Source organism: Lissotriton vulgaris, chromosome 3_2 (genome assembly GCF_964263255.1).
Source record: "Lissotriton vulgaris chromosome 3_2, aLisVul1.2, whole genome shotgun sequence".
NCBI classification, from domain to species: domain Eukaryota; kingdom Metazoa; phylum Chordata; class Amphibia; order Caudata; family Salamandridae; genus Lissotriton; species Lissotriton vulgaris.
The window spans coordinates 144487939-144632117 of record NC_141690.1 but is presented as its reverse complement, the minus strand read 5'-3'; the positions used below and the strand labels follow the sequence as shown (position 1 = coordinate 144632117).

Below are 144179 nucleotides of genomic sequence, written 5' to 3'. Positions count from 1 at the left end.
TTTTTAGAAGAGCAAAGGAATAGAAGGTGGTGTGCAAGAAGGGATGCTACTTTTAATCTTAGCGATTTTGTCAATGACGAATGAGTTGAGGGAGTCGCAGAGGGTTTGAGAGGGGAGGGGCTTAATAGTCACTCTATCAGGGTGTGAAAACTCCTCAACTATAGAAAATATATCTTTTGTCTTGATAGCAGAATCAGTAATCTTCAGGGAGAAATATGAAGTTTTAGCTCGGAGAATAGCTTGCTTGTAGTCTTTAAGCTGAGCCATGAATACGTTTTTTTCCCAGGGGCGTAGTCTCGCCTCCAGCTGTGTTCAGCCTGCCTGAGTGTAAGTTTCTTATTTTTTAATTCATCTGAAAACCATCTCTGGGCGTCATGGGGACGTTTTAGTTTAATTCGTCTAAATTGTGCAACAATATCACTGGCTGATTCAAGAGTTTGATGCTAGTGGCCTGACTGTCTAAGGAGTCTTGCTCGACAGGGAAGATTCAAGTTTTAAGATGAGGCAGTCCACTGAGGGTATACTAGCAATGTTTAATGCAGAGAACCTAAGTGAATGTTGGATAATGGCTGTGACCCCGCCTCCTGGCTTCCCAGAGGGTCTGTTGGTTTGGAGAATATAGTAGCCCGGGGGCACTGCCGCAATAATGTCTGGGGTCGACTCCGCAGTGAGCCATGTTTCCGTCACAAAGAGTATGTCGGGTTTCTCTGAATCCAGTAGCTGAAAGATCTCTAACTGGTGCTTGACCAGAGAGCGAGTGTTTAGGTAACTGAATGTCAGGGTGGAGTTGGTTTCTACTCTAGCCGGAGGGGATAAAAGATCTCGTGGGTCAGGAGAAATAAGAGGGGGGTGAAATGCTGCAGAAGGGACTGTAAGTTCAGGGAATACGGTCCTAGGGCTGAAGACTCCCAGTGAACCGAGGAGAGCTTGCGTGCTGGGGCTGAGTGGCCAATGGTAATGAAGGTGAATCAATGCAGAGATGAGATGGGCAGAGTTCCCTGCCCCTAGCCCCGGACGCCCATGGACGGGCACAGACGGGCTTGCCTTTGCCGCGACTTCGGCGCGCAAGCGGCGCACCCGCTGCGCGTCCGGGGAGGCATGAGCGATATATAGCCTAGCCCCGCCTCCAGCTAGATCGCAGCCTATGGTCCTGCCGGGCTCGGGGACTGACCTAAGATGGCTCCCTGCCCTCCACACAATCGGCAATGCAACCGCAATGGACCGGGGCAGGGGGAGCACACCTCACAACAGGTAAGGGAGGGGTTAGAAAATTAATGAGGAAGCAGTGATTTAAAAAGGTAAAACAATTGCTTTTAAAAGCGCAAATGGTGCATTAAGAGCGAGCAAGTAGCGGTTGGGTGCGAGTAGATAGAGCAGAAGAGTACACAGTAATCTAGATCATTACTTCCAGCGTACCTCGCAGTCTACCCCCAACGCTCAAACAGTATTGTAGGAGCAGCCACCACCTACTATTACCGCAGTGCTTCTCACCCTCTCAGCCGATATATAGCCTAGCCCTGCCTCCAGCTAGACCGCAGCCTAAGGTCCTGCCGGGCTTGGGGACTGACCTAAGATGGCGCCCTGCCCTCCACACAATCGGCAATGCAGCCGCGATGGACCGGGGCAGGGGGAGCACACCTCGCAGCAGGTATGGGGGGGGATAGAAAATTAATGAGGAAGCAGCGATTTTAAAAGGTAAAACAATTGCTTTTAAAAGCGCAATGGTGCATTAAGATTGAGCAAGTAGTGGTCGGTGAGAGTAGATAGAGCAGAAGAGTACACAGTAATCTAGATCATTACTTCCAGCGTACCTCGCAGTCTGCCCCCCAATGCTCAAACGGTATTGTAGGAGCTGCCACCACCTACTATTACTGCAGCACTCCTCACCCTCTCAGCCAATATATAGCCACAAGACGCACCAAGGCAATGGCAGGCCATACTGGGCACATCCACAACCCCGTCACGTGAAACACTCCTGTGCACGTATGCTGCATTTACTGGGCGCAGTGCCACTGGCAGTGCTGCGGATCAGTTACCGGCTCAGCTTCCGCATTCCCTACGTCACCTGCGTCCAGCCCTGGTTCCATTGTCGAACATGCACATTCGAGTGTCCCATGGAAGTTTGCCTGTACAACACAACGGTAGATGAATTGAACAAGAAACTGGGCAATGTGCAGACGTCAAACAACACATGACTCATCCAGCAATGCAAGGTGGGCTGGGAGCTTTGCCATCCGTGATGATTGTCATACATTTTTGCACCACTATTTCCTGAACCTCGACATGTACACATGCTGCGTACAAGTGTCTTAAGCAAGTCCCTAACTGTTGTGGCTGTTGCCTCATCCACACTGACACACACATCCCAATAAAGTCTATGTCACCCCACTGGTGTCTAAGTGTGGGGTGTGTTGATTTGATTGTCCACTCGTTTGCCACAATGAGCATCGTCCCCACACAGGGAGGAACTGACTGACGCATGTGCAATGGGGGTGGGTCCCTTTTGCAAGCACAACCTCTGTGAGCCAGACATTGTTATGGGATAGGTGCTGGCCGACATGTGCACTGATGTGACTTCAGCGATGTGAGTATGGTGTCCAACCTCTGACCATGTGGAGCAATTTCATATATCATTACAGAATGTGTCCACACAGATGTGTGTAAGTAGGTATGCATTGTGAAGTTCTGTTGTCACATGTGATGTAGGACACCACTCCTAGCCTGCTATCGATTTGGTCACTCCTGCACACAGCCCTATTCAACACATGGACGTGTGCCTACGTTGAGGGTTTGTGAGATTGTTGTTGATGTGCAATGGGGCCACAGCTAGTACTCATCTTTACTGTCATCCAATTTTCCATGTGTCTCAGGGATTCAAATGCGCATAGATGTCAGTTACCATGGTGTACCTTTATGTGCAAGCATTGTCCCTACATCCAGCTATACTTCCATACGTGAGTGAACATAGTAATGACACATCTGTGTGATTCAGAATATTTTATTCACATTCAGGTGATGGACGGAGCTGGAGCTGTACATGGCCATCCAAGCCCACATCACATGGAAGCCCAGTGGTGGGCAAACCACAGTCTTTTGGGGATTGAGAAGTGATTAGGAAGTGGGAGGGTGCAGTCCGCAGCAGGATTGCTTTGTAATTGGCCAGCAGTGATGAAATGGGAGTCCGTGTCAGGGTCCGGGTGAATGTCGCTGAGTGTTCCGGGGTTCAGTAGGAGGTGTTTCCCTGGGCATGGTGCATAGGTCATCACCAGGCAAGGACAGGGCATATGGCGGTGATGGATGCTACTGCCTCCTTCCTCACACAGTAATTCCATCACCTTCTTACTCCCCTGATACGGGTTCTGTGTCCAGTGTGTCCGGTGTGTGTGGCAGGGTGATGGGTGCATCACTGTTTGTCATTGACAAAACAGACTGCAAGTGTGATGGGGCACTATCTCTGTGTGCCACAAACACATCAAAGGTCGGAGCTATGTGTGTCGATGTTCCTGCTGCAGTCATCTGAGAGCGGCTCAGTGGCAGCAATGGCAAGATGAAGTACTGCAGGGCATTGAAGTTCCCAGATACTACTCGCTGGTGTCCAGCCATGGGAGACATACTTCCAGCCTGCATTTGCTCCATGGTCTCCATTGGCCTCCGCATCTGTGCCAACTCTGTGCTGTAATCGCTGTTGGCTGTCTCACAAGACAGTTCTTGTAGTAGATACATTGCCCCAGCGAGGTCATCCAAGGTCTGTGGCAGAGCATGGTGCGTACGGGGGGTGTCCGATAGGGACTGTAAGTGGTCCCTGATGGGACTCAGACACCCACGTATGGCATTGAGTTTGGATGCCATGAGTTCAAAACCCACCCGCAACTGTTCAGCCAACTCCACCTGGCAACTCCACACACGTGGTTGGAACTCCATGTATTGGTCGGGGGTGCTGGGAGACAGCTGTGGTGGTGTGTGTTTCCTAATTCCTCTTCTCCTTGCCCTTCCCGAAACATGGGGTTCCATGCTGGCCCTCCGTGGTGCTTTTGGGGTTTGGCTTATTCTCTGCACTCGGTCCGGGTGCATCCATGGTGCTACGCAGTTAGAATTGTTTCCTTTTTTTTCATTCTTTTATAGTGCATTTTTCCACAAGATGTGTGCAATTTGCAGGCCAGTGGCTGGTTATCTCTGATTTTTGTCCCGCAATTTGCCTCATCCCATTTTTTTTTTGCATTTGCGTACTGCATTTTTGCGTTGTGGCGTTGATTTTCACACGGACATTTGATGAGTTATCTGGTGTTTTTCGCATCCTACCGCCTTGTTGTAAATTCCACGTTGACGCAGTTATTTTCTGTGATGTTGAAAGTTGCGTTATGCTACTCTTGTGGTAGTTATCACACGTTCTTGTGAATATACCCCAAGGCCTTTAGGCTCTGGATATTGCCAAGAGATTTGCTCACACGCATGGTGAATGAGGGGAGTGAAAACAACTGTAACTCGTAGTGAAGTACAGGGAGGAACACTATCTAAATACAGCCTAGGTACATGAAATGTGAGTGGGATGGAAACATCAATTAAATTACACCAAATATTTACTTACTTCACAAGCACATATTGCATACCTTCCTCAGAAATGCAAAGACTAGCCAGGTGATGAAGAGGATAGATAATAGGCACAACCTGCTTGCCATATGCTAGATGAGTGCTAATGTGGATATCACCTAACATTCCATTGGCAATACAACATAAACGTACAGACCTAGAGGACAGATATGTGATGGTGGAGGGGACACTGGATGGTGAACCACTTTCTCTGGTGGCAATATGCCCCTAACAGCAATTAAACACCGTTTTTAGATGGGCTTGCACCCACTCTGGTACACGGTTTTGCAGCACCCAGCATTTGAAGTGGCAAATTTAGTTGTGTACTTGATATTGAGTTAGACATGTTCACACCTCACTACAGGGATCCCCAAGTCTGAAGATCTCACCATATTTTAAATCCTGGATATTCAGCAATTACACAATGTGCGCTGCCTTATGCTACTCATACTACTCCCCATTACATTATTTGCATACCAAGTTGGAATGATTTTTATGCAGTGAGGGAATGTGCTCTAAAATTCTGAACATAAAATATCTGGCCGCACCCACTTGGACTACCTCTTACTCAAAATGGTTTTGGCATGGGACGACAAAAGTGTGCTAATTCCACCAGGAGACTTTGCACCTGGGTACTGCAGGACATCTAGTGCAGAGAAGCTATAGAGGCATACATATACCAGGGGTGGGGTGGAGGATTCGCACAGTTAGAGATATCATTCGACATCGAAGTTGTTAGATAGAATTGGGCTGCTACACACATCTTTAACCAGTTTTTCATATGTAGGAGCACAATACAAAGGAGCCCGGTATCATCAATAATGTTTGCAATGGCTATGGAACCTTTGGCATGTTTGTTCAAACAGACAGGTCCCACCTGGTTAATATAGGTGAATGACACCTGGGGTATTATCTCAATGTTTGCCTATGAGTTGATGGTGCAGAAGGCCAGATGGGTGGAGGGAGAGTGAGAGAGGGAGGCAATCTCCAGTGGGCCAGCTCTGTGGTTACAGCCCCCCAGGAATGACCCTGAAGACACCACTTCTGGTCAGGGGCGTCTTCATGCCCTCTCAGATGGGCAGGGGTTAGGAGATCAGTGCTGGCAGACTTTCACGCAACACATGAGATATGGCTTGCCAGACATATGATCAGCTGCAGGGTGTAGTCCCTGGGTTGGGAGGACAGGTTCAGGAGGACACCCCTGGCCGGAGGGAGGGGCGACTGCTAGCAGTGGCCCTACCATGTTGTCTTCTGCGGGTACAACACCAAGTGGAAGGATGCCTAACTCTAGAAGAGGGGGAGAGGGGAGGAAGGACTCATCCTTGACCCCGGTTCAACATGAGGGTGCTGAACCTGGGTTGGGAAACCAGTTGCATGGTGGAACCCCTGAACTAGTGGGAGATTTGTGCAGGACGGCTGACAGCAGCACCCTGAAAGTTCTGGATTCTGGGGGTACCACTCCTAGGAGGAGGGTGTGGAACTACAGAAAGAGGGGTAGGGAGGGAGAGCCTCCCAGCTGCCCCCTGTCCAGCCTAAGGGTACAGTCCCTAGGCTGGGGGGGCAGTGGCAGGGTAGAACCCCTGCACTGGTGGAGGTAGAGTGGAGCAAGGATGCTTTGCACCAGGGGTTACTGCCCCCACTCTGAGAGATTGCGGGAACCAGAAACCCCTGAATGGGATGCAGCCTGGTTCTAGCCATTGACAGCAAAATAATTCCGATAGGTTAGCTTAGTTTGTCCTGACACCATAGACAGAGGGATCCAACTGGGTTCAGAATGGCATAGACCTGGAACGTGCCCCTGCAGCTGAGGGCCAGGGTGCATGTTCTGTCTCCCCAAGCCAGGAAGCCCATCAAGGTATTGATGAGTTCACCCTGGCTTTAGGCTGAAAGGGGTTGTGTTGGACTTGGCCCTTTTTGCAGGGCTTTTTCCAAACCTATGCCTTCCTACTGTAGTTTTTTTCAGACCTGTTTGTTGTTGGCTTTATGACTCTGAGCATTTTACCACTGCTGACCAGTGATCGAAGTGCATCTGATCTCTCCTTTAAACTTGGTATGAATAGCTTACACCAACTTGGCATATTTCATTTACCTGTAAGTCCCTTGTACAGATATACTGTTTATTACAGAAACGTGGATGGACGGAGCGTCAGATCCAGATTTAGTGGTGGCAGTACCGCAGGGATACAAGGTATACCGACTGGATAGACAGGGAAAGAAAGGAGGGGGCCTGGCAATAATCACCCGAAATATCTTCTCGGTTAGAATATTTCCTATACCCTCTACAACATGCGAAGCTTTCCAATTCGCTATTATGTTGACCCCCTCGTACAATTTCAAAGGAGCACTCATATATAGACCGTCTGCTCCCCGCTCTGAATTTTTGTCCAATCTCAACTCACTGCTTGAATCTCTGGCAATCGAAGATTCCTTCATGGTCCTGGGTGACCTAAATTTCCATCTAGAGAAAATGGACGATATTGAAACTCAAACCCTAATGGTTGACCTGGAAACCCTAGGGCTCGTTCAACTGGTAAAAGCACCCACACATGAGTGCGGTCACACCTTGGATGGCATTTTTTCTAACCTAAAAAGGATAACTATACAAGACATCCTCCCCCTTACCTGGTCCGATCATCATGCTATCTTATGTGCCATCTCCATCAGTGACGTTCCCATAACCAGACAGGTTCCCTCAAGTCAAGAGCCTTTTAAAGTCTGGAAGGATATAGATAACGCAGCACTTAGAGCGCTGCTGGTCAGTACCCGCCCAATTATCTCCGCAGGCGCTAACATAGCTGCGAAACAATTCTCAGTTTGGATAGGCAGTGCGATGGACACACTGGTGCCATCCAAGACCATGTCGAGAAATAGGACGGTGCCCTCTGCACCCTGGTTCACGGAAGATCTAAGAAAACAAAAGCAAGTGTGTAGGAAGCACAAAAGATACTGGCGAAGGTCCTATGACCTAGACAGTAAATTGCGATATAAGGAGACATTAGTCAGCTACAAAAAGATGATTACTGAAGTGAAAAAGAAGTTCTTTGGCGACCAAATTGACAATGCAAAGAACTCCAGTAAACAACTGTACGATGTAGTGAAACAACTGGCTGGGAAATCTCCAGATATGGTCCCTTCTCCCTCTCAGGCCTTTTGTGACTCCTTGGCCAACTTCTTTTTTGCTAAAATAAATGACATCTACTCAGAGTTCTCAGCTAAGGACGAGCCCGCTACTCCCATTACTTACATCACACCCCCTGATTGCTCATTAATTCAATTTAAAGAAATGGAGGAGGAACAAATAACGGACATTATGAAACTCATAAAAACGGGGTCGGCGTTGGACCCTTGTCCTCCCAAAGTTTTTCCTCCTGTAATGGATTCTATAAGCGAATTCATTACACAAGTTTGTAATGTGATGTTCAAGTCAGGGGCCTATCCGGACATGTTGAAGAACACCCTTTTAAAACCACTTCTCAAAAAACCTTGTCTAGATAAAGACGTGCTGAAGAATTATAGACCAATAGCCAGCTTGCCGTTTCTAGCCAAGGTGGTCGAGAGGGCAATGAACGGTCAACTGTCCGAATATATCGAACAAAACAACCTGCTAGATGACTCACAGTTTGGGTTTCGCAAACTTCACGGCACGGAGACTGCCCTTAGTAAAGCCGCTGATGATATCAGAGTCATCAGAGACCAGGAGGGGACAGTAGTGCTCATACTGCTGGACTTATCTGCGGCATTCGACACGGTCAATCATTCCATTCTGATTGACTGTGTTGGAAATTTGGGCATTCAATCCAGAGCAAAGGACCTGCTTGCTTCCTTTCTATCTGGAAGAACACAGGCTGTAACGCTAGGACCATTTAAGTCGTCTGAACTGGCTTTACCCTGTGGGGTCCCCCAAGGCTCATCCCTAAGTCCGACACTTTTTAACATCTATGTGTCAGACTTAGCAAGAGTTATTAAAACCTACCGGATGAGCCTTACATCCTATGCTGATGACACCCAGCTTGTGCTCGCTATCAACAATGATGGAGAAGAGGTAGCTGCACACTTCCAAGAAGGCATGCTAGCGATCAAAGATTGGAAGGCCGGTAATTGCCTCAGGCTCAATTCCGAGAAGACGGAGGTGGTCATTTTCGGGGAAATTACCCCGTTATGGTCGTCAGTCTGGTGGCCTCCATTACTAGGAGCTTTACCAAGTCCCATCCCAAGGGTCAGGAACTTGGGAGTCATCTTTGATGAAAAGCTTATTTTTGTCACCCATGCAAACCAAACAGCGTCCACTGCATTTCACAAGCTTAAGCTGATAAGAAAAATAATCCCGTTCCTTCCAGAAAGTGCTGGAAAAACTGTGGTGAGCTCATTGGTGCTCTTCCCACTGGATTATTGTAATGGCTTATTTGCCAATGCCCAAGCCCGGGTGGTCGCCAAACTACAAACGATTCAGAATGCGGCGGCAAGACTGCTTTCCAGGACCCCCACATTTAAACCGATTAGGCAAATAATTAGGAACTACCACTGGTTGACGATTAAAAATCGGATTACATTTAAAACTCTATGCCTGACATTCAAAGCGCTTCACAGACAAGGGCCGGAGTTTCTTAAAGAGCAGCTCATCGCTTACCGTCCTACTAGACAACTAAGATCCATGACACAGCATCAACTAGTGGTACCGCCAACAAGGACTGTCACCTGGGGAGACAGACGTTTCACGGTTACAGCAGCCAGACTCTGGAACTCCCTTCCGCTAACAATCAGATCAAGTCACTCTCTTCTCCAATTCAGGAAGTTGCTGAAGACATGGTTGTTCGACCAGTAACTCGTCCGCTCCTTACCCTCACCGACAGACTTTTCCATCTTTTTCTTCAGAGACATTAACTGAACTTATAGCGCCAAGACGCCCACGGGCATTCGCTGCGCTTTATAAATTGTAATAATAAATAAATAAATACAGTGGTATTCCATGTACCCAGGGCCTTCATACTGAATTCTACTAGTAGACTTGCAGCGCTGCTTGCGCCACCCACAGAAGTAGCCTTTCAAACCTGTCTCAGTCAACTGACACAGCAGGGCTTGCATGTGCAGTTTGCTGCCGCAGTGACTTGGCATTAAAGTTACTTGTCAAGCCTGAAACTCCCCTTTTACTAAATATAGATAGGCCCTATGTAGCCCTATGGGCAGGATGCTATGTAGGTAAAAGGTACGACATGTGCCTTGATTATGTAGCATGTCCTGGTAGCGACAAACAGCGTATTTGGTTTCATTGGGAATTTCCTGATATGTGTTTCACTGGAAATTTCTTTTCTGTAAGGAGTAGTGTTGCCATGTTTGGTATGTTTGGAATAGTGCTGTTAAATCTTGCTTATTGGTGTAGGTAGATTTTGTATTACTATTTTAGAAATGCCACTTTTAGAAAGTGTATGTAACAAAATGGGCAACCCAATATACCTGAGTGGGTTTAGGTAGATGAGTATTGGGTAATGTTGCCAACAAGGGATATATTTACTCTTAAATATATCCCTTGTTTGCAAAATTACCCGATACTTTTAGAAAGTGGGAATTTCTATGTGCTTATGTCTGTTTGTACTTTGCAGTCTGACTACACTCCATATCTGGTTTAGACTGACAGGGCCCTGTTTGGGAATTCACTCTAGACAGTCACACAAAGATGTTGAGGTGTGTCCTGCATATCCTGATGGCCCATCACCCAGCTGATAGGCCTTCCTGAGCTAGAGTGGTGGGAGTCTGTGTCACTGACACCTGAATAGGGTTGTGCCTGTCCTCTCATAATACTGTCTCCACCCCGCTGTAGTGTGTTTGGAGCCAGGGCTGGGAACAAATGATCAAGTGGTGGGCACTTCTAAAAAATGTTTGAAGTTACCTCCACATCAAAGACATTTTGAGTTAAAGTACATGGGCTCTGAGCCCATGTTTCTAGACACTGCGTGGGACTTGTAACCAGATGCTGCTGGGTCTAAATACTGCTGTGCTGTCAGGAAGAACTGCCATTTGGACTGCTTGCCTTGTTAGACTGGTCTCGGCCTACTGATCGTTGGGCTGCAGAAGGGTCTGCCACTTTGCACTTGTTGCCTTATGTGCTGGTCTGCTGCCTGCCCTCTGCTTGTACACCCAGTGCTCTCCAGGGGCATGTTGGATCTTGCTACATCAGTGCATGGTGAGCGATGCATTTGGAAACTCTACCTATGCCAAGATTAGTCATTGCAGAGCACTTTATACTTTCCCGGCAATTAGCACGTGTGAGTATTTCAGTATTTCAGTGGTGGCAATCTGCTCAAAGTGAAACGTGTCCAGCGCGTTCATCGCGCACTGGAGCAGCATATTCCCTAGCCAAAGCATGTGAAGCGCACTCAGCTGACTGTCAGTCAAGCCCAGAGTTGCTCGAAAGCCTCTGATCTTCATGGGGATTATTGACCCTCCAGCACCTGCTAGGTGGCCCCATTATCACCTTCACGACTCAGAGAGCTGTTGTCGTGACTTTGGGCCTGGGTCCCCTAAGGCCACCTGAAATGCTGATTCTTCCTGCACAGCTCCAAGGAGTTCCCAGGGCCAATAGAGCTTTCCCTCACCCCTGAGAAGGCACTGGGAAGTTGCAAGAAGCTTTGCTCAGGTGAGTGGATTGGTGGCAGTGAATGGCTGCATTTTGAAGCAGCTGCATTGCGCATTTGCAGGCAGCTGCCTGTGATCACTCTTAGTGCAGGAGTACCCAACGAGGCCTCTCGTATATCTACAGTACAGGTGCCCCAGCTTCTACTTTTGTTTGACACTGATGTCAATTCTGTGGAAAATCCTTGATGGAGGCCCTGGCATCATTAAGTAAGGTAGCTGAAAATTACTGTGTCCTGTGCAATAGGCACACTGGTGCTCTGGGCTCTACTCTTAGTGATTGTTACCGTATAACCCAAAATAAGTGTATAAGTGTGCTGCAACCTATATTCTTATAGGGACATTGGTGATCCATGCTGTTACGGTGACAGGTGATGATTTGTAGTATTTATTTTATAACCTGTTGCATTTTTGGGCCCTGATGTGAGGAAGTATGTTGTGTTTATGCCTTGCACAGTCAGGATAATGAGTACTAATACAGGATTGCCTAATATGCACATCATTTATGACTCTATGGGATCTCCCCAACCTAACTGATGTATTTAGTACCCTGATGTTATGATATGTGTTATTTGATGCCTTGCAGTGACAGGATAATAAGCATTATTTCAGGATCTGCATAATGAGTACAGTAATGGTGTTTTCATGACCTGTGCAACATGTACGTCTTTATCTTATTGCACTAACTGTGTTGTTATGAAAATTGCCTAGCTGGCAAAGTGATTATTGGTTTATGATGATTTGGTCTATGTTTATATGCAATACAGAAACATATTTTTATATACCACTGTGTGGTATATTTATTGTGTCACTGGTGTGGGTGTGTTGCGCAAATGCTTTACACATTGCCTCTGGAATAAGCCTGACTGCTCGTGCAAAGGTACCAAGGGGATGAGCAGTGGTTATCTTAGGTGAGTAACTCCCTTACCCTGACTAGAGTGGTGGGTTCTGCCTGGCTTAGGTGCATACCCTAGACAACGAGAAAACCCATTTCTAACCATCTTCATATTAAATTATTGAGATCTTAAAGGGAAGAACGATATCAGCCAGAGGTTTCATGAATAAATTAAAAAGGGTGTGGCTCAATGAGGCTCCCGGGGTACACGGCAGTTTAGTGGGAAAATGTCTGATGTACAATCCCCCTAAAAAATCTGAAAACTTGTGTCTCCCAAGAAGGACTTTAGCCATACTTGAGCAGTACTGGTGACTCCAGCACTCTGTATTCTGTCCATGAGTATATCAGGACTTACAGTGTCAAACACTGAGCTGAGATTTAAAAGACTGATTTGAGTTGATCCTCCCTGATCAAGAAGCATTTTAGCTTCTTCAATCACTGTCAAGAGAGCTACAACTGTGCCATGATAGAACAGAATCCAGTCTGTGTTACATGTAAAAACACTGCTTTCCTCAAAGCCTCAGAAAGCTGAGTATTGACATGTTTTTCAAGTGTTTTGCTTATCCTAGGCAAAAGAGATATAGGTCCATAGTTCCAGGGGCATAACACTGCCCCCCCTGCAGTGTGGGGGGCCCCCGAGCTGCAGTGGGACCTCAGCACTGTACTCACGCCAAAGAGCTCTGGATTAAATCCGGAGCAGGGGCCCCTCAGTGTGCCTTGCAGGGGGTCCCCTTCAACTTTCATTACACCACTGTATAGTTCCCTAAGTCCTTGGGGGTCAAGGTTCAGCTTGTTCAGAAGAACTTTAACCAGTGCGTGTTTAAAGAGAGGTTAGCCAGTTCAAGCAGTGAGGGGAAAATCACATAGCCTGCTTTGGCTAAAATAGATAGGGAAATTGGATCCTTCGGGGAGCCTGATCTGATTTTACTCCAGAACTCAGAGAAGCTTTGGATAGGGGGGAAATATGGTGAGTTTGGCCAGGTTTGTGCCGGTCATATTTTTCTTAAAACTACAGTATTTATATGTGACATAGATTGTCTGGATTTTTCTCTGGAAGAAGGTTGTCAGGCAATTTGCACCATGCTGAGGAAGCTTGTGGAGCTTGACCATTTGAGGGGGGCTCTAGAAGAGTTTTGACCACACAAAACATTTTGTGTTGAGAGCTAGAGGCACAATTGATTTTCTCCTTACAGTATCCAACCTGGGCTTTTTTGATTTTGCCCTTGTAGGCTCTAATGGCATCTCACTATTTCTGCTTGGATAACTCCCCATAATCTTGCCTCCAAATCCTTTCAGCTCTTTTACACTTTTGCTTAAGTGTTCGAAGATGAGGAGTATACCAGGGGGCAGACTTTACTTTAATGTTGCTGGTATAGGTTTTTTCGTGAGTACGGAGTTGAGTGTGGACTCCAACCAGTCACAGATTCTGTCATTTGCTAGGGACGGAACAGACCCTAGCAGAGGTCTAGAGGACTGAATCGCATGTCTCCAGGCATCAGTGGAAAATTTTGACCAGTCTTGGTTTTTCTTGTGGGCAGGTTTGGTGTTGGCGGATGAGTGCCACAAATCCAAGGTAAACGGTATTAGGAAGTGATCCGACAAAGTAGTATGAAGATGTTCAAGGGCCTTTAACATATTATCCATGGAGAAGATCAGCTTGAGCAGGTGTCCCTTCTTGTGTGTGGGTCCTGACACCCTTTGTGATAATTACATAGCCTTCAAATCCTGTAGAAGGCCGATGGCCCCGAACATTAGTTAGGTCTTCAAGGTGGAGATTCAAATCCCCTCAAATGGGAGAAATTTAATCTAGTACTAGCTGTGTGTCAAGCTACTTCTAGGAGAGAGTGATAAAAGTTCTCACTTGGACCGGGGAGTCTATATAATAGAACCACAAAGAATTCAGTTGTAGAGGAGAAATTCATAGCAAAGGACATACTTTCGTAGTCTGCAGTATGTGCGGATTCAGTGATACAGCTAAGCACATCCTTGAGAATGATCGCTAGTACTCCTCACTTCATGTGCCCGCTGTCTTTGCCTGTTACATAGTATCCTGTGGGAATGGCGTGAATAAGATGCTGTCCAGACTCACCATGGAGCCAACTTTCTGTAATGAAAAGAGCATCCGGTTTCTTTTCATCTGTCAGGGCAAAAAAGTCTAACTAGTGAGCTGGGAGAGTTCTGCAATTGATTAGGAACATACCTTGACTAACTTTATCAGAAGTGTGTTCTATAGCAACCTGTACACCAAGTATTGAGAAAGAACAGTTTTTACAAGATGTTTATCCAGTATAAACATTGATGGAGTGAAGACAACTTTCTTTGAGGTTTCTTCATGAAGTGATTATTTGCAAGGAGGAATAGACTAACTTATTTACTGGGGAAGAAGCAGGGTTCCGGGTTCTGACCAGGGCATGAACAGGGGCAGACAGGCTTTCCTTTGGCGTGCCTTTGGAGCCCCAGCGGTGCCTCCGCGCACTTCCCCTCATTTTATAGGAGAGGCAAATGCTGGACCTCAATGAATAACCCCCTCAGTCTTGGTACCTTATTGATGTGTGTAGGTATATATTCAATTTCCCCTCCCTGCACAGACCATGGGCATTGGATCTGGAGAGCTGTAACATTAGGTCCTAATCTCTGCAATTAGGCAAGCTTGCCACTATGGCCTCAGGGCAGCCCCAGGAGAGTGGAGAAGAATTTTGGTACCTTGCCCGACAAGATTTTCATCTTTCCTGCAGGTACATCTCCAACCTCAGGCATTCTTCTCTCTGCAGCAGTTCAGTGATCCTAATACTTTTACACATAGAGAGTCCTTCGGCGTTTTCTGCTCTCTAGTGAAGTCGGTTCAGATCCTCTTTCATGGCCTTCATCTGTGTTGCACCACGGGATGTAGCAATGTGAGGGCTGATTCATTATTTTCGACCCTTTGCACTAATTTCCTGATGTTGGCCCTCAGGAAACCTATGTCTTTCGGCACTGCATCTATTTTGGTTTCTAAAATACATTTTGTATCTCATATTGCTTGCAATATTTTATCAATTTTCCCGTTGTGCTTATCCATTGTCGATTCCATTTGGCGCCGAAGATCTGCAGAGTCGGATGAGTAAGACAGCTTATCCGTGGTCCCCCTGGTCGGCATCTGTTTGGTGTTTTTGGGCTTCACCATAGTGCTGCACTCTAGATCAGCACAAATTTGTTTCCCGACACCTCACATCTTCTTCTCACATACTTGTTCATACCCAACAGTCGAGTCGGACCCTAATCAACGCCTTCCCGTGAGGTCTTCGGTCCAGGCACCATTTATTAGAAAAGCTCATAGTTTTAGATGGGGTAAAATGCTGTAGGTCGCTGTAGTATGCTGTTCCATAGATCTTGTGGCTGAGGCATCAGTTAGAGACTACCGCTTATAAAAAAGGCAGGTGACTAGTGGCAATCATGTTTCTGCATTTGACACACCATTATGTCGGTCCTTGTTGACTCTTCTCACATCAAGCAGGACAGGATCTCCTTTGCATAGAAGTTGATGGTTTCATGATATTTCCTCACAGGCTACAGTCCTACTGGGAGGGTCCACTGGGCGGTCCCTTGATCATGCGCTTCATTGCCAGACTCATTTTTTAAGAGCAGACATTGAGAGGCCCAAATGAGATGGGGCACTCAATTCTACGAGTCTATTCTAATGTTCCATTGCCTCCAAGAATGTTCCAGTGATGCAGAGTGCTGTAGCTTTTTAAATGCTGTTGCCTCTTAAGTGGGCCTTATGTGCCCAGAGGCTGCCATTACTGAAAGATAGCGCCTCTCTGCAGGCTCCCCTACGGCTATCAGGGACTCCATGCGGGTCTCGTCAGGGAGGGCAGGAGAGTAACCAGCTCCACACCCTGTTGACGCACCCATTGTTGTGCTGGGGAAACAACCATTGCATCGCAGTCATTTTAATGCATGCCATTAAAACACAGTTATCACAATGCAGATACCATTCCAATACAAACCTTTACCATGCATATGCCTTTACAATGCATGCCTTTACAACAAATTTCATTGTGAAGGCATGAATGGTAAAGGCATATGCATTTTAAATATAAGTATTAGGTAAGAATGTTTTTTTCGGGTTTAGAGTGCGTATGGGTTTTTGGGTGGCAATGGTATTTTTAGGATTTAGGGTGACAAGGTATTGTTAGGGTTTAGGGTGGGTATGGGGTTTGGGTTGCAGGGGTAAATTTAGAATTCAGGGTGGGTATGGGATTTTGGGTGGCAGAAGTATTTTTAGGGCTTAGGGTGGGTATGGATTTTTGGGGGGCAAGGATCATTTTAAGGTTTAAGGTGGGTATGGGTTTTTGAGTTGTGGGGTTTATGGATATGTATATATATATATATTACCTACTGGCGGTCGCCAGTAGGTAGTTATAGTTAGGATTATTTTCAATGCAAAATCTCAACATTCTATTGTGAATAACTTTGGCGCCGGCTAAGGAATCTGCCTGAAAATTTCCACAAATTTGCCTCACGGCGCCCCGGTCCTTCCCTGAAAGTTTGGTGGGGATTCGTGAAGCGGGGGCCGAGATAAAAGGGAGGCCCCAAAACGTGTTTTCCCCATGTTAATTTCCATAGGGCGGTCGAACTCACTTTTAGCTCGAACGGCTGAATGGATTTCCACCAAACTTGGCAAAATTGTAGGGACTGGTAACCGATGTGCCTTTGCTATGTCTCAAGATATGTGCTCCAGTGGATTTTGAGTAATTTAGGTTCAAAAAAATATATATATCTATGGCCGCGCCATAGTGATGTCACTGACCATGTCATGAGTGATGTAATATGTGACGTCATCAACAGTGCATTGCAGGCGCGCAAGTTATAGTGAGTCCAACTAACTATAACGTGGGAATTTCAATGGTTTTATGTCAGTAAAATTTCCAGGTAACTATAACTGGTGTGAAACCTATGGTTTTTTCAGTGAATTTAATAGGTTTTTTAAATGCTAATTCCTAACTATAACTGGTGTGAAACCTATGGTTTTTTCAGTGAATTTCATAGGTTTTTTAAATGCTAATTCCTTTCTATATCGAGTTTGTAACCTACGATTTTTTTTTAATTTGCTGTTTTGTGTGAGTATTAATTAGTATTATTTTTTTTTATAACAATATTTTTAAAAATTTTTTTTTAATCATTTTTTCTTGGGGCGCTCTGGGTCCGCGCACCGGTAAGCTCTCCGGAAAGCGCACCCAGAGCGCTACTTGCGTTCATTAAAAAAATATGAATGAAAAGTAAATAATAACGCAAGACATTTAGTACCATACATATAAAAGCAGTTTTTTTGAATAAGGAAATGAAAATAATTTTGCATTTCCGTGAAACTATCAATACGTCACTTCGGTGCGCCGCGTAAGCGCCCCCGGAAGCGCCTACGTTCGCGCCGCGTATGCGCCTCCGGAAGCGCTCCGGTGCGCGCAGCGTCAGCGCGTCAAGTCATGTGACCTTAAAATAACACTTTTCATTGGTTGCTAACAGTTTTTTTTACAAAGAATGAAATCCCCACCCATTTCCTTCACGTCTTCTTTCACTTTTGTGACTGAAAGACCTGCCTTTTTTCTCTTCGATCTTTCTGGGATAATCATGGCTGCCAGACCATCCAGCAGTAAAGATGAGCCTGAATTCATTGATGAAGAGCCTCCTCAGCCAAAGGTGAAAGAGCATTTCATCTGGAAATTTTTTTCCATACCAGATGACCAAAAGAAGGTCAATGCTCCAAAAGTGGAGTGCAGGATCTGCCACACAGTCCTGTCACGGGGTGACCCCACAAAGAAATGTTCTTTTGGGAACTCCACAATGCTTCGCCATGTGGAGAGGAGGCACCCCCAGAATTTTGCCCGGGAAAGTGTCAGGGCTCAGGCACAAGAGGTTCCCAGTGATGGGGCCTCTACATCCACCGGAGGAGCAACTACTTCAGTGAGGGGGCGATCGCAGGAGCTGGTTCCAAACATTCAGCCTGCATTCAACAAAGGCGTCCTGAAATGCAGATACTGCGATCAGCTACTTACCTTTTGGGAGCAAAGTGTCCTGCTCATGGTTCGAGCATTGGAGAACCATCGCTGCCATTCCCAGCCCTAATTTTTTTGGTTTTTTTTGCTCCTGTTGAGCAGTTTCCATTCCCTGTTTTTTTTTTGTTCTAAAAAAAGAAAAAAGAAGAAAAAAAAAGTTCTTTTCAGAACTACCTCCAATTCTCATCAAAGAGCTATATTCTTAAAAAAATGAAAAAGAGTAAGTGAAGTGGAGTGCATTGATAATGGAAAGGAAAATGAGTAAGAAAGAACAGAAAGGTATGAGAGGAGAAAAGAAGTGAAGTAGGGGGACTGAAAGAAGGTGAGTGTTGGGAAGGAAAGTAAGGAGAGTGAACATGGGGAATGTGGATATTCAAAGAAAATGTTGAAAAGGAACGGGGGTGTGGAAGGGTAAGAAAAGATGCATTGGTGGAGTTGCATCATTTTTGTGACACACTCCAGCAATGCATCACTTTTGCGCTTACAGAAACGTCTGAAATACTGACGTATCTGTAAGTACTTCCGACATAATACGTCATATATTTAATATGACGCATGACTAGAAGACTGAAGGCCTCATTTATGAGGCCATGCGTCACTTTAACGCCACCGGTGTGTCACTTTTTGTGACGCACCAGTGCTGTAAAAAATGCACCTTATTCAGTCATATTTACAAAGTGACGCATCTAGCTAGATGCGTCACTTTGTAAGCCCCTGCGCCACATTATACCTACGTCAGGTGTAATGTATGCAAAAGGGACGTATTGACGCAAGAAAGGGTCGTAGAGGTGACGCAGTGAAATCTATGAGATATCACTGCGTCACTTTTATGACGCTGTTGCGTCCAAATCTTACGCCTGTTTCACAGCAGGCGTGCAGGCCCTTTCACATGGGGCCTTGCCCCATGTGAAAGGATGCATTGCTGGAGTTGCATCATTTTTGTGACACACTCCAGCAATGCATCACTTTTGCGCTTACAGATACGTCTGAAATACTGACGTATCTGTAAGTACTTCCGACATAATACGTCATATATTTAATATGACGCATGACTAGAAGACTGAAGGCCTCATTTATGAGGCCATGCGTCACTTTAACGCCACCGGTGCGTAACTTTTTGTGACGCACCAGTGCTGTAAAAAATGCACCTTATTCAGTCATATTTACAAAGTGACGCATCTAGGTAGATGCGTCACTTTGTAAGCCCCTGCGCCACATTATACCTACGTCAGGTGTAATGTATGCAAAAGGGACGTATTGACGCAAGAAAGGGTCGTAGAGGTGACGCAGTGAAATCTATGAGATATCACTGCATCACTTTTATGACGCTGTTGCGTCCAAATCTTGCGCCTGTATCACAGCAGGCGTAAGACTGATGCAGGCCCTTTCACATGGGTCTTGGCCCCATGTGAAAGGATGCATTGCTGGAGTTGCATCATTTTTGTGACACATTCCAGCAATGCATCACTTTTGCGCTTACAGATACGTCTGAAATACTGACGTATCTGTAAGTACTTCCGACATAATACGTCATATATTTAATATGACACATGACTAGAAGACTGAAGGCCTCATTTATGAGGCCATGCGTCACTTTAACGCCACCGGTGCGTCACTTTTTGCGACTCACCAGTGCTGTAAAAAATGCACCTTATTCAGTCATATTTACAAAGTGACGCATCTAGGTAGATGCGTCACTTTGTAAGCCCCTGCGCCACATTATACCTACGTCAGGTGTAATGTATGCAAAAGGGACGTATTGACGCAAGAAAGGGTCGTAGAGGTGACGCAGTGAATAAACTGGGTTTTCCCCATGCTACGCTCCCCGGTCCGCTCCCCGGAGCGCGTACCGGGCGCTCCCCCTGTGCAAATCGAAAAAATATATTTTTTTTTTGCCCCGCGGGGCCCTTTTATAGCCCCCACATCAAACCTAGGGGGTCAGGGGGGGTCTACTCTGCCCCTTATGGTCATTTCCCCCTTTTTTTTTGCCACCTCTTGTGTCTCGATCCTACCGAGACACAAGATGGCGGCCGCTCCGGACTGTTTCGAATGTTTACAGACACCCGTGAGCCAATCAGCTTTCCGTGCGCAAGTCGCGTAGCACGCCCGGTGCGCTCCCCGGTGCGCGTACCGGGGCGCGTCTATAAATATATATATTTTTTTTAACCTAAATTACTCAAAATCCACTGGAGCACATATCTTGAGACATAGCAAAGGCACATCGGGCTACCAGCCCCTACAATTTTGTCAAGTTTGGTGCAAATCCATTCAGCCGTTCGGGCTAAAAGTGAGTTCGACCGCCCTATGGAAATTAACATGGGGAAAACACGTTTTGGGTCCCCCCTTTTATCTCGGCCCCCGCTTCACGAATCCCCCCCAAACTTTCAGGGAAGGACCGGAGCTCCACGAGGCAAATTTGAGGAAATTTTCAGGCAGATTCGTCAACCGACGCCAAAGTTATTCACAATAGAATTTTGAGATTTTGCATTGAAAAAAATCCTAACTATACCTACCTACTGGCGACCGCCAGTAGGTAATATATATATATATATATATATATTTGAGATGTCATCAGTGATGTCACTGAACATGTCATGAATGATGTAATATATGACATCATCAGCAGTGGATTGCGGGTGCGCGAGTTATAGTTAGCAGAACTAACTATAACAGAGGAATTTCAATGGTTTTGTATGAGTGAAATGTCCAGCTAACTATAACACCCCTACAACCTATGGTTTTTTCAGTGAATTTCTAAGGTTTTTTAAATGCTAATTCCTAACTATAACATGTCTGAGACCTATGGTTTTTTCAGTGAATTTCAAAGGTTTTTTAAATGCTAATTCGTAACTATAACATGTCTTAAACCTATGGTTTTTTCGGTGAATTTCAAAGCTTTTGTAAATGACAATTTTTAAATGTATTAATTGATATATTTTTTTTTTTATACTGATTTACTACACTTTTTAAACTATTTATTTTTAGATAGTTTATTTTTTAAATTACATTATAATTACATTATACATTACATCACAAAATATACTTTCTCAGAATGAATTACTTTAGTTTAAATAATTTTCAAATAGGCAATAGACTTTTAGGTACAGTAGTTACAGTTGTTGCAATGGGCAACACCATTTCAAACACAATGCAACATTGAGCTCAATGGGAATTTCTAGTTAAATGGAATTAGTTACTTTATGGATTACTTTTCTAACCACAGGACTGGATCCTAGATTCAGTCCTGGGACATCTCCTGTAAACATTTCAGTAAAATCGTTTTGGTTACAGCAGTGATTTTTAAGGAATAATATTATATTTGAAAAAATTGACACAGAAACTTTTTCACATAGAATCGCCAGTGTTATCCTATGGGAGGAAATTCACTTAGCAAGTAAGTAGTGTTATTGTTACTTTTTCTTACTCAGTGGTGGATCCTGGATCCAGCACTGGTGCATCTCCTGTAAACAGTTAAAGAATGCTTTTAAGTTATACAGGCGATTTTTAAGGAATATTTGTAGTTTGTGAAAAATAAACGCTTACAAACTTTTCTTGTGAAAACCAGACAATGAATTCCTATGGAAAGAAATACAAGTTACTGGTAAGTACGCTTAGAATTACTTTTCAGGTTCAGTGCTGGGCTAAAAGATGCAGCCCTGGGTTCTTTCCTGATATCAGGTGAGTAAATAGGAATTCGTTGTTCGAATGATTTGAGGTGAATATTTTAAAGTTCGAAAACTCCACACTTAGAAGAATTTCCAAGTGAAACCAGTCAATGTTAGCCTATGGAATGAAGTTCAAGTTACTGGTAAGTACGGTTAGAATTACTTTTCAGGATCAGTACTGGGATCAAAGATGCTGCACTGAGATATCTCCTGGTAACAGGGGAGTAAATCAGAATTCGTAGTTCGGCTGATTTTAGAGGGTCCCTAAGGTCAAACTAGCCCACTAGGTACCTCCAATAAGATCCACAGAGCTGTGTTGCCGAGACGTGTAAAAAGGGGCATAGCCTCAGAACACCTGTCTGCAACGCAGCTCCCTGGCGCATACTGGAGATACCTGTTGGGCTATTTGGCCCTCAGGGGCCCTCAGTATTTAAAAAGAAATAATTCCCCAACTTAAAACCCGCAACGGGGCACAGTGGTGAAGGAAGGGGACGTGGCCTGAGTTGACATATCTGCAAACTGGCCCTGTGCCGCGTTTTAGGTTAGTGAACTAATTCCTCCTCAATCCTGTGGTTCCCTGGGGGCCAACTAGCCCACCAGGTTCTTCCAGATGTTCTGAGATGTGGCAATCAACTGTGTATAAAGGAAGTAACTCGCACATCAACGATAATGTATTTATTTTAATACTCAAATAAATTTTAAAAAAACGAATAGCACCTTTAAAAAAAAAATAAGGATACTAGGGGTTTTGGATGGGGAAGTGTATTAAAATTGTGGACAGAAACTGTACACAGTAACCAATAAATATACTTGTTTTAAAAATAAATACAAAGGTATTTATTTTAATACTCGTATAATAAAAGAGAGAACAAATTAAAAGAAAAAGAAAGAGAGAATACGTATGAGGATATAAAACGAAACTAAAACTGTTTAACAAGTTTCACTTTTACAAAAACACCTGCGCAAGTTAAACAGTGGAAATGTGAGCATGTGTCAACTGAAAAACGTGACCAAAAAATAGGAGGAGCACTAAATTGGTTCAATAGTGACTTCAATAACCAAAACATAAATAAACAACACCCGTAGGATGATTACTTTTGTTTCTGTGATTTAATTACGGGTGACCAAACTACGAGCAAGATAAAGTTTACGATCGTTGGATTCATCTTCAGTTTATCGTCCATTTCTTCAGAGGGTACATAAAGTTAATGTATATATTGTAATATATAAAACATTATGTCCCCTCCAGAGGAGCTGGATGTATGTCGACGGAAGGAGGATAGAATTTTAAAGAGAGGTAAATCAATGGTGTAAGTTTATGCTTTATGTATTTTTCTAATGCAAGTATATGATTATGATTTCTAAATGTAGTATGTAAAAGTATAATTGTACTTTAGAAACTAAATGACGTACGAACAGTTCATGTATTATCGTCGCGAATTGATAAAACTACGAAGACGCAGAAAAAAAGAAGGTTTGAAATATGTACAAATTAAAAAAATTATCAAGTAATTCTCATTTTCTTCTAGAGTGAAAATGGGTTTATCAGTATGTATATTGTGTAGTACTGTGACATATTTTTACTCATGAAGAACTGGAGGTTTATCGTTGCAAGCAGTACACATGAAAAAAAATATTAATGTCAATTAACAAATAATAAAATAATCCTTTTTAACAGTCACAATGTTTTCATAAAGAGTAATTAAAAAAAAATGTACAAAAAACAAAAAAGATAGATGAAGCAGTGAGGGAGTGTTTGTAGTAGCACTTCTATTCTACTTTATCTGAAAGTAAATCATGCCCTCTTATATTTATAAGAAATTGGGCAAACACTTTAAAAAAAATTTGAATAGAAAATAGTGTTTGCGGAGAAAAAAGGGAGTGTGTGCATATTTGTATAGTGCGTAGTCGACCCAAAACTATATCAGCAATTTACATAAGCACCGTATTTACAGTACATTTTCAGGCAGGCATAGATGACGTAATTTCTCTTCAATAACAGGATGTGGACGCGACTCAGAGGCTCGAACACTGATTTCCAACACCAAGTTAGACAGTGTACCTGAATGACCACATACGTATATATATTAGCTGCCCTTTATGTGCCAAAAACTGCATCCTAAAGCTTTCATAGCCCTCTATTACTACAGCTACAACACTCCACTGAATGTACAACAAACATTCATATTCGCAGAAATACGTCATGTCCACCATCTTTTATGTGTGCAACTATGGATGAATATAGGGTCAGTGATACCTCGTACCTTCCATGTTGGCCATGCTGTAGTACTTTACAGATGTAATAACACATTTGTGTTTATGATCCGGGTGACGTCAGCTCTAAAACACGGACACCCGAATCAGTTGATTTCTCATATATCTGAATACGGAACCACGCCCATAGCTCTGGAATCATGGTTCACAGACTGGCGCAGCACTGGCATACGTCAGTCCAGCCTACTCCGCTTACGCTTCCAGGAAACCACAACAAATTTAACAACACTTTCGTAACACTAAAGCGATGATAATTTTAACGCTGTCCTTATAAATATGCCCACAATATCGCGAGAAATGCAGCAAAAATTCATGTTCGCAAGTAAAATCCTTGTTAATATAAGACTGTGCACTTAACATGATGTGTTTTATCTAGGACCCCGATCAATATTGTGACCTTATGCCCCTATACGGCTATAATCAATACATATCCCTATAATGGCATAATAATCAGAGCCATATTTCAGTAACTCGCCTCTGCAGTTCATGACAGTCCATGACACAGCAGAAGCCACTTCCTTAGATTCCTAGATAGCACACCGAGTTCTTTCGACATACCAAACCCCCAGCAACCTGGGAAAGCCCCGCTTGCTTTGTTTTGATTAGTAATAGAACTCCTGCGAGCACTGTAAGAACGACCAGTTCTTAGTGACATCTTTATTGACGTCTTATGTCCAAAAACTTACGTCAAACTCGGCACCTTTCAGGTATAAATATACCAACGTTGCCTTAAGCAAACACACGGTGGTGGTGAATACTGGAGCAGAACAGCTGTCCCCTTGCAGAGAGCCCAGCAGATGCGAGAAGCCCACAGACGCTGCCCCTCCTCTTTGATGCGCTGAGAAAGACGCTGTCTTTTCTCCTGCCGAGAAAATCCAGCTCCGGCGTTTCCAGCCTACCCTTGCGGGTGACTGGGATATCGGGTCCTGAGAGGAGATACCAGACCTCCTACATTCTATTCCAGAGGTACGGTGCTGACTAAACCCTTAGAGAGAATTCTTGAATCAACATCTTGGCAAAACCAACTTAACTTAAACTGCTACTTACTTACTCCCTCCCACGTATTAGGCTTAGGTCAGGTACACCGGGGTAGGCGTAGTTAGAAGCACCAGTTGGGGTCGTTAGCCAATGTATATATGAATGTATGTATTGTATATATTTTATTCATTTTAACTATCTTATGGCTAAGAAACCATATCAATGCTTTTACAGTATTATTTCGTAATACTCCTTTTACTGTACGCACCTTTCATTATAACAAGTCTTGCAATTGTGGCAATTCATTTCTCTTGCATGAGAAGGAAGACTGCTCAATAAATAATATCTTTTATTGAAAACGCCCGTCTCTCTATTCTCTGCACCCTGGTGAAAGTAAATCTGCACAACTGACTGAGTGAAATAGCTGTCTATTGTTTCACACGACTCTAGAGATTGACTCTTATTCTGAGGAGCAAAGTTGTCATGTTTATGCGGTTGTCGGAAGCTGAATCCCTTCTAGTCTGAGCCAGGGAAGCTGATCACTTCCTATTCAGTCAAGAAAGTTTCCAGTGACCTCTGAGCTAGCTGGCGCAAACCTAAATCAAGTCTAACATAGTCAGTAGAGACCTAGAAGACCTCAGTCCTACGTCTACACTGCTGTTTATGTTATTCCAATGCGCAGGGCCTATAGGGAAAATAGGAACTACACTACATGGCGCCCAACTTTTGGTAAGGCGATAAAACTAACGCAAGACGTTAGAGTAACTCAGTCGTGCTTTTTCACACAGACCCTTTCTCCCGTAAATACTCCAATAGACGTCTGGAGTGGGTGAAAGGTTAAAATCCGCCAGAACTTAGTAGGAAGAGATTCCTATGTAGAGTTTCTGGTTTAGTCAACGTTGAAGGATACAGTGTTCCAAAATATTGTGCACCTAATCTTTGTTTCCTTGGAAACCTGCTCTGCAAACCTTCATTAATACAATGTCAGTAAATGGCAATAACAACGGAACCAATGAAGTCGCAGTAGACGCGAATCAACAGGGTCCCGATGATACAGGAATTAATGAACCGGATGCAATTATCATCCCGGCAAACATAAGAAAATCTATAACTTCAAAACTTATAGAAAACGGCCTGACATCGCGAGGTGGCACAGTCATTTTCGTGATAGAGGCACACGAATATCGGCAGACAGAGGTATTCTATTCATGGATAAACTTTCCAGCGGCAAACGCGACAACACACGAGTTCCACTATTACAAAATAGAGGAACCACCGGAAGAGTATGCTCCTTTCGAGGAGATTGAAATTCCATTAAAATACCAAGAGCACCTGCTCTGGTTTAAAGGCGCCCTAAAACATAATGATCATATTACCAGGCTCGGTCCACTAGGTAGACCAGGAGCAACGTTAGCTAAACGTTAGCTAAAACAAAATTAGAAACACGTGACAATACACGCAACCTTGTAATCCGGGTCATCCCAGGAAGATGCGGATTTACGTACCTGACCTCTAATGAGGGAGAAACGGTACCAATAGCTTACAAATCACATTTGTACACACAAGCAGAAAAAACATTCAGTCTCACAGAAAATACTGTAAAGGCAGTGCAAACTGCTATAGCGAAAGAACGAGCACTGGCACAAGGCAAAAGAATCACTGTTCTCACAGCAGAATAAGCCTTCGAGGCACTATTCAGCCCAGTAAACCTGCCTACAGTATCACTAGATCCGAAATGGATACAGTGGGAAAATTATCTTGCTGCAGAAGACGTGAAATACTATTTCGCCCCGCACATGAAAAAACTGAATGATTTAAAATATGAAAAAGAATATCCTCTGCCAATCGAAATTCTGCCCCTAGAACAGTACTCCTGTATAATCTATACAGACTGATTTGTACAGCATTACAATGTAGAAGATAAATCCTACGATGCAGCCTGCGCGATTACTAAAGGTCGCTGGCTCTGCGGTAAATTCAGACCGAAAATAACAAAAACTGAATCACTGAGAAAATGTTCGGCTCAGCAAGCTGAACTCAGATCTTTAAAGATGGCGCTTGAAAATGCCGAACGTGAATTCCCGACACTAATCGTGTGCGATTCGCATTTTTGCGTCAATTCTTACAATAATGATTTGCAGAACTTGGTTTAAAATGATTACAAAGATGACACAGGTGCCACAATCAAGCATAAAATACTTTGGAAACAAGTAGTTCTTTTACAAAAAGAACTACAAAAGACTCACGTGATACACACTCTGAGTCATCAACGTGATGGCGTTCACGTTGCAGGGAATTCATTGGCTAATACAGCCACAGCGGAAGCAACTAAACCGGCTTCCGTAGCCACAAAAAAGCGTTCAGAAAAATACATAGACAGGGAAACCATGCTGGCGGTAAAAACGTCTTCAAAAAACAACTGTGCAGCACTACCTGTGAACTATCCACTCAATTATACATACGTAATTGATGCAAACTCCGTTCCTTTTGCTCGAATCCCTGGAGTGTGGGATAGGGTAATTCCAAACACGAATCGGAGAAAGTTATTAATAGCAGACGCACACCTGGGTGAAGGTCCAAGGCACAATCAGATGAAGGAATCCCTGACTGAATTACAATCAGAATACTGGTGGCCGGGGATGAGCCTGCACCATTATAAATTTGTAAAGAACTGCCCAGACTGCGACAGAGATCGCAGTAACGAGTCAAGCGGAGTAATGCCATGGCCATTTATGAAGGTAGCATAGAGCTATCTACACATGCAATGCAGCGTGCTATTAATTGTTTAAGACTACACTCACTTTAAAAATGTGGCCCCAGCGCTCGGCTGAAGCCAGAACTGTTATAAAAGATTTGCGAGTCTTCATCGGCACATACGCAATAGCCATGCTTCATTCTGACCAGGGTCCTGCTTTTAGCTCTCGGGCTTATAAGGAGGCCATGACCAGCATGGGCATTGGGTTGCGATTCTCTTGTCCCTTCCATCCTGAGGGAAACGGGGTAGTGGAAAGAAAAAACCGAGACATAAAGCAATCTGTAATGGCAAAGGTATTAGGTTCGGGTGATGGGTGGGTCAAGCATTTAATAAGTGTCCAACGTACTCTTAATAACTTGCCAAGAAATTCTCTAAAAGGTTTTAGCCCGTACGAACTATTGTTCAGAACTAGAATGTATGTTCAGGACTTAGATAGTCTTGCTTCAGTGGTAGAAGATAAGAATAAAGACTTTGACATCAAAGATCGTTTGGCTATTTTACAGGACTTAAATGAAACAAGAAAAGCCCTGAGCAACGTAAAGTTAAAACAACAGCCAACAACCACTGAAGACACACCACCTGTCCCAGCAAGACCTGTCTGGATTCCAAAGATTGGGGATATTGTCAGAGAGAAAATAGCGGTGAAGAAGGAATTTGAGCCTTCTTACAGAAAAGCAGTACCTGTCTTAGCCATCAACGGAACAAGATCAGTTGTACTACCGCCCCTTGCTGGTAAAAAGGAGAACCGAGTTGTATCCATCGACCTGGTAAAACCACAATCATGTGGCCTATAATAAATAGTAGGCCCAGTGGACTCCCAAGAAGTAACAGAATACCCAAATTTGCTACAATCCAAGAGGTTCAAACTGAAAGACTAATCACATTTGATAAACCTGCAGTGAATAAAAAAGGTCTATGCAACAATGCCATGGAACTTGTGCCTCTTGAAACTCAAATTGAATCAGTTCGTCACCAGTGTACATTGATGTAGCATCAGAATGTGCTGATGAAAGACAAATGGAGAAAACAATTCCAACAATTGACAGAACTGCATCTGGCTACTTCATCAATTTCGACAACTTCTCTGAAGATTAAACTAACCCTGAAGTGACGCCCAAAACAAAGACTTTTAAAGAAAAAGCAACAGAACTCTTTCATCAACTCAAAGAAACCTATCTTATTTCTCCATGGTTAGAATTTTGGTTTGGGCTAGGTGTATTTTTCCTCCTGCTTTGGCTCATCATGGAAATTTGTTTGGGAAAATTCATTGAAGGAAATTACAGTACAATGGACACAGCAAGTCAGAACATCAACTTAGTTCTGAAGCCACACAAATCATCTCACATCGAGAAAAGAGAACTTTCATCAGTGAATGTCACAGCCATTCCAATACCCGGCGGGGTAGTTTGGGACAAAACAGACTATGAAATATATGGACCGGTAGAGATCTTGAAATATCCTCACCAGTTTAAGGTTTCATTAAGTGACTTTGTAAAACCAAGTACATTCTCTGATGATTGGGATTTTGAAAGTATAAATAATATGATGTCAGATTTGGTGTGTCAGCAAAATTTACAGAACATGATTATTTACAAGGTTCATCTAATTATGAACAGATGTACTGTTTTACACATTACGCAGACCACTATTTACATAAATCTGCTCAACCTAGAAATATTTTTAAATATAACCAATGGGAACATTGTGCAACTCCACCTAAAAGCAGTTCAAAAACATTCTATGAGAAATTCCAATACTTCTCAGGGTTTAACACGAGTAATGCAGAAACGTTTTATTATAAACTGTTGGATAAAACAGGGACAAAGACAATGCTGACAAATACTAAATTGATATATTCAGAAGCATTTTATGGAAAAATGATTACATTTGGTTTTGACTTCTGGAAAAACAACATTTAAACAAAAACCATCAGGGGTACAGAATATTGGCAGGTACAAGGCCTAGAAGCATTATTTCGAGCCTGCATGATCCCAGAACAAATAATGTTCTTGAATGACACAATTCAACAAACAACCTGTCTTTGGCTAGCTAAGATTAAAGACCTTAACAAACCGTCTATACCAAAGCCAATACCTGATAATGCAACCACAGATATTGAGATAGACGTATCCCAAATTTTACATGAAAACAGAACACATCCTGATTGGAAAAAGTGGTTAATCTGGCCAACAGACACTAATAACTGTCAAGATAGATTCCTGAACAAAATACAGGGGTTGAAAATGACCAGACCAGACCCTAGATACTCCCAGAGACAACATCCAGGGATAGTAACAACATACAGTGTAGGGAAACTATGCCTTGAATGGCTAGAAACATCCACACTGGCAGAAATTAAGCAACACTTATCTTTACTTAAAGACGGTGCTGACTTGCGTGATTTCATTATGGGACCACGCAAACAGCGTCAAAAACGTTTCATAGCGGCGAGTGTATATGCGGCATACAACGAGGCATGGAAAGTAATGCAAATTGAAACAGCGGACAAAATATGAGAAATTGATCGTATTCATTTGGAAAAATCACTTTCTGTTGTGGACAATGGGTTAATGACTCTGTCTTCCAGAATATATTCACTGGACAGTATTGTATCATCTGCCATCGATATAATAGATCAGAACTTGCTAATGTTACAACATGGCCAGTCCCAATTGCGTTCTATTGTACAGCTAGGCTGGACGTTGCAAAATCTGCGTTCGGGCTATGTGCCATGGCGTTTAATCAACACTACGTCATTGTTTTCTGTCTTTAACCTTACTGATAAACAAATCAGTTTGGCACAAAAAGGAGCAGACTATACAATTCTGAGCATTGAAAAACTTGAGAGATTACCATTGACAATGTCAGAAAGACCTGTCATTGAATGGATAATACACGGGATTACCACAATTCCGATAATAACTTTCCAGTTTAAAAATTGCCTTGAGTATATACCAGCAGGCCAGTATGAAAGGTTGGGTAAAGGATACATTAAGTCATCATGGAAATTACCTTATACACACACATGTTATCGTGACAAAGACAAAAATATATTTCTTAGTGGTAAGAATTGCAAACATTCACTAAGCGGTATACTTTTGTGCCAAAGTATTAATTTACATGGGGCCTGTGAAGGGACTTCAAACAACCTTTCATGCCACCAGCACGCCACACCTGCAACACAGATAGAGCCTTTCTTTAGACAACTTTCTAACGGGAGTTACATTCTAATAACGGACCACAGCTGTTGTGGCTTGGTGCCAGGGAAAGCATATCTCTTAAGCGTGAGTTCCATGGTCACTTGCTGTATGCAAGCATTGTATCCAAATGGCCCTGGAGACTCAGTGCCTCCGATTTGGCCTCCTTTTAATATCTCTTCTATACGAATTGATAATTGATACTTTAAGCAGAATGAAGTCTGTGCTTTTGAAGACAACAGTGCCCATCACGTCATCAAAAGACACGTATGATCTCCAAGTTGCAAGGACGGCGGCAGAGATACATACACTTTTATCAACAAATTGCCCCGTGCATTTCGTAGAAATGTTAAGCCAAATCCTAAATATGTCGAATGCCAGTGGTATCTCGAATGTATTTAACCCCTTAAGTGCTGCTGACGGCCAATGGTCGTCAGCAGCGCTACCTCCCCAGTGCTGCGCACGACCATTGAACGTCCATTCAGCACTAGTTCTAATGGACAGCGCAGCACTGGGGATGAATGTGTAATAGCAGCTATGAGGTTAAGACAATTTTTTCGGGACTGTTAACACCATTTGAAGCAGTCCTGGGCATTATTCCCAATTTTGTCCATTCGATCTTTGGCGGCCTACCACTACTTTTGGGACTCGTAGCAGGTATTTTATTTTTGACCCTCCTGCTCCGATATGGCAAGCCAAAACGCAGACATGACTCCGGCAAGGATGGAAGAAACAATCCTAGCAATGCGCTACCGGGACCGCATAACTAAAGTCCTTGGACTGGCCCGGCTGAGAGATCAGAACATGCCCTGGTTTCTTTCATTCAGACCTATATGGCAGACCTGCATCTTACCTGTGCTTCGATGTATGCTATGCGGAGAAGAATGCGTGTTAGACACCTGTCTTGCACTACAATCAGCAGTACCAATGGATATCGATACTTTGTGGTAAATAAAGTATTACCCTGTCATAATTTCTATACTTAAACAAAGGGTCATGCATTAAAAGAGAGGCAGAGTCCGTGGTGTCCGATTCAAAAGGGCTTTATTTCAATAACTCGAGTTAAGGGAGAATCGGGTTCCATCACCACTAAGGCTCAGGAAGGGTCTTCTGAACTTTATTCACAGAGTACAATATTTATACATTACATTGCATATAGAAGGAGGAGCGCTCCAGGCAGAGCAAGAGAAAGAGAGATAAGAAACATGTGGGCGTGCATGAGGAGTCATAGGTGAGTCATAGGTGGGTGGATACATGGAGGGGGGTTGCATGGCCAGCTGGAACTTTGCCCTACTTGTGTGCGCAACTTGATCATGACGTGCAATTGACGTGTAACTGGGGGGGGAGCTGACTTTTGGTCTGGTAGAGAAGCCTTCAGTGTCAGGGTGACCTGTACATCTAGTAATATCTGATATCTTAAGTCCGGGATGTATTATCTGAAACAAAGGTCGCTCATCACCAAGAGCCAGTGTGGGCATCTATTTCTTCGTTCATTGCGTGGGGGCTTTGGGCTTTCTATGGATGCGAGCTCTGTGAATCACTTAAACGGAGACAGAAAAGCTAGGCCCTATCTCTGCAGACGGGTTCTGTTTACCTTCTTCACTAGGCAGGAATGTGTTTCTGTAGAGCAAGCAGATAACTGTTTTGCAAAATACTGTCTTGGCACCCCGTGCGGGGCCTCTCTCAGCTGAGCAAGAAGTATGTGAGAGGTCAGGGATACGTAGCTGCAGCTTTCAGAGTGTCTGGAGCCATGAAAACCCTAATTCGGAGACTGGCTCAGGCTGCGCCACAAAATGGGTTCAGGCTGCGCCACAAAATGGGTTCAGGCTGCGCCACAAAATGGGTTCATCTCTGTATTAAAAGTGCACAATGCAAAACACATGGGCCATGGGCCTCATTGCAGAATTAACATTTCTTTCAAGGAAAACTTGGTAACTGACATCCTAATGTAGGACGTAAATGCAGATGCATTATTATTGCAGGCCATGGAGGGAAAATGCATGGTGGACATGCACGTACACTAAACGCTTGTGTACTCGTTGGGGTACACGTAGGGGACATACTGGCCATGTAAAATTTCATTTTCCTCAACTTTGCTAAGTCCAGTAACGGCTCATGCATCGTGTTGTCCCCAGCGGTTACCAATCCTGATGACGGCATTCGTTGAGACTCCTGCGCTACGACTAGGTGGTGGCAGTGAAGCGAGACATGAAAGCAACATCACACAGGTATGACCTTCTGTGAGCATTGCTGATCCTGACATCGATGATAGCAATCATTCTCACAACTGCCAGATTACAGCATTATCAAACTTGGTCGAACTATCACCTGAATATGTAGACCAATTTTTTGCGAGTCTGTCTGACATGATGTTCTCCCCTGAACAGAAACAATAACTTTTGGAAAAACAATCCGGCACACAGCGTTACCATTAACTCTGAATTCGGCCTTCGGCTTTGATAAACAAAAACTACTGAAAAACTTTTGGAAATATTTTTTGACCCGCTCATCATGAAATTATTTTTACCAATAAAATCCAAAATATTTACCTTTTTTCTGGCACACGTACTTTGCTTAAAGTAGAACTATTCATAAAGAACAGAGCTTCTATTTTTAGTAGATCTAGAGACAAAATATTACCTCAGCCTCTAGCACATTTTACAGCAATTGTATTTATATGTGATGAAATAGTCTCGCCCTTCTTTTCTGTATTAAGAGACTTTTTCATGTGTAATTCTTCGCAAAATTGTTCAACTGAATATATATGCAAAATTTTTCTGAATGATTACTATGCTTATAACGTACAGTACCTATTATCATTTTCATGTATTTCATATACACCATTTCAAATGCAAAATGTATTTTGGGGTGGGTAGGAATACACGTGCTTCTTATTGCTTTAGTTTTTAGTAATTTGATGGACATAAATTCGTGGAGTGGGTGATGTGTTTTATCTAGGACCCCGATCAATATTGTGACCTTATGCCCCTATACGGCTATAATCAATACATATCCCTATAATGGCATAATAATCAGAGCCATATTTCAGTAACTCGCCTCTGCAGTTCATGACAGTCCATGACACAGCAGAAGCCACTTCCTTAGATTCCTAGATAGCACACCGAGTTCTTTCGACATACCAAACCCCCAGCAACCTGGGAAAGCCCCGCTTGCTTTGTTTTGATTAGTAATAGAACTCCTGCGAGCACTGTAAGAACGACCAGTTCTTAGTGACATCTTTATTGACGTCTTATGTCCAAAAACTTACGTCAAACTCGGCACCTTTCAGGTATAAATATACCAACGTTGCCTTAAGCAAACACACGGTGGTGGTGAATACTGGAGCAGAACAGCTGTCCCCTTGCAGAGAGCCCAGCAGATGCGAGAAGCCCACGGACGCTGCCCCTCCTCTTTGACGCACTGAGAAAGACGCTGTCTTTTCTCCTGCCGAGAAAATCCAGCTCCGGCGTTTCCAGCCTACCCTTGCGGGTGACTGGGATATCGGGTCCTGAGAGGAGATACCAGACCTCCTACATTCTATTCCAGAGGTACGGTGCTGACTAAACCCTTAGAGAGAATTCTTGAATCAACATCTTGGCAAAACCAACTTAACTTAAACTGCTACTTACTTACTCCCTCCCACGTATTAGGCTTAGGTCAGGCACACCGGGGTAGGCGTAGTTAGAAGCACCAGTTGAGGTTGTTAGCCAATGTATATATGAATGTATATATTGTATATATTTTATTCATTTTAACTATCTTATGGCTAAGAAACCATATCAATGCTTTTACAGTATTATTTCGTAATACTCCTTTTACTGTACGCACTTTTCATTATAACAAGTCTTGCAATTGTGGCAATTCATTTCTCTTGCATGAGAAGGAAGACTGCTCAATAAATAATATCTTTTATTGAAAACGCCCGTCTCTCTATTCTCTGCACCCTGGTGAAAGTAAATCTGCACAACTGACTGAGTGAAATAGCTGTCTATTGTTTCACACGACTCTAGAGATTGACTCTTATTCTGAGGAGCAAAGTTGTCATGTTTATGCGGTTGTCGGAAGCTGAATCCCTTCTAGTCTGAGCCAGGGAAGCTGATCACTTCCTATTCAGTCAAGAAAGTTTCCAGTGACCTCTGAGCTAGCTGGCGCAAACCTAAATCAAGTCTAACATAGTCAGTAGAGACCTAGAAGACCTCAGTCCTACGTCTACACTGCTGTTTATGTTATTCCAATGCGCAGGGCCTATAGGGAAAATAGGAACTACACTACAAACATATCAATCCACCTCACATATTAAACATGTTTAAGTCTACTTCAGAACAGATGTTAGGATCCGACATAAACCAGGTCCTCAAATCCAGGGTCGCCTTGTAAATACAATGCTATTGTCATACCTCCCTCTTCCTTTTTATATTCTCATAGAAACACCTACCTTCCCACTGAGAACATCTACATTGCAACTCATTGGAGATACGAGGCGACCCCTTAGCAAACCGGCTGCTAACATGCATTAATGCATCGTAGCGTCACCTAGTAAATAAGGCGATATATTTTCAATGCATTTTTTTTTTTTTTTTTTTTAATTGTGGCGAAATGGCACTTGTTAATTTGCCCTCAAGTGTGCTATGACACAGCGGGAACCTCAACTCCCGCCCTGCCATAGCAAACAACAGTGTCCCGGGGGTAGACAACCCGAGACTCAGCAGGAGCCGCTCTTGGGGGGTGGTGTTCCCCAAGGCTTTCCACTGCTCCAGAATGGAGACCACGCGGCCCCCCTCCCAAAATATAAAAAGCCCTGGAGGGTGGTAATCCCTGGGTCTTAGAATTTTGAGCTACCTCACCCAGTTATTTTGTAGCATCGAGGAATGATGGTCCCTCGGCTACAGGGCCCCTCTGGAACACCATCAAATGTAATATTTTAGACCAGGAGATTTGACCATCCCAGGTAGCTAATTTTTAAACAAGCACAAGGGACCGCGCTTCGTTTTTATTTTTTTACTGTGGATCCATGCACCCATCGCACTTTTCTCTGTTTTTTCAAAAAAATCTAAAACTTTTTGTGGGGCCCTAGGAATCCCTGTGGGACCCCCTGAGCAGGTCTAAAGGGTAAAAATATTTCTTACCTGCCCCCTTTATACATTTTGAACACTTGTTCCACTAATTTCTAGACCCTCGCTTCTACAGAGGCACAAAATGGCTGCCAACACTTCCTGGTTTCGCATGTTGACAACCACTTGACAGCCAATTAGAATTCAGCGCGTGATCGGGACGGTGCGCTTAGTGTATACGCAAGATACGCGCATCCATCAAGGCCATAGATATATATGTACTTTTACTTGTAATTTTCTCGGAAACTGCTAAACGTATTTACACCATTTAAGCAAAAGGCACGAGTCTGAACCGAAGACTACCTCTTTGCCAAATTTGGTATAATTCCGTTCAACCATTCGAGCTGCAGCCGCAATGAACGGTTCCTATGGAAAATTGCATAGGGAAAACATGTTTTTGGACCCCCCTTTTTTCTCTGCCCCCGCTTCAAATGCAATATTTTAGACCATGGGATTGGTCCTTCCCAGGTAGCTAATTTTTAAAGAAGCACAAGAGCCCGTGCTTAGTTTTTATTTTTTTTACAGAGGATCCATGCACCCAGGGCACATTTCTCAGTTTTTCACAAAAAAATAAAATAACTGGGGGGCCCTAGGGGTTCTTGTGGGACCCCCTGAGCAGGTCTAGAGGGTAAAAATATTTCTCACCTGCCCCCTTTTTACATTTTGAAAACTTGTTCCACTAATTTCTAGATCCTCGATTCTACGGAGGCACAAAATGGCTGCCAACACTTCCTTGTTTCGAATGTTGACAACCACTTGACAGCCAATCAGCATTCAGTGCATGATCGGGACGGTGCGCTTATAGTCCGCGCAAGATGCGGCCTTCCACCGAGGCCATAGATATGTATGTACTTTTAATTGTCATTTTCTCAGGAACAAATGTACACCATATAAGCAAAAGGCACGAGTCTGAACCAAGGAATACAACTTTGCCAAATTTGGTGTAATTCCGTTCAGCCAGTCGGGCTGTAGCCGCGATGAACGGTACCTATGGAAAATTGTATGGGGAAAACACGTTTAGGGCTTCTTTTTTCTCAGCCCCAGCTTCACGAATCAGCCCAAGACTTTCAGGATAGGAGCGGACCGGAGCGCCCCACCAGTTTTGAAAATTTCGCGAACATTCATCAACAGATGCCTAGGTTATTCAAAATAGAATGTTGCAGATTTCCTATGGAAAATAGGTCCTAACTATAACTACCTAGTGGCAACCACCAGTAGGTAATACCTATGTATAAGAATGATTTATAAATATTAAATTTATATATCTATACATATACACTAAGTATGAGTAACTATCTGAGTTACTATATGAATAATTAAAGTGGTGTTTGTCTAAGTGTGTAGCTGAGTAAATGTAAGTATGAACAATTATTTGAATAAGTGAGTAGGATGACTGCATAAGTCAATATGATGTGTGCTGGGGTGTAATGTCGATGTAGGTGTATACGTATATTTGATAGTGTTCTATTGATCTTTGTTAGCATGTATGAGTGAATCTGTAGGGAAGTGTTTAGATGTGTGTGTAGATGTAGGAATTACTGAGTGTGATTTTAGAAACTTGTGTTGGTGTGTCAATGGTTTCAAATATGGTACTCCATATTTTAAAATATGTTGAAAGGTTATACTAGTGTATGATAAGATGTATCAGATTGTCACGTGGATGATGTCATCAGTGATGTCATTAGTGATGTCATTTGAGGTGTCATCAGTGATGTCACTGACCATGTCATGAATGATGTAATATGTGACATCATCAGCAGTGGACTGCGGGCGCGTGAGTTATAGTTAGTACAACTAACTATAACGGGAGAATTTCAATGGTTTTGTACGAGTGAAATGTCCAACTAACTATAACACCCCTAAAATATATGGTTTTTTCAGTGAATTTCTAAGCTTTTTAAATGCTAATTCCTAACTATACCATGTCTGAAACCTATGTTTTTTTCAGTGAATTTCAAAGGTTTTTCAAATGCTAATTCCTAACTATAACATGTCTGAAACCTATGGTTTTTTCAGTGAATTTCAAAGGTTTTGTAAATGACAATTTTTAAATGTATTAATTCTTATATTTATTTTTTATACTGATTTACTACATTTTTTTAACTATTTATTTTTAGATACTTTATTTTTTAAATTACATTATAATTACATTATACATTACATTACAAAATATACTTCCTCAGAATGAATTACTTTAGTTTAAATACTTTGCAAATAGGCGAGTTTTAAGTACAGTAGTTACAGTTGTTGCAATGGGCAACACAATTTCAAACACAATGCAACATTGAGCTAAATTCAAATAGTTACTTAATGGATTACTTTTCTAACCACAGGACTGGATCCTAGATTCAGTCCTGGGACATCTCTTGTAAACAGTTGAGTAAAATTGTTTTGGTTACAGTAGTGATTTTTAAGGAATATTATTGTATTTTAAAAGTTGACACTTAGAAACTTTTTCACATAGAATCACCAATGTTATCCTATGGGAGGAAATTCACTTAGCAAGTAAGTAGTGTTATTGTTACTTTTTCTTACTCAGTGGTGGATCCTGGATCCAGCACTGGTGCATCACCTGTATGCGTTTAAGTCATACAGGTGATTTTAAGGAATATTTGTCGTTTGTGAAAATAGACACTTTAGTTACTTTTCTGGTGAAAACCAGACAAAGGAGTTCTATGGAAGGAAATACAAGTTACTTGTAGGTATAGTTAGAATTACTTTTCAGGGTCAGTGCTGGGCTAAAAGATGCAGCACTGAGTTCTCTCCTGATAACAGGTGAGTAAATCGGAATTCGTTGTTAGGATGATTTTAGGTGAATATTTAAAAGTTCCAAAACTCCACACTTGTAAGAATTTCCAAGTGAAACCAGTCAATGTTAGCCTACGGAAGGAAATTGAAGTTACTGGTAAGTATGGTTAGAATTACTTTTCAGGATCAGTACTGGGCTCAAAGATGCAGCACTGAGATCTCTCCTGATAACAGGTGAGTAAATCGGAATTCGATGTTCGGCTGATTTTAGGTGAATATTTTAAAGCTCCAAAACTCCACACTTAGAAGAATTTCCAAGTGAAACCAGTCAATGTTACCCTATGGAAGGAAATTCACTTAGCAGGTAAGTAGTGTTATCGTTACTTTTTCTTACTCAGTGGTGGATTCCAGGTGAGTAAATCAGAATTCGTAGTACATCAGTAAGCGCTACAGAGCTGTTTAGCAGAAAGATGTAAAAAGGGGCATGGCCTGCACCACCTCTCTGCAACGCAGCGCAATGGCGCTTCCTGGAAGCACCTGGTGGGCTACTTGGCCCCTATGGTCCCTCAGGTTTGAAGTTGAAATTTTTTCCCCAACTTAAAATGTGCCACAGGGCGTGTTTGCACACATCACGTCAGGCCACTCCCTTCTCCACTGTGTAAAAATGCACCCTGTCACGTTCTAAGTTGAGAGATTAAGTCCCCTTCAATCCTAAGGGTCCCTAGGGTCAGACTATAATAATAATAATAAACCACATTTGTAAAGCGCGAACAATCACCTGTAAGGGTCTCCAGGTGCTGGGGGCCGTCGGGAAGATTAAGCAAGCCATTGCCCAGAGTCACATGGTGATGGGCTAGTCTGCCGCCGGCGCCGGGGAACGAACCTAGCGCCAGTCACCCTGGCCGCGGCACCACACCTCTCCTAGCTCACTAGGTAACTCCAGTAAGCGCCACAGAGCTGCGTTGCAAAGAGGTGTAAAAAGGGGCGTGGTCTCTGAACACCTGTCTGCAACGCAGCACTCTATAGCATACTGGAGATACCTGTTGGGCTATTTGGCCCTCAGGGACCCTCAGTATTGAAAGATAATTAATTCCCCAACTTAAAATGCACCACAGGGTGCGTTTGCACAGTGGTGAAGGAAGGAGGCGTGGCATAAGGTGATATGTCTGCAAACACACCCTGTGGCGCAATTTAAGTTAAATAATTAATTCCTCCTCAATCCTGTGGGTCCCTGGGGGCCAGCTAGCCCACGAGGTCCCTCCAGTATGCGCCAGGAGGCTGCGTTGCAGAGAGGTCTTCAGAGGCCATGCCCCTTTTTACAATACTCTGCAACGCGGCTCCGTGACGCTTACTAGAGGTATCTGGTGGGCTAGTTGGCCCCCAGGGACCCTCAGTATTGACAAGGAATTAATTCCCCAACTTAAATCGTGCCACAGTGCGTGTTTGCACACATGTGAACTCAGGCCCAGCCCCCCCTTCTCCACTGTGCAAACGTGCCCTGTGGCGCATTTTAAGTTGGTATAGTACATGGTGTTATATTTTTTTGTTTAATGGCACACTGTGCGTCTGTGTACATTAAGGATTAAAATGTGCCCCTTTTTCCATATTTTCTACCCTCTCTTGTGATACTCCCCCTTCTCTCCTCTTACTCCTTCCATTCTCATGGTACTACCCTCTTTTTGTTATGTTCTCCTCTGTCTTCATACGGCCCTTCTTTGTGTTTATATTTCGTGTGTCTCCTCATATTCTTTCTGTCTCCTTATTTTCTTCCCTATCTCTTCATATTTCATTTTTCTCTTCATACTCCTTGATCTGTCTTCTTACTGTTTCCTTTCTCCCTTCATACATTCTGGGGCAGATTTACAAGCCCCCTGTGCGTGTTTGTTGTTCTATTGTGTCACTTTTTTTGATGTAATGTTGGCAAAAGTAATGTAGTAAATTGCATATGTATTTGCAAAATGAGTCAGAGTTGTTCACTGAAATGTAATAGTTATATACATGGAATATGTATACTTACTTAAACGTTTTTCATTCATAAATGGGTTTTGGTATAATGCATGGTCTCATATTTTTTTGTCTAATATCACACTGTGCCTCCGTGTACATTAAGGAATTATATTTGCCCCTTTTCAATATTTTCTAACGTCTCTTGTCATACTTCCCCTCTCTACTCTTATTTCTTCCTCTTTCCTGGTACTACCCTCTTTTTATTACATTCTTCTCTGTCTTCATATTGCCCTTCTTTGTGTTTATTTTTCCCTATCTCTCCTCATATTATAGCTGTCTTCTCATTTTCTTCACTCTCTTTTTATACTTAATTTTTCTGTTCATAATCTCTGTTCTTTCCTCTTTTTCCTTTCTCTCTCTCTGTATATACTCTGGGCAGGTTTACAAGCCCCTTGTGCGTTTTTGTTGTTTTATCGTGTCACTTTTTTTTAATGTAATGTTGGCGAAAATAATGTAAATTGCATATGTATTTGCAAAATGAGTCAGGGTTGTTTACTGAAGTGTAGTAATTCTATACATGGAATGTGTATAGTAAGTTAAACGTTTTTCAGTAGTAAATAGTAAAATGCATGGTCTGGTATTTTTTTGTCTAGTATCACACTGTGCAGTAGAAAATGTGTTGTGGTATAATGCATGGTGTTATATTTTGTTTTGTTTAATATCACACTGTGCGTCTGTGTACATTAAGGAATTATATTTGACCCTTTTTACATATTTTCTACCCTCTCTCCTCTTACTTCTTCCTCTCCTGGTAGTACCCTATTTTTTCTTATAATCTCCTCTGTTCTCATACTGCCCTTGTTTGTGTTTATATTTCCCTGTCTCTGCTCATATTCCTTCTGTCTCCTCATTTTCTTCCCTCTCTCTTTATAGTGCATTTTTCTGTTGATACTCCCTGTTCTGTCCTCTTTTTCCTTCCTCTCCCTCTGTAAACACTCTGGGTAGATTTACAAGCCCCTTGTGCGTCTTTGTTGTTTTATTGTGTCAGTTTTTTTGATGAAATGTTGGCAGAAATAATGTAGTAAATTGCATATGTATTTGCAAAATGAGTCAGGGTTGTTCACTGAAATGTAGTAATTATATATATTAAATGTGTATAGTCACTTAAACGTTTTTCAGTAGTAAATATTAATATGCATGGTCTCATATTTTTTTTCTAATAACACATTGTGCGTCTGTGTACATTAAGGAATTATATTCGCCCCTTTTTCCATATTTTCTATACTCTCTTGTCATACTCCTTCCTCTCTCCTCTTACTCCTTCCTCTCTTATCATACTACCTCCTTTTTCTTATATTATCCTCTCTTCTTATACTTTTCTTTTCTCTTCATACGTGCTCCTCTTTTTGCATACTTCCCCTACTCTTTATATTCTTTCTTGTCTTTATATTCACCCCTGTCCTCATAGTTCTTACTGTCTCCTCATAGTACTCCCTCTCTCCTTATACACTAAGTTTTCTCTTATATTTGTCTTTTCTCTACATTTTTGTCTCTCTCTCTCTGTTTATATTCTTTCCTCTTTCTTCATATATACTCTTCGTTTCTTATATTCTCTTTTTCCTTTTATTCTCGCTCTTCTTTGTACATACTCCCTATTCTTTTCTCATACTTTTCTTTTTCTTCTCATACTCCACTCTCTCTGCTCACACTTTTTCTCTCTTGTCTTATACTTCCCACTCTCTACTGATATTGCCCTAGTTTTATTATTGTGACATTCCTCTCTTCATTGTCCCTCTGTCCTTATACTCCCTCCTGTTTTCATATTCTCTTCTCTGTTCTTCATATTCTCTTCTCTGTTCTGTGCGCTATACAAATACAACACATTTACTTCTCCATGTCTCCTCATACTACTGCCTTTTTGGTCATTCCCTTTTGTCCTATACTTCTTCTCTCTGTGTTCATATTTTCCGGTTTCTCTTTATATTCCTTTTATATTTTCATTTTCTGTTCTCTCAGTTTATACTTCTTCTTTCTGTTGATAGTGTTTGCTCTCTTGTCTTACTCCTCCTTGACTCCCTGCATACGCTCTGCAGCACTTTCCTCATACATTCCGTCTTTTCATACCTCTCTTTGTGTATTGTGTGTGTATTGTGTGTGTTGTGTATTGGATTTATATAGCGCTATCACCCAGGGGTCTCTAAGCGCTTGCCTTGGGAACCCGTCCTGGCTTTTCCCTGTGAGATAGCCCCTACAGGGCATCCCCAAGGTGAAAGCCAGGCATCCCGCCGCGGGGGGCCGTTGTGGAGATTAAGCAAGCTTAATGCACAGAGTTGCAGAGTGTGAACCCATGATTAGTTCAGGCACCGAAGCGAGAATTATCGAGTCCGTGGACATTTGAGCTCAAGACCCTGCCGCATCGGGAATTGAACCCTGGTCCCGGGTCTGACCTCTGCTTCAGGGTCTGCCTGCTCTAACCAGTGAGCCACACTTCTCTTTATATTTGTTTCTCTTGTCAGCTTAATTCCATTTACAACATCATACTCCTGCCTCTTTCTTTATACACTTTTCTCTCTTCATATTACTTCTTTTCTCTCTATAGTACTTCTCTCTCTTTTTATACTGCCCCCCTCTCTGCTCACACTCACTTTCTTTCTTCTTATACTCTTAGTTCTCTCCTTATACTTCCACCTTTGTCGTCATACTCCCTCTTACCTCTTCATACTTTCCAGTCTGTTCATACTCCCTTTATCTCTTTATATTGCAGTGTCTGCTTATACTCCCCTTTCTTCTCATATTTTCCCTTGTGTCATACTCCTTCTTTTGTTGTAAGTCCTTCTATTTTCATAGTCTCACCTTTGTCCTTATAATCCTCCTTCTCTTCTTATAAGTAATATAGTAGTATATTTCATATATTTATTTTTTGAATGTTATATATATTTTTTATAATAGATTCTATTTATCAACACTGAAAAAAATTCATCATGCATACAAAAGCTCAAAAGAGGAAACGACGAAAGAAAGGTGTTTATTTAAAGAGAAGTCATCCATTAAATTTACACGAAGAACAATGTGTTAAGAATAAGAAAAAAAGTCCTGGTAAGAGAACGAAGACTTTTCTCAGGAAATTATCAAACACTAAGAGTAGTGTGCACAATGTGAAACATTTAAATTGTGTATCTGCAAATAAAAAGAAAAGCAAGAAGAAAGAGAACAGCCATGGAAATTCACCTTGTAGAAAAGAAGTGTATAGTAAAAGGAGGAAGAATCAATTTCAGTAAATTAGAAAAAGAATGTTTTATAATAGAGTTTTGTTGAACTTGTTGAAAGAAGTCAAGAAATGTAAAAAAACTGCTTTTTATAAGAAAGAAAACATATAGAAAATGTAGTTGAGAAAGCTTTTGAATTGAAAAAAAATATTTATTTTAGTAATCAATAGAATTTGATCACTAGATAAGCCAATCCATTTAATGAAGGCCAAAAGTAAGTGGAGAAGAGTAATTAACAGAAGTAATTTTTCAGAGTTTTTTTGGGTGAATGGAAACATAGTTCAAGTTCTGAGCCTTTTTTTAATGAAGAGAGTTATCTTCAAAACAATGATTTGTTCATGCAGTTGACACTAGTGGTCGTGCTTATGAGGTTAGAAATGGTTGTGCTATTGAGAAAGAGAAAATTGTTCCTAGAAATGCAGAAGAGGTGTTAGCTGATGAAGTTTTAGGGAGACATCCTAAAGCTCCAGTGTACACTTGGAATTGTAGCAGCATTTATAGTGTATGGCAAGAATCTATTGATTTTGTATGCAATTTCTTATGTAACTATAGTAAGAAAAGTGTTAAACAAAAGATTAAGATGTTGCAATCACTAGACCCTTGCAGAGTGAGAGAAAATACTGGTTTGCAAGGTCATTCTCTGGCTTGTCTTTCTAAAAAAGTATGTCGAAGTGTTTTTCACCATTTCAGGATGTTAGCAGTTCATCATACTCAAATGAGGAAATTAGAACATTGTATTACGCAAAAAGTCCAGCACTAATGTTAAAAAAGTTGATTAGTGCTCTTTTGCGTGGATCTGTATCAGATGTAACGAATGTTTGTGATGAAATTCAGCTTAATTACTTTGGTCCTCAGGAAGACAGTGCAGAAACAGATATTAATAGAAGAAAATGTGGAAGAGAATGTACAATGTTGTACTGTAGAAAATTTTGAGCAAGAAATTACAAAGTTTAAGGTGATTTCAGATGAAAGGCCAAATTATTCTTGTATTTGTTGTCAACGAACTCATTATAAAAATCATACCAGGACTGTTGATCTGTATTTAAAGAGTGAAAAGGAAAATAATAATGAGTGGAAGGATTTTTAAACTTATTTGTTGGTAGAGAATAGTTTTGATTTGGGTTCTGATCAGCATATTTGTAAATATTGTTATAACAAATTAGACGAGAACAAAATGCCTGCTAGAGCTGTGCATAATAATCTTGAGTTGATAAGTATTCCTTCTGAACTGATGGATTTAAATACCTATGAGTCTATTCTTATTCAATGTGTGCATCCATTTCAGGCTATAGTTCGTATGGAGCCTAAGACAGGGAAATTGCCTCCTTCAGATTTACAGGGAGGATTAAAGGGAAGAGTTGTATATTCGCCTCTAGATTTAAAGAAAAATAATGAAACCATTGGTGTAGAACATGTAGAAGATGAACCTCTAGTTATTCTTGTTAATGGCGTACCTACAAAGAGTAAAGAAATCTGAAAAGAATTAGTGGATGTTAGGAAAGTGAAAAAGGCAACGTTGTATCTGGTAAAAAATAATCAATATTATAAAAATGTGTATGTGAGAGAGGAAGAAATAACTGTAGAATAAGATAGTGAGTCGCCATCTGAAAAAATTGAAAAAGTGGATGTGTCCGGAACTGAAGAAATCTACGAACATTACAGTGTTCATCCACTTCATTCTAAAGAAGTGATGGGGAAAACTATAGAGTTATTCCAAATGAAAGAAGCAAAAGGAAGTCCCATTAGTGTATGGGAAAATACGCTTGGAAGCTCGTTGTTTCCCTCAGTTGTTTCCCACAGGAAAAGGAGGACAATTTGATGACCGACTTGTGCAGATTCCGGCATCTGAATACCAGACATCAAGATTATTTGCATAAGATCCAAGATTTCGACAATGTATTCCATATTTGTTTCATCTTTTGTTTGAGAGTGATTTGTCTGGACTTTATTATGCAGTAAACCATATATTGAAAACAGGTGTACATTTGCAAAATGTTTCGGCAAAAGAATTTATGTATAAAGTACTGCAGAAAGATAATGTTTTGGAATCTCAGCTGATTAATCTCATGGCATGTCAGCGTGGTACTAATGAGTACTGGTACCGTCGTCATGGAGAACTGAAATGTTGGCTAAGGAACTTAGGAACTCCTACATGGTTCCTTACTCTAAGCTGTGCTGAGTACGCTTGGGATGATTTACTTCAATTTCTTCAAGAGGCAAATCCAATATACTAAATATTGTATACAAGACACCTGGAGAATTGTGGTTTTTGGATCCAGGTAATGTATGATGGTATTTCAATCATAGATTCGAAGCTATGATGTCTTTTATCACCAATAAAAAAAATCCTCCTCTTGGAGAGGTTCTGGATTTCTTTTGGAGAAAGGAGTATCAAGTGAGAGGTGCTCCTCACATACATATGCTAATATGGATCAAAGATGCTCCCAAATTTGGAACAGACTCAGATGATACTGTGTTGTCTTTTATTGAACAATATGCTACATGTGATATACCCAAAAGTACACAGGATAAGGACTTAAGACAACAATGTCTTACGATTCCAAAAGCCATAGTTGTGGGAAATACTGTCGTCGACAGTACAAATCGAAGGACAAGTTCTACACCAAATGTCGTTTTGGATTTCCACGTCCTGTAATATTGAAAGGAAGAGTGAACAGTTTTATGTCATCTTTGCGACATATTATCACAAGAAAGTCTCCCAAAAATACCTACAACTTAAGAAGAAATGAAGAGTCAAAATACATAAATGACTACAACCCAGTCATTTTGTCCATGTGGAATGCTAACATGGATATTCAATATTATTAATATTATTATTGTTGCATTTATAACGCGCAACAGCTACCCACAAAGGGTTTCCCGGCGCATACATGAACTAATTCTGTGGTTCTGCTGCAAATAAGACAAGTTTTAGATGTTAAACAGCCAGGTCTTTAAGGTTTTCCTGAAGCTCATATAACTAGTCACGTTACGTGCCATAGATGGCATAGAATTCCACAGCATGGGTCCCAAAAAAGAAAAGGATTTGCCACCTACGCTTGACAATTTGATTTTGGGAATTACAAAGTTCTTTGCTGTGGCAGATCGAAGTACACGGGAAGGACAATATGGACGCACCAGGCTTTGAAGATATTTTGGGGCTCTTTTTGTGTAAATTTTGTGCATAAAGCAAAGTGATTTAAATGTAATCTGGTTCTCCACTTTTAGCCAGTGGAGATCTCGAATATACTTAGAGGTTGCGGTCATGTTTGGAATTTTGCATAACAGTCTAGCTGCAGCATTTTGGACTGTCTGCAGCCTAGGAATCGTTGCCTTCCTTGCCCCTAAATACAATACATTTCCGTAATCAAGCCTTGATGTAATTAATGCATTGATTACAATTTTCTTGGTTGATTCTGGCAACATCCAGCAGATCTTTTTTAGCCATTTTAGGATTACAAAGCAGGTAGCGGACGTTTTCACTGCTTGTTGATGCATGTTGAAGGAATCATCAATAATAATGCCTAAGTTTCGAGCCTGCACTACGGGGACTGGAAGCAGGCCCATTTCTTGTGGCCAGTGTTGGGGGCCCCATAGCTCTCTGTCTCTACCCAGGATCATCACCTCGGTTTTTTCACCGTTTAGTTTAATAAAGTTTTCTTGCATCCATCTTGCGATTTCCACAAGTCCTCGTTTTAAAGTAGAAGGGTTTTCATTCTTCTCAGAGGAAAGCGAGAAGAGCAGCTGTGAATCGTTAGCATAAGAGAACATTTGTAGTCCAGTCTCTTCTACTACCTTTGCCAGTGGGCTCATATACAAATTAAATAATAAAGGACTTAGTATCGAGCCTTGTGGTACTCCATGCTTAAATACCTGAGTGTCTGAACACGCAGAACGAGAAAAAACTTGAAAGGTGCGTTTCTCCAGCAGTGATTTAAATCAGTTTAGCGCCGGGCCTCTAATACCTAATAAATATAGTGTCCTCAATAATACAGTATGTGATACCGTGTCAAATGCGGCGCTGAGGTCCAATAATACTAGTGCAACCGTTTCACCTCTATCCAGCATAGCACGAATATTCTCTGTGACTCCTAGCAGTGTAGTCTCCATAGAGAAACCCGATCGAAAACCTGATTGCTGTGGGGGCAACAGATCCTGAGCTATAATAAATTCAGTTAAGGAACGGTGTACATTCTTTTCTAGGATCTTGGAAAATATGGGTAGTAGGGAAATTGGTCTAAAATTTGAGGGCAAGTTAGGTCAGCTCCAGCCTTCTTTAATAGTGGGTGGATCATGGCATGCTTCCATTCCTTTGGTACGATCTCCTCCTGAAGGGACACATTTAGGAGGTCTGTGATAGTGTCCATTGGCTTCTTGTCAAGTATTTTGAGCACTGAGCATGGTAATGGATCTTTGGGTGAGCCAGATTTGATGGTGCTAAGTAGCTCAATAACGGTGTCAGTGCTAAGTATAGGCCAATTCTCTAATAGATTACTGGGTTCATGAGGGGGAAACCGATCAGTATTATTAGTAGATACCTCAGTTGAGGCATTAGATGAAGCAGTGTTTACCTGATAACTTTTGTTCTGGGCCTGTTCTATCCCTTGATAAATTCTGTCCACTTTGTTAACAAAGAACGTGGCTAATAGATCACATTGCTGTTTATTTAGATCTGGGGGAGTTTGTAATGTTTTTGAGCCAGCTAGTTCTTTCACCATTTTGAAGAGTGCTTTTGATCGATTAAGAGCCTCCGCAATGGTAGAGCACACAAATTCAGCTCTTGCTTTACTGCAGAGCACGTGATATTTAGTTAGTTTATTTTTGTATTCTTTTTTAGCTTCTGGTGAGTAGGTTTTTCTCCACATGCGTTCGGAGTTTTTGCACCTAGATTTTTCTTGCTTTAATGTTTCCGTAAACCACGGAGCAGGAGGTCGATGATTTTTACTTTCTAATTTCGTTTTTGGTAAACAGGTATCTATGGCTGTCATAAGCCATTTCTGAACTGCTGCAGACAGATTCTGAACAGATGATTTCGAACATGGCGTATGTGAGTTTAAGAAAATATTCAGGGCGTCCATATCTAATTTATTCCAGTTTCTAATAAACTGTGTTTGCTCGGGTGTGTCCCCTTTCCCTAAAATAGCAACTTGGAGTGAAAATTTAACTAAGTGATGGTCCGCCCAACTAATAGGTTGAGCAGGGAGGGTGGTGATTTCATTGATATTTGAGAAGATCGGATCGAGGAGATGTCCTGCATTGTGCGTAGGTCCAGTGTTCTTTAGGGTTAAGTTGAGGGACACCAAATCGGCTATGAACTCTGTGGCTTTTACACAGTTAGAGTTTTCTAAATGTAAATTCATGTCACCAACAAGGGAGAAATTGGATGTCTTCATGACTAGAGGGCCAATCAATTCAGGGAGGGCTGTCACCCAGTTTGTCGCCGTCACTGGAGGGCGATATAAAAGTGCTCCAGATAGTGTATAATTGGGGGTAGGAGCGAGCTTAAATATCGCCGCTTCACAATTGGGGCAAGGTAGTTTGGTGAATTCGCAGTTGAATTCCTTCTTAAAGAGGATAGCAATCCCTCCCCCTACTTTTTTTTCTCGATCCAATCTTACTATTGCATGATGATCGGGTAATGCTTCCGCGATTTCTGGCCCTGATCTTTCCTGGAGCCATGTTTCCGTTAGGAACAAGGCGTCAGGTTCTTCATCAATCAATAGATAAAAAATCTCAGCTTTGTGTTTTGATAATGATCGACAATTCAAGCTGAGAAAGGAAAATGTTCTTACTTTGGGTTCATTGAAGTACTTCTTAGTCCTATCTCTACTTTTGATAGCCTTTATGCCTTCTGGGGTTACAAAGAAGTTACATTCTTGGCATACTGCCTTATTTCCACCTAAGTGCAGTCGGCTGCATTTCGTTATCAGAGAGGGTCTTAAAACCCGCAGCTGCTCAGAGTTGTATTTTATTGTTAAGTGAGATTTTTTATTTAGACTTAGTTCAACAGGGGACATTACCTCCTCTTGTTCATTGACTGGTGATGGTGGCTGGGCCATGGCCCTAGGCCCGGCCTCGGCGCGGACGGGCGCAGACGGGCTAGACTCTGGCGTGACTCCGGCGCTGATGCGGCGCGTCCACTAATCGCATCCGCTGCGCGGAGACACGCCCGTCTCTTTATATAGGAATGGCTAGAGCGCTGAAATAGCTGCCGCCTCCCACCCAAGATGTCCGCTGTCGGAGATCTTCTCCCAGGTCTCGGTACTCAGCCCTAAGATCGGCTGGGACCGTCCAAAGTACGGGGGGAAGGGAATGAAACTGCCAAAATAATAGTGAGTGCTAAGGGAAATGAGAATAAGTTTTAAAATTACGCCGCATTAAAAATATGTTCACCACACGCTAGTATTCAGCAGAGTAAACAAAACACAGCACACTACCTCCCGGATTCCGCCTCAGGAGGGGTCCAGTATTGCACAGTCACACAACAGAATCTCGCGTCTGTCTCAAGTGTGTTCCTTATATAGGAATGGCTAGAGCGCTGAAATAGCTGCCGCCTCCCACCCAAGATGTCTGCTGTCGGAGATCTTCTCCCAGGTCTCGGTACTCAGCCCTAAGATCGGCTGGGACCGTCCAAAGTACGGGGGGAAGGGAATGAAACTGCCAAAATAATAGTGAGTGTTAAGGGAAATGAGAATAAGTTTAAAAATTACGCCGCATTAAAAATATGTTCACCACACGCTAGTATTCAGCAGAGTAAACAAAACACAGCACACTACCTCCCGGCTTCCGCCTCAGGAGGGGTCCAGTATTGCACAGTCACACAACAGAATATGTTGCAGACAATTCAATTTCTGTTGCTCGATATGTAACGTCCTACATAACAAAATCAGAAAAGACAGAATTGAAGGAGATGTGGGAAGAGATTTCCCACGAGAAGAGTCTAAGTAAGAAATTACATAGTTACAGTTCGAAGATGTTATCTCATCGCGAAATTGGAGCGTATGAATGTTCAGATCGCTTATCATCTCCAAGTCTTTACTCCAAATCTAGAAGAATCATTAGGGTGAGTCTAGGTCTTGCTGCAACATGAAATCGAGTACTTAAATCTGTACAAGAAATTGAATATTTAACTGAAAAAGAGCCAGAAAGTACAGATATTGTGAAAACAAATATGTTGGATACATAATATCCAAATAGAAGTCATCATCTTGAGAACATGTGTCTCTATGAAGTGCTTCAAAACTATATTTTTAAACGATATGTTACAGAAAACATCAATAATGGTATATATGCTGTGGTTGGTTCTGAAGGAAGTTTGGTGAAACAAAGAAAAGGACATTTGATTAATCACCGTAAACTGAGTTGTGAAACTCCTGACAAAAGGGAATTTTACTACTTAGCTCTTTTGCAACTTTTCAAACCATGGTGTTCAGAATTGGAATTACTTGGAGATTTTGAGAGCTATGAAGATTCCTTCAACGCAAGTAAAGATACTATAGACTGTCCTGTTTTTGCTAATTATGTGAAAATGTTGAACAACGAAATTGAGCAAGAACCAACAATTGCAGCTGAGATTGCTAGAGACAGTTCTCAAGACAGTCAAACTTCTGCTCCGTTGAGTCAGGACCCACTAGGAGAACCAATTGTTCAAAATGAAGCAGCAACTGCTATGGAAGAGGTGGAAACAGTAATGTATCAAGCTCAAGGAGATAAAACAAACTTAGGAAACTTGGAAGAACAACTAAATGTTGAGCAGAAACAAATATACGAGCAAGAGAGAGAACAGATTCACCATGGATTACTTCATGAGAACAAAGAGTGCTCTTGCTCATCATTTGAACCTATCCGAATGTAGGTGAGTGGACAAGCTGGAATATGGAAAAGGTTTTTAATTAAAGTAATCACAACTTTTCTACAGAAAACAACTGAGTCGTATTTGTCTTGTGTTGTCGCTGCACCAACTGGATTAGAAGCCCACAATAATAAAGGAATTACTTTACATTGTTTATTAATGCTACCAGTAGAGCATGAAAACAAATTAGAATACCACAAGCTATCTGGAGAAGCTTGTTGTGAAGTTTCAAGAGTTTTGAGGAAAATGAAACTTCTCAATATTGATGAAATAAGCATGGTATCAAACTTAATGCTTGCCTTTTTGCATTTAAGAATGCAGCAAATTCTTAAAACAGAGTATGACGTATTATTTGGAGGAAAACGCGTCATAGTTTTTGGAGATCTACTACAACTTACTCCTGTAAAAGCGCAACCAGTGTTCAAAACACTGACGCGTGAAGATACCAGAAAGTCTTTGGGGAGCATTGGAAATGTAAACATTCTGTCATATTTTGAATATAAGGAACTTATTACAAATATGCGACAGGCAAATGATGTTGATTATGGAACTATTCTTCAAGATATAAGAATTGGGAAAGTGACTACACATGGCAAGGAAGCTTTACAGAGAAGATTACTTTCTAATTTGTTTCCAAATGAAAATATTGTCTCAGAGAAAATATATATGAGAATTGCAGAAAAGAAATCTTTAATCTGCCTAATGCCAACACTGCCTGAATGTTCTCTATTCAATGAAGAAATGTTACAGTTGGAAAATGAAGAAATTATAAAATTGGAAGCTATTGATAAAATAGAACATGGAGGAATCACTATTATTTTGACTGAAAAGTTGAAGAGGAAATTGGATTCTTTAGAGAAATCGATAAGTAAAACTGCTGGTTTAGAAAAGAATTTATATGCATGTGTAAACTGTAGGGTAATTTTACGACGTAATTTGCATGTGGAAAAAGGTTTAGTAAATGGAGCAATGGGTAAAATTGTTGATTTTTTTAAATATGTAAATAGAGATGGTAAAGAATTTTTGAAAATCTAATTTGATGAAATTGAAGAAGTACAACAATTTAGCCGTTGTTCAGCTCGGTTTTTGCTTGTAAAAGATTTGTATGTTCGCAGAAAACAGTTTCCTATTACTTTGACGTATGCGGTGACCATTCATAAATCTCAAGGTTCAAGTGTAGATAGTACTTTAGTGAATATTGGAAGTACTGTGTTTAAAGAGGGTATGGCATATGTTGCTTTGTCTTGAGTGAGAACTTTATCTGGATTGTATTTGATTGATTTTGATGAGACAAAGATTAGTGCAGAGCAAGTTGTGTGAAAGAGTATAATAGGTTAAGAAGAGAATATACAGCCAATCTAGGTCAATATCCAATATTTGAAAAGCGTGTGGTAGGAAGAAAAAGAACATTTGAGAATATCTGTAGTGAAGCTGTAGAGAAAGAAAAAACAAGATGAAGTTGTGATTGGAAGCAAAAAGAAAAAGGACAGTGTTGAAGAGAATGTTGGTAATCAGTTTGAAAATAGTTCTGGTGTCAACTGCTGTGCTAATGTAGTTGTTAATGTTGTTTTTTTTCTTGAAAGTTTGCAACAACAAATTGTTGAAAATCGGAAAGAAAGATTCTGTTCATTGTTGTATTCTGTTTATGAGAAATGTAGTAGTGATAAAAGTAAAATATAAAGTGTTTCTGATATTCAAAATGTTTTGGACATATGTTCTGGTTCTACTCAATTTACACAGAATATTCAGCAAGATTGTCAGGAATTTCTAATGTATATGCTTGTTGTGTTGGAAGATGAAGGTATAGATATAGAAAATCCTTTTGGCCTTTCTTATTAATGGGAACATAACCGTGAAAATTGTTTTTTACATGTAGCAGTAACATTGATAGTGAAAGGTTCATATATTTGACTTTACCTTACTGTGAATCAGTGTCTTTTAACAATCTAATTAGAGGAGCAAGTCAAAACATAGAGTGCAGACAATGTAAATCAGAAATGTCATCAACATTATTTATCCAAAGATATGGACAGTATGTTATTTTATTGCTGCAACGTTTTAGAGCTGATGGAAGAAAATTGGAAACTTGTAGCTGGTCAAGTATCAATATCAGGAAGAACTTTTGTAGCTGTTGCAATTATTTTTCATGATGGACCTTCTACAACATGTGGACATTTACACTGTTTATTTAAAATGTCTGAAAGGTTGGATACATTGTAATGATAGTCAATTGTTTTTTAAAATACGTTTGCCTAAAGAGATATCAAATTCTTACCTAATATTTTTAAAGCCAAAATTTTAAGAACAAAATTTGGCCTTTCAGGATTACTGCTGTTAAGATTGGTTGGACTGGTGTTGTAGAGCACTTTGTAAAGTGAGGGTGAGCAGCTTGAATGTGATGCTCTTGTTGACGTGCAGCCAGTGTAGGTCTCTCAGGTGGTGGGGGATGTGCCTGTGGCAGGGGACTTTGGTGATCAGTTGGGCGGAGGTATTTTGATTTGTTGAACTCGTCGTAGGTGTTTGTTCGAGTTGAGATTTAGAGAGTTGATCCTTATGCATTTGGTTACATCTTTCAGTGGTGTGTGGCTCCTTGGTGAGGGAGAACATGAGTTGGGTGTCGTTGCCTTAGCAGATAATTTTGAGGTTGTAATGGTGGGCCATTTGTGTAAGGGTGCCATGTAGATGTTGAATAGCGACAAGTTGAAGAATTATCCCTGGGGTATGTTGCAAATTATGTTGGAGGTTTTGCATCAGAAAGGTGGGAGACGGATTGTGAGAATCATTATTGAGGAAGTTCTTTACTAAGAATTTGATATACACTATTTGGCCATGAGGAAAAGTGTATAAAACAATTAAGGACTATTTGTTGTCTATTTTCCCAGCATATTTTAAAAGTAACTTTCTTTACAGTGTTTGAAAATTAATGATAGTGTTATGGTATTTGAAGATTCTTTGAGATATTTCATAGTTAAGTAAGTAATTGCTGTTTGAAAAAAACATTTAACATATGTTTTATTTCAATTTTTCTATTGTTATTGAGAATGTTGATTGGATTTTTTTAAGATAATCTTATTGATTGTCTATTTTTTGACCGCTGTTATGTGATGAGTACTATTGAATTCACTATTTCTAGCGAAATTCAATATATTCTGAGAACAGCAAAAAAGGCAAATGAAATGTTTTACAAATTATTTGGTGTTGTAAAGGATATATTGTAACTTTATTTTTTTGTTTTCCACAGATGCAAATTTTATAATATAACATTTTATTATTATTTATTATGTTTAAGGTAAGTATAAATAACTGTTAAGAATGGCCAAAGGAGTGTGCTTCTACAGAGGTGAAATAACAAAACATGGATGGACTACATAAGTGTTCAAAAATGGTTTGTATCTTTTATATACATTTGAAAAATTTTAAATATAAATATACTTAGTGTTCCAGTATTTTTGTATTTTACTACAACATATCTACTAGTTTGGACCAGGTAAGGTGATTAGACATATTGTACTTTTTTTAGTACTGCATTTTATAATAACAGCCTGGATTTTTCCAATAGTGATAAGGAGTGACTGGTTTGTTAATTTAAGAAGTTATAAAACTGAATGTTCATATAAATAATTATAATTATATAATGTTATAAAGTAGTTGAGAATGGTATTCATGTAATATTTTTTAAAGGGCAAATTAGTTGTGAAAGCTAGTTCTGTGTTCTGTATTAGTAAAAATTATAAAATAAAGTGTTTATGATTTTGTAGAAATACCTCAGCATAACAAATTTACAATGGAAAATCAAGAAAACAATATGGAACACAATTTTGAAAATACTAACACTGTCGTAGAAGAGATGAACATATCTTTTACGAGCAACGTTAATGAAGTTTAAGAAATGAATGCTGGAGATATCGGAGGTGATTTTCTTGATGAAACCTTGGATGATGCTTTTATGGAAGCATTAGATGAGAATGAGATTCATCAGATGATTTTTGAAATTGTTAACCGGGAAAATGAAATACCTGATGAAATTTTTTAGAAGCTGTATTAAATTATGAAATGTTACAAGAATACATTTATTATTTAATATTATTATATAATAATAATATTTCTAGACACTGTTTTTTTTAATCTTTTTAGTTTTCTATTTTTTTTGTATTTTTTCAACAAGTTTTTTTTTTTTTATAAATGAAAAAAATGGAACTGGAAAATAAAATTGTGGAATAGGAACAAAAAAGTAAAAAAAATAATGTTTTGGACAACAGTGCTCTTCTTTCTTCTTCACAATGAAATCAATAGACGGCTCACCGTAACAAAGTAATTTGTTGCAATATTTACAAAGAAATTTCAGATCCACAAACTGTGGCACAATAATAGGATGTGGATTGCTCGGTGGAGGTGGTGGTGCAGCTGAGGTACTGGGAACTGCAGGTTGAGAATTCTCCTGCAACCTTTGTGTTGCCATCTTTAAAAAGTTATTTGGATGCAAATTTTTGACATGGCGAACCATGCTGGCTGTACCAAAAGAATACTTTTTAGTGGGATCACCCCTGGAAAGAGTAACCTCACAGATCTTGCAAGTTACCTTTGGCGCATTCACCTTCTTCTGTCCTTTGAAATTCACTGAAAAAACCATAGGTTTCAAACACGTTATAGTTAGGAATCAGCATTTAAAAAACCTTGCAAATTCATTGCAAAAGCCAAAGGTTTCACACATGTTATAGTTACCTGGAAATTTCACTCATACAAAACCTTTGAAATTCCCCCGTTATAGTTAGTTCAGCTAACTATAACTTGCCCGCCCGCAATTCACTGCTTATGAAGTCACATATTACATCACCCATGACATGGTCAGTGACATCACTCATGACATCACTGATGACATCTCAAATGACATTAACTAAGCTAACTAGCTAACTATAACGTGTGAAACCTATGTTTTTTTCAATGAATTTACACATATATATATATATATATATATATATATATATATATATATATATATATATATATATATTAGCAACTGGCAGTCGCCAGTAGGTAGTTATAGTTAGAACCTAGTTTCCATAGAAAAAGCATTTTGTGATTTGCTAATAACTTAGGCAACGTTTGACGAATCTTTGCAAAATTCTCCAAAATGAAAATGTATCCAGGTCAGCTCCTATCCTGAAAGTTTGGGTTTGACTCGTCAAGCTGGGGCTGAGAAAAAAGGGGGGTCCCAAAAAGTGTTTTCTCCATGTTAATTTCCATAGGAAACTTTAGCCAAGGCTACAGACCGAACTGCTGAACGGAATTACACCAAAATTGGCAAAAAGGTAGTTCTTGGTTCAGAAAGTGACCTTTTTTTAAAATGGTGTAAATCCGCTAGGTAGTTGCTCAGAAAATCAAAAAATAAAAATATCGATATCTAGGGACAAGGTGGATTTGCGAACCCTCCGGACCACAAGCTTCATTCTAATTGATTGCCAACACTCCAAGCCAGGAAGTGTTGGCAGCCATTTTGTGACTTGGTAGAACAGAGTCACAGGAAAACAGTAAAAGAAAGGGAAAAATGAAGAAAAGGGGGCAGGGTAGAAACACCCTGACCCCGTAGGCATGCTCAGGGGGTCCCACAAGGACCCCCCCAATTTCTTTTTTTTTTTAAACATCCAAATGCATACTGGGTGTGCGCGAAACCGGACAAAAAAACTGTAAAAAAAATGAAGCGGGTACCCCCCACTTCATTTAAATGAGCCCCCAGGTGTGCCAGGTCCCGGGGGCAATCGTATAATTATACCGCCACCTTTTTTGGGCTATGTAAATTAGGTGCGGGAGGGCACACAGCCGTCCCACAACCCCGGGGACCACCACCACCCCAGGGCTTTGAAAATAGAGGGAAGGGGCCACACGGCCCAACACCTGGAGTATTTGATGGCCCTGGGGACCGTCACCCCCCAGGGCCACCTCCTGCAATGTCCCGGGCTGTCCACCCCCAGGACATTGCCGTTTGCTATGACAGGGTGGTAGCATGGCTTCCACCCTGTGATAGCAAACCCTGTTTTGCTCATTGAAGCGAGAGGAGGAAAACCTCCGCTCGCTTCAATAAAGGAAAGGAGAATTGCTTTGCCCAAAAGCAATGCCGGCTCCCGCAGGAGGCGGGGAGCCGGGGGGACCATGGTTGCATTGGGGCTCCCCCCATGGTCCACAACAGAGAGGCCTGGTCCCAGGGCCAGAAGTGGCCTGGGTGGGGGGCCACCCCGGCCCCCTCCCCTTTAAAAAAAAATAAATATGTAGATGTGGGCATGCCTCTGGGGATGGGGTCCCCGAGGCGTATGTAAATTAATTAAAGTGAACATTTTGGGGTTTTTTCCCAAAAAGTTTGGAGTTGCGACCCTAGCACGGCCCCCTAGTATGAATACGCAGGGTGCGCGGCTCTCAGCACGGCCCCCTCGGGTGAACACACTGGGTGCGCGGCTCTCAGCACGGCACTAGAGTACTTCTCAGGTCTTTAAAACACTGAGGGGCATATTCTCAAGGACACATCACCGAGCTAAATTTAACGCACCATTCACAAGCTGGTGCAAACAGCCCATATCATCAGTTTACTAGTGATAGCAGCCTCAAAAAACATTGTCACAGATGACCTCGGCAAATATCGCTAATGAGATGCAGAGTAGATGTTCCAGTGCAAAAAGCAGCAAACACACCACTTTGCAACATTCTCAATGACCAGCAAGATCAGCGAAGAGAACACAAAACAGGCGATAAGGTGCATTAGCACCAGGAAGTTTACACCTGCTCTGACCTGGTGTAAAGTCAGACTACAACCTGCTACATGAAAGGGAGCTCAGCCGACAGCCACACCTTAACGACAACAGATGCCATGGAGCCAATGATCATGGAACTCGGACACCCAACAGTGCCCGCCACCCTCCGCCACTACCCCCTTGTCCGCCGTCCCCCTCAAGCCCCCCGACAAACAAATGTGACAGCAACCTTCCGAAATCGTAACAAATTCGCTGATGTTGCACAATTATAACAATCAAGATGCATGTGAGGTTGGACAAATGAGAAACACAATCATCTATGGATTTTCATATAAAACATTGTATTTAACAAACACAACAAAATAAAACTAGGTACAGCCATTGTGTAGTGTTCTCAGCATAAGCTGAGCCAACCTTACTAGTTGTCTTCCATGGCTCATGCACTTGCATTATGTTCTACTGTAGAATGTAGCTTTCATAGAATGTTTGGTCTTAAACCAAAGTCAGTTGTATGCTGGACTTTGGAGGATGAGGTCTCATAATTAGAGGTTAAAAAAAAAACCTTCTCAACTTTTTCCTGCCTGTCTGCTATTTATTTCAGTCATTCCTTGACAATATGTGACTCACAGCCTGCAAGACAAAAAGCAAGATAAGATTGTGCATCCTGCACCCATAAAAGGAGAGAGAGAAAGAGAGAAAGAGTGAGAGAGAGGAAGAGAGGGAGAAAGAGAGGGGAAAAGATAGAGAAAGAGTGAGAGAGAGGAAGAGAGAGAGAGAGAAAGAGTGTGAGAGAGAGGCAGAGAAAGAGAAAGAGAGAAAGCGTGTGTGAAAGAGAAAGAGAAAAAGCGTGTGTGAGAGAGAAAGGAAGAGATGGAGAGGGAGAGGGAGTGCCGACACTGCAGACAAAACCCACACAGCTCACCTTTCCGCACTGGTGTGTCTCCAACCATGTACCGGGACATACTGCAGCCCTAAAGCTCACTCATCTGAAACATAGTATAGAATCGGTAATGGCAGAGTACATACAATAGCACACGCCTTCATCCCTGTCCCACCCCTGCGCACCCAGGCTGCTGCACCCCATCTACTCCAGCCGCCCAGAAGTGTCTGCTAGCCCCTGCACACCCAGGCGGCTGCACTCAATTCACTCCCGCCACCCAGAGGTATCTGCCTGTCCCTGCGCACCCAGGCTAATGCACACCATTCACTACCGCCGTCCAGAGGTGTCTGGCCACCCGTGCGCACCCAGGCTGCTGCACCCCATCCACTCCTACCCCCCAGAGGTGTCTACCCGCTCGTGCGCACCAAGGCTGCTGCACACCATCCACTACCACCGCCCAGAGGTGACTGCCAGCCACTGCGCACCCAGGCTTCTGCACACCATCCACTCCCAGCACCCAGAGGTGTCTTCTCACCCCTGCGCACCAAGGCTGCTGCACACCATCCACTCCCACAGCCCAGAGGTGACTGCCCGCCGCTGCGCAAACAAGAATCTCTGCTCACCTTCCGCCACGGCGTGTGTCCAAGAGGGCTCACCACGTGCTGAAGTGAGCTCCAAGGCAGGGCACGAATCCTTGGCAGCAAGAAGGTTGCACATTTGATTCTGGGTCTTGATATCGCAATGGCCAAGAACATATCAATGCACCGCGCCGAGGAGTCATCTTTGTGTGGCGTACATGTGGCCCAGCCGAGCTCACAATTCAAATCGGGTCTTGATTGCCAGGATGGTGTATCGAGGCCTACGCATCATCGCAGGTTGCACACCCTCTCAGTTTTGGTGGCACTAACTCAGCGGAAGTCAAGTCATCGCCACGTGGGGGGAGGCCCGTGTCGGGCAAAGTGCCTCGGCTGACACCAACTCTGTGTACTTCAAGTCATGGGAGAGAATGGAAATGGCCTCCAGCACGTGCGCCCGGCCCTTTTTATTGTAAGGGTCACACGTCCTGTGATGCCTGTGCTGCATGGGTGTGGTGTGGGTGTAAACCAGCCATGAGGGAGTGGCTGTGGCTGTGGTATGCTGACAACTAGACCTGTGATCAGCAGATCACTACGTGGAAGACCTGGGACATGTAGCGTTGTCGTTCCTTCCCTGTAAGCGTAAGCAGAGTGGACTGACTGAAACGCGCATCTTTCACGACTTTACCAATATGACGGTTTGAATCCGCGCACACACCGAGATAGGTACACGTACACGATGAGTACGCAACTCCACTTTTATCTCAAAGAAAAAAAAAATATTTTTGTATTTAATAAAAAAGAAGACATTATATACTTTTAATAACAAACACAAAAAAATTACAAAAACTATTTTTAGGATATTAAAGTTACAAAATATCACCAATTTTTATTTTTTTATTGCTGAAAAAAACTTAGGTTTAATATACATTATAATTAGAAATTAGCATTTAAAAAACCTTTGAAATTCACAAAAAAACATAGGTTTCAGGGACTTTATAGTTAGTTAGCCATTTCACTCGTACAAAACCAGAGAAATTTGGCCGTTATAGTTAGTAGAGCTAACTATAACTCGCGCTCCCGCATTGCACTGCTGATGACGTCACAAATTACATCACTCATGACATAGTCAGTGACATCACTGATGACATCTCAAATGACATCACTGACTACATCATCCAGTGACTATGTGTTTCTATAAAGTTTAAATATGTTTTATATATATGCCAAGGTGTATTGAAGAATGAGTGGGTGTATAAGTGTCTGGGTGGAGGATTTAATAGGTGTGTGACTGACTGTATAAGTAAGTGAATAATGGTGTCTAAGGCTCCCTGTTTTCTGTTTTTATGGATTTTTACAGATAAATACAGACAGAAAACAATCTGTTTTCTGTCTGCATTTATTTTTTTAAGGTGGATAAATACAGAAAATGGTGCTTCTTTAAGTGAACTTCCGGGCTGTCTTTCATAAATTATATCCCACCAGTTGAACAGCTGGACAGCATGGTAAATTAAAAACAGGATGACATTTTTTTAAAATGGCATATGTCCACATACATTTGTGGTATAATGCTAATATTTACCAGTGGATGCATTTTTATGTAATATTTAGCAGCTTAAATAGCTAAAACACGACAGACATCAAAGTATAAGTGTGTGTCAAGCAGTTAAATAAATATGGAAATGTACAGTTTTACAACTTCATTTTTACACGAAGCACTAAATAAATATGGATAAATACAGATAAAATGGCCAAAAAATAAATATGGATAGATACAGACGGAAATGTTTAAAAAAAAAATACCATAAAACCGGGAGCCCTGATGTGTCTTACTGAATGCATGGGTTAGTGACTAAACTGTGTGATGAATTTTGTTGCTCGTGCTGCATCGCCAAATGTGATGCAGTGTGTGCAACGAAATTCTTTTTTTAAATTTGTTTGTGTACTTACCTCTGTGCGGCCGTATATCGGAGTTTACTTCCACCCACCTTGCCCCTCCCCCGCCCTATATCAGCGCCCGGCAGCACTCCCACCATGGGCCGCTACTGATCTGTGGTAAAAGTTTGCGCTGTAATGGTAATGCATTGTAATGGTATATGCGTTGTGATAACCGTGTTGTAATGGCACACATTGTAATAGCAAGCGGTTTAACATCATACAACTTTGTGATGTCCTTTGTTCCACTTTGGTCTTGCCTCCCTAGTCTACAGCGGGACATAGTACAGGTCCGTGCTCCAGCGGTTTGGGATCTCTCTTGGTCCACTTCATGACCATCACTCATCTTGGTTCGTGCCTCGGCTGCAGGGCATTCGTGGCTACATGCATAGGAGGGCGTGACTCCCTGCTGTTTTTGGTTGAGGGGCAAATCTGCCGATTTTAATCCTGAATTTCTGATAGGCGCCAGGTTTGGCACAGTGCTCCCCGGAGTGTGTCCCAGTGTAGCCGCCGCCGCCATGCCCTTCACCATTTCATTCTTTTAGTGTGTCGTGCATAGGTTATTGAGTTTGTGTTGGTACTTTATGTAAGTGGGTGAATGCAAGAATGAGTCAGTGGATGAATGTTTCAGTGGATGAATGTTTGCACATGTGGAAAGATGCGTAACAAAGTGAACGCATGACTTACTGAGTGCCTAAACCCATCAGTGACATAAAAGGCACTTTAATTCGAAAGTCAGGGTTATTAACTTTGCCAGTGCTTGTTTACAGCATTTCATTTCATTGGAAAATCTAAGGCATGCACGGATTTTGGCATTGCTTGAAACCGAGGCTCAGGAGTAAGCAGCGTGATGGAACATGGCCAAAATGTTGTGCTTTTTCCCCCGTTTACATCCTATCGCGGGCAGTATAAATGAATGCACACGGTCATTGAATCCATCACTTTTCAGCAGGATTTCGAACTGGAAACAGCGTGTTTCGGATACTCCCGCACAATGAGGCTGCTGTTCGCCATCGCTGTAGTGAGCGTAGCGTTTCTCGGCGCGTCTTCTGCTCCTCCGACGTGTTATTCCAGAGTCTTGACTCTGAGTAAAGAAATCATGGACACTTTTCAAATGCTGCAGAAATCTGTCCCAGTGGTGAGTATTTTTAAATAGTTGATATGAAAGGGGGGGTTTTGTCCTCTATTTTGACATTTTTAAATTAAAGAAAGCACTTGCTGAAATGTGTTTCGCTTTTATTTGTATAATAGGGGCCTTGCATGGAGGCAGTTCCTAATCTGTACTTGGACATACATGTAAGTATACGATTTGATGTGGGACCTTCGTAGGCAAGTTTGGTATTTTTAGATTAGCATTTTCTAGCTGCAGCTGAGTGACTCCAAGTGTTGTGAGATTCTGCTTATTAATAAAATATGAATTGTTTTTACTATAGCACTATTACCTTGATAATGTATGTATTCTACTGCTTGAAAATTAAGATCTTTTTAGTTGGGGTTTGTAAAAGCAGACACGTTAACCTGTTCTTAAAAAATGTTAAAATAAGTTAGTAGCACGCTAGAAAACGTATATAAATATGGATATATACATAAAAGTGCACGAAATCACACCCACACACGTGTCACCCTCCATAATCATAATAGTTTCATTGATGAATGCTGGTTTCATTTACATTTATAATCTTTCAATATGTATTTGACTTAAATACCAAGGGCCTTATTTATGAAGGCCTTGCACCGCCGGTGCGTCACTTTTAACATGGGAAAAAGTGACGCACCGGTGGCGCAAGGCTTTCATAAATGAGGCCCCATGGGTCACATTTATTTTTGCTGGAAAAGAGGTGTGTGAGCGTGCGTGCGTGCGCGTGTGTGTGTGTGTTCGTGTCCTAGTGACATCATAAACCATAAGGCGGATGGCCGAATGATTTGCAAATGTCACCAAAACTCTGAGCGAGTAATATGGGGCCATATTACACGTCACTCATTATTTATTTTTTATATTGCATTCTTATTGCCAGGTAGTTAGGAAGAAAAGCGGGTTTCTTTAAGCCACTGATTGCATTTAGAATGTTTAGGTTTTGTTTTGCTTTCATTAATTCATTTTTTATTAAACAACAGATGGTTGTGAGTGCTGATGGAACTATGTGATTTTGTGACTAGAGTGTTTAATGCAAATTATGTATTTACTGTTTTTTGCCACATAATTTTCAGATTTCTCAAAAACTATGTTTGTAGTTCAAATGAATGAAACTAATACGGCTGGAGAATGTGCGGCATTATTTGTATTTTCGCCTCATAATGTAGCTAATCTTGCGGCATAATTTGTTCTTCCAAACCTCATAATCCGAGGAGACCATACAGTGGTAAAACTCCGCAGATTGGTTTGGGGTTGCCATTAGCATGAGGAAATTCAAAGGGAACACACATATTTATTTATTTATGTTTTTATTTATTCTCACAGTACAGCAAAACTAACCAGAAGACACAATTTACTGCTTGACAGACTGCATGTTACAGTGACTTTACTCAGAAAAACAATTCTGCTAATACTCACAGGCCCCTTTAAAGTGATTTTGCTTCACTGCATACAAGTCATAGCTTGCATCATGGTCTTTATAAAATGCATTATTAAAATCATGAAAAATCGCCACAGCATAAACCTTAAATGCAAGTTTGGAGAGTGTTAGATGCTATTTATTACCTTTTTTGAGAGAAGGGCATCGTGCCATAATGGAGGCATTGGCTGTTCCCAACACTCAACTTTACTAAAAGATAGGACATTGCACTGCACATCTGCTTATGTGCTATATATTTAGATAGTATCGATTAAGAAACTTGGCCATATTCTTTTATATGGACTCTAGAAAAAAGGCAATAAAGTATTTAAAAAAATATATAGTATTAGATCAGCTCTCCTCGCGTGCTTGTAGCCAATGCCTAAATGTGTAAAATATTACGTGACTGTGTCCACAGTTTGTCCCAGGAGCCCTGAGGCAGTGCAGACGTATTTCGGGATTGCCGAATACCAAGGCTGATTGCTATTGATTTCACCTCATGAATATTTTTCCACCAACCCGCCCCTTTATTTCACTTTTAGGCCTTGCTTTCTGCCCTTGTCACTGCTTTTCTTTTTTTCTCTTCCTCCTTTTGTGTTTTACTCTCTTGTCTCTGGTCAAAGTTTCATGAGGGAAAGCAGTCCCCAAAAGTGATGGCTGGTGGGCTCCACCTGCAACCACGGCTCAAACTAAGCTACTTACAGCGCCCTGAAACGATCATGTAGCAAAAAAAAGTTAAAATCGCTTAAATAAATAGTATCTTTCATAGCGAGGAAACAGAGAAAAGATTAGATAGAGAAGTATTCGTCCATCTTTCGAAGGTTATTTAAAGTTTCCAGAGTGCTTTCAATATCGGGAAGTATACTAATAAAAATAACATTTGCTTGATGTTCATTTACTCCTAATCTGTGCTCGGCCTATACAATGCGTGATGGGCTTCATATACGGTAAAAGAACAGACTTTCTGCACAGTTTACCGTGTGACAATGTAAGGCACAATGTGACAGTCATTTATTGATTAGAGAGAGTCTTACATATCCAGCCACCTACCTGTTGTATGCATGAAAACATAGCTTTCTTCAGTTTCCCTCCATTCTTTATTATCCACTACAAAATGCTGTGTATCTTGCGGCTCAAAAATACACCGCAGGGATTTTCTTCCATCATTCTTCCATCAGCACCGGCCAAGTTCAGAGTGCTTTTATTTTTGTAACCAAGCACTGTTCCTTGTTTTCCTTTTACTAACACTTTGTTTTTCAGTTTTTTAATTTTTTTATTTCACATAACTTTGATGATGGGATGACGCATATGTTCTCTATTACTGTCATATAGTAACACTTGCAGGTAACTGCACGTTTGTAAAACGCTTCTTCACCTATTCCATATCTTTGGATTTGGAAGGGAGAAAATAATCAAGTTGCAATGTCAGTGTGGCCATAACCATGGAAGTAAAGCCAGAAATGCGTTCAATATTAGCCACTTCGTGTATTGGTTCAGTAATTAACCACTTAGTGGCGAAAGGACTGTGTCACGATACAAAAGAAACATAAATGGCATTGGCTTTCTTATAAGGCACACACAGACAGAGAACACTGATGGAGTCTAATAAACAGAAGGGTTGATGCGAAATATGGGCACACATTCCAAAATTACAGGCGCAGATAGGACATGTTCAAAGAGGCGCCGCACATGCTCGCTCTGCACATAGCCAAATGCATGTATACTTGAGGTAGCTATTTCACTCAAATTAAATAAACTATGTGAAACAAAATTATGAATCTCAGGTCATGCCCCAGTGACATCAGTCTTAGATGCTGGGCCATCGAGACTGAAAACAGAAGATATGGTTTAGCCTTCAAGGCATACCTTAGCGGTCTTTCTGAAAAGCTTTTACATTTCTGACATGTGGTTGGTGGCGAACCCAAGCGTATGAACCAATCAAAAGAGGTATATGACCTTGACTTTGAATGCTCTACATCAGGAGTCATTACATTAAATCGTGGAAGTGACATAGTGCCCACACCGTCATCTGCTCCTCCTTGCATTTTAACACTTGCCCATATAATGATTACAAAGGACACATTGTTATGGGTAAAGAACTGCTGCAGGTTTATTTCCATACAACAAACAGTATGACGTTTAAGTGGGTTATTTTACGGGCGATCCAGGGCAGGCAGCCCCTTGCTGCCCCGCCTGCCTTATGAGCCAGCCGGCACGGTGGGTCGACGCCCGGACAGTGCAGCCTTTGCTGATCCCCTTACGGATCACGTGATCATGTCTTATACTCCCGCCCCTTTCAGGGCGGAGCGTGGTATGGCACACCCCCGGTTGGTCAGGCTCCCCAACCGCCCGAAGGACTAACGGTGCGCCGTCGTGGTTTTCCCGGAACCTCCCTGCGGCTCCAGGTCTTTGGCTCAGGCACCCTTACTGTGCCAGGCAGAGGTACCCTTACTGTACCGGTCTGCCGCAGAGGTACCCTTACTGTGCCCGTCTGCCTCAGATCTCCCTGTAACTCCGCTTGCAACACAAAAGAAAACATTAGAACGTCCAAATCAGCATGCCCCCTGCCCAGCTGCTGGGTACAAGGATAGGGTGGGTGCCGCGAGGCAGGCAGGCGCAGGACGACCGAAACAGAGGCCGGACCGGAAGCAGCCGGGAGGGCCAAACGGCCGACAGAGAGGTGGCATACTGGGCGGCTGGGGCCTAAGTACCTGTCCTGCCCCCCCAACGCGCCCTCCCCCGGATGCACGTCACTGGTGCACCCGGCCGGTGGAGGGGATGGTGCACTGCCAGGGCCTCCCCCTCTACGAGGGCTGGAGGAGGGGTGGGTGCTTCGACTAATGGCCACTAAGGGGGCTGCCCTGCTGATGTCCCCCTGTGGGGGACGCGGGCAGCGGCATAGTGCCCACACTGTCATCCGCTCCCCCTTGCATTTTAACACTTGCCCATATAATGATTACACAGGACACTTTGTTATGGGTAAAGAACTGCTGCAGGTTTATTTCCATACAACAAACAGTATGACGTTTTAGTGGGTTATCTTACGGGCGATCCAGGGCAGGCAGCCCCTCGCTGCCCCGCCCGCCCTATTAGCCAGCAGGCACGGTGGGTCGACGACCGGACAGTGCAGCCTTTGCTGATCCCCTTACGGATCACATGATCATGTCTTATACTCCTGCCCCTTTCAGGGCGGAGTGTGGTATGGCACACCCCCGGTTGGTCAGGCCCCCCAACCGCCCGAAGGACTTACGGGGCGCCGTCGTGGTTTTCCCAGAACCTCCCTGCGGCTCCAGGTCTTTGGCTCAGGCACCCTTACTGTGCCAGGCAGAGGTACCCTTACTGTACCGGTGTGCCGCAGAGGTACCCTTACTGTACCCGTCTGCCTCCAGATCGCCCTGTAACTCCGCCACAGCTCTGGAGGAGGCTACCGTCGATGACAGAGCCCCCCACCTCTGTGTCCCCTACTTGCATCCCACAGCTTCAAGGGCATCATGCACGTGTAGGAGAAACATATCCATCCCGACTTAACCACATTGACCGGACAACCTCATAGTTATGTTCAAATTATCCCGGCGCCCCTAGCAATGGGGTCACAGCAGGTATGAAGGAGTAGTGCAAGGTGTCCCTCCTAAAACATTGCACAATTCGTGAAGTGCCACCTACAGTTGGCCGGACCCTGTTGTCCACCTGTGACCCTAGATCCTTATGATAGTAATGGTGTTGAACTACAAGGTAGTGGGTGACATGTCTAGCTATATCCCTTTCATGGTGGATTCGCTGGGGACCCACCAGTGTCCCTGCCAAAGCTGTTTCACCCACTTCAGCTCCAAATGCCCTAGCCCGTCCCTCAAAGACACCTTACAGCCCGAAATCCCCCGCTGACTTGTGAGGGGGGTTAGGGCCCAGCACCCCCTTCTATGTTACTAACCTTTATCTTCTTAACAAAAAAGGGGGCCCCAGCTGGTTTGAGCAGCTATCCCGCCCTGGCGATGCGCAACCACGGCCATTTCCCACCTGGGGACTATCCTGCCATGGGATAAGTGACCTAGAAACAGGTTTCCATGTGTCCATGTCGTAGCAGGGGGAACCACATGAACGCAAACCCTTGACCCTTTTATGGGCAGTCGGACCGCCAAACAACCTTCTACAAACATTGTAGCCAAACTATGTTGACCCCACGTTCTCCCCATGTTCTCGCACCGCAACCATAATTTCACTGGCCGCTACCCCCACTGCCTAGCTCCCTGGCATTTGCCAGGTGTTATTGTCTGCTTGAATGGACTTGACCCTCCATCACTTGGTGCGTGCTAGCCCTTATGTGATCACCTTGGTTGACCAGGTCCCCGTCTGGCCGCAAGCTGGCTAAGCCACTGCGGAAATCACCCACCTGTGAAGGACGACCAGGCTACCTCCCTTGGCATCCCGTCCCTCCAACACCAGGCTTACCTCTGAGGCAAGGCACTAATTGTCTCCAACATGCGTATAAGGCTAGTTGGGACCTTCTTAGGCAATCACCCTTCTAGTACACCGTGCTGAGTAACTATTAATGTCTGTCTCTTGACCCGTTATCCTGATAGGGCACTTGTTGGACCTACGGTGGCTATTGCCAACCGTATATATCAAGCTGGGCAACTTGGGACACTACTACTTACTCACTGTGTACCCCGGCGTGGAGATGCTGCCTACGATCTCTCCACCTTGGATCCTGAATAACGACCAAAATAATCTGACTCAGGCCGAACGATTGCTAGTGCACCTAGCCAAGCCCTCCACTGCCTGTGGACCCCAGCAGTTCATCCTAGACTGAGGTTATTAGCTGCCCACATCGGACCCTACAAGTGAAACCCCGCCAAATCAAACGCAGGCCCTCCTGCTGCGACACAACCCCATCTGGGCGACAGCGTGCCAATAAGTGTCTAAATTATTCTGGACACCAGGAAATAACAAACCAATATCCAGAGGCAGTTGTCACCAATGCTCTTGACTTACTCCGTGGCCGTTGTAGCAGTCCTCTCTGAAAGCCAGGCAGTGCTGTTTCGTGACAATTGAGGGACGGTGCCTGCGCACCAGAAAGAACCACCCTTAAATTAGAGCGCCGATGGACATGCTGCAGAAAAGAGCAGTGGCGGGCCAAAACAGCACTTACGGGAGTCCGGCTGGACTACCTCACCTTGTGTTTTTACAAGTTACCAAGTGACAAGAGTGTACCCCGCAACTAACTAGTCGGGAAAAATGGGTTGGGCCCCTCCCCCTTGTGTGCCACTGGTGGCTTGTCATGACAAAATGGATAGAAATGTTATATCTAGTGCTAACAGGTATATCTTCACACAACGCTCAGAGGAGTTAAACAAGAGGAGAATTCCCATAGCTTATTAACACAATTCTACTGGCTGCACTTAGTAACTGGTGCACTCCTCCGCGCCCTATCAAGTGGATGCGTAAGCAACGCCTGCTAGTAACATATGCCCGAGCTAATTTGCCACATATATCCATGTAACTACCCTTTATTCCATGTCAAAGGGGCATGCCCCCTAACACTATAGTGCAATCAACCTATATCCTGTCCTCATTGTGAGGCTCCCTGGTGCATCCGGGCCAAAGCAATTAACTATTTTGCTATATAGGAGGCTGTAACTAACGTGACCGTTTCAAGTAACCCAATTGTGTATTGCTGGGTCTAACAAGGCAGGGGTAAAGTTTGTTTGGGTCTCTCCCCTGCAACATTCAAATTTATGTTGTGAACCAGGTCTAATGTAGTGCTACATGAATGAAAAATCGCCCTGTGGACACTGTGTACAATGTCGGTAAAGACAGGGCAGTCCCTGCATCCCCTGTGTGTTGACCCATCCAGTTCCCCTCCTGCTTAATAGCTGTAGTGATATCCCAGGTAACCCTACCTGCTGCCCAAAAGTGACCCTGGGTGTAGAACCAATCCTGCCTAGGATAGCTTTGTAGCCCCTGGAATTGCTAGCCCTCCCACGGAATGTGTGAAATGGGCATGCCTGTATCTTGGGGTACTGGCGGACATATAAATATGCAGTACTTGTGATATACCATGCCCTTAATACATATGCTAGAACTTCGCGTGCTGAATATAACGCGGAGCATGCCCAAACAACTGCCCCCTGTGAGGTGTGTTGTTCTCCATCGCTGTTCCTGCATTTGAGACAACCCATCCCATAAAAGCCCTGCCCCCTCCTAACCCAATTGAATTCTGCAATGGTACAGGGGTCCTAACTGCCGCCACACTACTAAGGCCACGCCTGTTTGTCATTTACTAGAACTAGGCCGCCACACACCTCAAAAAGAGTTGTGTGAGGAAAAAACAACGCTCAGTGGCCTACCAAACTGGCCTCCAAGTACTTCTCCTGCCAGGACAATTCTATTGTCAGCCCTCTCTATTATCTGCCGGACGACCTTAATATAGTAAATACCCTTGTCCTTGATTATGGAAGAGGCCTTCCAGTGAACTTGTATTTTGAGAGTCTGCCATTTGTGCAGTATAATCCTTCTACCCGTGTTTGGTACTCTATTATAACATGCACACTTAACTTTCCTATGTAACACCTGTTTGCTACCACTTACATTGATATTTGTTCCGGAACTTGCACAACTGCCACCATTGCCTATGTAACGGCTATTCTACTTGTACTTGTTATGCATTTGTACTTTGTACACATGTCACTTTCTTCCTTTGCACACATGTCACTTAACGTTTTTACTTTTGTCATGTGTTCACATATAGTGCTCTCATCTAACATTTCCGTTCCTATCGTGACACGCACTGGCACCTTAGGGTAGGGTCCGCGCTCTAAGGAAGCATAAAAAGGCGTGTACATGACTGTTGGCTGATGCGGGGCCTAAAACAAGACAGTAACCCGCTTCCCCCGCAACCTAGTCGACCGCTTTTGCTGAAGGGCGCCATCATCTCCCATTGTCAGCAAAGACCTCACACGCTGCCATGCCTTGTCTGGGTAACCTCCCTACACTAGCTCGCTACCTAGAAATACATAGCGGGATGCGGGGCCTCAAACCAGGCCCGAACCCGCTTCCCCCGCAACCTAGTCGGCCGCTCACCGCTTTACACCTACGGGTAAAGTCTGCGTTAACGACAAAACGCCTTAAATAAGAGTGAATACATGATTGTCATAGTGCAGCGGGATGCAGAACGTCAGTACACTCGAACCCGTGTCCCCGCATGAAAGTTAACTGCTTTCGCAGTAAGGCCACATCCTCTCTGCACAGAATGATGCGCTTTCAAGCACAGTTTATACATTACACATTCCGGCACGTGGGAGTTACTCGCTTTGTCCAGAATGACCTAATTTGGCCGCGACCCTCAGGCTCGAACCCTGGTTCTAGCACCAAAGTCGGCAGCGCTAACTTGGCCCCGAAGTAAGTAGCGCTTAAATGAGCAGATAGCTCATTAACCATTCAAGGCACATGCAAGGTGAGTGATTTGTCCAAAATCACTGCGGAGAAGTGTGGCTCAAGCGGAGAAGTGTGGCTCAATGGTTAGAGCGGCAAACCCTGATGCAGAGGTCTGGCCCGGGACCAGGGTTCAATTCCCGCCTCGGCAGGTCTTGGCGGGGTCTTGAGCTCTAAATTCCTCGGACCTGATTTCTCGCATCGGTGCCTATTCTAATCATGGGTCCCACGCTGCAACTCTGGGCAATAGCTTGCTTAATCTCCACAACGGCCCCAACAGCGCTGGGATGCCTGGCTTCACCTTGGGGATGCCCAGGAGTGGACATTTCACAGGGAAAAGCCAGGAAAGGTTCCTTAGCGGTATGAGTACAAGCGCCAGGGGACCCGGTCCGGGTAGCTGTGCACTATACAAGTACAATACATTTACATTTACATTCACTGCATGTGAACGCGACCCTGAGGCCCGAAACCACTAGTTATCCCGAGCAAACTCAACCCAAACGTATGGGGCATAGACATAAGTGGGTTTACCAATAACCATAAAAGGCACGTGCGAGCGATAAGTGAATTGGCCTCAATCACATATGAACGCGACCTTGCGGCTTAAACCCCCAAAATTGGCAGCCCAAACTCTGCTTCCTCCTCATCTACTCGTACTTGCTAAACGAACCAGTGCGGTGCTGTGATGCACTGGTGGCAGAATGACCGGCGTCATGGTGCAGGAGGCGGATATACTACGAAGATTGGCGCTCGACAGGGGCCCACCGTACCGGAATGAAAACATTAAGACACTACAACCCTCGGACACCAAGTGACAGCCTCAAGTGCTGAACGGGCCCCCAGGCGCCACAACACTTTGCAAACCAGACCAAAGGCCGGGAAAGGTACAGTCAAGGTATTTCCTACACGTAGCGTCCCTACCGGGACTCCAAACCAGATCCCCAAGTTTGAGGTAACAGAGACGAACACTAAGAAGTGACCCCACACGTAAGAACAGTATGCGAAAGCGAATCTATTACTGGAATTCATATTTGGATCTACATATGTGTTGGTATCCTGTAATGTTAAAGGGGCAGCAATAGCTCCATTCACACCTATAGATAGATGCATTCTATTGAATAAACTCCCTTTAGCCAGGTTTTGTAACAGCTGACAGCTAGTCGGAAGATGGCGATATTGAGCTATTTTTGGTGTTCACCGCGAAGCCTTGTGGAGCATGTATTGCTTATTTTCTATGGAAACAAATTTGGAGGCTGTTTCAAAATCCCTTTTCACTCGCTTTACATTTATAAAGGACTAAGCTTCACCAATGAGTCCCTCTATCTCGTCCGTTTGTAGGTTTCACCCTCGTGTCTAACTGTTCTCTCGTATGTGGTAGTGCCTGGCTGTGGGCTTTCATTCACCTTAATGGTGGGGCTGGTGCACTGCCCGGGCCTCCCCCTCTACAAGGGCTGGAGGTGGGGTGGGTGCTTCGACTAATGGCCACTAAGGGGGCTGCCCTGCTGATGTCCCCCTGTGGGGGACGCGTGCAGCAGCATTCGGAGTCTTACATCGCAAGTAAGTTCGATCTTTTAAATCACAGATTTTTTATTTAGCACGTAAGGCCGTTTTGATTGTTATTTGTGTGGGTGGGTGTTCCTATGTGTGGAGAAATTTAAACTACACTGGTGCAATTCATGCAATTGTGGACATTTTGCCTTACGTTTGTTAGGCAAAATTCCAGAAATTATGTAAAACAATTGACACACGGATGCTTTTTGTGCTAAAATGTAGTACAAAATGACATATTTGCATTTCACGTAATATCCCATAATTTTGCTGAAATTTCACGCAATTACCCAAAAGCAAATTATGCAAATGTTTCATAGCCCTGCTGGTAGGGTAAGGGAACTTAAAGTTGTAGCTGGAATTTAAATTAAATTTGAGGAATTGTTAAGTAAAAAGCAGTTTAATTTTAAGCTAATTTAATTCACTAATAGAGTAACTTATTTAAAAAAACATTAACATTTGGGATTATTATTTTCCATATAGGTAGCCATGAGTTTGAGGGTTCATTGTTGGGTAGTGTAGAGTGGTAATGATGAGTTTTTGGTTCCAGTCATTGAGGTAATAAAGCTTTTTTATGCCCATGGATAGGTAGTGTTTATGGGTAATGAGGAGTTTTTAAACCTCAGGAATGAGTTGTACATAGGGATAGTAAGAAGGATTTAGGGCCAGGAATGGGTAGTCTCTAGAGGTAGTAAGGAGTTTTAAGGCTGTGGATAGATAGTATTTAGTGTAGTGTAGTAGGGAGATGATAGGGCTCACGAGTAGTATGTAGAGACAGTAAGGGGTTTTTAGGCTAACGGGTTTGGTAGTTTACGATATAAAATTGAAATTACATTAGAAAAAATATTAATTTAGTTTACAACAAATTAAATCATTAAAACATATAGATACATTTGAATTAAAATTGAATATTTATATAAAATATATAAATAAATACATTAACCAGAAATACAAAAGGACTCCCCATGTACTCCTGATGTAATAATGTGATAGGAAGGTACTCCTTTTGTAATGACCACAATGTATTGACTCATGATGTGATAGTATGCAAAGTAACGACTGACATTTATCAAAAGAACCTCTTTCAATGGAAGAACACCTAGTTCAAGGATCTCTCTTCTTGTTCCATTTAGACGAAATACATTTTCTTTTATACACAGAAAATGCAGTCTAGGCATCTGTGATGTTTGTTTGGTTACTTGAATTGTCCATTCAAAAGTTGATTTGGGTAGCATCATAATACATTTTGATATGTATCTGATGATGCTCTAGAATGCGTGGCCAAGGAAGCATGTTAATGTTGAAAGTGGTGGTGAGAGAGGAGCTCTCTGGCATATCACATATTCTTCACTTCTGATTCCTACTTGTTGGCCTCTTTTTCAAAGGAAGGAGCAAATCAATTGTAATCCTGTGTCTGGTACACCTACCCTTTCTTTGAGCCTTTTGAAAAGATCACAGATCTATAGTGCCCTACACTTAAGAGATACAGAGATTAAGGAAGGTTAGTGCAGCTTGATTCTACTCATCCATGGCACAGAGTAGGTCTTCCTTAATATTAAATAGTGTGGTTTCCAGTCCTCACTAGGTCGTCAAATCTAATTGTATGCCATGGAGGATATGATTGTAAAATCTCTGCAGTTTCTTAGTATTCTCTTTCCCTTTGCGGAAAAATCTGTAGTTTTGAAGTTCTTCCAAATGTGTTGTTGGTTTTCCTCAGGAGGGGTGTAATGGCTGTGTGTTTAAGATGGCCTTTAACAAATCCAGGTAAGATGGTCACATTAAACATTTGTGTGTTGTCAGCAAAAACTGGAAAATAAGTTCCTCAGCCATACTGCAGAACATGGTTTAACATCCAGGTTAGAGCACTCAGGTTTCTGGGAAAGATACTGGATGTGGTGAATTTCCCCTTGTTTAAGAATGGTAGAGAGGGTTATTGATGTTGAATTGATTATGTGAGAAATGGGGTTGTTGGTTGACTGTGGTGTGAGCCCTGATCAAGCAACAGCCACAATCCCTTGCAGAGTGAACTACAAAAAGTCAATAAATCAACCTGTGCTTAACCCGAGGTAGCTTGCCACTAAAAGCAGTCAGGCTTACTTTAGGGGTAATGTATAAATCATATACATATATATTATGTGTGTATATATATATATATATATATATATATATATATATATATATATATATATATATATATATATATATATATTGATGCAAATGCGTTTCGGCGTGATGACTTCCTCAGTGCAGTAAACCATTAAATATCTTCTCGGGAAGATGCATTGTGGCTTATTGAGGCCATCTCATTAGCCACTGACATCATCATGGAAACTAAACAGCAGCTTTTGCCATCCACCTATAGGTTGCAGCCCCACCAATAGGAACAACATTTGAACAATTTAACGGACCCTGTGCTGTGCTTGGGCTTTTAATTGTTTACTGCATTGAGGAAGGCATTATGCCGAAACGTGTTTGCATTAATAACTCATTTTGTATAACTCTGTGAGTGCTCTGGAATTTTCTTGAGGCACAACACAGACCACAACTCCCAGCTGCACACGCACTGGAACTCACCTGCGAGCCCCACAAGAGAGCAACTATCTATCAGCATGCAGAGATGAGAGGAGGGTGTGTTGCTGCTTCTGTGAGCTGTTGGCAAGCCTCTGATTAAGAAAAAGGAGTTCCGAAACCCGTCAGGCCAGAAAAATAATTGGAATTCAAATGCCAGTATGAAAATAAAGTTTCTGATGAAATGTCCACAGCTTAGTGCGTCTTCAATTCAGGACCACAGATGAAAACATAAACCCCCCTCTAATTGCAATTTGCAATGGTGTTTTCAAACCATTGAAAAGTTTGAAACTCCTCAAAGATGCTTGTAACAGATTATCTGCAAAAGGGGGCTTACCCTCTGAGAATTGTTTCAGGTGACCTCAGGGGAAGAACGCAGTCGTTCAGAGACAACTTGCTCCCTATAATGGGTTCCTAAATTTGATTATTTTTTAAGGAGGCACTGATTCCTCTAACCAAGATGGACTGTTATGCAAAATAAGATTCCAATTTGAGAATGCAGACATAGGGATGATGGCCCATTGTTCCTTACAGGCCACCATCCTTGTGTGTGAAGCCAAATACAGGGGTCACAAATAGTTACCTGCCTAATTAATATTCATTAGACAGGTGATGGTGATCTAGGGTCTGCGTTAACATTTTGAATCATAAACACTGATTAACATTTCTTACTGGGTCCAGAAAAACGATCATGAAATTGGATGGTGGTGGAGGTTCAAAAACAGAGATTAAGTGCAAAAGATTAACACAAGATCAATCCAAAAACAATTAATTTACTTTCTCAAACCACAGGTGGTGCTAGCCTGGAATGGAGTGAATTTTCCTAGGCATCTTACTCTGTGGCTAACAGGATAGTGAACAACATCACTTCCTCGTTGAGCATTTCAACAGGCTTTGCAGGTCCAGACACCTCTTTTGGAGTAATGCATGTAGGGGAAGAATTGAGCAGCGTAGTAAGTGGGCAAACTAAAGAAACATGTTTAGGGATCGAGAATACTACACATTGCACAGAAAAATGAATACGTGTGAGGCAAATGGAATGACACCAAGACAAAGGAAGAAAAGTAATATAGAAAAGCAAAGGAAGATGAGAAAAGAGAAGAAAGGAAAATAACAAGAATTGAAGGAAACTTTGATTGTGGAACAATTCCAGCTGACCTTCCCAAAAAGGGTCAGTATCCCATAATTTCCTCACTCACTGCAAATGGTTCAAAGTGTAGAGTATTTTATATTTTTTGTAAGGATTGCATCATCATATTCAAGTTCTGCCTCTACCTCCTACATATCTGGATGTCCAGCCCTTGTCTGAAGCTGAACTTCAACATAAACAGAATTCCTACTACTCATAAAGATCAGCAAGCAAAAACTAGTACTGGAACTCCCTGCCCTTGGAACTCAGATCAGCAACATCCTATACCCACTTCAGATCTCTTCTTAAGACTCTCCTGTTCTCTCAGGCATATGAGTAAGGTCCTGCCCACCACAATTCTGCTGCCCTCCGTTCACAGAGCCATGAAACCGCCTACAAATGATTTTAACAACATACCAGAACAATGAGGGCGCCAAGAGGCCATATGCCCCTTCTGCAAGGAGCTGCTGAACAGGATTTGCTGTTGCGTAGCAGAAAGTAGTGGAAGCTATTGTGAAGTCAGACCGGCTGGAGCTGCACCTCGAGCGGTTTGGGATTTAAGCTGTTTGGGCATCCTTAGTACCACTTACAAGGGTTCAGGTTTGGGTGGCAATCACCTATAGAGGGCAGATTGACTTCAGGCTGGGTCCAGGTGAAGGGTTTAGGTTGTTGTTTTTTTATCCTTGTAGCTCAGAACAGGAGGCCAGCCCCTTGGAATCACTCTGGCACTCTTGGGTTCAGGCAACAAGGCAGTCCCTCAGCAGCAAAACAATTCTCTGAGGATCCTAGGCAGGCCTCCAGCAGAAGGGCATTCCTCTGGAGTGCAGGGCAGGCCTTCTGAATGTTCTTCACAGGTCCAGGAGTGAACTGAAGAGTGTGTTTGATGGACCTAGTTTGTACCTGGTGCCAGTTTCCCCCCACAGATGTTTTTTGAATTTCTTTCCTCTCTGATCAGGCTTCATGGTGACTGGGGTGACAAAAGGCTAGTGTGAAGTTCTTTCTGAGTGTGCTGAGGCAGCTCCTTTGAAATGTAAGCGGGCAGTGAACAGCTCTGCCCCACTCATCCTGCCAACACAGAGACCCCCTTTGTCTGGCTGTCTGAGAGGAATACACAAAGGCCAACTGCTTACAGTCATGTGACCCAGGACACAGACTGCACCAAGAAAAGGCCCCTAGCTATTCGGTTACCTTTATTGCCTTCATATGGTCAAGATTTCTTCCTTTGCATTTAGTCTTTTTTATTAGCTCTGATTCATTTGGCAAGGCTGCAGCCAAGTGAGCTCCATGAGGCTCGATAAGCTCTTTGTGAGGTCCCTTTATTAAGATTTGATGCTGTTGTGGAGAATCTCTGAGCGGGAGAAATCTGAATCTTCCGCTCAGCACCAAAGCATCATGGCGTATCGGTTTGACAGGCTTGACCCAGTCCTCTAGAGGGTTTTCGACATGAAAAGTTTCTAAGTCCCAGGCCAGGTGTTCAGGAGTGGTAGAAGAAGTCCTCCCAGCCACAGCCAAGGGTTCTAGGACCTCATGAACGGCACTTGGGGGTCAGGATGCAGTCCAACAGATTCCACAAGCAGGAAGGGTCCAGGACAGGTCCAGTTAGAACTGGTCACCTCGAAAATCTTGTAGCTTATATGTCCCTGTAGCAGAATAGAATGTCTGTCTTATGACCCTTAGAAAAGAGCACTTTACATAAAACCCAGTTTATGTTGCACATTTTTATGCCTGGTGAAACTGGATGATATGCCAAGAATCACCGAGCGTTGAGTCAAGGACAGGAAGGATGCTGAGCCGATGCCTGGGCAAGAGCATGGTTCCCCAGTTCCAAAGTTGGTAGGTCTGGCCATACGTCCACCCAATTCTGTTTCTGCCAATCAGCTTCATTAGTCTGCCATTTTAGGAAAGAGTAATACCTCAAGACATCTCATTTTGTTATGTCTGATTTAAGCACTCAAACCACATGTCATATTTTTTTATTGTTTTAACTTCACCACAAAGTGTCTTTATTTTCAGAAATTTCCCCACTTTGATGGGTAGATTCTACCTATTTGTTTTACAATGGATTACCTCGTTTTTGAGGAGAGTGTTTGATTTGAACAACCAGCAATTTGCTTACAGTATATTAAAACCCACATGTGGGACACAGTTATATGCAACAGAAATGGTAATTAAATTAGTGGCATTAGTATTTCAGAGTGTCCTTTTTGGTTTACAAACAACCAGTAAACACTTAATAACTCTAATCCTACTGTCACACAGCAAAGCTGGCAATTATCTCACTTTTGTACTTCGTCACCATTTTTCAATTTATTTCTGGTTGGACATACACTTCTGACACCACCTAAATTCAACAAATGTTGAGTATAGAAACAATTTCATGGTGTCTCTAGTTCATAAAACATCTCAAATGTAGTTGTAAGACGTCTAAGCCTTAGATGGTCTTCCCCCACACCTTTTGCCTCACTCCTCCATTGTTGCTGATCTTGTTTTTGTTGCCTTAGGACTCTGTACACTTTACCACTGCTACCCAATGCTAAAGTGTGTGTGCCCTCCCCTTAAAACATGGTGGAATTAGCTTACACCCAATTGCCACATTTAATTTACTTGCAAGTCCCTAGTAAAGTGGTACTACAGGCCTGTACATTAAATGCTATTAGTGGGGGCCTGCAGGACTCATTGTACCAACCACTTCAATAGCTCTTTAAGCAGGTCTCAGGCCTGCCATTGCAGCCTGTGTATGAAGTTTAGGTAGTCGTTGTAGTTCATGGGTGATACCAGGGTTCACGCACAATTAGTCAGGACCCAATTTAGATTGTGGCACAAACCAAAACAGTGGTTTCACCAGATACCACCTGTTCCAAAGTATTAGTGTTAGTGATTGGTTCTTTGCTTTGTTTCTTGTTCCTGTAATTTATAGGGTGAATGAATCCACCAATCTTGTATTGGGCGTCATACAAACAACAAAGGGTTGGATCTTTGTTTGCAGTGGTCTTTTTATTTAAAGGCAGGCATAGAAAACAAGGGAACAGCCGACACGTGTTTTGCCCAGAGGCCAGCAAACAGGGCTTTTTCAAGGCTGATTTTAAGAAGACAGAGAAATGATACAGAGTAGTAGAAGGAAAAGGGATACATCAACAAGTACGTCATCCGCAGTTGAAGGCGGGAAGAAAGAAATGTGAGAGTAAGGTTATGTAAATAAGAATATGTTAGACATCAGCATATATATATTTTGAACGGTGAGAACAAGATCAGAAAGTCGATTCGTACAAAGGTAAGGGAGGAAATGCAAAGAGAGGAAAGAAAGAAGAGAGAATAAAGAAAGGGAAATAGCGGAGAGAAATATGTAACAAAAACTGGGTAGAGAAAGAGAGGAGGAAGGGTTTATAATTAAAAGTGACACCCAAAAGAACATATTTTATGTGAGAAGAAGAATTAGAATAAGAATAGAAATGAAACAAAAAATCAGAATTGTTAGGTCATATCAGAGATAGTCACAGGTGAATAATCAATTGGGGATATAAATACAGGCGATAATTGAGAAGATATAGGACTCCACAAAAGCCTACAATCTCATAGCTGCCAAGGTTTCAGATTGCCTATGTGTGACATTATCATAATGTCAGTGTTATTATGATTGACATTGATTGACTATGAGTGACACTTTCTCTTGACCAAAAATCAAGCAATAAAGACGAGGGAAACACATGAATATCAGAAATTACACCCATGTGACCAACAAAAAAACTATGTGCCGCACCATTGTATTAAAAGCCTCAAAAACCAACCATTTATTGCTATCTTTAGTAGCACAACAAATTCAAGCCACATCCAATACCCTTATCCCTTTCCCTCACATTAAAAGCACTCATTCATTTTGGGCCAGGCCAATAAACAACTTTGCATGTAATGTGTCCTGCCCTGCCTTTAATCTCATCAACGTTTGTTGGCCGTTTTGCCCTTCATTGCGTGAAATGCGCGCGATACACCTTTTGTTCAAGACATAAATAAAATGTTTCTTCCGTAGATCGTTTTCATTCAACCTTGAATTTATTTATCTGTAATGCAGTTTCAGCGTGTATTGGATTTGTAGCCAGAATACAGTATCAAAAGCAAAACTACAATTGTGAATGCGATGTCATGTTCCCTAGAAAAGAAAGCATGGGCTGAAGGGTATCATGAAATATTGAGCAAAAAGTGTCAAAGTGTCATACATAAGGCACTGATTTAAGTGTCACCCATACGTTTGCTGAAACTTATACAATATGACACATAAGCCAGTTGATGAACTTTGCAGCTAAGCCATGCCCCCACTGTGCACGCAACACACAGCACGACGTTCAGAATAAAGTTCTTTTCACTCAGTAAATAAATAAAAGGTCACCTTTTCCGAGCGTAGGCCTCCTGCTCAGCCTGGGAGCAGGGGGTGACTCTGTCCTCGCATTTCAGCTTGCGGTCGGCACGAAAGGGATGAGGAAAGGTGTGTCCTCAGGTACAGTGAGAGGATGGGCGCGCAGGGTGTCGCTCAGTTACAGGTCTCTGCTGTGGTGCACCTACTGGCAGCTAGACGCTCGGCTTCTGCTTGGAATCACTGTTCTACTCTCGAGTGATTGAGGAAGCCTCCTCTAAGTCTACAGCACGGTACTTCACGGCAAGTTCGTGAGTTTTGCCTCGTTTTGACCCACAAAGGAGAGACTGAAGCAGGAGCTGCACAGCTGCACACTCACTTGAGAGAGTGACTCTTATATTCGCGAGTCCCAGGAATAGGCCAGCCAGCTGCGACGATGGACTTTCCCCGGCCCTGACCGGGCAGTGCACGGGTTGTTGACGGGCCAGGACTCTGCACTCACTACGGCATAATGGCTGTGCACTGCCTGACTGCAGTGCAGGCTCAGTTCAGGCACCACTGCACTCTGGCGGGTCCAAAAATAGTAGTAGTACATTACCCCGCTCGATTGTGAGCAGCGGCAGGAGCTGCCTGCGCAGTTTAAAACATATGCACTGCAGTGCCTCGCTCTTGCTCAGCCCGCCTGTTTTTGCTCTCTTATTGGGCAACATCAAAACTGACTCTCCTGACGTCAGTGCTGATGCCGCGCTCATGTGGGGCGAATAGGTTAAATTTTAGCCTACGCCAGAACGTGCTCAGCTAAGCCAACCCCCAAGCCTGTCCTGAGAAGAACAGACCGTGTGCTGCCACTACCTTGCTCACTCTACTCACATAGTGGACAGTAAAGAGCACTCCAGACAGCCGAGAAGGCACTGTAAATGCGTGACTCAGCATTTCAGTGCGGTGATGCAGATCACCACACTGAAATGAGTTAGTGTCACACCTGATGCGTGATACTTGGCAGGGCTGCAATCTTCCCTGCACCGCGCTTTACAAACGTAAAGCTTTTCTTGCGCTTTGTAGCCCAGAGCAGGCAGAACACCGGCGCTAAGGCATCAAAGCCTTTTTATGCAACTTCTGTTCTTTGGCCACTGACTTGTTAGCTTGTCATTGCGAAATAGGAAAGTGGGCAATATTGCTTCAGCTTTCTGAACACTGGTGTATTGCAACCTCAACCCTGGAGGAGATGCTTTTGTAAACAAATGTCGACCTTTAAACTTGATGTTAGGGGGTGTATGCAGTACTTTACAGTTCACATAGGAGACATAATCAAAATGGCACAAGGTGTCAGGACAGCAAACCAGAGAGCCATGATTTTTTTCTTTTTATTTAGAGAGGCAAGGACAGACTGGGGGAGAGGTGAGTGAGAGGCAAGAGAGGGTGTTGCAGTAGAAGACTATGGTGTATTTGATGTCTTAGCAACACTTTACATAGACCTTATTTGGGCTGCTTCATGTTGGGTGGGGTCCCATTTGTCCTCCACTTCCCTATCTATGTCTCCTCTTGAAACTTTGTCACCATAGGACTTTGCGTTATATAGCTGCTATGATCACTCGTGTAGCCTTTTGTTTTGAAAAGGGGTGGTGGCTATTTTTGAAAGGGATGTCAGTGATGAGGTAACCTTTTTGGTGCTTGGGTGGGAGGGTTGCCTACAGGGAGGCGCTTCTCGTTTTTTTTTCTCATATAAAGTCCCAGCCCATGTGCAATCTTGTGTGCAGGTGAGGTGCTAAAGTAATTCAGCTTTCATTTTCTTTGTTCACCTGAAACGGTCTACCACATACCCTGTCTACCCTCCCCCTTTGGGGGGGAAAGCAATCCCCAGCTCAGATGGCCGGAATACTGTTTTCTTGCTAGTGGGTTAAGGCATCTCCAGCTAGCGAGAGCAAATGCGTACAGATTGTGGGGTAGGTCAACATGCCCCCTTCCCTTTTTAATGTAGAAGTGAAAGATTGGTTAGAGTTTGTCCAGAATTTTCAGATGCTTGTTTTTGAAGATGGTTTTAAGGGCTCTCAGTAATTGGTGATCTGAAATTCATTCCTGGTTGTATTGATGCTCTTTGTAATGGTGCTCTTTAGTTAGTAAGTAAACATCATAGCTGCCGAGCGTGAATCCTACAAAATGATGTATTTGGATGAATTTAGCACTGGCAAAGCACCACTACGCTTAGATAGGGCTGAAAATTCAGACTGGTAGGAGCGAAACAAAAGGCCTTTCCGTGTGACTGACACACAAAACGGGAAAGATATTGGAAGGCTTTTCAAATTGCTATTACGAAGTTATCAAGCCCCTTAAGACGGTAACATGTACAGCTCTGAGGAAATAATCAGTGCACATTCAAAACAAGAGCATGTCCTCAAAAAGTACTTTAAAGTTAGCTGTGATCCATACTGAATGCTCATGTAGTATCCTTACTGAAACACCTGAATGCTATGTAGCAGAAGTGGCCACATTCCCATGTGCAAATCTAGGGGCATATGAAGTAGGAGCAGAAGTGTGTGACAGGTAGACCATGGTGGCAGGTGCTTGCTACCCTTAGACATGCTCCTTATTGCGGTCTATATGAAATGATGTGGGTTAGGACAATGACATTCCTGGTGATGTTCATCTTTCCTAACAAAAAAGAACATCCCGTTGTTTGCACATTTATGTGTGATTGTAGGGAGACCGGATGTCCCAGCTTCGCTGGGTAGTCATGTTTTTCACCATATTTTTCCGTACATTTAGCTCATGTCCTAGCTTTCAGAGCAAGTCCACTGAACATAGGGGGAGAAAAGCTTCAGTGTTGAGTTCCAGTGCATGATTAGTTACCAGCACTTAGAAGAAAGCCAGTTAATTGGTTGTATCCATGTTAGGGTGACCAAATGTTAAAAACCAAAAACTGGGACATTTAGCAAATGTAGAAGAAGAACTACACTTTCACATTATCTGTGGGGCACAAAATGACAGCACACATCAAAACAGACAATGAGACACTATGGAACTAAATTGAAGGGAACTTTTGAACTAAGCAGCATGGGTATTATTTAAATCATGCTCTAAGAAGAGCTGCAAACTCGTCCTGCCTTTGAGCACATAAAAAACTGCTTCTCCATGTCTGCAGTCGATCTTCTCCAAAAAAACAGATTTGAGATACATTTCTCAAAATCTGCTGGGACAGCTGGTGAAAAATCCAGGACGCCTGGTCACCATTAATCTATTGGTATTTATATAGCACAAGCCTAGACAAAAAGGCAGCAGAGCACTGTACTGCAGCAAAAAAAAGTACAAAGTCAACAAGCCATAGGTGAGGTAGCTGGGTTCTAGGAGCAGAAGAATACTATTACTTCATTGAGATGTAGTGTTCTTAAAGAGGCTAGCCTTCAGCTATTTCCTACATTTGATTAGTGTTGGGGAAGTCTTGATGGATATGGGTATGTTGTTCCAGATCCTGGGTACATAGATGGAAAAGACGTGCTGGCACTTTTAATTTTTTTTTACTCTTCTTAGCATCCAGCGGAAGGTGTTCTGGCTTTAGATAAGCCTAGCGTTATCAGGCATGGTGAGTTTTTCTGCTAGATAAGCGGTCATGATGCCGTTGTAAATAGTGCAGCTGATTTTGAAAGTGGTGTGGACCGGCAAAGGGGGCCAACGGAGATCCATAAGGATGGGTTTGATATGATCATATTTCTTTAAGCACTGGATGGGACAGGCTGTGGTGTGTAGAATGCCCTTAAGAGGAGTCTACGTGGAGTCTGGGGGAGCAGAAGTAGTGAAATATGTCAAATTCAAGCATGGATTTTATGAATGAACTTTAAGAGAATCATATTTTATTTGTGTTTTACTAAAAAAGACTTTTTGAATAGAAAGGATTAATCAATAAAATAAGTAGCTTTATGTAGTGTTCCTAGCTCCCAGCCGAAACGCATTGTATGTTGTAAAGAGTATGCCAGAAGGGTTTTTGGATTAGTAGGTTTGGCGCTGCTCGGTCTCGTTCCTGGTGCACATAGTCAGTAGGCCCTCCTCTGCCGCACAAAGAGGAAAAAAATTAGAGGGAACATTGGTTAACACATTTAATAAATGTTAACTTTCAAGTGGGAACAAGTAGGAATGGCGAGTTTGGTGTCTAAAGAATTATAATTTAATATCCTCTTTCCTAGTAAAGTTGGTTTTAAAGTCAAAATTCAAAAAATTCCACTTTTAGAATGTTAGCATTTTCTTGTCCTAACCACTGGGTGCCTGCAGGCTGTTTCTTAAGTTCTATGACCCGAAGTAGCTGACTGTTGGTCTTTGTATTTTGTTCTCAGACAGTGAGTCAAAGGAGCATAGTTGTTGGCTGGATGGGTCAGTTCTGACTTCATGAAGGGGAGGAGATGTCACCTAACACACTTGCACATCATAAGGCTGTGCCTTAGCACACTCACAAAGGGCTTAACACTAGTCTACTGTGACCACAAATAATTTGGGCCATGGCAGGGAGGTAGGAAATTCCAAACATCTCTGGTGGTGGAAAACTTCAGAACTTTCCCCTGCCAGCCCTACCATATATAAATATTGGACCCTCAGATGCAACACTCAGTACACCTCTGGACCCATGGAAGGCTCAGAATGACTACTTTGCTGCTCTGCAAAAAGGACTGCTACTCATTGCTACTCTGTTGCCATGCTGCCTGAGTGAAAGGATTGGACCTGCATCTTGGACACAGGACCACCACAGTGACTCCAAGGGCTAGTTGGCTGGACTCCTAATCAAAGTGTAAGTACCATGAGTCCTACCCCCCAAGTGTGCTATCCTAGTTCTGGACTCTTGGATGTTTTCATAAACGTGCTCTGACAGACCAACTGTGGTTTTGGGGGCAGATCCAACACCAACGTATTTCCTCTTAGCTCTGCTTCAGAACCAAAACTGTGCAATGCGTCCCTGATGAAGAACCTTGCATCGCATCTCACAGTTTCCTCGGAATTGCTGCATAGTGATACCTCCTAAATGCAGATCTATGCCTCCCAAGTCCCTCATCTATGGCATCCAAGACAATGACGGAGGACTCCTCGTCGCAGCCCCACAGCTTCTTTGGAGCAGCTGGTGCGGGACACATCTTGGACGAAGAAATTTGCATTACAAGCTCCTCATTGATGGCATCCTTGATGACGGTGCAGTACCTTGCATTGCAGCCTCGCAGCTCCTCGGAACGACCGCTATGCAACGCAGACTCGATGCGGGATTTTAAGGTACTTTGTCCAACGTGACTAAACTGGTCCCTGTATAAGGCACATGCTCCATCATGGTCGGTCTGAACTTGTGACTTTGTCCGTGTCCAGTGCGACCGGATAACCATAGTTGTAACTTATTTCTTTTAGGCACTATTTTCACTTAGATCTTTAGGATTGCATATCCCCGGTTCTACCTATTGGATTTTTGTCTTTTTGGACTTGAATAATTAATTACATTTTACTCTATATTCCTAAATTGATGTGGGATTTTTCTTGAGTTGTGTTTTGAATGTATTACTTTTCGAAGTATTGCATAAATATTTTACAAATGACCTCTAAGTTAAGCCTGACTATTTTGTGACAAGTTACCAGAGGGTTAAGCACAAGCTAATTTGGGTTTGTCTGGTGACTTCACTTTGACAGAGATTGTGGCTGCTGCTTGAGTAGGGTTTCAACCCCCTCAAGCAGTAACCCAATTTTCATCCATAGTGAATCTAATTTCTGAATTTAATATATATCACAACTGTGACCCCATCAAGAAGCACTAGAAATGTCATATGATTTGGACGTATTTTTGCAATACTCCCTATTGTTGAGTAATTGGATCATGTTTGGCTAACGGCATGTGTAGCTGGGCTTTACTTTTAAGATCAAAATAGTTTTCTCTATTAACTTTGGCCATACAACCCCAGATAAAATAAAACAGGCAACACAGCCATGAGCTGAAAGGCGGTACTAGTGTTAGCTCAATCATTTTAGGCTTGGCATTTGTTTCAATGGGTGGATTAGGGAGGTGCCAAAGTGTTTGTTCCTTCAACATAAAAGCAGGGATCTCAAGGTGTTCCTAGTCTTGGTACTTAGCATCCCAATTAGCCTCTTCATATCATTTTCATTTTCAGAAAAATCTACCTGTTGCTTTCAAACAGTCAAACGTATTGTTACTGAATTGCAGTTCCACAAGTCTGAGTGCTGACTGCCTCCTGGCCAAACATGGGCTGAGGAAAGGGGAATAGCAACAATTTACGGGCACCTGATGGGTCTGGGAACTGCTGGTTTCCCAATCCCACTGTTGAAGATAATAGAGCAGCTCCTTCTACCAGATGATATTCTCGCACACTTGTAAAAAGCTTTGTTTGCCAACCACATAGCTTCTAGTCAGGCTCAGTCCACTGAGTTCTCTTTGCGTATGTGGTTTCAGCCAGTTGGAGATGTGTCCCACGCTTAGATTCTTAATTCTGTAAGGATTGCATCATCTAGTATGAATCTAAACTTGATCCTGGTATACTCTTCTCTTTCGATGGTATGCACATCTCCTCTATGTCCGGACAATGATGATAAACAATTGCTAGTTAAAAACTTTAACCAGTCTGCTGGTCAAAGCATGATGCCTGAGCCAATGAAAGAATCTGAATCAATCAAATGTTTATCTGCTCCGTCAAATATGGAGATGTGTTCAATCTTTGTTGATGGACACATTTTGTGGGCTACTGAGCAGAGAGTCTACATTTAGACCTGTACAAGCATTTGAAATTGTGATGTGTATCCACCTCATTCTAAAGGCCCACACCTGCTCCTATTGCCAAGGGAGATTGCCACTCACCAGGAAATGAGGGATGGGTGAATGTCATTAGGCAGCAGAACCTACACTGGAATGATGGGAATTGGCTGGATACTGCCACTACCCATAAGGTTGAGAAGTTGTAGTAAAATTGTCAAGGATAGGTTATGTGAAGGCTTGTTTGAATATCTTCAGCTCAACATAAAGGTTACCACCATTTTGTGTAGCAGATAACAATGGGGCACACAAGGAGCGCACTATTCACCAATCCTTATGTGCAACAGAAATACTTACATAATGCATATAAATCATATATATAATGAAAGTAGTTGATCCATCGATGGTGATTAGATAGCCTTTACTGTGGAAAGGATGAAGAAAGTCTACTTACAGTGGCCGTTTTGTGCCAGACTGCAAACATGCTTCCACCATGGTCAGCCACCACATACTTGAGTTGAGAGTCTGGTTGTCACTCTCACTCAGAAATGTGGTACATTTTCTGTGCTCCTACACTTCAAAGCACAGAGATTTTGACAATAAAATGACATGGTACATTGTTGTGCTTATATGACTGTTTAAATCTCTGGGATGGGGACAGTGCAGGGCTGTCCAGAAAAATGTCGAAGGGCAGGGTGCACAGCTTCCCCAAACCATGCAGATAATTTTCAGTAAAGATCACACAACCTGTTAAAATGAGCTGTAACTAAACTTGTTCACCAATAAGCGAAACTCGACAGAGTTCAAAGAATATCAAATAAAGCGCTCTATTATTAATAAACACATCAACATCTGCATTCAATGCTACTAGATGTCACGATCACCTAAATCAGATGCCCTTGTCTTTATTTTTGACCTCTGAAGAAGGAAAGGATGATTTGCTCCTGGTAGAATAATTCCTGTGATTTGCAGAATGTATCCATTTTCTACAGCAATTTCTTCATTGCAGGAGCAATAACGACAATGACAAACAAGCATTTGTAATGCAATAGGTCTCACAATTGCGAGATTTTGAGCTATTTGAATTGTAAATGACAATGCCTTTTATGTATGTGTTTAATACCCTGCAATAAAAAAAGGCATTGTCATTTAAAATACCAATAGGTCAAAGTTTCTAAAATGCGAGACCTATTGCATTGCAAATGCTTGTTGATTACAAGCCCCCATGCTGCGCCTTTTACGTTAATAGAGGCCACGCCCCTTTCTTTAGACGAGCTGTGTCTAAAGAAAGGTCCATGGCTATTATTAAAGTGAAAGTGCGGTACTGGGTAACAACCAAAGTAAAAGGGCCAGTCCTCATGAGAGGTTACAAATGAAGATAGGGCGGTAGTAAGGTGCGACTAACAGGCCTATTAATGAATCAGAAACCAGCATTTATGAAGAACAATGACACAAGCCATGACAAATATGGGCGGAGAGTGGGCGGGGCTTTAAGTCTACACTCCAATAAAGCATGCCTCGGAGAGCAGCGCATGCGCAGGCTCAACCTAAAAAATGAATGCATTATTTAGCAGCTCTGATAATCACCAGTGCAGCCCTTCGTCACATGACAACTGTACGAGTCCCTACAGACAGACTGTCTGCGATAACATGTACGGTAGTAACCAAGGCTTTAAGTGTGCCAGGTCCTGCCGATGCTGAGCACTGGCAGTTCTAAAAGGCAGCTGCTGAGACAGGTCCCTATAGAACTCTCCATTTTTGCCTTCACCCTCAGGATGGAAAAAAATCTAACTCTGCAGCAGCACTTCCCATCACTGCCTTTGATGTAACTTCAAATAGACTTGTTATAGTTTTTTCACAGTTTTTTCACAGTCATTTCAGAATTGAAGCATTTTTAATATTCTATACAACGAAGCCATAGTCGTGGCCTATTTATCTCATGCAACTAACAACCATTGGCAAAGCCAACCGTCCTGGCTTGTTACAAGTGTCATGTTACTTGTATTATATATCTGGATGTAATGACAGAAGTAGCAAATCACCAGTTAGGCAGCACACTATGTTAAGCACCCATTTTTAGCTTAGGTGTTTTAAGACACACTCTAATTACATTGGCCACGCCCCTTTGAGAGACAAGCCCCACCCAGTATTTTCATCCCACTTAAAGACATGGTAGCAACTGTAGAAAATATGTATATAAAGCAAAAGGTGCAAGTACAATACGCAGCAATCTTAGAACTGTAGATTGAAGAAATCAGCGACAGGCGTAAAATCACCCTCACGAAACCGATCATGATGCTAAGCTCTCACATTTCCCTGGTCTGTAAGTGACAAGCTCATCTAGCCCAGGTTTGTAACTTTGCATTCTGGATCTTGATGACATAAAACAATACTACAAGTCCCAGAAAGCATAGACAAAGCACGAGAAAGATTGTCACGCATGTTCCTGGAAAAAGTTAGAACTCAGCAGATGATAGCTAACGCCACGCCACACTTCCTTTCCCCAGCAATTCAGCTCATCACTTCCCAGAAGAACACCCCAACACCAGAGATACGGTACGGCGAGATCAGTAGCTTCCGAATCGAACGCCAACCCCTTCACCCTCAAGGATTTCCACAAAAAAATAAAAAATAGTAGGCTTGCACTTGTGTTTTTTAATAAAATCCAGAGCACGGCCGTCCCTGGCGCGGAGTGTCTTGGTAGCCCTGGTCAGCTCTGCGGCAGCGCAGGCGCGTGCAAGGTGGTAAATTCTCTCTAAAGCAGGATCAGCTTACCCACAGGATTCCGATCATGCTGGAGTCCGTCGTCAGTGATAGCCTGTACTTTGCTGTATTAGGGATACATTCGCCTCTAGTAGCCGTTGAAGGATGCTGGGTGGCTGGGTTCTGGGGGGAGTATCAGCCTTATGTCTATGGTTCACAAACAACAAAAACTGTTTCCTGCACCTTCCTCCTCACCTAGTGTCGAACATCTGCCTGCATCAGGTAAGGTAGCTTTGGCTCTTAGAGAGCCCTCAGGGCAAAGGTTGCACTTGCAGTCGACCACACACTAGTGCTTAAAATAGTGCAAAAGTAAGAAAGGAATACTTGAGTTCAAGAAAGGGGTCACCCTACAGGTCAGTATTTCTACCATTGTTACCAAATTGTGCGGTGTGGAATAATTAATTCCAGGTGGTGTGGCTCAATGTAGTGTTTTTTTCGTCCCCGGAGGGGGGAGAGCTTCTTAATTGGCTAAAAGGTGTTGCGATCTTCTTCATTATATACATTGTGGTTCTGTGCAATGCACACTAGACTCAGTAAATATCAGGTCACTACTTTTTTCCATGTGTTTGTACCATGTAACAACCATGTAAAGGGGGCAGTAACCATAGAAGGTTACAAATGACGATATGGCCATACTAAGGAGGGAGTAACAAGTCTCATAATGAATCAGATGCGAGCATTTACAAAGGACAAAGACACAAGCCAATGAAAAATAAGGGTGGGAAGTGGGCGGGGCTTCTCTTTGTAATGAACTACCACAGCTCTTCGCAGAGCAGTGCTTGCGCGCTAGCTCATGCTCGACCTAAAAAGGTGTTTTCTCCAGCCTGGAAATCCTAGTTTGTAGGAAAGCCTAGTGAGTCTGTAGCAGGCAAGAGGCTCTGAAATTCTAGTGAAGGTTGGGGAAAGCCTGCCGTGAAAGGTGAACATCTGGGATAAGTGATTCTGCTCCAGTGCTGACAGTCATCACATGGATTGCCCTTCTGAATAACTGGAAAGCTTCCCAACTTGTCAATGTCTGCAATATGTATTGAGATTGAGGTAGTGGTATCTATTCAGTAATTAAGGTATGTATCATATGCAAGTCATGGACCTCAATTCACCAAAATGACAGGGGTAGCGGAAGTGACTTCACATACCCCTTGACCTACACTTTCACTCACACATACATATGCTTATACATACACACCCATTCGCACATATACACATGCTCATTCATATACACACACTGCCTACACAGGCACATGCATTCATACATACACACACTCTCTTTTACATAAACACACTCAAACCTGCAAGTGCACACACAACATACGTACATTTAAAAGCCTTTGTTTACTTACCTCACCTGCCAGGGATATTCATATTCCAGCAATTTGTACTCCATTTTTTATTAAACCAATAGCGAATAATGTAATATTATTCACAATTAGTATAATAAAAAAATTGACAAAAAAACAAGGTGTGTGAAGACCCCACCGACTTCCATAAGGACGAGCTGCTTCTGTACCTGCCACTAATTTTGCCACTGATGATGCTAGGGGTTGTAAAGGCAATGCCATGGCTCTCAGGGGGCATGCCAGGCTCTCTGCCCCTGGTGATCCCTTGATGACATCCAGGAGTTACTCTGCAAATGGCTCGGATTAGATTATAAGGAAAACATGTCAATTTCTAAAATGTGGTTCCATCTGACAGGCTGGTAGGATGTAGAAGTATCTATCACATGCCACGCATGACAGGGTATGAACGGCAATGTAAAAGGAATCAGAATGATCCAATAAAGAATACAGATGTAGCGATAATATGTCCAAGTCTACATCGATGGTATGCAATGTTGGTACAATAAAGCCCCATTTTATATCACACACATGGTATCAAGTATTGTAATAATTATGTTATTAACCATAAATAAAGCACATATCCCAAAGGCAATTGTATTTTAACGGGCATCGTCATCGCTCATATATTGCGCTTGGTAGGATGGAAGTCTGCGTTAGTCCCTGATCTTTTCTGTAAATGTAAATGTTACAGATTTGTTTATTTTTTATCTGGAATATTTTATGTCTGGTCAGGAGCTAGATTGAGAACTGCTAGACCATGCCATGTACAGCTATGAAAGCCTATGAAAGCCTTAGACAGGAGCACTCTCCCTGGAGCCGTCACAGACTTTGACAGCAAAGCTATTCTCTGCATTAGGAAAACATTGGATAATCAGCCTGCAAGGAATGACTACCAACTGCTAACATGTCATACACACATATGGGTTGTTTTACAAAGGTCTGCCATATCTACTGGTACAGTGCATTCTGAAACTGACTTGTGCAACATTTGCACGACTTGTATGATGGATTAGTACAGATAAACCATATTGTTGAACTCTTCACTCTGATTTTATTTTACCTGGTAGCCATGTTTTTTGCCTACAGTCTCCCTTCAGTCCTTACTCAGATGCTTTGGTGAAGAGGGCTTTCAGATTTTTGCGGGCGAGAGTCTTCTTTGGAAGAGAAAGGGATGACATATCACATGACATCCCACTCTCCCACAGATATTAATCCTTTTCATAACCTAGAGGTTGCCCCATTTGATGTATCAGCCTTACAATTACCATATGTAAATTAAAGTGCATGTACTATTTTTTTAAACAGTTCATGCCGATGTGTCAAACAGTAAAGTTTTTAAGAAAACAAAATATGCCATCCCTATAAAAACATTGACTTAACCATAACTACACTGACTCTACGTGTGTGTGTTTGTATATATATATATTATATATAAATTGCTGTACAGTATAGTATAATATCCATGTCTGAGAGCCTGATTTATTGTCATCAAGTGATGCAGCGGAGAGTCGTTTGGTAACATATTCACCACACGTAACCAATTTAATAACCACTAGACTTTTCTCCTTATGAAACTAACATTTGGCCGATACCTATAACTGGTTCTCCGACAAACCTTTTGAGAGTTGTTAGGGACTGACAACTATTAAGATGGATAATACCTAAGCATGGGCGAATTTTGCGAATCTGGCGTTCGGGAATTTTGCGAATTTGCGAACTCGCAATCCGCAAAATCCGCGAATTCTCGCGAATTTGCGGATTTTTTTTTGTGTTTGCAAGGATTTTTGCCAGTTCGCGAGGGTTTTGTACCAGTTCGCAATTGCGAACTTACATGTCGGCTCGCAACGGTCGCGATTATGTTGTTTCTACGTCTGGTCCATCATCACAGGTTCCCAGCACCCTCTGTTTCACCCCTGCCACCCTCTGTTTCACCCATGCCACCCTCTGGTACATCAATGCCACCCTCTGGTTCATCATCACTGTAGATTATGGGGGAAAAAAGCAAGCACACCTGCCCTGCTTCAACTGACATGAATTAATTTGGTGTTGATTTATTAATGTGTCACTGTTTTAAAATTCCAGTCTGGCACCTGCTTCCTTATCTGTAATTTGCTTTCTGTTGCAGTGCAATTTTTTTTTTCCAGGACCTTTGTGGCCTACTTGTAGCTATTCTATGAGCCTGCTGTGAGGGTCAGAGCAGGGTCATACAATTGTTGCAACTAGCAACTGAACTGGGAATTTGCGGATTTTCTTTTTTTTTGTGTTCGCAAGGATTTCTGCCAGTTTGCAAGGGTTTTGTACCAGTTCGCAATTGCGAACTTACATGTCGGCTCGCAACGGTCGCGATTATGTTGTTTCTACGTCTGGTTCATCATCACAGGTTCCCAGCACCCTCTGTTTCACCCCTGCCACCCTCTGTTTCACCCATGCCACCCTCTGGTACATCAATGCCACCCTCTGGTTCATCATCACTGTAGATTATGGGGGGAAAAGCAAGCACACCTGCCCTGCTTCAACTGACATGAATTAATTTGGGGTTGATTTATTAATGTGTCACTGTTTTAAAATTCCAGTCTGGCACCTGCTTCCTTATCTGTAATTTGCTTTCTGTTGCAGTGCAATTTTTTTTTCCAGGACCTTTGTGGCCTACTTGTAGCTATTCTATGAGCCTGCTGTGAGGGTCAGAGCAGGGTCATACAATTGTTGCAACTAGCAACTGAACTCTGGAGGGGCCCCAGTCAGGAAGCACTACAGGGAATGGTTACTAATGATGAGTTTGAACTTTTGCACCTGCTGAATGCTTTCACTTTTGCAAAACTCGTTTTTCTGCAGAACAGCATTACAGCAACTGTAATGCCCCAAACAAGCTTACTTGTGAAAGTTGATTTCTAATCCAAAAGTGATCCAAAGAAAGTCAAAAGGCCTCAAATCCAAAAAAGTGCAGGCAAATGTCAACCTGAGGAGTTATTCTGATAAAAATCATCATTTTCAGAAGGTCTATGCTGCTTGCTAGTGGATTTCTTGTGCAGAATTGCAATTTTTGTAATTTCGCGAGTGCGAGATTGTTGCTGCCCGCCGCACCTACATGTTCGCAATTGCGAACTTACACCGCACGCCGCAAAATGGTATCACCAAGAAAAAAAAATCCGCTGCGTGCGAATTTGCGGATTTTCGGTAAATTCGCGAGCGTTCGCAGATTGCGAATTTACCGAAAATCCGCAAAATCCGCGAGCGTAACGGATTTTCCGCCCATGCTTAAATACCCCCCTTATGAGGACCTACAACAAAGGGAATATTCTTCAAACCAACTATACATCACAATGTATATATCTCATTAATCATAGTCCTCAATAATGGCAAACTCAGTTTTACTATTCACTTAGCTTTTATCTAATTCTTTGTGCTGCCTATGAAATGGTCAATTGAAATACACAGCATCAAGTTACAGATCATCACACAATAGAAAGTAAGCAATTCACAATAAAATCTCATTTAATAAGCATGAGTGAATGGATAGGAAGAGCAACAAAAGAGCATTGCAACAAGTTCAATGTAATTACATAGTATTAATTGAACCTAGAGAAACTATAGCACAGCGTGCTAATAGTCTGACGAGTTAACCCTTGGGCCGGAAGAGAAAGCTGGGGCAGCCTCACAAAGGTACAAAGAGCAAAGTTAAAGAGTCAGGATTCAGGCAGCAGGAGCCAAAGACGAGCTTAAGTGAAGTAGCTCACATGGAAATATTTTCAACCTCACCTTGCCAGCCTAAGCACACTTACAGTAAAAATCTAACACTGATAGTTATACCCTAAATGTTAAAGTCCATCCCTAACTTAGTATCAAAGCACAAGCAAATTCACGGTTCCCATTTGTTCAGGAGCATATGGTGTTCAGTCACACCACTTCCGTCGCACCTCGCTCTCAAGAGTTCTTTGTTTTAAGCCAAGCGGTCATCATCGTCCTTCAGCAGAGAAAATCACGATATTCTTCTTCCTAGGCTCGCGCACATCTTTGTAATGATGGCAACATTTTACTAGAGTAGTCATCCATAAAACTAAACATTTCCCCAGACAGTAGGAAGTTCCACCGGTATCTCTCCATGTAGCCGTTGACAATGAAAAAACACAACAATCATAACGAAGGACAAATACATTTCTCTGCAAGCCTACGTTCAAAAAGCAAATTAACAGTGATTTGAGGCCTTCTCTGTAAAACGTGCAGTTTCTCTAGGAGTAATAAACAGACTCAGTTATTTGTACACATAAAAATCTCCTTTTCATTATTCATGTTACTTCTATTATTCTAATAAAACGCAAACATTTTCATTAATTATTCTATGTAATTAATATCTCTCATATAAAAACTCCTTTGTCAACGCGTTTCACTCAGGTTGCACATTACCCCATAGCATTATTTCTCTGCTGTCTCTCGTGCAGAAATCATTTGAAGCCTACAGGTCCCATTTGCCATTTTTCTACACGTTTCTTGTCTTCTTTTTCCCAAATACCCCATCTTAATATTTTTCTCTGTTAATCTCACAACTCTTGTTAATTATTTTCACACTAGGAGGTTTAAACCGAACAGGTTTTATTCGCAAAAATCCTGCTACATCATATTAGAGAGAACAAGATAACTCAGCAGCTAGCTTCAAACTTCTAACCACACTCTGCCAGTCCTTACTGCTGCAAATGAAGCTTTGTGCAACAGTGATTGTTGGCCTAGATATCAACATTAACCCCTTCGCTGCTGATGACGAGCTCAGCTCGTCATCAGCCACGGTGGTCGTGTGCGGATGAAGAGCTGAGCTCGTCATGTAACGCGGTTTTTAGAAAAAAGTCGCACAGCGCAAAAATAACCCCCGCACGCATGTGGTTAAAAACCTGCTTCTAAATTGATAAACCGGATATTTTTTTACCTCTAATCCCGATCATTTGGAAAAGTAAAATTTATTGAAATGGACTCTATCTGAGCAAATGTCCAAAATATCTTTTTCATAGAGGCTATAGAGGTCATTAACTAATTAGCAGAAACAGCTTTCACATTAGACTTATTGAAGAACACTAAACGCTACAAAAGGGTTGCTATAAAGAGTCAAAAATGGTGTAGCAGAAGAGACGCTCCCATTTATGTTATGAATAAACTTATTGGAAAGGAAGCAATGTCCAAGAGTACATATAATCTCAAAACAATCAACAAGTAGTTCAGTGGATAGAAGACTCCATTATTCTCACATTGGAACATTTTTCTTTTTATTACAAACCATTGTAGAGGTTGTTGCATAGTGCAGAAGCACAGAATAGAGTGTGTTGTACATATTTAGTACACTCAATGACCATCCAGAATGGTAGAAAAGAAAGGAAGAAAACAAGACATTCAAATGATAGTAACTATCACAGCTAACAGTGGCGGCTCCTCCATGTGGACAGAGGAGCGTCGCCCCACTGCTTTCTTGCAGTGCGAGAAGCAGAAACATAAAACGGTTTTATGAATACACACACTGTGAGAAAGCAGAAGGGTTTGGTTGGGGGTGGGCCGGTGGGCGGTCCTGCTGTAGGGCTGGGGAGGAGTGGCTTGCCCACTTTTGTGGGCGCTGACTGTTTGGTTGGCCACAGGGCCGACTAAACCAGTCAAATGTACTCTCCCGTTTTCTCCAAGCAGCCTGCATGGAGAAAATGGCCTCCCCATAGATGCCTGTGTGGTCAGTATCCCAGCCAATCACAACGCTGCCATTGCAGCGCCATGATTGGCTCAGGGGAGGAGAGAGAGGCTGCCTGCTTCCTGGGATTCGGAGCAGAGAGAGAAGGATACGGGATGAGGGACGGGAGGCAAAGGTATGTTTTTATTTTTTTAATTAACCCCATCCCCACCTGACCCCTAGAACCCTTACCTGCGAGTCATGCCGGCTGCGACTGAACAGTGGCCTTCCAAAACACATTTCCAACAGGGTAACATTGTCCATAGGATTATATTTCCCCCATTAAACATATTTTAAATTTCAAAGAAGATTTAGTCAGAGAATAAAACATATGGCACGTATCTTCCCATGGCTGTCAAGACGGTCAGGAGAGGGTGTTACATTGAGAGTTCAGGAGCCAAGCAGAGAAAAGTACAGCATTTGCTAAATGAAGTACAAGGTAATAAATAAGGAGCCCACACACTGCCTGTCCTCATGCATCAGGTGCCCAACGAAGACTGAGCAACTGATGTGGGACAGCAGCACAGGTCAAAAAGCTGTTACTTAAAAGGAAAGATAGCAACCAGAATGCATTTACTTTTGGCAAGTGAGCTCACTCCGCAAACAGAAGCTCGCTCGCTTTTAACAAGTTCTTAAGGTACCGTGCATTCCATACATTACTGCAATGTCTTATGGTGCAACACCTCCCCCTTTTTCAAAAAACAAAGTTAAATAATTCATATGAAAAAAAGTCAAATAGAAATATATAAAATAAGCATAGCAACATCCTTTTCACATCTCAACATCTGTTATTTTTTTGTAAGACATTTAGTAATCCATGAATCTAGAAGGCATAGTAGTATTGCACACAGCTCTGGAGTTATGGGACATAATGCAATCATAACATTGTTCTGGAGCAATGTCTGTACTAGGTTGCGCAAGTAACAAATCATTTACATTATCAAACTGAGATGACCCTTGACTGTTGAATGGTTGAATGGTCTTGAGATGTTTCACACTAAGTGCTTTTAAGAGAGGAATTATTGCCATCATAGCCTCACACAGTTTGAATTTTGGCTTCCTGCACCTGGGTATTCTTGACCAGATCTCTCTTAGTCCACCAGCCTAACGACCTTTAAAAAGTATTGAGCCTGTATACACTCACTCAACACAAATTGGTTTTGAAAATGTTGATAAACCTTTATCGAGCTTAGTGTGATTTCTGATCAAAACCCAATCCCCTGCTCTCAGTGTTGATTCTTTGACAGGGTGTATTTAACCTGACTTATCATTGCTTCACCTTTGGATGCAATAGTCTGCAAATCACGTGTGCTCTTTATTCTTGCCTCTCTCAGCCAGTCAGGACAAACTAAAGCCCTTGAAAATTATGTGTGTAACTGTGTGGAGCTACAAGATATGACCAATCTTTCTCCCTAAGAAAAGTTTTGAACTCTCTTTTAAGAACTTATTCATGCGTTTCATCAAACCATTGGCAGAAGGTGAAAAAAGCACTAATCTGCGATGAGTAATATGAAAACCCTCAATGAAGTCCGTCATGAACACTGATGTGAAGTGGGTGCCATTGTCTGTAACAATGTGTTTGGTTGTTCCTTCTACATCAAAAAATTATTTTAAAAAAAGTGATTATAGCATCAGTGTTGGGAACAGAGGTAAAGCAAAACTATCCCGTTTTGAACATTAATCAATAAAAACCATTTGGTAATAGGCAATAACTAAAATAGACCCAAAAAATCAAGTGCCATTTTCTGACAAGCTTCTTCTGGTAGAGGGACGATATGAAATGAAAAGGTGACTCATACCTTCCAGTACTTATCAGGTACCAAGGAAGTAGCGCAAATATAAATAAACTTAGAGGTTTGAGCTTCCAATGCAGGCCAACAGTTAAATTGTTTTATATAGTTCCATGTGCTACCGACCATTAAATGGCCCTTGAGTGCCTCCTTAATAATATTGTTAGACCTGCCATCCTTTGCGTGGTATCACCTGTCTTTTTGGCTCTACCTCCTGTTTTTTACTCTATGCTGGACTTCATTTTTGCTGGTGTTTGAACTCTAGGCACTTTACCACTACTAATCAGTGCTAAATTGCAAGTGCCTGTGTAAATTTTGATTAAGTTTGGTTATCCATAATTGCCATGTTTTATTTATTGCTAAGTCCCTAGTAAAGTTCACTGTGTGTGCCCAGGCCCTGTACATCAAATGCTACTAGTGGCCATGAGCAGAGATTATGCCACCCACATGAGTAGCCCTGTAAACATGTGTCAGGCCTGCCATTGTAGTGTCTGCATGTGTAGTTTTAAACTGCCATGTCGACCTGGCAATGGCAACCACTTGTCAGTCCCAAACCTTCCCTTTTTAACCATGTAAGACAACCCTCAAGTAGGCCCAATGAAGACCTATGGGCAGGGTGCAGTGTATGTCAAAGGTAGGGCATGTACTGGTGTGTTTTACATGTCCTGGTAGAGAAGTATAGCCAATTTAGTTTGCCACTATTGGAAGGGCTATCTCTTCTAAAGGTTATCAATGGAGCTGCCTTGTAACACTTAACAAGTGTAACTTTAAATTGGGAAGAGATGGAGATTTAGAGTTTGGGTTCCCTAAAAACACAACTTTCTGTGAAGGATTTTTTTAATTTTGTGTTTGAAAATGCCACTTTTAGAAAGTGAACATTTTCTTGTGCTTCTGCCTGCATGTGGAATTTAAGCATGGTTCAGACTGACAGCTGGGTTGTTTGTACATTCACTCTAGACATTCTCACAAAGGAAGCGGAGGTGTGCCATGCATATCCTGATTGCCCATCACCAGGCTGATGGTCCTTCCTGAGCTGGAATGGTGGGAGGAGTTGTCACTGATACCTGAATTGGGCTGTGCCTGGTGTATCACAATGCCAGGGCATCTGGAGACAAGACAGAGAAAGGCAGGATCTGTGCACTACAAAGATAATCCTTTGAAGTCTGCTTCTTCAAAGGCCAAAAGAGGTTTAAATATTGGACCTATAACTCCAGACCTTTAAAACACTTCTTGATCAAGAAGAGACTCTGCCAAGAGGAAGAGTTGGAGTGCTGTTAGAAGGAATACTGCTCCTTTTCTGTGTTTCTATGCTGGGTTGGCCTTCAGTTGCTGCTTCTGACTTGAAGAGGAAAAGGACTGGAATTTGTTTTTGTATCAAAGGGGTTGTGCGTGATTGCCTACTGTTAAGAAGTCTCAGGGCTCTCATGGACTACCTTTGTAGCATCACTGAACTCCACTGCTGGGAATTCTGACCTGCCAAGTGGCGCCATTTCCAGTTCTGGGCCTTTGGGGGTGGTTCTGCTGCTTCAGGGCTTGAAAATCCACTCATTGCCTTTCCAATGACGTTTTTCCCACTGCAAGTTTGCCGAGCAGTTGAAAAACCAATGCATTGCAAAGAGTCCCCACAGACAGAGTCCAGAGCACTGTGTCTCCAATGTCTGAGACCCCACCCGTAATTCAATGCAGGCCCTGCTGTGCGGCTGGAAGAATCGATGCATCACCAGTCTGTGGCTGAAATAATCGATGCAGCATCCATTTTGCTCCTGCTGCATCAGCCCCAGTATGTCCCTATTTACACAGATTGCATTTTGCAGCAAGTTTCCAACACATCCTCCCACAGAAACAAGCTGCCTCTGTAAATCGGCAGACCTCTTCTCCTCGCAGTAAGGAATCCACACAACACTTCTCCTGCGTGCAGCAGACGTGACGCCTCCATTCCCCTGGGAGTCAAGAATCAACACATTGCTGTGCTTTCCAATGCTTCTCTCTGTTGTGCCTATTTTTCATCTTGGATTTTGACTCTTCAAAGGAACTTTATGCTAAAATCACAGCATCCATAGAGTGATATCTTGAGTTCTGTATGTTGGATTTTTGTCATTTTGGTCTTGTTTGGTTTAGAGAAAGATTGTTTATTCTAAACTGCTTTGGTGTTCATTTATAGTGTTTTAACTTTGATGCTGTGTGCTTATGTACAATTGCTTTATACATTGCCTCTGAGATAGGCCTAACTGCTCATGCCAAGCTACCAAAGGGATGAGCAGGAGTTATCTTGGGTGTGTAATCCCATTACCCTGCCAAGAAGGAAGGGTCTGTACTTGGGCAGAGTGCATACCACTGCATACCACTGCAACTACCGACCACCATTCCTAACAAATATCATCAGTGAAAGTCAAAAGACATAGTGGACACAGTCCCTCAGTGCCACCCAACCCAAAGCTTCATCAGACCTTGACCAGGCATACAGAACTTGTTATGTTATTAATGTTATGCTATTAATGGGTCTTATATAGCGCAACGGCTACTCCAAAGGAGTGTCCCCGCGCTTTGTGCTCCAGACCCAGAAAAAGAAAAGAGAAACAGAAATCTACCCAGCAAATAACCAAGTCTTAAGACCCTTCCTAAAGGCTAACAGATTGGATGTGGATCGTAAGGACAATGGTAAGGAGTTCCATAACTGAGGGGCCAAGAATCTGAAAGATCGCCCTCCCAGACGTGCCCTCTTTATACGGGGAACTGCAGCAAGTGCTAGAGACTCCGATCTTAAGGATCGTGTCGGCCGGTAGAAGTCCAGCCTCTTCTGAAGGTATTTTGCACCCGTGGCATGCAGTGCTTTGTGGGCTAATGTCAAAGCCTTGAACATTATCCTCTTCCGTATAGGGAGCCAATGGAGGGTTTGCAACAAGTTTGAGGCACTGGCTCGACGGTGCAGGCCGAAAATAGCTCGTGCTGCAGCATTCTGGGTCACCTGCATACGCTGTAGAAGGTATTCTGGAAGACCCAGATACAGAATGTTGGCATAATCCAATCTGGATCCGATGAGAGCCTGAACAGTTATTCTCCGATGCTCCTCAGACAGCAGAGGAAAAAACTTTCGAAGCATCCTGAGGATCCCGAAGCAAGTCCCAGTCAAGGTTACCACCTGGGATTTGAGCGTGAGCCCATTGTCGATTTTAATTCCCAGGTTCTTAGCCCATTTAGAAGACTGAGCTGGAGGGAACTTGTCCGCAGGCCACCAACCATGCCAATCCGGTTCTACAGGACATCCAAAGAAAAGTATCTCGGATTTATCCGAGTTACACTTGAGGCTGTTCAGATGGAACCAGTTAAAAACAGCCCCAAGGCACTCACGGATACTTTCCCCATCGAATTCTTCGCTCTTGCAGCAGGTGAAAAGAAGCTGGGTGTCGTCAGCATATGAGACGATCCGGGCCCCGTAGGACTCCACCAGATCCGCCAGAGGGGTCATGAGGATGTTAAATAAAGTAGGGCTCAAAACTGAGCCCTGAGGAACTCCGACTCCCAATGGCGGCATTTCGGCAGATCCAGGCGAGGCCCAGACCGTTTGCCGGCGGTTGGCTAAGAAGGAACGAAACCAATTGAGCACCGTCCCCCCTAGACCGATGTCATGTAGTCTTATGAGGAGATCCTCATGGGGGACGGTGTCGAAAGCCGCCGACAAGTCTAACATGACCAACATCACCCTGCCTCCATCATCCAGCACCTCCTTCACAGTCTCTGAAACTTCCAAGAGCGCCGTCTCGGTGCTTAAGTTGGATCGAAAGCCCGATTGAGACGCATGGAGAAGCTCATTCGACTCCAGGAAGTTGGAGAGCACGCTATGAACGTGCTTCTCGAGGATTTTAGTAAGTGCAGGAAGGAGCGAAATTGGTCGATAGTTGGACGGGGCTTCCGGGGCAAGGTTGGGCTTTTTAAGGAGAGGGATCACCATGGCCTGTTTCCAGGATTGAGGCAGGACCCCCAGACTCAAGGAAAGGTTGAGAATAGGATTGGCTAGGGGGTTAACAACATCTGCCATTCTAGCAAAAAAATTTCCCGGGCAGGGATCACAAGGCGAGCCAGATTTAAGATTGTGGTGGACTATCTCATTTGACAATATAAGAGGAGCAACTGTCGGTCTCGGAAGAAAGGAGTCCTGAATCTGTCTAATTTTGGTCGTAAAAAAATTAGCAATAGTGTCAGCCCAGGTCTCATCCGGAATCTCCTGATCTATGATCGAGCGCAGGGTAGTAAATTCTCGCACAATCGAAAAGATCTCCTTACAGGAGTTAGCTGCTTCCTCAATTTTTTTAGCAAAGTAGTCCTTCTTTCCCTGTAGAATTAAACCGTGATAAGATTTCATCATGGTTTTATAAGTCCGTTTTGCCTCAGCATCGTATTGGGCTCTCCAGGCCCGTTCGGCAGCTTTACATTGTCTCCGGGAATGGGCCAGCTCCGCCGAAAACCAAGGGGCCGAGATGCGTTTAGTATCAGATCTAGGTGGCTGTAAAGGGGCCAGCTCGTTCAGTCTAGCTAAGAGCCAGGACTGCAGGGTGTCCAGGCCATGCTCCAGATCACCCGTGTAGGAAGGAGGATGATTCACCAGGGCCTGGGCTAACAGGTCGGGAGTCACCCGATGATACGCCCTGTAACTACTTCCCAGCTGTCTCGTGGCCCTGGCAGATGGTTTCTCAGTACTAGATATTTGAAAATGAGCAAGATGATGGTCAGACCACAGTACCGGCAGGAGTGCAGTAACCGCAATTGGTGAAGTGGAAAAGACCTGATCTAATGTGTGGCCTTTGTCATGTGTCGGGCCAGAAAGGTAAGGGAGCAATCCCAAAGCAGACGTAATATCAAGCAGCTTATTGGCATCCTGATCCAGCTGATCTTCCATATGGAAGTTAAAATCTCCCACCAGTAGGCACTGCTCCGATCTCAGAACTAGTACCGACAGGACCTGCTGAAGATCCTCAAAGAAAGAACCCACAGGTCCCGGAGGTCTATATACTACGAGACCCTTCACCGTTTGTTGAGGTGATAAGGATAGGGTAAAGGCAAGGGATTCGGCACCCGTGATGGTCTCCGTGCACACAACTGCGCACGTGAGAGATTTTTTCACAACAAGGGCGACTCCTCCCCCCCTTCCCTTGACTCTATCTTGTCTATAGATGTTGTACTCAGAGGGAATGGCTGCCACTATGTCCGGAAGGGAGGACTCATTCAGCCAAGTCTCGGTGAGCATAAGACAAGTGGGGTTGTTCGTAGAAAGCAGATCAAAAATCTCCTGAGTATGTCTGTGCAGTGACCTAGTATTAAGGAGTAAGCAAAGATGTTTAATGCTACATTCCTTCATGTGGGTAGTATGAGGGAGAACGCTAGTAAGACGCCAATTACAGACTGGGCATTTATATTTGCCCCTGTAGCGACCAGGAAAAACTGAGTGACAGGACCTATTGCCAGAACGCAGGGAGTGGAGCTCCTTGGATGTATACGACAGCATAATGATGCAAGGGAATAAAAAGAGGCGACCAAGAGAACCTGCCACGCCGTACGCCTCCGGGACGCTGACGGGCGCAGACGGGCAGGACTCTGGCACGACTCCGGCGCAGATCCGGCGCGTCCGCAGTACGCGTCCGCTGCGCGGAGGGAGGGAGCAGCTTTTTATAGCGCTACTAGAGCGCGAGGGCGGAGAGTCCTACCCCCAAGATGGCGGCCGAAATCAGATCCCAGCCCTCGGCGTCAATACTCAGCCGAGGGCGGTCTGAAACCCCAGGCAAGGAGGAGGGAGCAGGCGAAGCGCTTACAAGCGCTGGGAAGTCTGAAGGCAAGGCAGCAACACGCTTACAACACAAGCACGATCCTAAGCTGCACACAATTTATTTAAAAGTGACTAAAACGAAAGTCAAACACACTCGATTTAAAATTGCCAAGAAAAGAGAGGAGACCTCCCGGCTTCCGCCTCAGGAGGGAAAAGGTTAGGTAGCAGATGGTAATCACAAGCAAGATGTCACAATTCCCTTTTATAGCGCTACTAGAGCGCGAGGGCGGAGAGTCCTACCCCCAAGATGGCGGCCGAAATCTCTGCAAGGATCACCAAATACACTGACAGTCACCCAATGTAACCAGCAAAAAACAACAAAACATCAATACAAGCCAGCTGGTACTCCCCATAGCTCAGAACTAACCCTGGGTGGTGAACTCTGCTCCGCAAGTTTGCAGAGTTTGCAGAGTTTTCCGCACTCTTATGTTTTTCCTACCAGGTATGTATTTCTAAGTAAAAATTAAATTCTTGCAGCTTTGATAACAAGTTGACCAATTATGATGATGATTTACCTGAACTATTGAAATTCATTGTGTGGAGCAATGGGAATAGATAAAAATGGAAACCCCAAATGAAACTTTTCTGCCACCCAACAGCATCCCAATGCCTCTCGCTCAATGGTGTTGTAATTGGCTGCTGCACTACTGAGAGCAAGAGGCAAAAACAATGGTGTTTTCTTTTTCCTGAGACAACTGTGAAAACACAGCCACCAATCCAACTTGATTGGCATCTACAGTTATGCTACACTTTCGGCCTGCTATAAATAAAGCTGGGACTGAAATAATAAGATGCATCACCTTCTGAAAAGCGTCTTGCACATCTTCAGACCAGATATACTCCACTCCTCTCTTGAGTAAATTCCTCAAGGGACTGCACAATAAAAGCATAACCTTGCACAAACCTTGAATAGTATTCACGTAGCCCGAAAAAAGAGCGAAGTGTATCTTTGTCCCTGGGTGGATGTGCATCTTCTGTTGTTTAGTTTCCAATAATCAGTAGGAACAGCTTGTTTGTGGATGGCATAAATGTTGGATGGTGCCAGACTGATTCTGTGCACCACCTCAGGGTATGTAGTCCCTTAGACCAGTTAGTTCCCAGTTCCACCATAAGCCCCCTAAACCAGAAAGAGGGTGAATAGTTCTGGCAACCACTGAACATGACAACGCTGAGCTCTCAGCATTTGCTGTCACAGATCAAGAAAGCCTTTTGCTCAGACACTCGTGCTGTCTTTTGCTCAGAGAAATATAAGCAGAATACACAGGGGGATGTTTTCAATATTTATTGAACCAACATGATTCTTGTATAGAATATATGTGCTGCAATGATCAACAGACAGAGCAGTATAAAATTATTAGAAGTATCATGACCATGAACAAAATAATGAGGTCCACTATTTTTCTGAAAAAACGTACATAAGCAAGGATATGACACAGTTTTACAATCTGGTGTACTCCTAACATATGTAATTGGGGGGTATGTGTATGTTCTGCCATCAATCCCTGTGGTGGGTGACCCCCTTCTTGGTCACAAGCTGGACACCCCTCAAGGAGATATCAGTCAGCTGCTGGGTGAAAGAATCAGCATGCAGAGACTACTTGATCACAGTAGAAGTGCTCTTCTACTAGTACCTGGAAAATGGATGTTGGCTGCCATTGTTTGTGCTTCAGATAACTATGTCATCATATGTACAAAAATAACAAACACATTTGCACAATGCATGTGTAGGCCTTGTACAAAGTGTCAAGGCAATATGTCAAGGCAATACAGTAGCATTCTTGCAAAGTTGGCTTGAGTCAACAAGGTTGGTTCTTTCCAAGAAATGAATCCAAACTGTCATGAATGCAAAATTGTGGCAAAAGTTGATGTGAAAAAGTGAAGGCAATTTTAGGAAGAACCAGTGTTCATATAAAATAGCAATGTTTCCTTCTAGGTCTAACTGGGACACATGACATTTCAATAGCTTTAATCAATGAACATTTTGAAGAAATTACATTGGGAGTAATAGAGTGTCCTAAGCAGTCAAATTTTTCTGCTAAACAAAATTGCATTTATCTGTGTGAAGAGTGATACCAAACTCTTTACGTTTAGTGAAAACTATTTCAAGAGTGTGATTATGCTCAGCTAAACATTTTGCAAAAACAAGTACATCATCTTGAAATACTTGAACCTTACTCACACCCTCCAAAATGTTATCCATGGGGCCCTGAAAAGCAGTAGCTGCTGAAGCCAATTCAAAGGTAAGCCTGTTTAACTTAAATGGTCCGTAAGGAGTTATAAAGGTGGGTAACTCATGGGACCATTCATTTAAAGTGATCTGGTGGTAAGTTGATTTGAGATTCCGAACTGTGAACAATTTTGGGTCTCCAATGTTGGCAAGTAAGTATTGAACCTTAGGAAAAGGATGGCAATCAACCACAATGTTCCTGCTGAGACTACACAAGCGAATCTCATCATCCTTTTTGCTCAAAATGACAATGGGACATACCAATTCGGAGGAGTCAATGGGTCTGATAATGGCATCTCCAAATAACGTCTCTAATAGCTTTTTAATTCAGCTCTAACACTTAAGTGGACAGGTTGGGCTTTGTGTGTAACAGGTATAGCATGCCTCTTCAACTTAATTGTGTGCACAAATTTCTGAATAAGCCCATATTTCAGGAAATCTTTCACAACATCATCTATGGGATTAAATCATCAGCCGTGAGTAAAGATACATTTGCTACTCTTGCTGGTGGATCAGCACCAGGCACAAGCATAAGACTAAGTTTTGCAATGTTCTTCCATGCCAACTGCCTGTATTTTTCTTGGAAAAAATGAAATCGCTTCAATAGAACACTAGGTTGTCCTGAGAATTTGACTCTAAGTCTTATAATTGCTTCCGAGTACTCATTAGAATCTCAGGATTGTCCAGATGTAGAAGCAGTTTTAGGCAAATTATGAAAAACTTGTAGCCCTTCATTTCCCAAATTACTAAACAAAATAGCAGCCTATCTTTTAGGTTCAAAGCCATCTGGTACACTGTGATTAACTAGCTCTCAAATGTTATTACCCAAGCATTCCACTTAATCAAAGGCTTGCCAGGACATTTTGTCTCTCTCATTGCATGTAGCCAAGTCTTTGATGTATTTAGCTGTGCTGGGCACCAGACCCCGAAACCAATGCATGGTTATTCTAGGTTTTGATAGCAGGAGAGCTACAGTAGCAAATCATCTGGTGGGTTTTGATAGTGACCTCACATATTCCAAGATGTTGACAATAGGATTATTTTGGACAGCTTCTGAATTGCATATTGCCAGCATTCATATACTTTAGGGCAAGCAAAGCCAAAGGGCTTAAATCTGCATGGACAGTCCTACTCCTATTACAGTTATGCCTTTTTCAAGCTATTTATTTTATACATCTTGTCTGGAGTGTGGTATGCTCAATGTAAGAAATTAAAATGCTGTAATTTGTGCCTAAATTAAACTACAGTGTGTATAGCAATTTGCTCTAGCAGCTATCCTTTGTTATTCACCCTCCCAAGCTAGTCTGCTGAGTGCGGAAATATTCTATCACTCCTTGCTTAGCTCAGAGTATAATTTGGCCATCCAGAGCCTAAATCATAAGACCGTATTATCTGTATTAGAGGTTTCAATTCATTTGGTTCATAGTCTGGAGCCAGCTCACTTGAATGTGTGTAATGGGGAGGTTTTCCTTGTCTACCTGGTACTGTTAAAGTATAAGAAATTTCCCCCCAATGCACAGATGCCTCATCTTTGAGAAGCCTGCTCTGAGCAATGACTCTAAAATGATTCACACTTTTCCAAAGAAAAGAACGGGATACAGATCAGAGGGCCCACATATGAAGATTTTAGTTCCCAGTAGGTGGCAACTATTGTGACCATATCAGATAGCGGTCCCAGCAATCCATGCAGAAAATGATGGATAGTGGGGTTGCTGCCCATTTCCTCATATTGTATTATCTGATGTCGGCGCCGGATGCTAATTGAAACCAGAGTCTAGCAAAATGGCTGTGTTTCACCAAGTAGTAAAGTTTCAAATCAGGGATATCAGAACAACCTTTCCTATATGGTAGAATTACAACCTCCCAGCTAATCTATGGTTATTTTCCTCTTACACCAATACAAAAGTAGTGATTTGAGAGAGCATAAACATTATTTGGTAAGTGATATTAGTTTGCACGCAAATAAATATAAAAATAGCATAGCGCCATCATTTTAATGAGTGCAATCCAGACTGCTATTGAAAGAAGAAGCTGGAGCCATGTGTCTATGTGATGTGATATTTTATTGATTACTAGGCCGCTGTTTGTTCTAATGATGGTCTCCTGATCTCTGTGGAGTACCACACCCATGTCACTGAAAGAATCTTTGCACTAGTGTATTGAGAAATCAACTCTAGTCTCAATTGTATTTCCCCTGAGTTAATGGAAATTATTGAGTAGCTGACTAAGTAAATAATTATTTTATGGATTACTGGAGAAAGGTTTTCTAGTGGCTCTCTGGCAAAAAGATGATCATGTTCATACATGGGTATTAGAATAACACCAGATTCAAACTACAGGCCCTTCTTAATTTGCTTCTCCCAGTATGCCAGAGGTTGCATCATTACAGTGCCCACGCCGACTAATAAGTTGAACAGATGTTAATCCATTGACATATTCCTAGGCAATAAGCTTTGTATGAAGCAGGGCAATCAGCTGTAACATGTAAGACCTCCTCACTAATATGCAGAGTGTGGTCATCAGAAAGAGCATCTAGGGAATCAAATGCCTCCTCAGTGTAAAGAAGAACCGCTGCAGCTTTCAGCTCTGGGTTTAGTTGATTTTGGTATATTGCAAGAATCATGTGCAAGAGCAAAGAAGGTCAGTTGTACACATTGAGGATTCTTCTTAACCTTACCATGGAATAGTGATGGAAGAAATTCTCCTTCGGACAAAATTCAGGCCAAACTAGCACCTAGAGGTATATTGCTCAGACTGAATAGCACCAGATTCAGTCCCAAGGCTGCTGAGTTGAAGTGATTCCTAGACTTTGGTTTTAAATCATCCATAATGTTGGCAAATGTATGTGATTTTTTTCTTGGAGACCATTGCAATTGTTGCATTCTGCTGAAGGCCTCGAAAAGCATCATCAGCAATGAGACCATTCGTTAGCCATTACATCACTCCTTTGAAAGAGAACCAGTATGCAGCCATGCACATGTAATCTGTTTGCTTGACAACTGGTTCACAAGTCTGTTGTGAGGTGGATTGAGTTAACAGCTCTCTCTTTCACAGCTTTGCCAACCAATTGCAACACTTGAAGCTGCAGTGCTACCACAGCAGCAGTGAAAAAAGTTCTACCTTGAAAGCTTCCTCTTTCTGCAGGGGGTCTCCACAAATTAAAGAAACCCCTGAACTTTCACGAAAGAAAAAGGAAGGAGTTCAAGCGTTATTATTTCGGACAGCCTCCCATTGTATAACTGGACTTTCTCATAGGTTCGGTGATGAAGCGACTTCTTGATGAATACAGCTTTGATACTTGGTTGTTGGGACTCCCTTCTTTGTGATACCTTTGCAAGTGACCTATAGAAAGGTAGGTAGTATTCTTGGGTGCTTTGGGGCGACTGTATCCCTGCCTCCCTTATGTACTCCCGAAGTTTCTCTAGTTGATAACTGCACACTATGAGCAACAGTCATAGGGCTTCTTCCTACCGCTTCCTTCTATTAGTTGATCATCTTCTTCTTTCTCACCACCACCACAAGCTATATTATGGGCGTGCTCTTCCTAATGATTGCATGTTGATTTTTCAGATGGGCCTGTAGGCACTGGTACCATACTGCCCAGCTGGCTTACCATTACAAACTTTGTTTCCAGCAAATTGAGCATTATGCAATGTGAAATAGCTGCTCTGAACACAAACAGCAGTTCTTTTAACACTGGCACTTGAAAATAAACCCAACATGCATTTTTTAGTTGAATTTTTACCTGAGTGAACCAGTCAACATTGTTTTGTGAAAACACTTTTTTTTAAGTAGGAGGAAACGTTGATAAAGCATGGGAAACTACTGTACACACTGTGGCAATTCCCTTTCCTGTCTTGAAGACTCCTCCCTCATCTTTGATCAGCTCCTGGTCATTGTAGATTAACCTTTTCTACACCATTAGGATCTTCGCTTTTGGGGATAAATCAAATTAGTTCAATGCAGTACTTTGAAAAAAGCTATTCCTTAATGGAGGTCAGGTACCATTGTTTTTGTTACTTTCTTTCTGGATGGCCTGGAGTTTGAAGTAGGGGCCCTTGTGGGTTACTTTTTTAGGAGGTAATGTTTGCACATTTTTTGGATGGTGGAGGCCTGGAGTTTTACATACATATTCTCTGTTTCCTTGTTTATTTGAAAATTGTAAACAGATTTTAAACAGATTTGTAAATAATTTCACTTTGTTGTTGCTTTACAGTTTTGGACCTACTCTGCCCTATTAAAAATGCTTTGGATGCCTTTTTTAATCTATTGTTCACAATTTGACTGCTGCTGTTTTTAATAATTTAATAAACAACAACAATATGGCCAGATAGATTAATACACTGAATTCTCACCACACCTAGCCAATAATCCTAAGTGGGCAAACTTTTCATTTAGTACTTTTTTACTTATTTCATAGTTTTTTCAAAAAACATTTCAATATATCCAGACATAAAACATACATGAATCGTGACATTCACATATAACACCATAGTACAAATAAGCTTTTTACAAACAATATAAATGAAAAACATTCATATAAACACCATATACAAATAAAGGGAATGAAAGGATGCCTCTATTCATTAAATTTATGCGGCACCAGTCTTAATATCACAACCCTGTGCTGGAACAGGATTTAGGAAGGGTGTTACAGGACTGCGATTTAGGACAAAGTTCCCTAGTTAATAGACCCTTGTAATTAAGAAGTTCCAGCATAGTCAAATAAGCAGGCCTGTACAAAAGAGTAAACAGCCACTTGTTTGTTTTCATGTTATTAAGACAGGTGCCCCATGAATTTAATGAATAGAGGCATCCTTTCACTCCCTTTGTTTGTATATGGTGTTTTTATGAATGTTTTTCATTTATATTGTTTGTAAAAAGCTTATTTGTACTATGGTGTTATATGTGAATGTCACTATTCGTGTATGTTTTATGTCTGGATATATTGAAATGTTTTTTTGAAAAAATTATGCAATAAGTAAAAAAGTACTAAATGAAAAGTTGGCCTACTTAGGATTATTGGCTAGGTGTGGTGAGAATTCAGTGTATTAATCTATCTGGCCATCTTGTTGTTGTTTATCAAATTAGAGGGGTCTAGGCCAGGTAGTAAATAGACCCAAGCCTTCCTTGGTCCCACTGTTTTTAATAATTTAGGCAGCTTCTGGATGACCTTATATTTATGCACAATGTCGATTATTATGTTGTCTGCATTTAACACTTGATGGACAGTGTCTGGGTAACTCCATGATTCCATGTCCCAGCAGCCAGATATGTATTCCCTTTTGTTGCCAAGTCCCCAGGTGCTTGCCCATAATTGTTTATGCAAGCAGGATATGCATAAGAAGAACTAAACTGAAAAGGACATTGCCTGAAGCTGTGCTCAGATGGAACTAGATGGTAATGTTGGTCTTTCTCTGGGATGGGTTGTGACTGTGGTAGTGGTGGTACACAATGTGGCGTAATGTTGGTAATAATGTGCAAATGTGCAAATTTCATTGCTCAAAAGAATGCAAATTATGTCACTAATTAAAATTTTGCCTGAGCCTACGATTTGTTTTATAAAGTAAAAAAGATTTTCAATCAACTATTTAACCTCATCAAAAAGTCATAAACATTTTCTGAGATATTTTAATTGCATATCTGAAAGAGTTGGTGAAATCAGATTATTTCAAGGTGCACCACATATTAGTGTTGGGGCTCCTTGTAAGATTGCTTGTAGGGCTTCTGGCTAGCTTATGAAACAGTAGACAGTGGATCCTTATATTGTAAACTGAATCCATGACGTTGGCCGCTGGTATTGTTTTTCTTGCTTCCCCTTCTGGCTTCTATTAAGGTCCAATTAGGCAGAGAAGGACAACCGTGAAAATATATAGCAAAAGAACATTGGGGAGGAGTGGACTGCCAAGTGTTTACCCTATTCTTAATAAATGTGCCCTTTTTGTAGTCTTTGTTTGAAGGTAATGTATGTAAGTTTTTCTATTTGCATTTGTATAGCACGATCCTCACCAGGCAGCGGAACATTGTACAGGGTGAAAAGCATGGATATTGTGAACAAGTGATTTAGGAGATTTGTGGACTATTACTGCCTCTTTAACTGCACAGACATGTTTCCTTCTATGCTCCTGCATGCTCTTTGCGCTCTTCGTCTCTTTGCTTTGCTCAGGTCCCACGTGTCAAGCACCAGAGGATAGGGGGCAATTCCTTTTCAGTTAAAGCAGCAGTTGTATGGAATGATCTTCCTCTGGTCCTTCGTACCATCCAGGATCCAGTCGTATTTAAGAAAAAACTGAAAACTCACCTATTCATTTGAAGCCCGCTGCCGCACCCTGCTGGTCTCACGCCGGGACACTCACGAGTAGCCGTACATGTAATAAATCCGTATAACACAACATAAAATGATGTAATGTGTTTTGAGTTTTGGATATCCAGATGGATATGGGTATGTTGTTCTGGATCCTGGGTGCATAGATGGAAAAGGCCTGCTGCTTTTCATTTTCGTCTTTGTCTGTAGGCTGATAGGTTCATGACTACAGGTGTGGCAGAAGTACCAACAATCTTGAATTTGTTTTTTAGGTTCATGACTACAGGTGTGGCAGAAGTACCAACAATCTTGAATTTGTTTTTATGAAGAATGGGGTGCAGTTGTGATTACATTGTAAATGATATAGTTGATTTTGAAGATGGTTGCGGGCCATCAAGTGTGAGCTTGATTATCATATAGGTGGGGTGTAGGTTGTGATGGTTTTATAAATTATGAAGTTGGTGTTTCAAGATGGTGTGAGCCCAGCAAGGAGAGCCAGTGTAGTTCAATAAGGATGACGATGATGTGATAATATTTCTTTAGGCCCTGAATGAATGAGATGTGCTGTCAGATGCTTCTACCCCTGTAAGAGCATGTGTGGAGCCTGGGAGCCCATACAGGAGGGGGTTTCCTTCATCCAAGTGCAATTATACAAGTACTTCAACTGCAGTTCTGAACTCATTTTCTGGGTGGAACTCTTTCACTTTTTTCAGCAGAGAGAATTGGTATAAGGACATCTTTTTTTCTTGATAATGTGGCATTGAGGGTGAGAATGATGTCCAAGGTGAATCAAAGTGCCTTGCCATTGGATTAAAGCTGGGGGTTAAAGCTGTCAATGTTACATCAGTGAGCCAAGTTTGCACTATTTCTCATTTGTTGTTGTTCTTGGCAAATACCAGGAATTCTGTCTTGGTGATGATTTCCCCCAAAAGTGAATCAGAGCCACATGAATGTCGTCCATTAGGCTAATGAACTTATTATCTTGGACCATATTCCAGTTTGAAATCATTTCCATACCTCTCTGTAGTGACATGGACAAAAAACAGCCCCACATAAATAAACTTGGATGATAATCATTCAAGGATTCCACCCATCACTTTTTAATTGTCTTAGTAAGACTCTGTAAGTGCAAATAGCATGCCAATGACCAGACATGGGACCCATGCTAGATTTGCCAAAGGACTCAGGCCGCGCTTAGTGGAGCAGAGCTAAGCCTGATTTGCATAAAGTTGCTCTCTGTCTCTAGTGGCACAGGGGGCAAAAAAAGGAATGGCATGCAACCCAGAGTAATTACTAGTGCAATTACCAGTGCCTATGACTAATTTAAGCATTCTGTTTGTCTCTTTTTATGTTTCTCTCTCTTCATTTTACCAATTAGACTCCAGAGAAAGTTAAAATATTTTGTGTGGAGAGCAAACTTGTTCATAAAACTAAAACTAAGAATAATCATATTTGGGATGAAGACATTTTCCTGTCCACAATAGATGGAAACAGAATCCTTGACCTAGGTCAAACAGTACAGTTGCTTTCTTTTCGCAGAGACTCACCAGGAAGGATCACTGTGCCATGGTAACTAATAATGCTGCTGTGTAAGTGGGTGCATTGGCCATGTTTAGTGATGCTTATGGAGTTTGATGGTTTCAATGGGAATATGACTCCAATTGCCCTTTACAGTTAGCCAGTAACTATGCTTGAGTCAAAATTTGACTTCAGTAAAGTAGAACTGAAATGCTGAAAGTCAGCTTTAACCATTTCTAACTCATCTGTGATGGAGTTCTAATCTTGAGCTGGGTCTAAATTTTCTAGATAATGAGTCGGAGATCATGGAGGGAACATGTTTACATTGATTTAAGGCAAATGAAGTCAATTCTGTTACAGGGTTTTGCTTTTTTCTCATTTGTTGATCAGCGAACTACAATAGTCATGTTCTTTGGTTTAATGCATGTGTATGCCCTTATGTGTGTATAATGTGTTTGAGAAGCGTAAACCTATCTAATAGGGCAGCAGAACTGTGTACTGTGTCACAGGCAAACCTTAACCTTTTTTCAAGTAGGTCATGTAAGAGATTGCGTTAAAAGTTGAGGAGGGTGTAACCCTTCTCAAGCAGTCACCACAATTCTTGTCAAGTTAAAGTCACAGGCAAATCCCAAGTTGACCTGCATACAACCATCTGGTGGTGTGTCCCAGAACAGTCAGGCTTAACTTAGAGGCAATGTGTAAAGTATTTATGTAGCACTTCAAACAGTAACAAAGTGCAAACACAAGACAAATAGGATACAATGCCAGATAAGAATAATAGAGTAATTTGTAATAAATTAAACAAGACCAACATGACAAAGATCCAATCAGTAGAACCAAAGATATGCAATGTTAAAGATTTGAGTTATAATAGTGCCAATCAAGACAAAGTGCCGACTACAGGGTCCCAGATAGGCCCAATGAACTAGAGTACATTTAATCCTGGTTTGCAGAGTGTTGCAAGGTCACGCATAGAGGTTGCGTAGCGCAGCCAAGGTGGAGCTTAGGTTCCGTAGAGCTGAGAGGCTGCAGTGCGAATTCCTGCATTGTTGTCAAGGATCCCGTGGATAAGGGCTTACAATGCAAAAGCCAGCATTAAGGGCACATTGCACAGCTGTTGCGATGCATCACTTCTGAGGAGCTGTGGGGCAACGATGTGAGGTCCTCTGTTATAGTCGAGGACCTTGTTGAAGAGGGCTTGCAATGCAAAGTCTGCCATTGAGGATGTGCCATGCATCAGAAGAGATGCATCAGTTCTGACAAGCTGTAAGTTTGATATGTGGACTCCTGGTGCCGGAAGAAATCCACACAGCTGAGGTGATGCATCAGTTCTGCCCGGGTTCAAGCTGTGCAGTAGAGGAGATTTGTTGTTTCCACAAATGGTCTAGTAAAGCACCTTCAGGCCCACTTTCAAGGGTGCAGGACTGGGTTGACATTACGTGGCAGGATAGAGCTCACAGTAGCAGAGTCTGGGTGCTGGTTGCAAGAGACTTAGCTGTTTGTGTCACTCTGTTGGTCCTGGGCACAACTTGAAGGTTGAGTCTTTCTCACCCATGTAGCAGGGAAGCAGGTCAGCAAGGCAGGAGCCTTTCCATGCAGCAGTCCAGCAGAGTGGCTGTCCTTGTAGCAGCACAGCAGTCCTTCTTTCTGGAAGACCCTTCAAGCGGTCCAAGAGTGTACTATAGCGGTGGTGTCTGAGGTCCAATATTATTATGTAGTGTCTCCTTTGCAGTGGGAAAATGCTGCTAGAGGTTTTCTTTTGGAATGTACAGGTTTCCTGCCTCCTCTGCCTGGGCTCCAGACTATCTACTGGGAGTATGCAATGCTTTCTGTGAGGGCAAGATAGAGCCTATTCATGCGTAAGTGGGACTGTGCCCAAATCCATCCTCCCATCCAGGAACACCTAAGCTCTCTATTTTGTGTGGCTATTTAGAGGAAATACACACAGTCTAACTGCCAACTACACCCAGTCATATGGCCCAGAGACAAGCTGCAGTCACTACATTTTAATTTTCAAAATTGTTATTAAAAAATCTGAGTTCACCATAGAAAATAATTTTTATTACAGTTCCAAAGATACTAAACATGAACTGTTTACCTGTTCCCATTTGGAAGTTGCAGCTTGTTAAATGTAATACAATAACTTCAATGTTATCCTATGGGAGAGGTAGGCCTTGCAATAGTGAACAATTTATGTAAGAGTTTTTCACTATCATTACATGTAAAACTTAAAAGTACATGTTCTACTTTTTATATACATTACACTCTGCCTTGTGGGTGGTTTAGGGCGTACCCTAGGGGTGACACATATTTCAAAACGGAAGGTTTGGGTATGGCCAAATGTTTTTTTTTGCCAAGTTGAAATGGCAGTTTGAAACTGTACACACAGACTGCAATGCAGGCATGAGGCATGATTAAAAGGGCTAATTAAGTGGATGGAGCAATCAGTGCAGCAGGCCCACTGGTAACATGTAGTGCACTGGCCCTGGGTACACATAGTACCACTTTACTAGGGACTTATGAGTAAATTGAATATGCCAATTGGGAACGAGCCACTGTTACCATGATTTAAGGATGGAGCATACACACTTTAGCACTGGTTAGCAGTGGTAAAGTACACATAGTCCTAAGGTTAACAAAAACGAGATCAGAAAAAATATGGAGTAAGGCAACAAGTTTGGAGGAAGAGAGGATGTAGCCTTGCAGCTAGAATGGTCGACCTCGAACCTGGGGAACCGGGTTCAAGTCTCTGCAAAGACTTGCAACATCCTGTGATTATGGGTAAATCACTTAATCTCCCCATGCCTAACAAAAATGAATGTGTCCATCTGTAATGGTACTGGTGCTCATGTAAAGCGCTCTGATACGCAATGTCTCGGGTCTGATTAGCGCTATTTAAAAACTCTAAAAATGAAAAAGGAAGACCACCCTAAGGCCGACAGGCCTCACAGGGTCTTATTGGTTTTACAGTTTAGAGACATGAAAAGAAAGAAACACAGCACATACAGGGTACATGCATAGCTCAACTCCATTGCAAGGTGTCAGATATGATTTGTAGCCATTTAATCCTCATACCATCTGTGGTGGGTTGTGCAAGGGGCACAGCCAAGTGTTGGGGCTGGTGAACTGCATGAGGTAAAGGCAAATATACACTTAGAATTCAATTGAGGGGTAGATGTTGTCTAAGAGCAAGAGTGGTCTGTTACATCATTGTAATGTAGTGTTCTTTACAATTGCATGCCTTGAACTCATTCCTAATGTGGAGCAGAGTTGAGACAGACCTGGTGGATGTGGGGATGTTGTTACAGATCATGATTTCACAGTTGAAGGTGGCTTGTTCTTGGTATTTTTATTTTCTGCTCTTCTTCATCTCCAGTCTGAGAGTTTCCTGGCTGCAGTTTTGTCAAGAGTGACAGATGATTCTGAGTTTATTAGCTAGATTGGCATGAATGCTTGTTGAGATGCTTTGTAAATGATTTAGCTTGTTTTGAGGATGGTGCTGGCCAGCAAGAGGAATTCATGCCGGTTTATCAGACAATGGGTCACATTTCTTCAAGCATTTGATTAAGTGTCCCATGGCTATAGAACACCCTTATGAGTGACCAGTGCAGACATTTGGGGCCAAAGAGAAGAGTATTGCCACCAACCAGATATCTTGAGTGGAAGCTCTGTAGGAATGCTTTAATTGTCTTTAGTAGAGGGGGATCTGCTACCAAGCAATCTTTGTTTTTATGGTCATGTGTTCCTTGTTGGTGAGTTAGCTGTCTAGAGTTAATCCAAGACTTTAAGATGTATTTTGCATTCATTTGAGTTGGCTACCAATGTGACTTACCATTATAGACGAACTCCTGTTACTAAATTGGCCCGGATTTACCTATATGTTTGAGTGAGTACTCATACAACACACAGAAGTGCAAACTGGAACAAATGGCAGTGCTGCTCATTGAAACATAAGTTTACTGAAGTGCTGCACCAAAATCCCTTTTACTGCATGAAGTGTCAGGCCCTTTAAAGTCTATGCAAATGGAGCATCATGGGGTGAAAACCACGCAAACATTCAAATTTCCTGCAAAGTCAGATCAACAAAAATAGTGTAGTATAACTGTCTGTGAAACACCAGAGGAAACTAGGTGCAAAAAAGATACAAGCGATATTATATACTAGCCCCACCCATAAAATGTGTAACGGATGCAAATTACACATCACAAGTAGCTTATGTTTGGGTGATTGTCCTTGCAATACACTTTCTCCTGCAGTGTTTAAATCAAGCACAAATCTGACGCAAGGTGCCTTTAGGTCATCTTTATTATGTAGCTAAATGCCTACAGCAGGAGTGTGGCTTATGACATTTTGATATTATCTAATCTGGGCAAATGGCTCACAGAGCTGCCTACTTGAAATTATGCTTAAGGGTTTAGAAAATCATATTCAAGTGTTTAGATTACACTGAGGGAGAGAACATGGTATTCTCAACTTAAGATATTGATATCTATTAACATTTATTTCATATTGTTATCTGATTTATGGTGTCTTCTTAAAAAAATTAGATGAGCTTTATAGGTAGAAGGCCCCAGATTAAGTACTTTGCCACTGAGGCCATTCATATACCATGGGTGACCTATATGTCAAAAATACCTCTAGAATGTTGGGGCTAGCGTTTTATTATAGTTGTCTGCTCCCCAGAATCATGACTTACCCCACCACACCATATGCCATAGTTTTCCTCTTTTATTCCAACCATTACCTCCAATACAGCAAAATGAAAGATAAACCATGCATAGAAACTACAAAGAATTTGAATATTGATTTATTTTATAACATTTCCCTTCTGTGTTTTTGCATGTGAATGGAGGTGGTATTCCGCACCTAGGGGGTCATTATGATGGCGGATGGACCTGCGTCCTTCCGCCGCCCCAGAGGCGGAGGGACCGTCCGCAGGGACAGCGGCGTTCCCTCCGTGCGAATTAGGATGTGACCGCCACCCTGGCGGTCACATCCTGTATTTTTAACATTGCGGCAGGTGCTGCTTAAAGCAGCACCCGCCGCAATGTTAAAACTGCATGCAGTGCATTTGCATGCACAAAGCGTCAGGCACCGCGCAGTGCCTGCCGCTATGTGCAAGCAAATGCAGGGGGTACCATAGGTACCCCCCATGTGCACCCCCACCCCCTTCACCCTGGAGGCCCGCAACGGGCCCCCAGAGAAAAGACCGCATGCCTTTTCGTGGCGGCATTGCCGCCGCGGAAAGGCATGTCCCAAGGCTAATCCTAATATGGCTGGCGGTGTCTGACAGACACCGCCACCATATTAGAGCTTTTCCGCCGCTGGATCGCGGCGGAAAAGCTGCGGACGGTCTTCCCGACCCCCCTGCCATCCCAATCTGGCGGGGGCTCTTTTCTGACACCGCAGCGGTGAATCCGCATCCTCTGGGCCGGCGGTGGCTTCCGCCGGCCCGGAGGATGCGGATTTACCACAATCCTAATCGGCCCCTAGTTTGTATTAAAAAAACATGCACATGAAAGTGGTGGTGAATACTTAATTGGCAAAAAAATAAAATTAAAAAAACTAGTGCCAAAGCCTACAACACTGCTCAAAATTCCGCAACCAGTGCTATTAAATGTCAGACCCCTTCAATCTCCTACCATAGATTCCCTGCCCTTTTATCTCACTCTTCGGGTACCTGGGCTCTCCCTTTGTGATGATTTTTACATTGAATCCCTTCCCCCTTTTTACTGTTTGTGCGTTCTTTCTCTTTTGCTCTCAGTCAGTGTCTGATATGGAACAGTAAGTGGTGGTCCCCAAAAATGAGTGCTTGTACCTCCTACCAACACACACTGGCTCAAATTAAGCACTGATGCTGGTAATTGCTGCTAGACACAACTAATCTATCCTTTACCAATCATAAACTTACATCAGCAGTTTTGTCCTTATGTGCTCTGCTGGTTCAATACCATTTATTCAGAACTGTTGATAATTAGAATATGAACTTTTTCGAATATTTCAGAGCAGCACAAAAAAAGTATTTTATACCTTATATGGAGTTGATTTACTCTGCAAGGTGGGTCCCCATCCACTGGCCCTGTGATCTCTGTTCCATAAAACAGACGTATCATGAAATCCAGAAATTCAACTGGAATGCTTTTTCCCTACCATTTTCATACTCTTCTTTGTGATTGCATAAGCTGATAAATTGGGCATTCCCCCTAGTAGTACTTAGTATGCCTGTGCTTTGGCCAGTAATATCAAGTAAAACACCAAATGTAATGCAATCATATCTAATTCTTCATAGATAACAGAAACAACAAATTGGGAGTACAAATGTTGTACACCTCTAAAGTCAGCTGTAATAGATTATTGGTCTACATGCAAGCAGTATCCTAGAATGTCAGGCAAGGTTAGCAAGATACCAGCATATGAATGCATCCACTGCTCCTACTTGGAAGTTTAACTACTTAACTTAATTATTTAACTATTAAATGTTGATAGTTCAACAACTCATATCTGTTTAAAATAAAAATATTGGATATTTTTAACACAGTCTATATGTATGTAGAATTTGCAGTATGAATAAATCGTCTGAGGCTTTCAAATTCACATTTTCTCACTGTGAAAAAGGCTCCATATTTTACTGTTAGTCTTCATTAAGGTCCGATGTCATGATTTCATATTCTTTAGCAGAGTAATCACAAGAAATTGGTCGAACATGTTTTTGGACAATCAAAGTATTCTATAAATTTATGGGGTGAGGAGTCTTCAAAAAGTAAGTGCTAAGCTGTTTACAACATTTTGGAAGGTGAATCAGTTAAACACCATGTAGTAATGCAAAGGGAGCTTCACGATATTACATCCTCAATTTCTAAGGGTAAAAATATTAGCTGTGATCTGAAAAAGCGAAGAGTGCTTGGAAAAGAGTTCCCATAAGGTATGTATATTCTGGTAAAGTTTGCTGAAATAGAACACTAAAAGACAGTGAGTGAGATGATTACACTTATAGTCAACATGTCATTGGCACTTTGGCAAAATTGTCTGCTAATTTAGAGAGACAACCATCATAAATTAGTAGCAACACAATTTCAAGAGACCAGAAGGATAATGATTTTGGACTTATCTATAACTGATACTCAAAATATATTACAATCATGCTAAACAATACGTAATACAGAAAAGTGACACAATAGCTCTTCAAAACTGTTGCAATAATGTAATTGATTACAAAAGGATGGATATTTTAAAAACCAAAGGGATTATGCTGAGGGCTATACCGGTTGTTAAAGGCACTGAATCAGATTTCTAGCTTTTAGTGTGGGGGAGAACATTTAACATCCAGGAAAGCCAGAGGCAGAAGGACTATAAGGCTGTTCTACCCATTAAGAGTGGAATTTTCTACAATAGAAAGACAACCGCTGAAATGCTGGAAATGCTTATACTAGTAATGCTAAGGCCTGAGCCACTTCATATTCTTCATTAGAGTTGCCAACATGTCGATGTTCTAATTGGATAGACAAATGTATTCCTAGTGACAGTATTTTCTGTCATGCAGCATGCTTCCGCATGCTTCAGTCTGCTATAGTGGTAAACAATAAATGAAGATAGGAGGTTTGGGCTAATGAAATATAATTTAAAGAGGTCATATTGCAGATAAGAACATATAGGAAGAAGCATATGGGGACAAATCTCAATATATTTTAAACCATGCACATTATTTAAATTACCTAAATTCACTGGTGAATTTACACAGAAACAGTGATTGACTGGTAATATTAAATTTCCATGTGCAAGACATTCTCTTTTTCCAAACACTTGAAAGTACGGTAATTTCAGGAGAAAATGTTTTGATGCTATCACTTTGTTTCTCCCTAGTTTTTAACCTGTTGTCTAAAAGACCCTAATCAATATCAGTCATATAATTTCATATGTATCAGTCAATGGCTCTTACCACAATATGTGTTAGTTCAGGGAGAGGTGTTCCTTACATGCAAGCGTTTTTATCAAAAAGGTACAAAAGCATCTTAGGCACTTATTATTGAACGCCTTTATCCAGAAGGGATCATTTATTTTTCAAATCAGATCGAAAGAATAATGAATTTGTAATCACGGCTTTCAGATTGATCCCTTTTTTGGTAACCTCCTCTGTTATTATAGACTGGAATATTGCAGTTAGCCATCGGTGGACCACAGCATGATTCTGGTGTCTTTCTTCCCTGCAGACTACCTTAGCATCTGGGCTGAGGCAGACATGTTGCGTTTCTCCCCAGTGGGTAATCATTAGTCATCTGGGGCTAATAAATTAAAAGCCGGGCAATCAAACCTGAAGAAACCTCCTGTTGTTTAAGCTAATCTGTCAGGCTGCTCTCCATCTAATTATAATTAGTCTCTGTATCCATATCATTCTCATTATATGCTTTGCAGTCAAATAGAGTAGCATGGGGCACTTGCCTGAGTTATTTTGCTTTGCTTGTTGTTGAAGCAAATTAAGATGTCTGGTGCAGACAAACATGAAAATAGCTGATGCCACAATTTTCAAAATTTTGGATGCGGTTTTAGTCAGTTGTACGAATGATGGCCTTTGTGGCAGTTTAATTATGTTTACTGCAAAGTATATGGGCAATACTTTGAACATTATTCTTGGATCTGATTGCTAAGGATTATATGGTCATACTAAATCAACAAAAAAGTAAATCAAGAGAGAATTAGGTTTTTAAATGTGGGGAAAAGTGGTGTGCGGTGATTTCTTATGTGTTAAATTAAATTCTTCCAAAAAAACATTTTTATATCAGAAATTAAATATCCTAAAACAAGGACCTAGGCCCACATGGCAACAGAAATTTTATATTGCATTTCACTGCTTTTTTCAAGACTTGCACCAAGATCAAAAACAAAAGATTAGAAGATACAAAAACAAAGCACTACAGCAGTGAAGTTGCCACACAGTCTGTCACCACAGCAAATGGAACCAGAAATGAAGACTGTAGAGGGCAATAAAAACAAATGCTAAAGTTTCGGAGCAGATGGGCCTGAATAATAATTGTAATTGTATACCGAGGTTACAGAAGGTATATGAATATTAATTTATCCTAAGATGAAATAAGTTCCATAGCATATTTCGATTGTCTATGGCACTTCTTAATTTAGGGTGTCCTAACTGAATAAAAGGGATTACGTTGTTAGCCACACATAAGACGTAAAACATGATCTGACTATACCAATCTCAAGATACTGGCTTTATACGGACTCACTTCATATTACTAACCCCAAAAACACCCCTCTTCTACTATCCTTCAACAGTTTATTTTCTCTCTCAGTTTCTCCCTCTTTACTTTCTTTCTTCCTATATATTTCTTTTGAATAAAATGATAGTGTCCTTATATTGGTGCATCCGATACCGCTTTTTATCAATGTACATATCAGAGTATACCATTTAAACAGATCATTGCCATAGTGAGTAGCTGACAAGCTGTACCAATGTTCTGTATTGCAGACCCTTCACAAAAAAAATTAAGAAATTAAAATATTAATTCAAAAATGTGGTCAATCCTGATTTCTGCTCATTACCATGTATTCAGATTTTGAGTCTAAGGGCCATATGTATCAAGCCAAATTGACTTCGCAAACGCCGAAATTCACAGAATTTCGGCATTTGCAAATGCAATTTGGACAAATGGTATGTATCAAGGAAATGTGCTTCAAAAATAAGGAATCACAAAATTTGCGATTCCTTATTTTGCGATTGCATATAAGGAATCGCAAATTTTGCGATTCTTTAAATGCAATGTAAGAAGCCCAAAAAATTCTCAAATTGGCCTTAAGGAATCGCAAATTACCACCAACTTCTAGTTGGTGGTAAGTTGCGAATACCTTTAAAAATGCATATTTTTGCATTTTTCAAAGTGCCATGTGACGCAAATACATGCCCTTAGGGCATGTATGTGCTCCACATGTGCACCCATGCATATTTCAGGGGTGCAACAGGGTGTCCTTTGGACACCCCTGCACCCTTGAAATTATTCTCAATTTGCAATTAGCAAATTGCGAATCGCAAATTGAGATTAATTTCACATTCATTCCTATGGGCCTACTGGCCCATAGAAATGAATGGGCAATAATTCCTTACTTGCGATTAGCAATTTGCTAATCACAATTAAGGAATTTTAAGAAATCGCTAAAAAAAGCGATTTTCTACATACATACCATTTTGCGATTTCTAAATAGCGATTCCTTAAAAATCGCTATTAAGAAATCGCAAAAGGGTATGTTGATACATATGGCCCTAAAAGAGCTAATATTAAATTGTTCTTTGTTAAATGATGTACTGTTTTCTTCACATCAATGTATAGAGTTAATATAGAGTAGCATGTTGTTGAATGATAGCAACAGAAAGATCATGTGTTTTTTAAAGTTCAAACAAAATGCAGTGGTGGTCAAAATAAAAGAAGATTTCTTTCAGTTTTATTAAAAATGAATCGCTTCCATGTTTGATACTCGGCACATGGCAATGCAAACTTATGGTGGCCCAATCAGAGGTTTGAAACTGTTTTAAAAATATTTTATAAGAAACTGTATGCTGCAGAAATTCACTTCAATATATTCCTCCTCTAGTCAGACAGATTTAACAATTCTACTTGAAGAAAAATTCAACACCTGGTGAAATATATTGAGTGAAGCTTCAATTAGCAATGTACCCCTGGTTGCTTCATGACAAAATGCCAAAAAGCTTTGGTGATAATTTAGGTTGATATTTTTTATGATGAATTGATTATATTGGTATGGTGTTGGCCCTACATTTTTGAATATTGTGTCTTTGTTGTATGATCCCCCTGGTGCATTCATTCAGTTAATGGGATGCATCCAACTACACTACACTTATTAGTAAACTTAGTAGGTCCTGCTTTCTTAAAAAAGCATGCTTACTTGAATGTCCAATGGTTAGAGACATTTCGGTACAGAAACTAATGATATGCTAAACAATATTCATCCATTATTATTGCAAGTGTTTGTTTTGGATTATTCAACAGTAATAAGGTGTCGGCAAACTTACTGATTTGGGTCCAGTCCTCCAGCAAATACAATTTGTAATGGTGCATGAAAGTTATGCTATAAAGGCTGGAGAAATTATTTTTGTTATAATCATATATTTGATAGGGCTAATATATTTGAGAGAATCGACAATAATAAGGTTACAAATTCTTTGATGTTGAAATCATAAGTTTAATAGGGCTATGAGACTCGACAATAATAAGGTGAGATAGTCTTTGGTCACCTCTAATGTCTTTTCTTTCTAGTCCATTAGCAATGTGTCCACAACAATCTAAGCCACTTTGAATGCCTTTATATAAATCTTCTGTTCTTTTATCAACTGCTATTATTTCATTTCTAAGGTATAGCATTTTTGATTTTGCATCTCATACTGTATATAACAAGGTTAAATTGTTTTCATTATGATAAATATGATAATTATAGGGTATAATCTTACATTATTTATTTAACATACTCTTTTTCTCCTGTATATCTCAGAACTTTTGTATCGTTTATATTTTTTTCAAATTAAAAATGTTTACCATTTCATATCTCATTTGCTCTGCTATTAACCATTGCTATTATGACAACGTGTTCATACTTGGTATATATTCTTAGCAATTTTAATAAAATTTCAAGAACATGAAATAAAAGTCCTATATGCAATCTGGCTCATGAATTGTGAGATATACTCCCACCGGAAGGTCTATTAACATAAACTTTCTGGTAGCACCTCCATTGAGTTTGTCCTCATTGGAGTGCTTAAGTTTCAAGTCCCAGAGTCTAGTGACTTGATTAAACTGAAATGTAGAGTTTAGATGTGCTTGAAAGGTTAGTTGGCAATATGAGGCATTGTATTGCTGTCAGCAAGTTGGATCTTTGCCTTTGCTAGCTCTGTAAACAAACTGCAAGTATTTAAACTACTCTAGCAGTCCCTGTTAGCCAGTCATGCTGTTCATCTAGATCCATTTCTACATAAATATTGTAGTCAGATTATTTTAAAATACGTTTTTTTCAAATTTTGTACAGAATAATGTCAACACTAACAAGAAGAAGATAAGAGGCATTTCAGTTCTCTTTCATTTCAAGAAATATAACAAACATGTTGTCACAACTTAGGACAATTGATTTGATTATAATAGCAGTAAAACTGCAATTTGTAAGCTCGTGAAGCAAATACATTGTTATTTATGTTCCAGAATTCATGTGTGATGGCAAAGCTGCGCAATTTCATTTCTGCGCCCAGATGTGGGAGATTCCCCAGAGTCGCTGCTCTGAAGGAAAAAGCTCGGAGCCTATATATTATTATGATTGGCGTCTGCAGAAGGGTATGTTAATGATTTTGGCTCCACTTTGCATTTTCCAGATATTTTTCTTGATGGTGTTTTGAGCTTCTTATGTTCTTTCATCTCCAACATTCAAATGTATTTCTCATTATTTCTCCAGGATTTAGTATTCTTTCATCATGACTGTAATGCTCTGGAATTTCCAAGCCATCTTCCGACTCCAACTTCGCTAACAAGGACACAGAGCAGTATCTCATGAAAACGTCCTATTCTTTGGACATTTTTCATGGTCCTAATGATAAGAAGGGACACATAATGTAACCATTTGTATTCATTTGACTATGTTTTGCTAGTGATACTTGTGTGTACTACATCAATTATTATGATTGGAGGGAAATGATGAGAAACGTAAGCTTTAACACTGTTGGTAAACCAAGTATACTGTGTGTTTTTCTTCTATCCCTTGAATTCCAAGATATGGATTTGTGGCTACTCTTTAACTAAAGGTGTTCTGTCATCAACACACTCTACCATACTAAAGCTGCTCCTGAGTAATTGCTCACTTTTTATTGCCAATTTAGCAGATTTAACAGCAGTAAGTACTCATGCTTCTTAGAGATACTACACTTTGAAACAACATATTAAATGAGGTTAACATTTAGGAATACCCATTTTTTTGTGTCTGCTTTTCTTTCTTTCTTCATTTGTCTATCCATTGCTCAGTCGATCTCCCTTTATCTTCCTTAGTCTAGCTTTCAGTCTGTCTGTAGATTACTCAGTCTGGCTCAGACTTGTTTGCTCTTTTCTTGCTGTTGATAATCAATTTGTCACCTATTTACTAACATCTGTGAATAAGCAGTTATTTACTTCTCATTTATTTTCCACCATCTATCTTTTCTCCCTTGCAATCTGTTGCCTGCTTAAGTGAATGATATGACAAGTAAGATGGGTCTATCCTATGTCTTATAAATCATCTATATACCATTTGTCTTGCTAACTTCTAGCTGCCACTTGAAATGCTTATTTGTATTTTTAAATAGGTAACGCTTCCGTGTATTGATGCAAATTGTTCATATATTTGTAATTTATTTTCATAGCTATGAAAGGCAATTTAAGATATAAAATATTACATCTAAAAAGTTGTGACCCCTACGACTTTTGTCTGGAGTGTAAAACTGGTCTTTAATTTAGTGCAGTGAGTTCTATATATGACAATTATAGGAATACTGGGGATTCAAACCATTGTTATACATCACAATCTTGTTTATTCCCAAGTTTATAAGCTTGTTAAAGTCAACAAGCAAAGCAATAAATCCAAGTGCTGTATGAAAAAAGTTATTTGTATGTATTTTACATAGATGTGCATGGTCTGAATATCAATTTGAAATGTAGTCTAGCAAGAGCAACATTTTTAAGTATTCAGAAGTACCTTGCTTCTCTTTCTTTGTGTTATATGGCAGAGGATGTGCATTAAACATGTTCATGTAACTAGGTACAAATAAAAAAAAATATTCAACTCACGAGTTGGGAGTTTGTGATTCTCAGAACTGTCATATCACAAAAGATAGTAATCTACTAATAAAACATGTAACATTGACAACCCACTGTGTTTTTTCATGCCTTAGCAACCCATCCTAATAGCAACAGTTCTACATTTCTATGAACACATAGCAAGTTTACGCTCAAATTTCACAGAGACAAGGTCTAAACTGTAAATTATTTCCTGGCTTTCACAGATCTGAATTCATTTGGCTATAATTAGCTTTCCTACACAAACGTAAAAATTGGATGGATGGTCAACAAAGCACTTCTTTTCTTCAGTGTTGGAAAAAATGCTTTCAAAATAATAGTGGTGCTCTTAGAACATTACTCAGCACATGCGAAAAGTTGACCCTCTTTATATATGTCATCTTGAACCTACTCTATAGCGTCATTGTCCTACAAAAGAAAAGCACATTTTTAATATGTTTTTAATTTCCTTCCAATGCACTTTGCCTTTAGAAATGGATGTATATTAATAAATATTATTGAATATAAACCAGACATTTTGTAAAATAATGACAGACATATCTTTGGTCTCAGGCAAGCAATGGATACTAAATAAATGATGTGAGAAATATTTCTAATGAGTACTGAATGTGATTACGAAAACGTACTATGAAAAAAAAAACCTAACGTGTAATATTGTCCTATATTGCCATCTAAGTGACATTCGGCTTAGCAATTGTGTTATAAATGTCACCAGAACCCTTCAATCGGATATAGGCACATGTCACACAAGTACCTAGAAATTTAAATATCTGTATGGAATATTTATATTCCAAAGAAAAGTCAGCAAAGAACATTACCCAGTTTTCTGCACTCCAAGTTGTAGCAAAGTGCAAAATTATTGAAACAACAAAGTCATGGTGGTGGTGCCTTCTCACAACACGTTCCAGCCTAACGTGACCTTGATTCATGGAATGTTTTGTCTAAGTCCTTTTTCTCTGTTTATTACATACATTTTAAAAAACAGCACTTCCGCCCTTACCTCTTTGATCTATGGGAGAAGTAGTTAATCCAATCATCAAGTGTCATCTCTGGGAACATGGCGGCTAGCGAGTGTTGGCCGGGAGCGCCTGTGTCTCCGCCTCGAAACTCGCACTCACCTTGTTCATGCCAGCTTTTGGGTTCATCTGCTCGCACTGCTAGAGCTCCGCTATGTTTCTGCTGCTAAATCTTACACAGCTGGTGTCTACTCTGGCAGTTCAGCGGCAGACACACGTTTCCAATGCCTGCTCGCCGCCTCAGAGCTCCAACGCGATCGTCGAGCAGTAACCCGTATCAACTTTCTGGTCTCCGGGCAGAGTCAGCACTTTCTGCATAACTCTCCCTGCAACTCTATACAGTACAGTAATATCACGGAAGTGGTTTGGAATGAACATCTATTTAATCACTTCAATGACGCAAATCAAAAAATAAACACCTCCATTTACCGTAGCAGCTAACCAAGATTGTTCCAGCAAAGAGAATACCAACAGGTCTTGGCTGACACAGTGGGAGTAAGACTTACTAAGCCAAAATTGCTTGTCTAGTGCAGCAGATGAGCACAATAGCCCAGCTGCATTGGCCATAAAGAAACAAATAGCTAAAGGCCGACGGGCGGTGGCCCCCAGCCCCAACGGCATTCCACCAATGCTGTTTAAACATGACCCAGAATTCTGGAGTAATACACTGGTACCAGTCTTTAGATTTGCTTTAAGAGCTACTACGCTTCCAGAATCATGGAGAGGCTCAATTATCAGTCCAATATATAAACAAGGCGAAAGGTCCACCCCAAATAATTATCGGCTGATAGCCCTCATAGACACTGAGGCCAAATACTATGCAGGGATCATCTTAAAATAAATAGCCAATTGGGCCTCAGAAAACAAAATCATTCCTAAAACGCAAACAGGATTCTGTCAAGGCCAAGGCACAACAACCAACATCATGGCCTTGACCACGCTTATGGATGCTGCAAAGGAGGGCAAATACCCCCTGTACCTCTGCTTCATAGATTACACAGCAGGGTTCGACCATGTTGATCGCACCAAGCTCTGGCATAAGCTGGCCAGCTGGGGGATACCAACTTCTCTCTTAGATCAACTTAGACTCTTGTACACCAACACATGGATCAGGATAAAACTAGGAGGCGGGACACACCTTTCAAACAGAATTCCCACAACTAAGGGACTCAAACAAGGGTGCGTCCTAGCCCCACTGTTATTTAACCTTTTCCTAGCAGACCTACCGGGGGAACTGGACAGTTGTTCATCACATGCACCGAGGCTAGAAGGCACGACATTGACAAATCTGTTATATGCGGACGATCAAGTCCTGATCAGCCGAACCCCTATTGGTCTTCAACATCTCTTGGACGTGACCTGTAACTTTTCTCAATGGAACGCCTTAAAAATAAACCTTGCAAAAAGTAAAATCATGATTGTAAACTTCCACAAAAAGACAAAGTCCAAGCTGGTATCTTGACGGGAAACGCCTACAGCAAGTAACAAGTTATAAGTACCTGGGTATACTTTTAGATCATAACAACTCCTTCAAGCCGCAGCTGATAAAACAGAGCCCCACAGTTATTTAACCTTTTCCTAGCAGACCTACCGGGGGAACTGGACAGTTGTTCATCACATGCACCGAGGCTAGAAGGCACGACATTGACAAGTCTGTTATATGCGGACGATCTAGTCCTGATCAGCCGAACCCCTATTGGTCTTCAACATCTCTTGGACGTGACCTGTAACTTTTCTCAATGGAACGCCTTAAAAATAAACCTTGCAAAAAATAAAATCATGATTGTAAACTTCCACAAAAAGACAAAGTCCCAGCTGGTATCTTGACGGGAAACGCCTACAGCAAGTAACAAGTTATAAGTACCTGGGTATACTTTTAGACCATAACAACTCCTTCAAGCCGCAGCTGATAAAACAGAGACCATGACATGGAACAGACCTACCCCTAACCACCTCAAGCATCTAGATAAAATATTAATTCGATACCTAGGAATCTGAGTGTCGTAGGACTTGGAAAAAATAGCATATATCAGCTTTAATAGACTCAGGCATGAGTCTAAAAAACTCCTGCAAAGCTGGGCTTCCCTACTGATTTCTATCTTAGAAAGGGCCAATCTAGGTAAAAAAAATGATTCTCCCAAAATGTAATTTTATCTTCAATACTCTCCATATACACTTTAAACAAGCTTGGTCAACTAAGTAGCTTTAGATGCAGGAGCAAGAGTGTGAGAATTTCTTGGAAAAAACTCAGGAAAAAAAAATATGGAGGGCGAAATAGCACTCCCTGATTTCCAGCTGTATTATTGGGCCTTCTTTTTAAAAAACGCTAAACAACTGTTGATGGACGCTCACGACATGCCAATGTGACTAAGAGCCTTAATAAGAGATATAGATGAAGAAGGCAAGCACTTGTTATTCGAATTAGGCCATCCGAAATGTAAGGCTCTAAAGCAGCATGTAAAGTTTGGACCCAAACCAGGAGAATACTAGAAATCCCATATTAAGTAGTATAACACCAATCGGAGTTCAATAGGGACCTCACTCGGCTTGAGGGATAGCTTAGCGACGCCAATACTAAATGCGGTACTAATAAGGTGGGGTCAACTAGCCGAGCCAGGTGTCTTGGCTCTCTCTATGCCAAAGTAGAAAGTATAAGTTATCCAGATTTAAGTACTATTAGTTGGCTAGCTGGCCACGAACTCAGTCTAATTTGGTGATGGAAACTAAAATTCAGAGGGAACTACAAAGCACTCAGTATTACAGGAAAGAAGCCTCTAAGTGGTACTGGGCCCTGGTACATGGGGTCAATGATCAATCAACACTACAGGAAGAGATCAGGAAGCTGGACATGCCAGGCTGTGATGTTCTCCACTTAAGGCAAGTATCTGTAACTACATTATGGTAGTCAGTAAAATCTGCACCACTCAGGAAGAACCACCTTTTTACACTATACAGGGCCTACTGGTCCTCCAAGAGACTTGCTAAGATGGGAGGAAGTAGGAAGAGATGCTGTTCAAAGTGTGACCTGTAGAATGCGGACATCCTCAGTGCCCAGCTATCTAGTCCTTCTGGCACGATGTAGGTGAAGTATTGAACAAGATTTTGGGGCCCAATATCGAGGTAACCTTATCCTTAATTATTTTTGGGTTGCTGATTCAAGACAAACCGTCTCTGGGGAAACTAGATCCTTTTTACTTTTCACATTAAAAGCTATTGCACGCAGAGAAATCTGTACAAAATGGATCTTTAAATTTCCGCCTACCTGTGCAGGTTGGCTAAGCTTTTCTAGACATGTTGTTAGACTAGACTGTCAATCGGGCTTGCTTCAGAAACCAAAAATGTGGGCTCCTTTTGCTACGGGATTTCCCATTAATTGATTTCCATACGATCATAAGGTGAGTGGGACCACACAACATTGTCGATCACACTACAACTAAGTCCAAGGATTAAGACAAAGTTCAACAGGTTGACCAGGTTAGTGGAGGCTACTACTAGACTCCTCCTCGACTATTAGTTGAAGAAGGCTGGCTAATGGACTCTTGGATCATGGAGGTCAGGTGGTGCCCAGTCCTTAGACCACCTTCTAGATCTTGGCCTTCTCCTTTGTCACATATGAGAACAAAATCAAAACAAAAAATCATCAAGTGTCAATCTAAAGTGCAAATGTGGTTATGAGATAAAAAAATAAACCAAAAATCTGTGTCACAATACAATACCTGGGTTACAAGGTCAATATTAAAGTCCATCCTAACGTGCCATGTTTTTACACCAGTGAGTTGATCACCCACATCATGGGGTGGGGAAGGACTCCCTAATGGAATTGGTATTGCGCAGAAACTGAAAAATGAATGAAAAATTGAACTGTTTACAGATGCTTTAACTGCTCACAAAAGAGACAAACCAAACGACTTGTATTACACTATCTTGTGACTATCCTTCATTTTGCTAATAATAGGCAGAGTACTGTATGTTTCTGGAAGCTCAGTGGTACATATGCTATGTGTCCCAAATGTGCCATCAGCCAAGTAAGGTTAACCTTTCGGCCGATCATAATAGAAGGAGAATTAGATATCTCCTGCCAATAGGCCTGTATCAGGCCACATACCCATGCAAAGTAGAGGAAATCTGCTTACTCCATGCCACATTAGGAGCATCAAAGGACATGTTTGACTCTGCATCTCAGAGTGTTTTCCTTAAATGCATGAGAAAAGATTTTGAGAAATCATAGAAAATATGTCCTCATTTTAAGTTTGTGGAGCATTAACCATACTTTCTATGAGAAATGAACCCTGTCATTTTGTTCATTCCTAAGGGAAATGTTTTAGGCTTTACATTTTTGATTCCATCAAGATGGATTCCGGTGTACTCCAAGTTTGACATAAATGCGGGATGTTAGCACTCTAGTTGTTCATTATTACACTTTGGAAGCTGCAGTACAATGCCAGGGAATCAACTGATAGACTGCTGCTAGTGTAGAGGTACATGTTTCACTATTGAAGTCAAAATGTTTTACTGAAATGGATGATGAAAATTGTATTATTATAAACAAGAGGACAATGCAGTTGTGGATTATTACATGAGTTTCACGAGGAGAGAGAGATTGAGGCTGCCCCGCATACACCAAAGGTAAGAGACCAACTGAATGTAACTGCCAACCAGTTTGAACCTTCACATCAACATTCTAAAGTTGTTGACAGGAGTTAAGAGCTTAATATGAACCTAATAGAATAAACATGACAGCATGCAAATTACTACATTACAGCATATAAATTACTACGTAACTTTTTCCCTTTTCAAACCTGTATAAAATACACAAAACATTACTTGACTTTCACCTTTAGCTAACAAGTATCCAGAAATGAAAAAAATAAACATACCAAACAACAAAACACAAAAACAAAATTAAATAAAGAAGATATTAAACTATACAAAGCACACTCTTAACTCAACCATGAGAGCACCAAGCTTGGGTAAAACTTCAAGTTTGGCTGTAACCTGATGGGTATGTTCCTATTTAGAGCACTTCTACGAATACAATGCATACCCCATCATCTGTCTCCAGAGACAATATGATAATAGATACAGACCTATGTTTGTTAGTTTTTACTACTCTCTCAATATTCCACCATTTGTATTGCCACACATGTTGCCAACCACTGTCATTCTTTTTTTAATCAAAAGATATTGCTTAGCTTGTACCTCAGACACATTTCTTATGACTTAATAATCAATGTTGTTTATTACACCGTATTTAACCCACCTAGATATCCACTTCAAGCAAACGTTTGAAGAGAGTTTATGTCGTCTCAGTTTATGTCAGTTCAAAAAGGAAAATCTTATGTTAGACCTGACATCCTTGGAGTGGTATTTGCCTAAAAAATGTTGGCTTCCTCCCTCCTGTTTTGCGGGATTACATTTTGTTGGCTTTCAGGACTCTACCACTGCTATCAGTGCTAAAGATCTTGTGCTCTTGCCCTCAAAGATTGTAAAATTAGCTTACACCTAATTGGCCTAATTTACTTGTAAGTTCCTAGTAGATGGTACTACATGTAACAAGGGCCTGTACATTAAAAAGCTACTAGGGGGCCTTCAGCATTCATTGTGCAATCTATTAAAAGTAGCCCTTTTAAAATACTGTTCAGCCTGCCACTGCAGCATGCATTGCAGTTTTAATCTGACATTTCAACCTGGCCAAACAAAGCTTGTGCCAGACCTAAACTTTCCTACATAATACATATGTCACCCCTAAGGCAGGCCCCATCCACCCAGAGGGAAGGATGCATTGTATTTAAAAAAGGATGAATGTGTTCTTAAGTGTTATCTGTCCTGGCGGGGAAAAACACAAAAAGTCGTTTTTCACTGTGGTAAGGTCTACCTCTCCCATTGAAGAATACTGGCTTACCATATTACAGTTAATAAGTGATAACTTTAGATAAGGAGCATGTAGAAATGTCGTTTTTACAATCAAATGAGTTGTAATTTTAAAATCCTTTTTTAATGGTGAAGTCTGATTTTATGTCACAATTCTGAAAATGGAAGTGTACTGAAATGGTGGTATCTGAGGTTCTTATTTTAAACGAAGGTGTACCTTTGAAGTGGGGAGAAATTTCTAGAGACATGCCATTGAAATGCACAGATGTTCTGTCGCTCCTGTCTTGGCTCCAAGATGCCTGGAGTGATAATTCAAGGTCATTAAGCCCTATTGTGTGTGGACAGGACACAGCATCTTTAGGTGTAAGTGAGGCAGCACTCAGCTCTGCCCCCTCATCAAGCTAGTTAATGACCCATTGACACCCATCAAATCGCAGTTAAGCTCCCGCTGTATGTAAATCCAGTACTTGTATAGCACACAAATCACCCACGAAGGGGTCTCTCGGCGCTGGGGGCCAATGGGAAGATTAAGCGAGCTATTGCCCAGAGTCGCATGGTGCTGGACAGACCCCTGCCACTGGAGCCAGGGATCAAACCGTGATCCCCAGCATCCGGCATCAGTCGCCCTGGCCGCGGCGCCACACCTCTCCCCTGTGGCTATCTAGATGGGAATACACCAAGCCCATCTTTTCCCCCATGCCCCTTTGTGATCAGAGACATGCAGCAGGCAAGCAGGCACCAAATAACTAAAGAAAGAAAATCTCAACTTTCTAAAACTGGCGTTTTCACAATTGCAATTTACAATCCGACTTAACCATAAGTTGTGATTTTAAATTGCCATTCCACGTCACCAGGCTTGGGTGTCTTAACTCTTACGCATAGGAAATAAAACGTATAAAAAGTAATAAGGCAAATCCAATGGTATCCAATGGGTGAGCTAAGCCTTGCAGTAGTAAAAATGAATGTTAGAGTTTTTCACTTCCACAACCTGTAAAATATAAAAGTACATGTTCAGCGTTTTAAATACATTGCACCCTGCCCTTTTGGCTGTACAGGGGCTACCCTAGGGGTGACCCATATGTATTAAAAACGTTGGTTTGAGCTTGGTGAAGAGTTAAACTTGCCAAGTCGACATGGTAGTTTAAAACTACACGCACAGGCTTTGCAATGGCAGGCCTGAGGCATGTTTAAAAGTCTACTTAAGTGGATGGCACTATCTGTGCTGTATGCCCTGTAGCAGTATTTAATTGACAGGCCCTAGGCAATGTAGTGCACTTTACTAGGAACTTATCAGTAAATTAAATATGCCACTTGTGGGTAAACCAATGTTACCATATTTTAAGCAGAGAGGACATGCATTTAAGCACTGGTTAGCATTAGTAAAGTGCCCAATGTCCTAAAGCCAACAAAAATGATTTCAGCAAAAATGAGAGGAGAAATGAAACAAGTTATGCGTGACTCTGCAGAAAGGGTCATTTTTAACACTCCTTGCGTAAAAACGAAGAAGAGTAATCATCAAGTTTACTAGTTGAACACATGACCCAGTAGACACTTGTATTTTGCACATGATTTTAGTTACAAGATAAAGGATGGTTTAGATCGAGGAACAACTTATGTATAAACTGACTTAAACACAACAGGCAGCTGACTAAGACCGATTTGTTTTTTTTTGTTTTTTAATATGTTTATCGGCATTCTCTTAATTGCATTACATAGACATTGTTTAGCAGGAAAACGTATTAGCATTTTCCATTTGTAAATGTAAAAACTACTTTTCTCGTTTTTCTTCTTTTTATGTATATACCTTGCAAATTTGATGATTTTTAACACAAAATTGTAAGGCTTTTATTTAACTATATGCAATAACACATTTACCATTAGTTTAACACATGAATAGGCTATCCAGTCCAGGTTTTTTCTGTGCATTATGGGATTTAAAGTAGTGTTCATCCATTATAAAACAAAAAATCCAGTTCCCAGAATTCAGAGAAGAAACTGGTTGAGCTACTCACCAGTGGACCTGCAAAACATGAGCGCTCTAAAACGATAAGACTGAAGCTGCTCTTTCACAGCTGAAACACAGGTGACAATGAGGTAGGCTTTTGGTTGGCTCGGTTCTAAGCGCTAGTCTAGAACTGTAATGATTTGTTATAAAATTTGTGGGCCTATATATGCTCTTCTTCTACCTCCTATCTATTGCAGACTCTGAAAAACATAGTAGTATTCTGCCGTAATACCGTCAAAGTGTCTCCAGTCATCTGTAACAAGAGCAACAAGTTCCAGACTTTCAATCGACAGCTTTTACTTCTTATGTACAACTTTAAAAGTACAATTACAAGCCCCAAAAGCCTGAACTTGCATAATGAATCAAATTCGACAAAAGGCTTCACGATAATTATGTGGTGTTGCCTTGGCTACTGGGAATATCTACAGTGTGTCAGTTAAAATCACAAAGGTGTATGCATCTCTGGTTTGCCAGGTCCATGTATAGTGTAGTGCATCTGTCCAGGTGTTTTTGTTGAATTCTGGGACTTGTAGTCTTGTTGTTCCATTATAAAACAGTACTGCAAGTCCCAGGTTTAACAGAAAAATATCTGGACTAAGCCAGCGCGTCATGCATGGTCTTGGGAAACTATGTGTATGCTCACCTGTGCTCTTCCAAAACTGAAAGCCCTAACATGAGGAAGTGTTAATTTGATTAAGGACAACTGGCTTACCTGGTATGTACACCCATGCTAGAAGCTATATATATATACTAGTAGCCCGCCCCAGCGTTGCCTGGGGCAGAAAGGGGCTGGGGGCAGCACACCCGCTCCCGCCCGACCCCCTCCCGTCCCGACTCCCTCCTGCCCCGACTCCCTCCCGCCCCCACTCCTCCCACCTGTCCCTCTGTGCACACCCGCTCCCGCCCCCCTCCCGCCTCCCGCCGCCCGCCTCCCGCCTCCCGCCTCGATTTCAATGACCATTTACTTTACCTAAGCTGCTGCTCCTTACCGCGATCTTCACTTCACTGCCGCTCCTCTTCGCCATGACGCGCCCACGCTCCTCACTTCACCGCAGTTCCATGTCTCTCCTCCTCGTCATCACGCACGTCCTCATCACGCACGTCGCGGCCAGCGCTACGTCGAGGCTAGAGCAGCTCCGCGGCCGGCGCTACTTCCAGGGCACTACTTTTTTTTAAAACGTATATTTTTAAATGTACGTTTTTTAAAAATTTTTTATAGCCTATGTCCATCTGCACACCCTGACAATTTCTACAATGTATCAGGTGTGTGGATTGGCGATGTGGTTCCCGAGTTTACCTGGCTCAAAGGTGCGTGTTCTCTCTTTATAATAGTAGTATAGATATATATGGTTACCAGATGACTACATATCAATTCAGGGCAATTTATCCACAGTCCCAGGTTTTCCTTTAACTTCCTGGGAGTTGTTGACTTCGTTCATTTTGATAAATCAATTGGACTCATACACAAAAATGACTGATCTCTCAAATTTCACAGTTGCATGTTCCAAGTAGCTCATTCAGACCAGGGGGCAGATTTACAAAGAATTGGCATAGGGCAGCACCGCAAGTAATTTTGCTGCACTGCCCTACGCCAATTTGAAAGGGCAGGAATGCACCATATTTACAAGATATGGTGCATTCCTGTCCTTGTAGCCAGCGCTGGCGCACAATTAGCATCCATGTGCCAACACAGGTAACTTTGCACCATGGTGCAAAGATGTCTGTTTTGTTGGCATGATTGTTTTTGTGCAGGAAGGGACACCTTCAATTATTGGAGGAGTTTTCCTCTTTCCATGTGTGCTGCAGAAAGCAACACACATGAAAAGAGTTAAAAACGAGGAGAAATAATGTTATTTATCTATGTTATGCCACCCCTGGGGAGGCACATGGTTTTGATGTATTCCCAGATTCATGACATGTTGTAAATCTGGGAATGTGTCAAAACCTATGGGCGTTGTGTGGGAACACCCACTGTAACGCTCATGGCACGCCTCCCTGATGGGAAACAACCTTTGGAACGCAGTCATTACATCGCACTACATTTACAACAAAGTCATTACATCTCAACATCCCTTACAACGCATGTCACTACAATGCATCCATTACATTTCATGTCACTACAACGCAAGACGCTACAACGCATGTCACTACAACGCAAGACGCTACAACGCATGTCACTACAACGCATACCATTACAACGCATAGTACCCCTACACTATCCATCACTTACCCTACTGTTGCACCCCCTGGAGTTAGAATAGTAATTATTACCCCTACACTATCCAACACTTGCCCTACAGTTGCACCCCCTGGAGTTAGAATAGTAATTTTTACCCCTACACAATCCAATACTTACCCTACTGTTGCACCCCCTGGAGTTAGAATAGTAGTTTGTACCCCTACACTATCCAACACTTACCTTAAATGCAATGTAATGGTATGCGTTGTAATGGTATGCGTTGTAAAGGTATAATGCGATGTAATGGAATGCGTTGTAAATGTAGTTGAAAAAAATGTGTTGTAGTGGTATGCAATGTAAATGCTGTTCGGACCGCCAGAGCTAGCTGCCTGCAATCGATGATTGTCGTGCACTCCCTTGCACTACAAAAATGTGGTCTGTTGTCTGCAGTCTCAGCGATCACTGATTGAGACCAGAGCTGCCTATGTTGATGCCAATGACCGCTGGACCATTATAGCGGTAAGCGTCCTTTGACCACTGCCTCCAGCCGCTGATATCTTTTTCAGCACTGCACCATGTATGTTCTCAGGTCTTACTTACTCCCAAGCAAGTTGCTCGAAATACTACAGCCTCACCAATCAAACCTGAGTTTGTCCATTATGACGTTGATGGCCGCTTAATCAGGAAAGCGATGGTCACTAGATAACCCAGTGCCCCCTCCCTGCTTATGACCAGTGCCGTCTCTCTCAGGGCTGATGTGCTGCACCATTCACTGTATTCAATGCTGTTTTGCTGAGCAAAGAATTCTCCCCAATCACTACCACATGACTGAGACCCACGCAGATTCACTAAGCTCAAGGCAGTGTCTACCCTTCCCATACATGATCAACCAGGCCCCAGAGTACTCAGTCGCTAACTCAAATGAGTCTGCTGGCTCCCTGCTGGGCATAGATCCTTTTTCCAGCTAGACGCTGCCTTTGACTCCTGCAATGGGAATACATCTTGGAAGAGGGTTCGTGCTCAAGTACATGGCTGCTGCAAAGTGGAGCTGTCCTTGTTTATACTAGTGCTCCGCTAGCTCATACAGGCACTGTACTCCAACTGGTCATTTTCATCTTGTTAGTGGCCCGACAATTGCTGCTGCACATCTCCATATAATTCTCATGGGGCCGATTATGAGGAAGCTGCTCACCAGTGCCTAGCCTATAACCTAGCACATCCAGCCTGGAGACCCGACGGATCCCCTAATCTGCATATAATGCAAATGAGGCGCTCCTGCCTCACCCGCCCTGTTGACTGGCTGATCATGGTTAGCGACCATTATACGAAAGAATCGCTCCTCCATGGTTTCCTTGGTTTTTTTTGCCTTATCCTGCTTTCAAACAAATGAGTCTGCAGATCCTTTGTTTGGTATTCACTCCACCCCTGGATCATATGTGAATTAAGCTTAACTAAGGAGTAAACTTACATATCATTTGGCTACCATCTTAAATCAATTACTTTCATCTGGTTCCCATCATGTCAACCCTCTGCCTCTTCACCACTCCCCAAGTTTGGCATTCCATACACAATCCAAGATGGCTCCCCAGTCAGTCCTTTAACCTCTCTCTTCCACATACATAAGCAGAGTAATAGGACTCCCCACATCAACACCAGAACTAGAACCAGAGTAGGAATTCTCGCAGCCAATCAAAAAAGCAGCTCTCACCCCTGCTGCATTTTGGCAGCCTTCTTGTTGTGCCTCCCACCTTTATCTGCTCTCAACCTCTTCTACTTTCTCTCATCTGCTCCTCCCTGCTTATGACTCTGATTATGAAACCACCTGTTATCAACAGATTGAACCCATTACTGTCCCCAGCAGGACACAATTCGTTCAATATCAAGTATCCTCCAAATCTAACCTAAAATGTGAAAAAAACGTTCAAACAGGATATAGAAACACATATAAAAGACCCCTACTTTTGCATCAATAAGGGTATGATACTTAATGATCTTATCTTCTTCACTAGTTGTCTTGCTCAGTGGAGAATGGTACCATATTCCATAATCAAGACTACCTGCACCAATAAAAAACCTCATGACTATAAACTTATGATGTCACCCTCCCCTGTATACAACCGAGATGCCACTATCTCCATCTATAATATTGGAAATGTGCTCATTCAGTCCTGGAATCGCAACTTGGAACTCTCTGATATTCTCCTCCCCAACCTCAAGGTCAAGCTAAACAATGATAGTAACCCCATCCCTACTCCCAAAGATTCCCTTCCATGTGATAACCACTTTCCACCCAATCCTTCCCCTACCTCATCCCATTACACTCCCATGGCGGACACCTACTCTCCTACCCTTGTTGTCTCTACATATCAGAATACAACCTCCCCATACAAGATCTTGACCCCACCCCAAACCATCCCTCCATCAATTCTCCTACCCAACCGATAAGTGAACTAACTATCAATACTGCTCTCATTCAGGTTAGGAGCCACACCATTCCTAATCTGAGATCTAATGATGCAATTCCTGTAGAGGTTCCCTCTAACCACCTGTCACCCATCTCTTCAGATTTAACGTGCTCCCTTTTTGACAGTGCTGCCACCAGATTGGAGCCCAACAGCGATCTCCTCAACGCTAGTCTCCATGATCTCCTTCCTTCTTACCCCCATGCTCTACCTCAAAGTATGAACTGTGACCAAATTCCCATCAGCCTACCCTGGTACACTTCCAATTCTCTTATCCACTGCCTCAAATTGAGGACCTCTCCCCCACCCCCTCACACCCCCTCATAGTACACTATTTCCCCCAATCAACAAAATAGTAATTCCAAGACTACCTTCCTGCTCTATTCTTTGCTCGATGTAATAAAATCAGATCTACTGCTAAAGCGAGCTGGTATACTTAACCTTTTACATTTCGTTTCTAACCTAATTGTTTCGAACATAACTTGTTGAATTACTTGAGCCACTGGCAGAACTGTAACATCCCCACCGCCATACACCCTTCTGCTGTTTGTACTGCCAACACACGGGCTACTCAACCTAAATAGAGATGTAAACCAAATCTAGACCATCCCGCGCGACGCAACAGATTAGTTAAGCTCCCATGGAAAAATGATATCCACTCCCTTGTCATCTCTTATAGCCCCAATTGACCACGTTACAACATCAGGAAAAATTCTGACAATCATCACCCAACCTCCCAAGGAACAGCATCTGAGACCCAGATCCATTAATAAAATGAACCATAAACTAGTCCCATCGCACACTCATGTATCATTGTCACCAAAGCCTACCTAAAATGTTCACTACTCAATTACTGGTCAGCAGTGTAACACGCTGTCAACATAGTGGACATTATACTCAACCTGGACCTTGACTTCCTAATTCTCCCCGAAACCTGGGTAAATGAATCCTCATCCACTATTATAGACATCCTAGTTCCACCAAGCTATGACCATCATCCTTCTGCGAAT

At 42.0% G+C, this 144179-nt stretch overlaps 1 protein-coding gene across 1 annotated transcript; it reads left to right on the top strand.

Annotated features, from left to right (window-relative positions):
- Nucleotides 1–63021: 63021 nt before the first annotated feature.
- On the top strand, nt 63022–130096 carry CYTL1 (cytokine like 1). Its single transcript, XM_086964100.1, has 4 exons — nt 63022–63202; nt 63316–63360; nt 128020–128148; nt 128267–130096. Exons 1-4 carry the CDS (start codon nt 63059–63061, stop codon nt 128363–128365), a joined length of 417 nt encoding a protein of 138 aa, XP_086820226.1. The 5' UTR covers nt 63022–63058; the 3' UTR covers nt 128366–130096.
- Nucleotides 130097–144179: the final 14083 nt, after the last annotated feature.

Bases quoted from the DNA above. Each gene is read 5' to 3' on its own strand.
- CYTL1 (XM_086964100.1), top strand. From the start codon at position 63,059: ATGAGGCTGCTGTTCGCCATCGCTGTAGTGAGCGTAGCGTTTCTCGGC. The intron at 63,361-128,019 runs GTAAGTATACGA...TTTATGTTCCAG, and splicing joins ATCTGTACTTGGACATACAT to AATTCATGTGTGATGGCAAA. The intron at 128,149-128,266 runs GTATGTTAATGA...TTATTTCTCCAG, and splicing joins TGATTGGCGTCTGCAGAAGG to GATTTAGTATTCTTTCATCA.